Below are 105,540 nucleotides of genomic sequence, written 5' to 3' on the forward strand. Positions count from 1 at the left end.
AAACTGCTCACCAGACAGCTCACCAAACTGCTCACCAGACAGCTAACCAGACAGCTAACCAAACATGCTAACCAGACAGCTAACCAAACTGCTCACCAGACAGCTAACCAAACTGCTCACCAGACAGCTAACCAAACATGCTAACCAGACAGCTAACCAAACATGCTCACCAGACAGCTAACCAAACATGCTCACCAGACAGCTAACCAAACATGCTAACCAGCCAGCTAACCAAACTGCTCACCAGACAGCTAACCAGACAGCTAGCCAAACTGCTCACCAGACAGCTAACCAAACTGCTCACCAGACAGCTAACCAGACAGCTCACCAAACTGCTCACCAGACAGCTAACCAAACTGCTCACCAGACAGCTAACCAGACAGCTAACCAAACATGCTAACCAGACAGCTAACCAAACTGCTCACCAGACAGCTAACCAAACTGCTCACCAGACAGCTAACCAAACATGCTCACCAGACAGCTAACCAAACTGCTCACCAGACAGCTAACCAAACATGCTCACCAGACAGCTAACCAAACTGCTCACCAAGCATGCTAACCAAACTGCTCACCAAACTGCTCACCAGACAGCTCACCAAACTGCTCACCAGACAGCTAACCAGACAGCTAACCAAACATGCTAACCAGACAGCTAACCAAACTGCTCACCAGACAGCTAACCAAACTGCTCACCAGACAGCTAACCAAACATGCTAACCAGACAGCTAACCAAACTGCTCACCACACAGCTAACCAAACTGCTCACCAAGCATGCTAACCAAACTGCTCACCAAACTGCTCACCAGACAGCTCACCAAACTGCTCACCAGACAGCTAACCAGACAGCTAACCAAACATGCTAACCAGACAGCTAACCAAACTGCTCACCAGACAGCTAACCAAACTGCTCACCAGACAGCTAACCAAACATGCTAACCAGACAGCTAACCAAACATGCTCACCAGACAGCTAACCAAACATGCTCACCAGACAGCTAACCAAACATGCTAACCAGCCAGCTAACCAAACTGCTCACCAGACAGCTAACCAGACAGCTAGCCAAACTGCTCACCAGACAGCTAACCAAACTGCTCACCAGACAGCTAACCAGACAGCTCACCAAACTGCTCACCAGACAGCTAACCAAACTGCTCACCAGACAGCTAACCAGACAGCTAGCCAAACTGCTCACCAGACAGCTCACCAAACTGCTCACCAGACAGCTAACCAAACTGCTCACCAAACATGCTAACCAAACTGCTCACCAAACTGCTCACCAGCCAGAATAAACACTCCACAGGATACCTGACGAGCGTGAGCTTCGCAGTTGTCATGGTTACGACGAAGCCCGCGTGCAGAAGTGTGTGTGGTGTCCCGGCTTTCTGTAACCGTTAGAACTCAAACGCCTTCTGACGTCATCGGCCTTTCGCCTTCATTAAAGGCCAGGCTGCAGTCTCATCTCATCTCATCTCATCTCATCATCTCTGTGAGGTGACAGCGCTAACCACTACACCACCATGCCGCCCGGGCTGCAGTCCGCTCAGCTCAGCAGCCATGATGGGGAAAGGTCAACGCAGATACGCAGAGCCTTTATTCTTAAATACATTTCTGAGTGGATAGTATCTCTATCCTTGACTCTTGTATGCTGCATAAATGGGAATAAAAAATATATACATTTTTGAGAGTTAAAATCGGCCGCAGTGTTGTGATTGGAGCTGATCCAGCCCTGAGCGTGTGACGTCACAGCAGGAAGCGGTTTTAAGGCCGAGGCCTTTTACAGCTATAAACCAGTCATATCAATAAAAAATTATGGAGAAAGTAAGAAATAGCGTTACCGACTCGCTCAACTAAGACTGATTTGACTTCACTGATTGTGGGTTGACTCTCATTAAAACAGGATGGGTGCTATAACTTATGCAACATACATGTACATGCATGTATTTTCACTGATAAAACATAAAAGGCTCATTAAATAATCAGATGAACTGAGACAATCACATTCTGAAGCAAATTAAATAATCTTATACCGCTAACTTAAACACACAATACAAGTTACATGGATTAATCTAAACGCAGGTAAACAACATGTGTTGTTGTTTTTGTTGTTTTGTATCCAAATGAGAGTTGGAGCTTACCTGTCTGTGTTCTCGCTTCTTGAAGGCCGAGCTTGTGGCCGATTGTTTTGAAACAATCTGACTTTCAGTTCTCCGTTCATTCACTTCTTCCACATAAGGACGAGATATTGCTGCTGAGGCGAGCATATCCAGCGGAGAAATCAGACGGCTGCTCCACTCATTCTCCATTTTCTCCATACTGAGTACTCCGCCATTACTGCTGGCTCAGGCAATTACTAAAACCCTGGACGGGATGTCACTGGTTTTAGCAACAACCGCAAAGAGGTCACTGCCCTGGCGATATGTCCCATCCCAAGTTTTACCAACAAGCTTCAGCTCACACTCCAGTAGAACTGGTGCAACTGAGCTTACTTTCCTTTTAAATAAAATAAATGATTTCCTTCTCTTTCAGTTTTACTTAATTGTTGGTATTGCACCCTCTTTCAATCCGGGCTTATAGCCAACGCTCCTCAACAGATCAGAGGTCTCGTACGAGTCTTCAGTAAAATGTGCAGAGCAGAGTTCACTCTGTGAACTTCTTCCAAAAGACATCCAAATCTTTGCTGTTTGAACATTCTTGGGCCATGAATGCAACGTAAATCCACCTTCTGTCGTGTTGCTGGCACATCTGCATGGCATGGCGATAAATTAGCTCTAAATGGAGGATCGGAGTTGCAGTCAGCTCTGTGTTTTAGTCTAGCGGAAATGGCGATGAGACCGATAGACTTCCTGCTGTGACGTTACGGACGTCAAGGTCATTCACTCAGACTGCGACCGATATAAATCCCGTTAATCGTAAAAATTACTATATTAGATTTGTTAACGCTTAAAACTATTCCTGTGCCATTCTTGAGGTCTCAAGGCATTTATAAACGAAAGTGAGGCCATGGCTCTGCGTATATGCTTTAAACACGACACATGAAATGAGTAGTGTGTTTTTTAAACACTCCCATATACGTCAAAAACACAAACGTGTGTCATAAAAAAGTGTATTTGTTTACAAAACAAACAGTGAGCGGTTTTACCTCAGCAGTTTGACTCGCAGATGGAATTCTAACAATGAAGCTTCGTGCAGCAGGGGCGTGTCCACGCGTTTAGATACGGGGTGGCAAAAGCACACTCAGGGTGATCAGCTAATTTTGTTCAGTAATGAACATCCATTATAATGACGTCACTACACTGGCTTCATAGCTGCTCTGAATGAATTTTCCACACAAGACGAGTTCCTGTTACCATGTGGAAGTTCTGTTCGTTCTGTTTTCCTGTCACACTATGAGGAAGTGTTTTATTTCTCTTATACCACAGCAGTTTGCCAGCAGTGACAATTTTAAATGTATTACTGAATGACATGCTGCTCTTTTTAACTGTTTATCGTTATTTTATTTAATGCTGTGGAACATCTGCAGAAGTTCGTTTCTGTTCTCACTTCCCTTCGAGCAGTTAGAAACATTCAAAACACCCCCTCCGCTGTCCTGAAGACTTTCCTGTAACAGAAAACCTGCTGACTGTTAGAAAGCGCCGACACTGTAGACTCCTTCCAAAAATTTTACATAAGTGTCTACGTGGAGAGAATTTCACCAGATCAGTGATTACCCAAGTTTTTAAATCTGTTTATTATCAGTGGAGCATCTGCTGTTGGCTACACGTCTCTGTGAATGAGCTATTACTATAGAAACGATAACGGTATCAGAACCAGTGCGTTAATATAAACCTACATTACTATTAGAGCTGCTGTTCTAGAGAATTAATCAACAACTTCTGACCAATCAGAGTCCAGAATTATAATGGTGCTATGTGCACACTGTTACACATTCACAGTATTTGTGAATTCACTCACTGTTCACTGAACTTTATATCTGTGTGTATATCGATATCAGGAAGTTCCACCAGTCTGCACTATTGATTTGGTCTTATAGTGAATAAAGTGTGCAGTTTAAATAAAAACAGAATGTGATGATTTGCAAATCATGGAAACTCTATATTTAATTGAAAATAGTACAAAGACAACATATGAAATGTTGAAACTGAGAATTTTTTTTTTTTTTAGAAATGTACCGGTCCGTATGCTCGTTTTTAATGTGATCTCAGCAACACGTTTCAGAAAAATTGGGACAGGGGAGTGTTTACCACTGTATTGCATCACCTTTACTTTTAACAACACCCTGTAAACATTTGGGAACTGAGGAGACTGAGTGCTATAGTTTTGAAAGAGAATGTTGTCCCATTCTTGCCTGATATACAATTTCAGTTGCTCAACGGTTCTTTCTTGTATTTTGTGCTTCATAATAGACCAAATGTTTTCAATTGGAGACAGGCTTGGACTACTGGCAGACCAGTTGAGCACCTGAACTCTTTTACTCCAGAGCCATGCAGTTATAATATGTGTAGCATTGCTCGAGTTACTGATAATTTGCCGTTACTGGTAAATTCAGCATTTGAAATGGTATCGTATCATCACTTCACAAATTTCAGGAGTTAACATCACTGCATTTAGCCACTTTTTTCCACGATACTTTGAAAATAATTTTCACTTTTGCACGCCCTTTAAGCTGGCAGCTCGAGCATGACGTAAGTCTAACACTCACAGTAGAAGAGCTCTCCGTCTGACTAGTGACCATGCAATACCATTTTGACTACGTTCAGACTGCACCCTGAAACGACCCATATCCGATTTTTTTGCCCATATGCGACCTGTATCCGATTTGTTATTGACAATCTGAACGACACAGATCCGATTTTTTTCACATGCGACCCAGGCCGCTTGGATATGTGGTCCTAATTCCGATGCATATCCGTTATTTTCACATGTGACTGCAGTCTGACCGGACAGGTCGCATTCATGCGATCTACACGTCATCAACAAGAGACAAACGTCACTATTCTGCGTTGGCTAATCCCGCCTCTTTGGTGGAAAACAACAACATTTGTACAGTTTTCAGAATTTAAATAGACTTTTATAGAATTGATCAAGCTAATGGTGGATTTGGTAGGGACCTGGATGTTTATCTGTTAGCCTGATTAAACAAAACAGTTTCTATAACTGATTTATAACTTAAACCATCCTGTATTACAAGATTATAACACTGCGTTCAGACTGCAACCTGAAACGACCCATATCCGATTTGTTGTGAAATCCGATTTTTTTGTTAGGCCGTTCACATTATCAATTATATGAGACTTGTATGCGATCTCCAATATGAACGGAAAATGACCCAAAAGTGTCCCGCATGCGCAAATTGACACGTAATAAGCACATCTACCTAATCTCATCTCATCTCATTATCTGTAGCCGCTTTATCCTTCTACAGGGTCGCAGGCGAGCTGGAGCCTATCCCAGCTGACTACGGGCGAAAGGCGGGGTTCACCCTGGACAAGTCGCCAGGTCATCACAGGGCTGACACATAGACACAGACAACCATTCACACTCACATTCACACCTACGCTCAATTTAGAGTCACCAGTTAACCTAACCTGCATGTCTTTGGACTGTGGGGGAAACCGGAGCACCCGGAGGAAACCCACGCGGACACGGGGAGAACATGCAAACTCCACACAGAAAGGCCCTCGCCGGCCCCGGGGCTCGAACCCAGACCTTCTTGCTGTGAGGCGACAGCGCTAACCACTACACCACCGTGCCGCCCCACATCTACCTAATACGTAAACAAAAAAAAAAAGCGCACTCTTCAAGTTTAATGATTTCTTGTTTGTTCGTTTGTTCGTTTAATTATCTGGTTAGTGTTAAAGTGTGAGGTCTCGTGTGTGTTTTTGTTTCTGAACTGAAATGAAAACGTGTAGCCTGGTAACGAGGGTTGACTCCTAAATGTCTCTCTAATTTCTATATAAGTGCACTACATGTTACTAGGAAGTAATGGATTTTTAAACTCTATATAGTGCACTCGAGCTTCAGTAGGCAGTCATTTGGGATACGGCCGCTGTATTACCAAACTCTTAATTCAGGCTTAATAATTTGCACATATTTATTTCGTCATATTAATAAACTTTTTCTACATTTTTATAAATATTTATTTAGATTGTTTATAGCCAGCTGAATTCTGCAGCTTCTCTCAGCGCTGGCTCAAGGTGCAGAAACACCAGTGCAGTTTGCGATGGAGATGAGGCGAGACCTGGCGATGTGGTTTTTGTGGCGGCGACGGAACTCACACAATAATCTGATTAATGTGGGCAGCAGACTAATGAGACCGAAGGTGTCAAATTACTGGAAATTTCCAGAACAATCTTATAATCTTGTAATACAGGATGGTTTAAGTTATAAATCAGTTATAGAAACTGTTTTATTTAATCAGGCTAACAGATCAACATCCAGGTCCCTACCAAATCCACCATTAGCTTGATCAATTCTATAAAAGTCTATTTAAATTCTGAAAACTGTACAAATGTTGTTGTTTTCCACCAAAGAGGCGGGATTAGCCAACGCAGAATAGTGACGTTTGTCTCTTGTTGATGACGTGCAGGTCGCATGAATGCGACCTGTCCGGTCAGACTGCAGTCACATGTGAAAATAACGGATATGCATCGGAATTAGGACCACATATCCAAGCGGCCTGGGTCGCATGTGAAAAAATCGGATCTGTGTCGTTCAGATTGTCAATAACAAATCGGATACAGGTCGCATATGGGCAAAAAAATCGGATATGGGTCGTTTCAGGGTTCAGTCTGAACGTAGTCTAAGATTGTTCTGGAAATTTCCAGTAATTTGACACCTTCGGTCTTATTACTCTGCTGCCCACATTAATCAGATTATTGTGTGAGTTCCGCTGCCGCCACAAAAACCACATCGCCAGGTCTCGCCTCATCTCCATGCTTTACTTGCAAACTTGAAGAGTGCCCTTTTTTTTGTTTACGTATTACGTAGATGTGCTTATTACGTGTCAATTTGCGCACGCGGGACACTTTTGGGTCGTTTTCCGTTCATATTGGAGATCGCATACAAGTCTCATATAATTCGTAATGTGAACGGCCTAACAAAAAAATCGGATTTCACAACAAATCGGATATGGGTCGTTTCAGGTTGCAGTCTGAACGTAGTGTTTGAGTTATCTTGCTAAGTTTAGGAAGACCCTATATCATGTAAGTTTAGCTGACCTAATGTTACACGGGGTGAGCTGGCAGCCAGCCACAGTGTGATGATAGTACAAAGGCTGCAATTTGTCTTCTTCGGCTACATCCACACTACTATGTTTTAGTTTTAAAAGCATCACTTTTTCTACGTTTTTGCCTGGTGTCTACACTAATCTGGAGTTTCTGAGCCGCAAAATCAGAGACTTTTGGAAATGTTCCTGGTCTCATTTTAGTTTAAAAACTCCCAGGGGATAGCATTTTGGTGTAGATGCATGAAAACAGAGACGTTTGGCAGCAGTGACACAGGCCACCCATAGTCAGCTGGGATAGGCTCCAGCTCACCTGCAGCCCTGTACAGGATCAGCGGATACAGATAATGGATGGATGGAACTCTGTACATTTGAGAAGCTTGTGTTTATGTTCATGATTCAGCTGTACACAGCCACTAGAGGGCAGTAAATCTACAGAAGTGCTGTCAGAACACAACATTGTTGCCCCATTCACACTGAAAACCGTTTATTTATTGATTATGATGCTGTAATGGTGTCGTGTGGGAACGGGAGCAAAACGGTAAAGTTGAAACGTTAATCTATCCCACGACCTTGTGGCATTAATGATAATCATTTCCCATGGCTTCAGGGGGAATCCGAACCGTTGGATTAACGTGTTGTGATGGTGAGATGAATGATGATGTGGTGATCTTGTGATGAAACCACTGACACCGACCCAATCCGAATACTCACACTGCTTCACTGTAAAACGACCGAATTCAAAACCACAAGGCAGATATGGCTGGAAATTGGGATAATTTATACGTCATATCTTCTCTCACATTTTACAGTCAGGTGGGAAAACACCACACCCATCACGTTACTGTTCTGGAGGACTGAGTGGGAATGACAGTGTGTTCTCTTTCCCGTGTTGTTTTTACCTGGTACGTTAACGGGTTTCCTCTGTGAAAGGGGCTTTGATACAGCATGAAACCGACACACACCCTGCTGCTTTCAGTCCTGACTCTGTACCGTAGATGTCACTCTGAAGTGGATTATTTTGCTTGATGTGCACTTTTGTGTTGTATTTTTGTGTCACACACAGATGGAGATCAAATACCGTTCTTTATTGTATAGAGGTGCATATTAAAAATCGGTTATACAGGATACCGCAATATGCGACACACGATTATTGTGACTGAGTTGTATAATCACAGCTCAGTAATGAAATTTAACACAGTAAAGCTCTGAGACTGACGGTACACAGCCCTGTGGGTTTGTTGACCCGTCTGTTTCCATGGTAACAGGGCGGTTAGTGAGAAGTGTGTGTGTGGGGGGGGTCTTTGTGCTGATTGCATACAGACAGGCGTTAAATACACACACACACACACACCATCTCTGACACAATGGCAAAGACAGATGGGGGAAAAAGAACCACAGATAATGAGAGAGAAATAAAAAGGAAAGAGAGGAAGAAACAAATAAATAGAATGAGAGAGAGAGAGAGAGAGAGAGAGAGATGGGAAGGAAAGGAAAACTGGAGGGAGCTCAATTGTTGTTTCCAATGAAATATTCTCAAATATTAACAACTGCCAACAAACAAACAAGCAAAGGATTAAATGTTTGATCAACAAATATTAATATTATATTTAAAGGCAAATATTAGTTATTAAAATATTACTTATTCTAATTATTAAAATAATATTCTATTTTGGTCTCATCTGTCCACAGAATTTTTCCGGGAGCCTTCTGGCTTGTCCACGTGATTGTTAACAAACTGTAGTTATGCAGCAGTGTTTTCTTTGGAGAGCGGTGTCTTTCCCCTCGTAACTCTGCCACACACACCGTTGTTGTTCTCCTCATGATGGATTCGTGAACGTTAACATTAGTCAATGTGAGGGAGGCCTTTAGGTGCTCAGAAGTGACCCTGGGTTCCTTTGTGACCTTGCAGACTGTGACATGCCTTACTCTTGGAGTGATCTTTGTTGGTTGAACACCTCTGGTGAAGGTCACTCAGGGTCATCTTGAATTTCTTCCATCTGTCTGAGCGTGGATTGGTGGAGTCCCTTCTGAAACACCGTCACATCTGTTCCATGACCATCAGATATGTCTTCTGACATGATGGTTTCAGAAATGAGAAGCTACTCACTGCATCAGTTACATTCTCAAGAAACGAAGTACATTATTGTAGCTTTAGGGGTACAGCGGCTTGTCACTGGGTCACGACCCTCTCAGGGACTTATTTGTACAATGTATGTTCTGATTGGGAACATATATGGACTTGTTTGGCACTAAAAAGGTGCACAGAGTTACCCTGAGGTCCAACAGTGAGCTCGAATGAGTACATTAGTGGAGACTGTACGGTGGGGAACAGAAATGGATTCCTACCGTATCCGTTTCGAAGAGCGTAGGGTTCAAAGAATTGTTGCAGCTAAAACATGAATCATTGCAGGAATTATCCAATCAGAGGCTCTGACGTGTTTACTTATTCAAATGACGTGTGTGTATATGTATATAATGTATGTCTTATGATCTAAAGTGGTTTAATTACTGATATAAATTATTTATTACACAGGGGGCTGCAAAAGTAGGTCTACAGGAATGAAAAACAAAACGTTAGTATTAAATGAAACCTAGCACCACTATATAATCCTTACTGTAGACCTACTTTTGCAGCCCCCTGTATTTTACGCGCGTGTGTGTGTGTGTGTGTGTGTGTGTGTGTGTGTGTGTGTGAAAGAGAGATTAGGAGGAGGATTTACCCCCCACCTCTCTCTCTCTCTCTCTCTCTCTCTCTCTCTCACACACTCTCTCTGGGGCACCTGTGAGACAGAGTGGTGGTGCGCACTCCTCCAGCAATCCTTAAGAAAACAAGAACAGCAACATTTCTGCTTTATTTCGTGTCTTTTTTTTTAATTATTGGTTCTCAAAAACGGCTTCTGTTAATCAGCTCATCGCGATTTGTCGAACCGAGTCAGTGAGGCGATAAACCGGTCCACTGGTGAATCCTGCTGCGTGCACGCACGCGCCGTCATGAGCTCACCGGGAAGCCCACGCGCGGACTCCAGACTGGAGCAGGTGATCCAGGTAACATTCCCATCTGATTCCAGGAAAATCTGCTGGAAAGTCATGATTTAAATAATTTCAGATAAACATCTAGCACAGGGTTACAGTCACACTTTATTTACCAAATTAAAGAACTTTATCTTCACTCAGGGCTCCAGACATGACACAACACTAGACTACAGGATATTTAAACCCTTCTACCTTCTGTTCTTTTCTTCCTGTGGTGCTCAGGGGGTCCATGTTTGTGTAGTTTGAGGTTCTCAGTGATCTCTTTCACTGTAAAACACACACAGAGACAGTTTCACAAACACACTCATCAGAAACTGAGGAACACTATTCATTTATATACAACACTGATCGGGCGGCACGGTGGTGTAGTGGTTAGCGCTGTCGCCTCACAGCAAGAAGGTCCTGGGTTCGAGCCCCGGGGCCGGCGAGGGCCTTTCTGTGTGGAGTTTGCATGTTCTCCCCGTGTCCGCGTGGGTTTCCTCCGGGTGCTCCGGTTTCCCCCACAGTCCAAAGACATGCAGGTTAGGTTAACTGGTGACTCTAAATTGAGCGTAGGTGTGAATGTGAGTGTGAATGGTTGTCTGTGTCTATGTGTCAGCCCTGTGATGACCTGGCGACTTGTCCAGGGTGAACCCCGCCTTTCGCCCGTAGTCAGCTGGGATAGGCTCCAGCTCGCCTGCGACCCTGTAGAACAGGATAAAGCGGCTAGAGATAATGAGATGAGATGAGACAACACTGATCTGGCTACTTATTTATTTCTGAACTTTCCAACCATAAAACCCAGTGATGCTTCACCGATCCACAGAGGTCTCCAGAACCCAAGTTGAGAAGAATGTTTTGTGTACGTGAAGAGTATTTTATGTACACTTTTTTCTATTCTGTAAATCGTTCAAGTCGGAATTTGATTGGTTACTTTACTTTCGTAAAAGTCTCAGAATCCAAGCGGATTGTAATATCAGGAATTTTATCACACTGTGTTGCACATCCTTATTTTTTTTCTGCAGTAAACGTCACATCCTGTGATAAAACCCTTTTCACCACAGCACTGCTGAATTCTGGACTCTGATTGGTCAGAAGGTGTTGATGTATTTTCTCTAACAGCAGCTCTGACAGTGTGAGATGGTGAACTGAGAAGTGTGAAGGCTTCTGTAAGGAGATGTTTATGGAAAGAGTCTCCATTAATGATCTGTATCCGTGTTCTTGTGTGTATTATTCAGAAGATGATGTAAATCTCTCGTGCTCGGTGTGTGTAGTGTTGTCCTGTCCCTCCTCGCTGTCCCGCTCCATGTCCTGTTCTAAATATAAACCCCACCGCTGTGCTGCCACCTGCTCCTCACATGGCACACTCCAGCCTGATCCCAGATCAGCCTCAGGGCTTCTGATGATCAGCGTCAGAATTGGGATGAGATTATTTTCAAATGAAGAAGGCCAGAAGCTGATCCATGATCAGAGTAAAACACTTACATGATGATTGTGAAGTAATATTAACTGGAACGTTTTAAATAATACAGACAAGTATGCACCAAAAATGAAATCCAGAGCGTCCATATTTACTCCGAACGCAGTCGCTCAGCTGAGACGTGTTCACCGAGTCAAGTTTGTTTCTTTAGCTTTACTCTGAAGCTTCTTTTCAGCTTTATAGTTTACAAGTAATGGAAGCTTCTATCCTCCAGTTTAGCATCATGTACACTGCTGCCATGCTGTGTCTCAGCAACACAATTTCTACATCATCGGGTCAATAAAAACAGAATCCGTCTGTATTTGGAATTTCACTGTTAAACTTGAAGCCACACCCCTTCCTCAGTCTGATCCTGGTAACAGCAAACTATGTTGTGACGTGCTCATGAGTTCGTGTGTGTGTTTGTGTGTAATGACTTCTAGAAGTTGGAGGAGAGCGTGTTATCTGAAGAGAAGAGGTTGACTGTACAAGGCCCCTCCCCTGATGCCCCGCCCACCTGCATTCCGGCTCGTGTGCGAGAAATTGTCACCAAGAACTTGAATGAGAGCAGTACGTAACTTCAGCTCTGTCCCACTCGTGTGTGTATGTGTGAGAGTGATCATATGCCCAGTATGATCGATATGGTCTGTCTTTGTCCTCTCACTCTGTGTCTCAGCAGCCGGCAGCATGTCCTCAGTTCTGTCTCTGGAGGAGGACAACCGCGTCCTTCAGAGTGAATTGAGTCGTCTGGAGGACCTGCTGGCCCATAGCCGCGCTGATCGCGATGAGCTCGCCATCAAATACAGCGCCATCAGTGAGAGGGTCAGAGGACACACACACACACACACACCTTTTATTTTTCCACAGTTCCAAATAAATATACATAAGGCCACAAATTTAACGGACACATTAATTTCTCAGTCTTGATTCAAACATGTGACTCAGTCGCAGTAAAAAGCAGCAGCACAACAAACCTTGTGCCCTCTCAGAAACAGGGGTACAGTAGGAGTCTATTTCTGTCCCCCAAGGTACAATCTACACTAATGTACCCCCTAGGGTTAATAATGACTAACCCTAGTCATTATTGGACTTCGTAGTAACTATGTGTACCTTTTTAGGGTTAGGGTTAACTATTTAGGGTCAAAAAGGTACGTGTATGTTCCCAAGCAGGATATAAAGGGGACAAATAAGTACCTTAGAGGGTCCTGACCCACTGACAAGCTGTTGTACCCCTAAAGGTACAATAATGTGCTTTGATTTCTGAGAGTGTGGACAAACACAGCACCTTCTGCATCTTCTCCTGCAGTTATGGAAACAGCAGCCTATGCCCAGGATGAACACATTCTCATAGCTTTCATCAGTGAGAACATCATCAGGTCTGACAGCATTTATATGAGAAACGATCTTTGGGATGATCTGTGGGTTAACAAAGCAGTTTACAGAGGAAAGAGAAACGCCTGACTGACCTGAACACTGCAGCACACATTTTAATACTTTTATTTGGATCGTCGCACAGGGAAGGATTACAAATCCAAACATTATTGGAAATATTCTGCAGATTGGCAAGTGTGATCATATAAAAATAATAAGTCCAGTAGTCTCTATGGATAAATATGACATCTCCATCTCCAAATGGACAAGCTTCCTATTATGGCAGAAATTGAACAGTATCTGGCCAGTCTCTTCGCGCTTGTTTTGCATAATCCACACAGTTGCAAGCCTCGCATGACCAGTTTATGTATATGTCCAAGGATCCCAAATACAAGAACAATTAATTTGCAGTTATACCCAAGACCCATGATTGATTCAAGAAGTGGCTGGTACTTCAACATTTTCCTGTGCACACACACACACACACACACACACACACACACACACACACACGGTCAATGATTGACTATATTTAAACGTGGTGTTTTCTCTCACAGACAGTAGAGGTGTTGTAAGATGGACTCGCTTCATGTTTAATAGGTTTTCAGAGGAATTTCGGTTCCACATCATCATTTGTGTTTGGTTTCTCTGCTTCATTTACTGAGCCTGGGTTTTCTTTGTGTGTGTGTGAGAAAGTGGGGGGACCGGCTCATCTCCTTGGCAGTGTGGAATGGAATGAAGTGAAGTGACCCATTGCCATGGCATTTGTTGCCCCTGGAGACCGTAAACAGGGCAGTTGGGGGCTTTCAGTGGTCCTGCTGTGGGCTTATAGCGGCACCTTGCCAGCTTCATCATGCTTTCCAGCAAACACAATTTTATGAAATATATTATTATATTAAAAATATTAAATTGAATAAAGAACTAAAACCATCACCAAGCAGATCAGGACTGTAAGACGGTAAATAAAATTTCCCCCAGGGCAGTGAACAGGTGTAAAACACAGAGAATTACATCATGAGCAGTGCAAATGCAGGATTTAAATTACACATTACACTGTCCAGTGGATTAGCGGATTAGTGAAGCGAGTTATCTTTATCCTCACCACGCTTTCACCAGTGATCTGTTTATTTTTATTTGTAACAAGAGGTCATGTGTGACGGGATCTGATGAAACCTGAAGGAGAAGATTTTATTCCAGTTTTGCATCAAACAGTGAACAGGAACACACTGCAGGTCGGACCTTCAGGAGTGAGTGAGGAACTAAAGAAGAGACAGTCATTTGGATTTGTTGCTTTAATGCGTCGTACCTCATTTACACGGAGCTGAAAAAAAAATCTCAATTCAGATGTTGCTTGTTGCTGAATCCGTGGCTCTGTGTCTCACGGACACAGAAAATAAATGATCCCCTGTTACCTTGTGGCTCGTTAGGAGACTGGAGGTGTCTCTGAAAGCAGATGCACAAACTTCATACGGAATGAAAATCAAACCCAGAGAGTATCCATCAGTCTTTCACTCCCAGTGAATACATCTGGAATATTCTGTATTTATGTGTCATATAGAACACAGTTCTGCAGAGATCTGATCTTACAATCATATTTAGGAGTTTTGTATTGAGCCTAAGTTACTTTATTATTTTTTCCTGTTAGTATTGTCTTATTCAAATTAATCTTAGAATGTAACAAAGGAAAAAAAATTAATGTATTTCTGCGTGTGTGTGTGTACAGTGTGTTTATTTTTCCACATGTTGTGTCAGCTGTAAATTCCTACAGGCTTTTCAGTCGGGGTCCTCAGTGGGGTGAATGTTTATCATGGGGAAGGGTGTTTCCATGGCGATGCCGCTGTTCTCCCTGTTTAGCTGCTTTTCATCTTGGAGAATTGGAATTGGATGAAGTTAAAGGAGTGCATTTTTCTTTCAAGGGAATGAATGAAGTTTCTTTGGAAGAAATCTTGGCTTCTTTCAGAAAGTGTTGGAAATCAAAAAAATTTGTGAAAAAATTATTTATCTTGAGATGCTTCGCCACTGTAGTATACTGGATATACTCTGAGATATATTTTTCCAATGTTTTTATTTAATGTTTTGATAGATTTTGTTTCTGTGTGTGTGTGTGTGTTAGTTGGAGCAGGCCCTGCGTTTGGAAGCGGGGGTCAGTAACAGCGACTCTCCAGAGTGTGTGAGTTTGACTCAGCAGGTGGTGGAGTTGCGACGGCGTCTGGATGAAGAACAAAATGCTTACAAACGCAAACTCGCCGCCTACCAGGAGGGACAGCAGAGACAAGCTCAACTTGTCCAGAAACTCCAGGCCAAGGTCACTCACTCACTCACTCATTCTTTCTTTCTTGTGTCCACCACATAATTTAATTCATTCTTTCACTTGCCACCTGATAATTAAATTAATTTATGCACTTATTGATTATTTGTGTGTTGGTGTGTGTGTTCAGGTTCTACAGTATAAGAAGAAGTGCAGTGATCTGGAGCAGTCTCTACTGGAGAAATCATCAGAGCAAGTGAGCGTGAGACAATCATTTATTTATGCACACACCCCATATACTCACCCTACACACCCCGTATATATACTCACCCTACACACCCCGTATATACACACTCCATATACACACCCTACACACTCCGTATACACACCCTACACACTCCGTATACACACTCCGTATACACACCCTACACACTCCATATACACACCCCACACACTCCGTATACACACCCCACAAACTCCGTATACACACTCCGTATACACACCCCACAAACTCCGTATACACACTCCGTATACACACCCCACAAACTCCGTATACACACTCCGTATACACACCCCACAAACTCCGTATACACACTCCGTATACACACCCCACAAACTCCGTATACACACCCCGTATACACACCCCACACACTCCGTATACACACCCCGTATACACACCCCACACACTCCGTATACACACCCCGTATACACACCCCACACACTCCGTATACACACCCCGTATACACACCCCACACACCCCGTATACACACCCTACACACCCCGTATACACACACCCCATATACACACCCTACACACCCCATATACACACCCCGTATACACACACCCCGTATACACACCCTACACACTCCGTATACACACCCCGTATACACACCCTACACACTCCGTATACACACCCCGTATACACACCCTACACACTCCATATACACACCCCATATACACACCCTACACACTCCGTATACACACCCCGTATACACACCCTACACACCCCATATACACACCCCGTATACACACACCCCGTATACACACCCTACACACTCCGTATACACACCCCGTATACACACCCTACACACTCCGTATACACACTCCGTATACACACCCTACACACCCCGTATACACACCCCGTATACACACCCCGTATACACACCCTACACACTCCGTATACACACCCCGTATACACACCCTACACACTCCGTATACACACCCCATATACACACCCTACACACTCCGTATACACACCCCGTATACACACCATACACACCCCATATACACACCCCGTATACACACACCCCATATACACACCCCGTATACACACACCCCGTATACACACCCTACACACTCCGTATACACACCCCGTATACACACCCTACACACTCCATATACACACCCCGTATACACACCCTACACACTCCGTATACACACTCCGTATACACACCCTACACACCCCGTATACACACCCCGTATACACACCCCGTATACACACCCTACACACTCCGTATACACACCCCATATACACACCCTACACACTCCGTATACACACCCCGTATACACACCCTACACACCCCATATACACACCCCGTATACACACACCCCGTATACACACCCTACACACTCCGTATACACACCCCGTATACACACCCTACACACTCCATATACACACCCCGTATACACACCCTACACACTCCGTATACACACTCCGTATACACACCCTACACACTCCGTATACACACCCCGTATACACACCCCACACACTCCATATACACCCCCGTATACACACACCCCGTATACACACACCCCGTATACACACCCCGTATACACACACTCCGTATACACACCCCGTATACACACCGTACACACCCCATATACACACCCCGTATACACACCCTACACACCCCGTATACACACACCCCGTATACACACCCTACACACCCCATATACATACCCCGTATACACACACCCCGTATACACACCCTACACACTCCGTATACACACCCCGTATACACACCCTACACACTCCGTATACACACCCCGTATACACACTCCGTATACACACCCCGTATACACACCCTACACACTCCGTATACACACCCCGTATACACACCCTACACACTCCGTATACACACCCCGTATACACACCCTACACACTCCGTATACACACCCCGTATACACACTCCGTATACACACCCCGTATACACACTCCGTATACAGACCCCACGCACTCTGTATACACACCCCACACACTCCGTATACACACCCCGTATACACACCCCACACACTCCGTATACACACCCCGTATACACACCCCACACACTCCGTATACACACTCCGTATACACACCCCGTATACACACCCCACACACCCCATATACACACCCCGTATACACACCCTAAACACCCCATATACACACCCCGTATACACACACCCCGTATACACACCCTACACACTCCATATACACACCCCGTATACACACCCTACACACCCCATATACACACCCCGTATACACACCCTACACACCCCATATACACACACCCTGTATACACACCCTACACACCCCATATACACACACCCCGTATACACACCCTACACACTCCATATACACACCCCGTATACACACCCTACACACTCCATATACACACCCCGTATACACACCCTACACACTCCATATACACACCCCGTATACACACCCTACACACTCCCTGTATACACTCCGTATACACACCCCATATACACACCCTACACACTCCATATACACACCCTACACACTCCATATACACACCCTACACACTCCATATACACACCCCGTATACACACCCTACACACTCCCTGTATACACTCCGTATACACACCCCATATACACACCCTACACACTCCATATACACACCCTACACACTCCATATACACACCCCGTATACACACCCTACACACCCCATATACACACCCCGTATACACACATTCCGTATACACACCCCGTATACACACCCCACACACTCCGTATACACACCCCACACACTCCGTATACACACACCCCGTATACACACACTCCGTATACACACCCCGTATACACACCCTACACACCCATATACACACCCCGTATACACACACCCCGTATACACACACCCCGTATACACACCCTACACACTCCGTATACACACCCCGTATACACACCCTACACACTCCGTATACACACCCCGTATACACACCCTACACACCCCGTATACACACACCCCGTATACACACCCTACACACCCCGTATACACACCCCGTATACACACCCTACACACTCCGTATACACACCCCGTATACACACCCTACACACTCCGTATACACACTCCGTATACACACCCCGTATACACACCCCACATACACACCCCGTATACACACCCTACACACCCCATATACACACCCCGTATACACACACCCCGTATACACACCCTACATACTCCATATACACACCCCGTATACACACCCTACACACTCCATATACACACCCCGTATACACACCCTACACACTCCATATACACACCCCGTATACACACCCTACACACTCCATATACACACCCCATATACACACCCCGTATACACACCCTACACACTCCATATACACACCCCGTATACACACCCTACACACTCCATATATACACACCGTATACACACCCTACACACTCCATATATACACACCGTATACACACCCCGTATACACACCCTACACACTCCATATATACACACCGTATACACACCCCATATACACACCCTACACACTCCATATAGACACACCGTATACACACACCCCATATACACACCCTACACACTCCATATATACACACCATATACACACCCTACACACCGTATACACACCCCATATACACACCATACACACCCCATATACACACCCTACACACCATATAGACACCCTGTACACTCCATATATACACACCATATACACACCCTACACACCATATACACACCCCGTATACACACCCCATATACACACCATATACACACCCTATACACCCCGTATACACACCCCATATACACAGTATACACACCCTACACACCCCGTATACACAGTACACACACCCTGTATACACACCCCATATACACACCCCGTATACACAGTATACACACCCTGTATACACACCCTACACACCCTGTATACATACCCCATATACACACCATATACACACCCTGTATACACACCCTACACACCCTGTATACATACCCCATATACACACCACACACACCATACACACCCCGTATACACACCATTCACACCCTGTATACACACACCCCATACACACACCGTATACACCCCATACACACACCATACACACACTGTATACACCCCATATACACACACCATACACACACTGTATACACCCCGTACACCCACCGTATACACCCCATACACACACCATACACACACCGTATACATCCCATACACACACCATACACACACTGTATACACCCCATACACACACCATACACACACTGTATACACCCCATACACACACCATACACACACTGTATACACCCCATACACACACCATATACACACTGTATACACCCCATACACACACCATACACACACTGTATACACCCCATACACACCCCATACACACACTGTATACACCCCATACATACACCATACACACACCGTATACACCCCATATACACACCATACACACACTGTATACACCCCATACACACACTGTATACACCCCATACACACACTATACACACACTGTATACACCCCATACACACACTGTATACATCCCATACACACACCATACACACACTGTATACACCCCATACACACCATACACACACTGTATACACCCCATACACACCCCATACACACACCGTATACACCCCATATACACACACCATACACACACTGTATACATCCCATACACACACACCATACACACACTGTATACACCCCATACACACACCATACACACACTGTATACACCCCATACACACACACCATACACACACCGTATACACCCCATACACACACCCTATACACACACCGTATACACACCATACACACACTGTATACACCCCATATACACACACCATACACACACTGTATACACCCCATACACCCACCGTATACATCCCATACACACCCCATACACACACTGTATACACCCCATACACACACCATACACACACTGTATACACCCCATACACACACCATACACACACCGTATACATCCCATACACACACCATACACACACTGTATACACCCCATACACACACACCATACACACACTGTATACATCCCATACACACACACCATACACACACTGTATACACCCCTCGTGATGTATGACCCACACGTCAGTGTGACATGGGTCCGCACGCTTGGGTGGAGGTTATGTAAGAAGAGAGATATGAAACCTCTATCTTCTTCCAAACCTGGTGCGCTACTACCTTGGAAATAGGCAGTACGTAGCCGTCTGTAATATTCACGAGGCGCCTCAGACCGTTTTTGTTTGACTTGTAATGCACACAATATCGCGGAGGTTTCGTCCGTGTATGGCGCATATTCTTCCCTCATGTAATTGCGAAGTTTCGAATAACTATCGCGAATGTTTGGGGGTAGTGTCTCTAAAAAGGCACGAACGCTACTACTGGAGGTCTTCCAGATTAGTCTAAGTTTTTCACGTGTTGTGGCGTTCGGCAGGTCCATCAGGCATCGGTCAATTCCTCGTAAATAATCATTTACGTTAGTTCTTTGATTGTCGGGATCGAATTGTTCGACATCTTGGGCAAGTAGGTCAATTTGCCGTAAGCGAAGGGTTTGGTGCACGTCCTTGTGCGACCTTCTTGGCTCTTCTGAGCACTCACTATCTAAGCTACTCTGGTGTTGTTCCCGTTTCGCACTAGATTCGTGGTCTGATTCATCTGAAGATGGATCAGGGAGACTGAAGCGCACTGACCTAGGTGTGCTACGGGCCTGGGCTCGGGATGAGCGCAGGGCGGCTCCATCCTGGCTAGATAACGACGGAGTCGTGTAGCGAGTTGATGGAGTTTGGCGGGATGTCTGGTTCTCGACCAGATCATTTACGGTGTCCGGTTCGGACGCCTCTTCCCGCTCTGAGCTTTGGCGCATTGTTGGGGGTCTTTCACGCCCCTCGCGCTGCTCATGGGGGGTCTGCTCCTGGGCAGCCCTCTTAGCAACCATTTCAGCTTTCTCTAGCCGTTTGGTGCAATCATCAAGGGAGGTCTTCAAGAGCTCAAGCTCCCTATGTAAATCATTATTATCGGCTGCCAGCTTGGCGTTGCTGGTGGTCAGCCTTTCAACCTCTCCACGGAGGCATCTGATTTCTGAATCAGCATTTTGGAAGTATGATAGGAATAGCTTACCTAGTGCCGCTTGGACACTAATAGTTGTTCTTTTTGGATCTCTCATATGTTTGTTTGAATTGTCTATGTTGTTTTGGCATTCACTCTCACTCGTGCTCTTAATGTTTGCCTTTCCGGAGGCAGAGCAGTGAAGGAGGTCTGCGATGACCTCAAGGAGAGACACGTCTTGAGCGTTGTCTTCCATTTTTGAGACGCGAGGGGATGCCAATTTACTTAGGCTGGATACTAGATAATTAATAAATGAGTTAATTATTAATTTAATCATTATTAATTAACTATGTAATTAATTAATAAGGTTTATTTGGAAATGCTCTCTTATCCTAAGTTGAATAAGTTATGAGTATTTGTGATATGGTTATCAGGCTACTGTTAACCGTTTTAACACACCTGGGGATATACCTTAGCAGTTGCTGAATTAAACTGAGTTTATTTGTTGTTGAACAATATTCCAGAAGTCAACAAACCAATCGCCTCACACGGGGCACCAATTTAACTGTGGGTGCAATCAGTTAATTATTGAAATTAAGTGATCAATCTCGTTAAATCAGTCTCATTAAATTTTGAAGGTCAATAATTAAAATGAATCAATCCCATTGAATCGTTTAATTTGACTCGTTTGAATTGAATCATACCATAGAATCAGTCTCATTCAGTGAATCGTTCAATGAATCGTTTAGTGAATCATTTGGTGAATCGTTCAATGAATCATTTAGTGAATCATACCATTAATCCTGGTGCTTAATAATAAATTACCAAACAGCTAAATTATGGTACATTTCCAAATTATTAAGATCACTTACCATATTATATAACATTTGCATGCACCCTTTTGAATTCTAGGGAGATTGGGGGCTTCATGTATATATTGTTGTTCACACAAATAAACACAGTTTGTTTAATAAATGAATTTATTATACAAAGATAAAAAGAAAAATAATAAATCAATATATACAAGCAGTGAGGTGTGTGTGTGTGTGTGTGTGTGTGTGTGTGTGTGTGTGTGTGAAGGACTTGACCATGTGTTTAGCCTCGTGTAGCTAACTACACGTGGTGGAGGCCTAGCTTGTTGGTAGCTAAACAAAAAGAATGTTATCTAAACAGAACAAAGGATTAGCTCTGTGTTTAGCCTTGTGTTGCTAGTGTGAGTTTGCTAAAGGCCCTTTGGCCTAGCTAAAGTGTGTTTGTTAGGCCTGGTGAGGCCTACTGAGCACGTGTTGGTAAAGACAAGGGTATTAGCCGTAGTTAACTAAAAGCTAGCTTGTGGATTTCTAGCTGAGGTGTGGTTTATCAGGCCTGATGGCCTGCTGAGCACATGGTAGGCCTTGATTAGCTTTGTGTTGCTAAGCAGACAAAAGGGAAGCTGTAGCTAACCCACTAGCTCATAACCATACTGAATCCACTGAAATCTTGAGATCAAGATGTATAATAAGAGAACTATATGTTAGTAGTAAAGAATAAAAGAGAGAAGCATGCGCAGCCTATCTATTAAACAATTGAGAGAACATAGAACCAAAATAAATCAACACGCTGCGTGTCTAACAGTGTAACAGATAAACCTGGGTTTAAATTCACACTATTTCAAATAAAAGCAAATTCCTAAGACTATCCTAATTATGCCCAAATGCCAAAATCTTACTTAATCCTGCCTTTAGCAAGATATGAAGAACTATTCGCCGGTGTAGTCTCGGGCCTCGCCGTGGGAGCACGTGAGCTGCTCAGGATGGAGGTGTAGAAAACTTTCGGGTCCAGCGGAGCACTTGGGTGGTTCCCGTGGAAAGCAGAGGATTCTTGGTCCGAACCTCAGCGTTCGTGAGGAAAAGTCTCTGATCAGAATAAGATGCACAGCGCTTTTGAGTTAAAAAGGATTCAATCGCTTCTTAACTTTTGACTGCCTGGGCTGCAGTCGTGACGTCACTTCTAATGCAAGTAAACCGGTTCTAACTCAGGTTGAGTTTAAAGATCGCGCGACTCTAGAGTTTACCTTTGCCAAGGGTAAGAAGATCGCGCTGAGTGATGGATCTTGCAAGAAAGAAGACGTCTTTTTGGGTGGAGAGCGCGCCTCTTTATACATCCAGATTCATCGGAAGCCAGACGTGAGAGACCAAGATGGAAGCGTTGTCCCATTGTTTTATGTTTCCTTGTATGATGACGTAGATGATCCCGCCCACGCGTGACGTAGGTCACACGGAAGTGGACTGGGAATTGTAGTTCTGACACAAGATGGCGGCATGATACCTACACACCTCATATACACACCATACACACACTGTATACACCCCATACACACACCATACACACACCGTATACATCCCATACACACACCATACACACACCGTATACACCCCATATACACACACCATACACACACTGTATACACCCCATATACACACACCGTATACACCCCATACACACACCATACACACACTGTATACACCCCATATACACACACCGTATACACCCCATATACACACCATACACACACTGTATACACCCCATACACACACCATACACACACCGTATACACCCCATATACACACACCATACACACACTGTATACACCCCATACACACACCATACACACACTGTATACACCCCATACACACACCATACACACACTGTATACACCCCATACACACACCATACACACACCGTATACACCCCATACACACACCATACACACACTGTATACACCCCATACACACACCATACACACACTGTATACACCCCATACACACACCATACACACACCGTATACACCCCATATACACACACCACACACACACTGTATACACCCCATACACACACCATACACACACTGTATACACCCCATACACACACCATACACACACTGTATACACCCCGTACACACACCATACACACACTGTATACACCCCATATACACACACCATACACACACCGTATACACCCCATACACACACTGTATACACCCCATACACACACCATACACACACCGTATACACCCCATATACACACACCATACACACACCGTATACACCCCATATACACACCATACACACACTGTATACACCCCATATACACACACCATACACACACTGTATACACCCCATACACACACCATACACACACTGTATACACCCCGTACACCCACCATACACACACTGTATACACCCCATACACACACCATACACACACTGTATACACCCCATATACACACACCATACACACACCGTATACACCCCATACACACACTGTATACACCCCATACACACACCATACACACACCGTATACACCCCATATACACACACCATACACACACCATATACACCCCATATACACACCATACACACACTGTATACACCCCATATACACACACCATACACACACTGTATACACCCCATACACACACCATACACACACTGTATACACCCCATACACACACCATACACACACTGTATACACCCCATATACACACACCATACACACACCATATACACCCCATATACACACACCATACACACACCGTATACACCCCATATACACACACCATACACACACCATATACACCCCATATACACACACCATACACACACCGTATGCACCCCATATACACACACCATACACACACCATATACACCCCATATACACACACCATACACACACCGTATGCACCCCATATACACACACCATACACACACCGTATACACCCCATACACACACCATACACACACCATATACACCCCATATACACACACCATACACACACCGTATGCACCCCATATACACACACCATACACACACCGTATACACCCCATACACACACCATACACACACCATATACACCCCATATACACACACCATACACACACCGTATACACCCCATACACACACCATACACACCGTATACACCCCATACACACACCATACACACACTGTATACACCCCATATACACACACCATACACACACCATATACACCCCATATACACACACCATACACACACCGTATGCACCCCATATACACACACCATACACACACCATATACACCCCATATACACACGCCATACACACACCGTATGCACCCCATATACACACACCATACACACACTGTATACACCCCATACACACACCATACACACACTGTATGCACCCCATACACACACACCATACACACACTGTATACACCCCATACACACACTATACACACACTGTATACATCCCATACACACACCATACACACACTGTATACACCCCATACACACACCATACACACACTGTATACACCCCATACACACACCATACACACACTGTATACACCCCATACACACACTATACACACACTGTATACACCCCATACACACACCATACACACACTGTATACACCCCATACACACACCATACACACACTGTATACACCCCATACACACACCGTATACACCCCATACACACACCATACACACACTGTATACACCCCATACACACCCCATACACACACTGTATACACCCCATACACACACACCATACATATGATATACAGCATCTACACCACATGTACACCATGTACACACCATACACAACATACATACCATATACACACATCATGTACACACCATACACGCATTGTATACACATCATATACGCACCATACACACGATATACAGTGGTGCTTGAAAGTTTGTGAACCCTTTATAATTTTCTATATTTCTGCATGAATATGGCCTAAAACATCATCAGATTTTCACACAAGTCCTAAAAGTAGATAAAGAGAACCCAGTTAAACAAATGAGACAAAAATATTATACTTGGTCATTTATTTATTGAGAAAAATTATCCAATATTACATATCTGTGAGTGGCAAAAGTATGTGAACCTCTAGGATCAGCAGTTAATTTGAAGGTGAAATTAGAGTCAGGTGTTTTCAATCAATGGGATGACAATCAGGTGTGAGTGGGCACCCTGTTTTATTTAAAGAACAGGGATCTATCAAAGTCTGACCTTCACAACACATGTTTGTGGAAGTGTATCATGGCACGAACAAAGGAGATTTCTGAGGACCTCAGAAAAAGCGTTGTTGATGCTCATCAGGCTGGAAAAGGTTATAAAATCATCTCTAAAGTGTTTGGACTCCACCAATCCATAGTCAGACAGATTGTGTACAAATGAAGGAAATTCAAGACCATTGTTACCCTCCCCAGGAGTGGTCGACCAACAAAGATCACTCCAAGAGCAAGGTATGTAATAGTCGGCGAGGTCACAAAGGACCCTGGGGTAACTTCTAAGCAACTGAAGGCCTCTCTCACATTGGCTAATGTTAATGTTCATGAGTCCACCATCAGGAGAACACTGAATAGCAATGGCGTGCGTGGCAGGGTTGCAAGGAGAAAGCCACTGCTCTCCAAAAAGAACATTGCTGCTCGTCTGCAGTTTGCTAAAGATCATGTGGAGAAGCCAGAAGGCTATTGGAAAAATGTTTTGAGGACGGATGAGACCAAAATAGAACTTTTTGGTTTAAATGAGAAGCGTTACGTTTGGAGAAAGGAAAACACTGCATTCCCGCATAAGAACCTTATCCCACCTGTGAAACATGGTGGTGGTAGTATCATGGTTTGGGCCTGTTTTGCTGCATCTGGGCTAGGACAGCTTGCCATCATTGATGGAACAATGAATTCTGAATTATACCAGCGAATTCTAAAGGAAAATGTCAGGACATCTGTCCATGAACTGAATCTCAAGTGAAGGTGGGTCATGCAGCAAGACAACAACCCTAAGCACACAAGTCATTCTACCAAAGAATGGTTAAAGAATAAAGTTAATGTTTTGAATGGCCAAGTCAAAGTCCTGACCTTAATCCAATGGAAATGTTGTGGAAGGACCTGAAGTGAGCAGTTCATGTGAGGAAACCCACCAACATCCCAGAGTTGAAGCTGTTCTGTACGGAGGAACGGGCTAAAATTCCTCCAAGCCGGTGTGCAGGACTGATCAACAGTTACCGCAAATGTTTAGTTGCAGTTATTGCTGCACAAGGGGGTCACACCAGATACTGAAAGCAAAGGTTCACTTACTTTTGCCACTCACAGATATGTAATATTGGACCATTTTCCTCAATAAATAAATGACCAACTATAATATTTTTGTCTCATTTGTTTAACTGGGTTCTCTTTATCTACTTTTAGTACTTGTGTGGGCACGGTGGTGTAGTGGTTAGCGCTGTCGCCTCACAGCAAGAAGGTCCGGGTTCGAGCCCCGGGGCCGTCAAGGGCCTTTCTGTGCGGAGTTTGCATGTTCTCCCCGTGTCCGCGTGGGTTTCCTCCGGGTGCTCCGGTTTCCCCCACAGTCCAAAGACATGCAGGTTAGGTTAACTGGTGACTCTAAATTGAGCGTAGGTGTGAATGTGAGTGTGAATGGTTGTCTGTGTCTATGTGTCAGCCCTGTGATGACCTGGCGACTTGTCCAGGGTGAACCCCGCCTTTCGCCCGTAGTCAGCTGGGATAGGCTCCAGCTTGCCTGCGACCCTGTAGAAGGATAAAGCGGCTACAGATAATGAGATGAGATGAGTACTTGTGTGAAAATCTGATGATGTTTTAGATCATATTTATGTAGAAATATAGAAAATTCTAAAGGGTTCACAAACTTTCAAGCACCACTGTACACCCCATCCATCCCATACCCATCATTTACGCACCATATAAGCTACAAGGAGTTAAAAATGAAACGTGAGTTTTCAGTAAGAACTCGGCAATGAAAAGTGTGTAACTCTGTACAGAATATCACAGTCAGAAATCCACAGAATTGTGTGTTTATATCACAGAGTGGGTGTGAAAAGTCCACTAATGGTCAGGACGAGTGCAGCAGTGAACTGGAGACGGCCCTGATCCGCCTGGAGGAAGAGCAGCAGAGGTCTGAACACACACACACACACATATATATATATATATACAGGGTTCCTACACATTTTCAAATTTAAAATTCCAGACTTTTTCCATACTCAAATTCTCAGGTTTGGAGACTTCAGCGAGCAAACAACTACTCATATATTTAAAAGAATTACTTGAAAATCAAACAGGTACTCACATTATGACATACCACCAAAATGCATACCATATTTAGCTTGGCCTAAAATTTGTATCCGTGCCCTGTTTTTGTCATAAATATATATGCACACACATTACACAAAATACAGGATGCCACTCTGACGCACACGTATCTGATGCACACTTCAAGACATTAAAACACAGGTGTGTGAAGATGTCAAGCACATACAGGATGTCCCGAAAAAAATGTATACACACTTTTAATCACTGTAAAGTACTGTGTGTGTTTATTAAAATCCATGTAATTTTCAAAGAGTAATAGAATTTACAGACATTTTATTATTTAGTCACAGCCTGTTCTCAAACTGACATCCATTCTGGTCCAGTCACTGCTGACAATGCAAATCACATTCAATTCTCTTGGTATTTTTGGACATTCACTTTCAGTGACTGTTGCAGGTCTCATAGCGTAGACATCAGTTAGAGGCAGTGATAAAACAATAAAGTGATGTCTGTAAATTATATTACACCTTGAAAATGAAATGAATTTAAATAAACACCTACTTCACAATGATTCAAAGTGTGTATACATTTTTTCGGGACACCCTGTATGTTGTGCACACACACGTTTACTGAAGCTTCTAATTTGAAAACAGTCATTATGGCATTTTTTGTATTTACTATTGTGTTTTATGAAGGCCCTGTGTTAGTTCCACTGTAGATCACATTTTGTCCACATACCAAGAGATGGCAGACGTGGCCGAGACGCGGCCACCCTAACCAGTATGTAATGGCTGCAGTGCCCTTGAGCAAGGCACTGAACCCCACATTGCTCCAGGTTGTAACCCTGTTGTACCCTGTAATAACTAAGTGGCTTTGGATAAAAGCGACAACTAAATGGAATGTAATTATAATAATAATGTAATAACAGCATTGTTCAGTTTATATGTACGTTTGCGTACACAGCCTTCATATTTTTGTTGGCAGTTTTTTTTGTCTTGGGTCGCTTGTTTTCAGGGTCCATGTGCCTTATTTTTCTAGCAAATTCTGGCAACACTGCCAAATAAGCCATAAGCATTTTTACACTGACCGGCGCTATGATGTGTGTTCACGCGTGTTCAAGAGGCGTTTTGTAGCAGGGGGTTTTCCTGCGTCTTGTCCAAAGTCTTGCAAGAAGCAAGCAGGTTCAGGGGGTGTGGCGGAGCGCATGCCAGTACAACAGAACACCCGTTTCCCTCCCTCCGCATTTCAACACATTTCTTTGGCAAAATTCAACTGAATGTCGGAATGTTGAGCTTCATTTTACTATGTAGTGGCAAAGGTCTGGAAACACAAATATTTCTCCATACCCTAATTTCCATTTTCCATACTTTTCCAGACCTGGAAAATACTAAAATCAAATTCCATACTTTTCCATACTGCGTAGGAACCCTGTATATATATATATATATATATATATATATATACACTGAGCTACTTCTGCTCTGTCTTTTGTTTTGTCACGGCGAGCAGGAGCAGCAGTCTGTCGGCGGTGAACGCAATGCTGCGTGAACAGCTGGAACAGGCCGGACTGGCCAATGAGGCGCTGAGTCAGGACATCCGCAGACTCACTGCTGATTGGACCAAAGCGAGGGAAGAGCTGGAGCAGAAGGAGTCTGATTGGAGGAGAGAGGAGGAGGTTCATTCATTTGTCTTTTATTATAAACTTTTTTTAACTGGAAAATTTGTTATAAACATGAATTTTGCTAATAATAATATACACAAAACAATTGTTACAGCTGAAATAATGACAGTGTGACCTTGAGCATTCAGTGTTTGTAAAATTATATGAACAATCATTCTAAAATAATAACAACCTTTTTTCAACTTTTCTTTTTTCTTTTTGCAGTCCTTCCATAACTACTTCAGCAGTGAGCACAGTCGGCTGCTCACTCTGTGGAGGCAGGTGGTCAGTTTCCGCAGGAGTGTGTGCGAGATGAAGAGTGCCACTGAGAGGTGAGATCTCTCTCTCTCTCTCTCTCTCTCACACACACACACACACACACACACACACACACACACACACACTAACACACTCTTTACGTTACGCTGTGTCATAATTGTTTTGTCTCAGGGATCTGTCAGTGATGCGCAGTGATCTGGCTCAGACGGCTCAGAGCGTGCAGCTGCAGTGTGTGTGCGTGTGCGTGGCGGTGCAGAGTCGTGAGGACGGCTCAGCGCTGGTCCTGGAGCGCGAGGCGTCTCAGCGCGTCACACTGGAGCAGCTGCTCAGAGAGAAGGAGAGCGAGATCACCGAGAGCCAATCAGAGAGAGAGAAACTCAACAGCAGGTCTGTAAAATAAAACCGATCACAATGCGGTGTGTGAAAGAGATAAAGTTTAAATCAGGACCTAAACTGTGTTTCATAAATGCATCATGAAGTATGGCTGTATACAACCACACTTTTTTCAGAACTTTATCGAAATGGTGCTTTATCAGTGTGTTCTGACTGATATTCCATTGTATGACTTACACACACCAGTTTTAACTTTGATTCACATGTTACGTGCTCGGCATTGTACTAGCTTCGTTCTCAAATTAGAAGAACAAGCGAACTGTACTCACTACATACAGTCGACTCACCAGAGGCACTAATGATCTCAACTCCTTCCATTTTTCTGCATCAGACTGTAGGAACTGATTGCAAGTAGGAATGAAAGTTGTGAGCAGCGAACTGAAGAAATATCGGACCACCAGATATGCCATAGGATCGGTCTGAGGAATCATTCGAGCCAGTCGTTTGGATTTGTCGTCTTACCATAAAATACCTAATTTGTGTAGAATTTGAGAAATCTCAGTTCAGATGTCATTTTGTTGCTGTGGTTATGAAGGATGAGCGATTGCATGTTGTTTTGTTGTTCATAATGTGAGCGCAGTGTAATCCTCAGTGTACGATGTGCAGTGACACGTTCATGACGTTTCTACATCGGTGTGTTTTGAATACATCGGTGCTGTGTGATCAGTGTGTTGGTGTCGCACTGCGATGTGGTCTGTGTCTTGGTAGGCTGGTAGACGCAGAGAGAGAGATGGAGAGACTCAGAGCTCGAGTAGATGAGAGAGAGAACGAGATCACGTCACTCACCCGGAGACTGCAGGTGTGTAGAATTCACCTCCGCTCTCATTCACTTTCATTCAGACTGACCGCACATTATAGGAACAATTCAAATTCACTCTTTTACCCTGAATACGTGTGTGTGTGTGTGTGTGTGTGTGTGTAGGATCAGAGTGGAGATGAAGAGTCAGAGCTCCACACACTCAGAGCTTACACTAACAATCTGCTGGACACACTGAGAGACATCACACAGGTAATACACACAACACTCAGAAGCACTCATGCCCCTTTTCCACCAAAGCAGTTCCAGGGCTGGTTCGGGGCCAGTGCTTAGTTTGGAACCGGGTTTCCTGTTTCCACTGACAAAGAACTGGCTTTGGGTCCAGAAAAACCGGTTCCAGGCTAGCACCAACTCTCTGCTGGGCCAGAAGAAAGAACCGCTTACGTCAGCGGGGGGCGGAGTTGTTAAGACCAACAATAATAACAAGACCGCGAAAGATCGCCATTTTTAAGCGATGAGAAGCAGCAGCTGTACAAACGCGAAGTCATCCATTATTATTATTATTATTGTTGCTGCTGCTTCTTCCGCATTGTTTTTGCTTCGATATTCACGCCAAAGTTTATGCAAACGTAGCGACGTAATGACGTATACAGCGATGTAATGACGTGGCTCCGCTTAGCACCGCGAGCGATGGAAAAGCAAGCTGGTTCTCAGCTGGCTCGCAAGTTGAACGAGTTGTGAACCAGCACCAGCACCGGCCCCGAACCAGCCCTGGAACTGATTTGGTGGAAAAGGGGTAACAGAGTCACAAAACCAGACCACAGCCATGCCCACTCTCTGACTCCGCCCCCTCTTTTACCCCACCCCCTCTGTTGTAGTTGATGTTGTCGGATTCGGACTCGAGTGTGTTCGGCTCGTTGGTGGAGACTGATTCAGAGAACAATGTTTTAGCTCTGCGGCTGCTGATGCGCTCCTCCTCCCCCCATCGATCCTCATCACCGCACCAATCCTCCCCCCTCCCCGAATCCGCTCTCTCAGCTCTGCGCGCCATGGCAACCAGTAGACATCTACAGCTCCAGGTACACACTCACCTGACACATGCACCTGACACATACACTTGTAAGACGCATGATATAAATGTCTACACTGTTATACAAAATTATCATAATTTTCATATATAATTTTGCTGTGTGTCCAGGATTTTTTTTTTTTTTAAATGCAGTGTCAGCGCTAACTTGTGTGTTTCTGTCTGCAGGAGATTAAAGGTCGTCTGCAGTCGGCGCAGTCGTCTGTCCAACAGCTGCGCAAACAGCAGGGGGAGGTGGAGTCAGGCAGGAGGGAGGCGGATCTACGTCTACAGGCTGTGCAGAGCGAGAGGGATGACACTCAGAGAGACAGAGAGACAGCAGTGAGAGAGAGAGACCGACTCCGACAGGAGAGGGACAAACTTTGCAGGTAATTTATTGATTCCGGTCTCCTGCTGCAGAGATCACAAACCAATAAACTGGATTCTGCGTTCATGTGATAACCAGATTTTTACTGATTATTTACTGAATTATTGTTGGTGCATATTGAATGGTTTCTCTCTCTCTCGTTTGTTCCCTGCAGTGAGAAGGAGTGTGTACAGCAGTCTGTGCAGGCTTTGCAGACAAAGCTGCAGCTGCTGCAGATGGACTTTGAGAGACTGCAGCAGGCTGCGGCGTCTGCGCAGAGAGAGAGAGATCACGAACGAGTGGAGAGAGAGACAGCTGTGCAGGAAAGAGATCGTGCCAGAGCAGAGACGGAGAGAGTGTGCGTTTTCTCTCTCTCTCTCTCTCTCTCTCTCTCTCTCTCTCTCTCTCACACACACACACACACACACACGCACTCATCAGTTATCTAACCCTAATACAGATTTCTGTTCAATTATTTTCTCCTTCTCTGTCACTCTTCATTAATGAGTTGAGTATCGTGTGTTCTGATTGGCTGAGAGCAGGAGGGACAATAAAACATAACACACACACATACGTGGACGCATTGGCATTGAGTCAGGGTTCAGTTTTATTAAAAGAGGACTACAGCTAAAACGCTGCAGTCAGAGTCATGCAGAAAATACGGAAAGGATTCATGCAGCATGAAGAATATTGAAACATCTCGCTCTCATTCTCTGTCTTTGTGACTCTGTCTCTCGCTGACTGTCTTCCTCTCTGTCTGTCCATCTTCCTCTCTGTCTGTGTGCAGTCAGTCTCAGTGGGGACAGAGTGAGAGTCGCTGCAGCTCTCTGCGCTCTGAACTGGCTGCACTGAAGGAGTTGCTCCAGCAGGGGGAGATAGAGAGACAACTGCTCAAGACCGAGAAGAGCCAACTGACTGATACTCTCAAAAAGGTGACACACACACACACACACACACACACATACAGAAAGCAGTGTCTGTGTGCAGTGACTTTTTCCACCTCTAAACAGCCTCTTATTTTTGACTGTCACTCTGATGGAATGGTGTGAGCAAGAATAATAATTTGTACATTTTAGCCGTGTGTGTGTCTTCCATCCAGGTGGAGTCCAGTAATGCTGAGCTGATGGTGTTGATGGCGAAGCTGCGCTCTGAGGAGGCGTCGCTGAGAGACTCTCTGGCTAAAATGAGCAGCTTAAATGAGGGACTCGCTCAGGACAAAGCAGAACTGAACACCATCATCATCCAGGTAACTAACTCTCTCTCTCTCTCTCTCACACACACACACACACACACACACACACACACACGCACACACACGTCTCTGTGTGTACCCAGCTGGAGGAGGAGAGGAGTGTGCTGCAGGGTCAGAAGAGAGAAGCGGAGCAGGAGAAGCTGACCATCAGAGACGAGCTTGTCCGATTAGAGCAGAACCGACTGGAGCTGGACTCCGCCCGCCTCACTCTCTACCAATCACTTCAGGAGTCTGAGCAGGTCAGGGTGGGTCTAGAGGCGGAGCTTCAGATCCTCCGGATGGACAAACACAAACTGCAGGAGAAAATTACACAGGTGAGGGTGAATGCGTCTGTCTGTCTCTCCAACTCTCTGACTGTCTGTCTGAGTCTTATGCTTTATACATCTGTCTGTCTGTGGTAGCTATGTGGTGAGGTGAGCTCTTTGGGGGCGGAGCTTGGTGTCATCCGTGGCGAGGGGGAGAGAAGGGGTGTGGCTCTGGAGGAAGCTGACCGGACGAGGGCGGAGATTGCTCGTGAGAGGGCGGGGCTTGTGGTTCAACTCGCAGCATCTGAGAGAGATAACGCTGCACTGACGGAGGAGCTCGCTGCGGTCAGGTACACAGAGGGAGAATAGTTCTGGATTTATGTTTCATCATTACATTTATTATTTTTCTTGATTTGTATTATTTTATCATATTTGCTTTATTTTATTTTTAGTGATTGTTTTATTTATTTAGTTATTGTTGTATTTATTATTTAATTGCTCTATTGTTGTCATGGCAGTAAAGCACCATGTGCACTTAATGAATGAACTTTGAACTTTGAGAGAATGATCTATACTGTGTGTGTGTGTGTGTGTGTGTGTGTGTGTGTGTGTGTGTGTAAGGGCGGAGAAGGAGGCGTTGGAGGCGAGTCTGTTTGAGGTGCAGCAGCAGCTTATGCAGTCAGACTTGCGCAGAGAGCAACTTGAGAGCGAAAACCTGAACCTGAGAGCACGATATGACAACACTACAGGTACACAGAGAGAGAGAGAGAGAGAGACAACCACACCATAGCTGTCTGTCATTCTGCTTTCTCATCCCTCTCTCTGTCTTTGCAGTGGAGCTGAAGCGTGTGCGGGCGGATGGGGAAATGGCTGCCACTCAGAGTGAGAGAGAGAGACAGGCTCTTAAACAGGAGCTGATTAACGCTCGTCTCGAGGCTCAGCTCTCACTCCACAATACGCTCTCGGACCACCAGGCGGAGCTGGAGAGACTCTCCAATGAGAAGGTCACTTTCTGTGTGACATGACATTGTGACTCTATGACAGGGTGAACTCGTGACCGAAATAAAGCCAAAGTGCCAACACTACATGACATTTATGTTTTCTTACCACTTTATACAGTCATGAGGATGGATCATGAATGGTCTTCAGACTCTCAATCGCGTGTGTGTGTGTAGGAGGCTCTGCGCTGCAGTCTGCAGACCGAGCAGGAGGAGGCGCTGCGGCGTGTGAGGGAGGAGGTGGAGGACTGTGTGCAGAAGATGGAGCGAGAGCGGGAGGAGCTGCAGGAGGAGATTCGGGCTCTACAGCACTCACGGGATCAGAGTCTCCTCCAGGCCGAGAGCGACAAACAGCAGGTGACGTTCACAACGGCTGCTAGTATTCTGTACACGGAGTTCTCTGCTCGATCAGTGAAGCGTTTCACACTTGCGTTCTGCCTGCACAGGTTTGGGAACAGCTTTTACACAGATTCCCATTCAACGTGTCTTTACCTTGCGCTGTAATGTTTGTCCTTGGATGTGCAGGCTCTGTCCCTGAAGGAGACAGAGAAGGCCATGCTGTCAGAGAGAGTGTGTTCACTACAGGCCGAGTTGAGCTCTGCAAACCTGGAGCTGGAAAGACTGATGAGAGAAACACAACACCTGAAGGAACAGGAGAGGGTCCGAGAACTTACACATACAAAACACACACATTTACACAAAGAATTACAGATCTGGACATGGATAAATATGGATCTGCTGGTGTGTGTGTGTGTGTGTGTGTGTGTGTGTGTGTGTGTGTGTGTGATGGTAGGCTGCAGTCGGAGCTGTGAGCACTGAGCTGCAGGAGCTGCGCATGCAGCTGGAGGACACAGTGAGCACTAACAGACGGGAGCTGCGCAGACTGCAGGAGAACTGCACAGAGGAGCAGATACGCGCAGACACTGCACTCAGAGAGGTCTCACACACACACACACACACACACACACCACTCGGAGAGATCATCTCACTCTGCTGTATGTGGATACAATTTTTACAAATTGTGTGGATTTTGTGAACAGTGATGGTAACACACACACTCACTCTCTCTCTCTCTCTCTCTCTCTCTCTCTCTCTCTCTTCCTCAGCTGGAAGAGTGTCGTGCTCTTCTCTCAGCCAGCGAGGAGAGCCGGGACACCGCAAGGCGAGACCTTCTGGAGATGGACAGACGTCTGAGCCAGTCACGTGACATGGGGGAGGTGCATCGGCGAGACACAGTGGAGCTACGGCGCTCCCTTGGTGACGTCACTAAAGAGAAGGAAGCTCTCAACCAATCAAATGGCCAGCTGCGGGAGGTGTTGAGGGCAGCGGAGAGCGAACGGATCAGGTGCGTGATGGAAGTTTTACTGACACGCAATTAATACTATGATAATCAGTCAGTAGATTAGATGTGTGTACTGATTGGACACTGTGACTGGATCAGTGTGAAGCGACAGTGTGAGGAGAAAGAGCAGCGTGTGGCTGTGCTGGAGGAGACCCTGGCATCTGCGCAGAAGGAAGTGGGGGATCTGCGCAGCTGTCTGAGGGAGGTAGAGCGATCACGACTGGAGGCCAGGAGAGAACTGCAAGAACTGCGCAGACAGGTCTCTCTCACACTCACACACACACACACACACACACACACACTGTTCCCTGACACTTCTCATCCACCCACTGTGTGTGTGTGCAGGTGAAGGTGGTGGATGTAGAGCGGGAGCAGAAGGTCAGAGAAGTGGCAGAGCTCCAGACTCGTCTCTCACTGGAGCTGCAGAAGGAGGAGGAACGAGGGAAGGAACTCTTCTCCATCAAACAGAAACTCACCGAGGCAGAGGCAGCCAGGAACTCCCTCAGAAAAGAGGTACAGAGAGAAAACACACACGCACACATTTTTACCAAGTTCTCAATCTGTTCATGGAGCCCACAGCTGTGTATCAGTAATAAGTGTGTGTTCCTGAGAGGAATTTTGTCACCTCAACAAACAAGAACAGAGAAGGTGTTTGACGTCCCACATGCTCACCTTCAGCGCTGACAGCTTGCGGTTCCCTCGGTGGGTCACTGCTCTACCGCAGAACACATTTTGACACCAACCAGTGGTGGATTTAGATATGGGCGACATGGGGCACTCATGCAAAAAGAAAATCTCGTTCGTTATCTCTAGCCGCTTTATCCTGTCCTACAGGGTCGCAGGCGAGCTGGATCCTATCCCAGCTGACTACGGGTGAAAGGCAGGGTTCACCCTGGACAAGTCGCCAGGTCATCACAGGGCTGACACATAGACACAGACAACCATTCACACTCACATTCACACCTACGGTCAATTTAGAGTCACCAGTTAACCTAACCTGCATGTCTTTGGACTGTGGGGGAAACCGGAGCACCCAGAGGAAACCCACGCGGACACGGGGAGAACATGCAAACTCCACACAGAAAGGCCCTCGCCGGCCACGGGGCTCGAACCCAGGACCTTCTTGCTGTGAGGCGACAGCGCTAACCACTACACCACCGTGCCGCCCCACAAAAAGAAAATGTCTGGGAAATCTAAAACAAGTTCAAGGAAGTGTAACTGCAAGAATTGAGAAGCGCATCGCACATTCCACGACGTGCTTCAGCAGCCAAATAAAAATGAGTGATATGGATTTCCAGTGTGTGAAACTGTTTTAATTAAAAGTTACAAGAACAAAATGAGATGATGAAACGTGTTCCAGTGTGTAACTGTCGCAGCCAGTGTATAAGGGAAGGTTGTTGATCCGTATCTTCGTGTCTTCTCAGCTGTCGTGTGTGCAGAAGCGACTGAGCGACAGTGAGAGCGGCCGGCGTGGACTCGAGCGCGATTTCAGCTCTCAGCTGCAGGAGGTACGCGGTTCTGAGAAGAAGCTGCAGGACGATTTGAGGAACCTGAGCCTGCGTGCACAGGCCGGGGTCGAAGCGTCTGCGCAGACGCAGCTGCAGCTCAGCGAGGCACAGGGGCGCCTCAGTGCCACAGAGGCGGAGCTAACACGTTCTGAAGCTGCGCGCCGTGACCTCGAGTTCCGATTGGCCAGTTTGCAGTCGGCACTGACCCGAACACTGGGTATTGGCACTGGGGGGCGGGGCCTACGCGGACGCAGCCCTGCAGGCTCCACCCACTCCTCACTCATTTCTGTGGTGATGCCCCGTCGACGGAGCGTGTCTCCTCTACGCAGCTTGTTATCGCCCCCTAAAGGTGAGGAAACTCTCTCAAAAAATGTTCTCGATACTTCCTGTGACTGATCCCCGAACACACCATCACACTCACAGTGCAGAATGTTTATTTCGAGCTCTTATCACTGCTTTACATGATTTCCACTGAACTGGAATCTCTCTTTCTGTCTCAGATGTTGTGGATAAATCCAGTAAGTCCAGTCCTGATGACACGACCGTGTCTCGTCCCCTGTCTCCTGAGAGAGGAGACACACCCGTCCCTCTCATCCAGCCCGACCTTGACCCAGAAACACTCCGTAGTGGCCTTCGAGACTTCCTGCAAGAGCTCAGAGAAACCCAGAGAGAAAGGGTATTCACACACACACACACACACACACACACACACATGGATTATTCCACGTGTTTGTGTGGTTGTTCAAATATGTTTTTTTTTTGTGTAACTGATGATAATGTGTAATATCTTCTTCAGTGCTTATTAATTCTTGTGTGTGTGTGTGTGTGTGTGTGTGTGTGTGTGTGTGTGTGTGTGTGAAGGATGAGGCACGCAGTCTGTTGGGGGCGCTGCAGCAAGATCTAGAAGAAGTGAAAGGAGAGAGGGACTCTGCTCAAAACCGCATCACTCAACTTCACACCACACTGCAGGAGTGTCGGGAAGGTAAACACACACACACACAGTATTATTCTGCAGTTTTTCAGTAGTGTTTCTTTTGTTACTATAGTGTGTGTGCTTCTGTTCACAAAGAACTCAGTTCTTTTTTTGTGTGTATGCATAATTTTGGTGTGTGTGTGTGTTTGCGCAGGTAAGCAGGGTGCGGACGGTCGGCTGAGCTCCACTCAGGCATTACTGCAGCAGCAGGAGGAGGCAGTGAGGAGATTAGCGAGAGAGAAAAGGACACTCACCGAACAAGTTAAAGAGCTCGAGAGAACACTGCAGAACGCTGAAATGGAACACAGACACTTACAGGTGCGTGCGCACACACACACACACACACACACACACACACAGAGTACTGGACAGACACAGCTGAAGAGTGATGGGGAAATCTTGTTTATGTGTATTATGTTTATGATTAAATATGTTCTACACACACACAGGAGCAGTGCAGTAAACTCCGGGCAGGTGAAGTTCGGTTGGAGGCGGAGCGTCGGAGGCTGAGGGAGGCCTTAGAAGGGGCAGAGTCCCGAGCTACAAGGGTGGAACTTGGAAGGCGGAGCCTAGAGGGAGAGATCCAGCGGTTACGAGTGTGTCTCGCTGAGAAAGAGACAGAAGCCCAGAGTGCTCAGGACCGACACGACAGCATGCTCAAACAGGTGAATGGGGCACAAGTAACACTCACACAGGTTACTGTTATAACATCTCGACTCAACAGGTAAGACATGACAGTGTGTTCGTTAGTACATACTGTGTGTGTGTGTGTGTGTGTGTAGGTGGTGGAAGCTGAGGCCCGTGTGTCCTCGTTACAGAGGGAGGTGGACAGAGTGTCGTCTCTGCTCAGTAAAGCTCAGGATTTGGAGAGTGTTCAGAGAGACAGAGCTCAGACTCTCAGCCAGAGCTTACAGGACAGCAACGCAGCTCACAGCGCCACCCAGGGGCGACTCGCCACACTGCAGAAAAACCTCACCCTCACAGAGCAGGAACGCAAGCAACTGCAGGTCAGACACACACACACAGAGGCAGATACGAATATGAAGGAAATATATACACCCTCATCACCAAATGCATTATAAAGATACATAGATATTTAAATGTTATTGACTGGCATTTTTTTGTGGTATATCGGAGATATTCCATTCAGCTAGCATGATACTGAACAAGTCAACGAAGAGTTTAATACCATGCTAGCTGAATGGAATATATCTGATATACCACGAAAAAATGCCAACCAATGTTATCTCATCTCATCTCATTATCTGTAGCCGCTTTATCCTGTTCTACAGGGTCGCAGGCGAGCTGGAGCCTATCCCAGCTGACTACGGGCGAAAGGCGGGGTTCACCCTGGACAAGTCGCCAGGTCATCACAGGGCTCCAACCAATATTACTATTATTATACATACACATGAACTGTGGGTGGTAAAAGAGAGCAACTGGACTTGCTTGAAGATTCTTGAAGACGTTTCACCTCTCATCCGAAAGGCTTCTTCAGTTCTGCCTGACTAATAGGGAGTATCAGGTATTTATCCTCTCATGGATGAAAAGCAATCCTAAGGTGTGGTTGGGTCATCCTGTTGGTGTGGGTCACTGGGGGCTGGGTGTGAACGGCCTGGAGAGTCATTGGGGTGATCAATGGGTTGTTGGTTCTCTCTGTCCTCCTGTGAGTCACTGAAAACAGCTGGGTTTTGGTGTGTATTCAGTTGTCTGGGAAGTGTGCCAAGGACTGCATCACAGGAGGACAGAGAGAACCAACAACCCACTGATCACGCCAACGACTCTCCAGGCCGTTCACACCCAGCGACCCACACCAACAGGATGACTCAACCACACCTTAGGATTGCTTTTCATCCATGAGAGGATAAATACCTGATACTCCCTATTAGTCAGGCAGAACATGCAAACTCTGCACAGAAAGGCCCGGGTTCGAGCCGGCCATGGGGCTCGAACCCGGAACCTTCTTGCTGTGAGGCGACCGTGCTAACCACTACACCACCGTGCCACCTAGAACTTATTTTCCCTGACCGGGAATTGAACCCAGGCCACGGCGGTGAGAGCACCGAATCCTAACCACTAGACCGCCAGGGAGTTCAGCGCATCTTCCCCTTTCAAAATTCTCTCAAAATCTTCCGTACTTAACGAAGCAAACCTGGTGGCCATGTTTCTTTACAAATTGTCACAGTCACTCGCTAGCGGGGAAGTTTTACATTTCCGACGTGTGACGTCATGTTGTCTTGATAACCATGCGATATCATAAACCATATTCAACGCTCATTCTCCATTGGGTAGAGTGATGTAATACACGTAGGATAAGTGATATGCTAACAATATTACATGCTATCAAACCAAATGAATGAAACCTGCAAGAAGGGAATAGAACACGTTTTTATTCCATTGATAAAATGTCCTGTATGTATAATAATCTGTCTTTGCTCGTATTCTAAAAATATTTCATATCATAAATGCTCTAAAATATATTAAAAAAATGTATTGCTTTTCCATATAGTGTGTATGTGTGTCTGAACATTTCTTGTAGTTTTTAAATAGTGTGTGTGTGTGTGTGTGTAGGAGCGTGTGGACAGCATGCGAGCGTCTCTGTCTGAGGGGAAACATGCTGTAGAGACTCTGACTGAGCGCATGCAGAACCTGCAGGCTGAACTCACACAGAGCCAACTGAGACGCCAAGAGCTGGAGACAGAGCTCACTGACACACAGGAGGTAGGTGTGTGTGTGTGTGTGTGTGTGTGTGTTGGGGGTGGGGTGCGGGATAGTAATGTAATGGAAGGGTACATTTATAAACTCTGTCTCTCTGCAGGCTTTGCGTCTGCGTTCGGCTGCTCTGTGTGAGGCACAGCGCTCCCTACAGACGGCGCAGACAGAGCGTGTGTGTGTGGAGGAGCGGGTGTGTGTCCTGCAGCGAGCCGTGGCTCTGTTAGAGACAGAGAAGAAAGACGCAGAGAGACAGGCAGTGCGTCTGGAGAAGGACAAGAACGCTCTGAGGAACACGCTGGAGAAGGTTTTAAACCATAAAAATCACAAAACCACACATCCTGCACAGGCCACGCCCTATAGTCACACAGCAGTGCATTGTGGGATTTCAGTGGATATTGCCTGTGCTATCTGAGATAACAGTGCTCAGTAATGCGCTGTGTCGTGAATAGTGTAGTCATGGGGTTTTCCCTGCTTGTGTGTGTGTGTGTGTGTGTGTGTGTGTGTGTGTGTGTGTGTGTGTGTGCAGGTAGAGCGGCAGAAGCTGAAGACAGAGGAGAGCAGCATGCGTCTGTGTGCAGAGAAAGAACGACTGGATCAGTCACTCAGCACAACGGAGCAGGAACTAGAACACGCACAGAACCAGATCACTCTGCTGCAGGTACACACACACACACACACACATGCACACACACATGCTCCTGTACACAAACAAACAGTGTGTGTTCCAGACCCAGCTTGTGGAGTTGGAGGCATCACAGAGTGTGAGCGAGCGTGATGATGCCCTGAAGGAGGCGGAGCTTCTGAGAGCCAATCAGCGTGAGGTAGAGCGACTGAGAGCCAGTCAGAGAGAGGCTGAGCGAACGTTAGCCAATCGAGAGCGAGCTCACCGTCAGAGAGTGAAGGGACTGGAAGAGCAGGTAATAATCCACAACACTGAACTGAGAAGGAGAAACTGTTGAGCTTGTAGTTTTCTGACCTGGTGTCATTTGGTGTGTGTGTGTGTGTGTGTGTGTGTGTGTGTGTGTGTGTGTGTGTGTGTGTGTGTGTGTGATTTAAAGGTGTCCACCCTGAAGGAGCAGCTCCAGCACGAGTTACGGCGTCGGCATCCGTCTCTGCCCCTGAGCAACTGATCTCAGGTCAGCCCGTACCAATACACACTGATCCCATAAACACACAGCTGTTCTCACTTCTCACATCAGGAGTCACCATGGAGACCAGCACGCATCACATGACAAACTTGCATGCCATGTGACCCGCTCCAGATCAGTGTGTGTTCCAGTCAGAAATCCTGCCTGATCTGAGAACAGCTTTAACCACAAACCCCTGCAGAGACTCATACAATACTGACCTGAGATCAGCAGGGACACAGGCAGCTTCCCACTCAGGTGTGTGTGTGTGTGTGTGTGTGTGTGTGTGTGTGTGTGTGTGTGTTACACTCTTGAAGACTGTCTGAGGTTCTTCATCCGTTTTACTGAACGGTGTGTGATGTCACACCTCTGATGTTGTTAATTTTGCCATGGTCACATGACCCGAATTCCCACAGCTGTGAATGTGCGGTGGAGAGGGCGGGACTGTCTTTTCCTTCAGGTGGAGTTTAACAACTGGTGACCAGCCACCTTCAGTCCCTGTTAGCGATGTTAGCATTAGTGTCCTGTCGAGTGAACACGATCACACTCAGGGGAAATGAAGCTGGGACCTTCACTGTTCACGAGACGCTACACGTGTGTTGATGTTCCGTTTTTCACATCGCACAGTATTTTATCACTGACCAATTGATGAAATTATTATGATAATACCTTTTTTTTTTTTTTACATAATTTCTAAAAGTTTCATGTTGATGTTCATGTGATAAACAGAATTGTGGAATTGACGGCACACGAGGCTGATTCAATTCTGGACCAAACTCTGGACTTGGACCTTCATCAAGTGTAGAATCTGCTGAATTCTCACAACTATTTTTATAACATTAGTTTGTCTGACAGATATTTTAACATTTTTTTTATTTGTCGAGAAGGAGATATGAGTGAGAGTTTTATTTTTCTGCACACTCCCTGTACAGTGTATTATTCATACCGAACTGCGCGTGTTGACTTTTTCTAATGATGCAACTCAATTAATAAATAAATTTTAATTATTTCACTCAAACAATAAACATGAAATCATTTCAAACAGCAACAGATCTCACTTCAGTGCTGCCTGAGAACAAAACCCATAAACCCGACCCACTCAAAGTACACGCTGCTTCAGATCAGGAGCTGGTGGTCGACTGGGTGGGTGGAGTCAGAGTATGTGAGGCCACAGTGACAAACAAAAGACAAACCCCCAAAAAACAAGTTTTGTCAGAAGGACTTAGGGGCCGGGCGGCACGGTGGTGTAGCAGTTAGCGCTGTCGCCTCACAGCAAGAAGGTCCTGGGTTCGAGCCCCGGGGCCGGCGAGGGCCTTTCTGTGTGGAGTTTGCATGTTCTCCCCGTGTCCGCGTGGGTTTGCTCCGGTTTCCCCCACAGTCCAAAGACATGCAGGTTAGGTTAACTGGTGACTCTAAATTGAGCGTAGGTGTGAGTGTGAATGGTTGTCTGTGTCTATGTGTCAGCCCTGTGATGACCTGGCGACTTGTCCAGGGTGAACCCCGCCTTTTGCCCGTAGTCAGCTGGGATAGGCTCCAGCTCGCCTGCGACCCTGTAGAACAGGATAAAGCGGCTACAGATAATGAGATGAGATGAGACTTAGGGGCCCTGTGGTAGAAGCCTCAGCTCTGGGGGGTGTGTGAGAGAGAGAGAGAGAGACTGTCTGAGCTCACTGAGGGGTGGTTGGGGTACGGAGGAGGACTGTGAGGGCTTGGAGAAGGAGGAAGGGGTAGGAGTGTGAAAATAATTTTGATATAATGACGTTTATTGTTTTTGTTATGTTTTTTTTTTTTAATTCCCATCTTTTACAGTCACACCTTCCTCCTTAAAGTGAATCGTCCTCAGTAGGGAGATGGGTCTCAGTGCAGCCCAGAGCTCACTCCAAACTGCTGCTCCTCCAGCTCCAATCATGTGGAGAACACAGCATGTTTATCATAAATAAATAAAGTTAAAAAACATAACCACACACACCTCTGAGGAGCTTATGTTTTCTCAGCTTCTTCATTTACCACACAGGCACTAATTTAACCAACTGAGCCACACCCACTCTCACCTCCGTCACACCTTCATCCTGTGACAGCGTCACTGTTTATACTTAAAACTGCCAAAAGGGAGCTTTGACCCTGCAGGTCCACACATCATAACACTTACACTAACCAACACACCACCCGGGATCGAGGTTGTGTGTCTGTGCTGGGCTTTTGTCTTCATGAAACCTCTCGTGATGAGACAAACCAAGAGACTGAGCTGATTCTGTCCCTGAACTCCTTCAGGACGAGTTTGAGTTTCCACGTGTAGATGATTCTGTGGACTGTCTTCCCTGATCCTAACTCAAACCCATCCCATATGTTGTCCATTTGGAGCTAATCCCGCCCATTTGGAGCTGGCTCCAGGCCACAATGCTTTTCTGAGGAATGATGTGAGGAATCTTCAACGTGTGTCCCTGACATTCATCCTTCAGTAGGTCCAACACATGTCCCTCTGCTCCATCCCGCTGTGGTGTCGCGAGTAGCGACAGTGTCAGTGTTGTGGTTTATGAAGGTTCAGGTTTGAATTGGTCTTTTAGCAGCTGAAGCTGTGATGGAGATGCTGGTGGCTGAGATTCTGCAGCTCACTCAGTCAAACCAGAGCCATTTCCACAGTTCCAGGCAGAGATCTGACAAGTTCAATGAACAAGTATGAAAATAGAATAACTTTCCAAAAAAAAAAGTCTAGTGTTTGTTGCTCAGTGTGTGTGTGTACGTTATCTTGACTCTGTACCTACAAAAAAAATGCTCCACATGAGAAAGGTTCAGTTTCTGAAGCTGCATCACTCTGTTTATCATCCGAGGAACTGTTTTCTCATCGCTGATCAACACCAGTGCATGCTCTGCCGATCCCACTGTCAGATCAAGACATGTTCTCCTGATGAATCTTGGCTCCTCTTCCAGTTCCTTTTTCATCTCCACTGTGGTCTTCAGCTGAATTTGTTCTGCTGTAGACTCCGGCTCAAACCTCACAGCTCTGTCTGCCGTGAGGACACAGATCACATCTTCACCATGTTCTTATCTGATGGGTTCTAAAAAAGGGAGTGGAACTGAAACATTACATTACATTCCCATAATGTTCGAAAAACGTTTCTTGTAACACGACAACAACCAAATAGTTGAGGTGGGAAGTTTTATAAACATAACATGAAGATATCCTCACAACCTCCAGGACATTCTTTAGAGACAGTAAAAAGCTGCTTAGAACCAAATGACACGTCAGTCCTGATTCACGGTATAAAAAGCATTTATTGAGGTGTTTATTAGTGGAGATGTACACTTGATCAGAAGGAGCAGACTCTGAGTGGTGTTCCTGAATCCCAATCCGAACCAAGTCCAGGATTTTGGCTCATGATGATGATCAGGCCTTGATAACGCCTCAGCAGCTCGTGTAGTGTGTTTCTCACCAGGATAAGAACAAAAACACTTGTTTTGTGCAATATTAAACAAGTGAGCTGTGAAAACTGGGTATAGATCTGATCTGGGATCAGCGTATAGATAGATATGTAAAAAAGCAGTTATATGCCAAGCTTGACAACAAACATCACACAGTAATAATAATAATAATAATCACACAACAGTACAGAGTGATACAGTTTTACAGTAACAATCTTTAAAACATAAAGTTCCTCCAGCTGTTCCTGTGCTCTCCATCAGCTTCCACAGCACCGGGTTCTACAGCACCAGTGACTTCATACAGTCATAAAGATTTATAAAAGGAGTACAGACGTAAATACAGGTTTATATAAATCCATCCATAAACACCAAGACGAACGAGCCACACTTCAGTATATTTACACAGCACCGGCGTTTCACTACAACACACAGTCGGCCACAGGTGTGGACTGAACCTTTCACACGTGCACACACACGAAGGAGTTATGAGGAGGATGAAGACATGATCGTGAAGAGTAAACCCAAGGAGATGAGGGATGTGTATAGCTTATTGCTAACAGTAGCACTCAGGTGAGTGTGTGTTTATGTGCGTGTGTGTGTATGTATATATGTGTCTTTAACAGCCTCCGCAGCTTTTTCCACAGTTGCTCCCAAGTGTGCCACACTGACCGGTCAGAGCTGCAACAGCACAGCGCGGGAACTGATCACGACACAGATCCGCTGCAGACAGACAGACAGGGAGACAGACAGACAGAATCATGTGGTGATCTGAATAATGACAGATTTAATGTCTGTCAGAGCTTTATTGCAGAGCTGGCAATAAATTAACGTTTTAAACACACATTTCAGTCAGTTGGTGTGTTGGGAAAAAAAAAATCACACAGTCTTCAACACACAAACTGCAACAGTAAATCAACATCACATCTGCAGAGTCTTTACCTCTGATCAGCTCCTCATGGGCACAAACAGTCCTCTCACAGATCTCCTTATTAATAACATAGACCCTGCGCAGACTAAAACACACACACACACACACACACACATTAACTATGTGAGAGAGAGAGAGCGAGTGTGTGTGTGTGTGTGTGTGTACAAACCTGTAGAAACACATGTTGTTGAGACACTGTTTACACGGCTGGTGGACGGAGTAGAGTCTGGTGCAGGGATACTTTTCCTCACGGCAGTCTGAACACACACACACACACACACACTATTACTTTGACTCATGATATCAATTCCCAAAGCCCTGAAGTGAACAATGTCTTAATAATAATAATAATAATAATAATAATATTCAGTAATTTCTGGACTGTAGCTCTCTCCAGTGTGTAGAAACACACCTCAGCCGAATGCTCTCTAATCACAGAAAGAATAAAAAATAAATGATAATCAGTGTTGGATTTATCTCAGAGGATTTTCTCCCCTCTGTATTTGCACTCAGTCTAAAACAGCACTTTGTCTCCCCCTGCTGGTGAAATGCAGTCAGCGCGGGTTCATGCCTGAGGAACACCTTCACTGAGAGTTTCAGGAACCTTCTCAGATTCGACACTAAATTTAGTGAAAGCGTTGATGATCTCAACTGAAGTTAAAGACATGTTTCTTGTCTTCAGAGCCGTATCTACTGAAAAACTGTCCTTGCCTGCGATTTTAATCCATTTTGCTTCTCAAGCACTAACATTTATTAAATTGCATTCCATTAAATTAATATTAAATTCGTAATCGACCAGCCAACACCAGAACTCTGACTTCTTCCAAATCATGATCAATAAGAGTCGAGTCTTCTGAATCCCAAACAGCTCGATGCCGTTTTCCCCTTAAAGCGGATAAAATTTGTGAAATTTTAACGTGTAGTTTATTCTTCTTACGACTGAGATTCATTTAAGAAATGTTACACTACTGTTTAAAATCAACAACATCACATTATTTTGGATTTCATTTTCTAAAATACTCAGCAGAGCCAAACACACGGCTCACTGTTCAGACAAACAATTCAGATGATGAAATGAAGTTTGGATTAAAGTTCAAAGACGAACGAAGGCGCCTGTACACGCAAAGAATAAACAACAACAAAAGGAAAAAAGAGAAAATATTCATCCATGCGAGTCGACTCTCTACAATTCAATGAATCGACTCGCAGATGAAGGTTGGTGAAGATGATGAAAGTGATGTTTTCAGTGTGTTTTCATGTTCCTGTCTCACCCAGTGGTCCGGGTTCTGTGGGTTCCGTCTGAAGGTTCACTTCTGAAACACAAAACAACAAAGTAAATCGATTCTCATTGCAATCACAGACCAGGTGATGGAGAGCTGAAAGTGAAATGAGAGCCTGAGGGAACATCAGGCGCTGCTGCAATCACAGGCCTCACAATTCACACTTTTATTCCAACTTGGAAGTGTTTAAAGTGTTTAAGAGATTAACATTTCAGTTTGAGAGAACATCAGCTAGTATTAGCATGTAGCTGTGTTCATGGCAAACATTAGCACAACTGAACAAATTCTGATTAGAAATCTGATAGATGTGACATCAATGAAACTCAGATTCATAAGTTAAAAACTTTATATTGTTTGGACTCACAAATGATTATGTAACCAATTACATCACTTCTAGGTGGAGAATTATGAAAATGTCAGAAAACTTACAGTCAGAAGGTGGAAATTACAGTTATTCCTGAACACACTCTCTCTCTCTCTCTCTCTCTCATGTATATATATATATATATATATATATATATATATATATATATATATATATATATATATATATGTGTGTGTGTGTGTGTGTGTGTACCGGTCTGTTCTACTTGCAGCTGTGGTGCAAACTGTGGAACTGAAACTGCACAGAACACAGACACCATGAACACACCATCTCGACACATTAAAATGTCATTTTCATGAAAAATGAATGTGTGTTTGTGGTTAGTATTGTGGAACTGAAGAAAAAACGCTGATCTTACCATGGCCGTAATCTGGACCTAACACACACACACACACACATCATCATCATCATGAACATTTACTGAAGTGAAAAACTGAAACATAGAGGAGTTTATTTGAACATCCACTAATTTCCTTCTGAAATGTTCAAGAGAGCAGCAACAGGAGGAGCAACGATAAAGAGGAGGAGAAAGAAAGAAAGAAAGAAAGAAAGAAAGATGATGTAGATGATAAAGAAGAAACAGAAGAAAGAAAGATGGTTTTTGAAGATGATTATATTAATGAAGATGAACATGAGAGAAGAAAACAGACCAGTGAGATGACGGAGAAGAAGAAAATTAAAAATGGAAAAGTGAAGCTGTTAATGAAGAAGAAGAAAAAGATGATGATGAAATAGTGCATTGTGGGATTTTATGTGTTCCTTTGGACATCAGTACAAATTGGCAAACACTCCAAAGTAGTCCAATACAGAGTGAACAGGATGTGATTTAGGACAAGAGGTGAGTAAACAGAGAAATAAAAGTGAGAGACAATTCATGGTCACAATACTAATACTACTACTGATAATAATAATAATAAATGTTTCTCACCGAATGTCTCTCCGTAGTCCAATTCAGACGTGTGCTGTGCCATCAGGACTGCAGAGAGAGAGAGCGAGAGAGAGAGAGAGAGAATGAGTCACTCTGTGTGTGTGTGTGTGTGTGTGTGTGTGTGTGTGTGTGTGTGTGTGTGTGTAGTCACCAGGCAGCCCCAGCAGTAGGAGGACACAGGCTCTCATGGTCAGATGTCTCTCGCTCTTCCTCACGCTGTAAAAGTAAGAGAGTTTCGCATGAACACGTTGCTGCTTTGGTCCGTTTTCATTCTCCACACTCGCTCCCTTCCCCTCGGGCACTTTATCGTGTTTTTCCACCAGATACTGTGTGGTTCAGGAACAAACCCAAGATTCACATTTCCTGGGACTGAGTCACACTGTAATAACACTGTACTAACAGAACCAAACAGGGACAAGTGGGCGGAGCTAAAATCACAAGCATAACAAAATTGTAAATAAATAAATAAAAAAAAACCCACCACCACCATGGCTCTGTCCTCAATCATACACTACTGCACGACACAGTGTGCCAAAATAGTGCATCAGTGCCATGTGGGACATGTGGACCATCATGCCACACCCTGCACAAGAACTCCGCCCACTTTTCTGGAAACTGTCAGATAGTTCTTGACATAGTAACAACGTTCATCAAATTTGTGCTTTTACTTTTGTTTTCTCTCATCTTTTCTCTCTCTCTGGGCCCCAGCAACAAAGATAAAGGGAGAGAAAATCCTGACAGAAAGAATGTGCGCTGATTGTCTTCTTTCTGTTTTTCTCTTTTCTTCCTTCACTGCATCTTTCTTCAAAAACTGAAAACGCTCTGCAGAGGACAGACTGAAGGCAGGAGCCGCATTCCAGTGCTGAAGCTGACACTCGTCCCCTCCCTCTGTCCCCCCGTCCCCTGTCCCCCCTCCCTCCCTGTCCTCCTTTCTCTTCTTTCTCCCTCCTTTTGCTCTTTGTCTTTTTCCCTCCTCGCGTCTCCACTGTAATGAGATGAGAGCTGCCAGGTTGAATGAGTGCAATGAAGAACAGTGAGCCAAAACCACATCTGTGTGTGTGTGTGTGTGTGTGTGTAGTATTTCCAGCATCATTGTTTCCGAGATAAACACAGTGAAATTAAACACGGCTGCAGATTTGTGTCTTTATCAATTTTGTGTCCCAGAGCAGCTCCAATGCATCAAAATCACTGAAATTACAACATTACAAGATTTGAGCCAGTTAAAAAAAAAGATATAAAAGTTTTAAAAAATTATTTCATAGGGTGAGCAAATGAGATGAATTATTCTTTAGTATGAGGAGTGTAAATAATGTTCTTTATCCCCATCGGTGAAAACAGGTCATAATGAGAGACTCTGAAATACTGATGTCTCTGTGGATGAAGTCCTTCAACTTTGGTTTATGTTGGAGATTTAATCTTTTAAAGAATTAACTGATGTTTAATTTTAAATAACTCAATTTATTTTGGAGGTCAAATGAGAAAGTTTAGCTTTTCATTTAAAAAACATGGGGGATGCAAACTTTTCCACTCAAATGTACATAATTGAAATAAGGACAACCGCAATTCTTTGAAGTTTAATTAACATCAATCAGACCTCTGTATGTGTGTGTGTGTGTGTGTGTCCACACATTCCTGCAGTGCATCATAGTGGCTATTGGAAACCACATGCTCACACACAGCCACATCTGGGAGTCATTATAACCCCCCCATCTGTCCCCCTCTTTCACAATGCCCCCTCCCCCAACACACACACACACACCTTCTCTACACTGTGAACATTAACCCACAATGATCTCAAACTTTCATTCATCCAAAATCTCCGTCAGTCCTTCAGAGGATGTCTCATGTCCACTAGACCAAACTACACACACACACACACACACACACACACACACACACACACACATTATTGGTCTTGGCTGCCTGCTCTCTATTGTACTGTCATTTGGCTTTGAGCTTTTATTTGGTCCCCTGAAGAGAAGCATCACCCACCCACTCGTTACTGTACCATATGCACTAACGAATTATCTATTTCATTCTCTCTGAAATACACTAAAACCATTTCCAAGTTTCAACTGTTCATATCGAACAATAATATCGCGATCGAACCGACCGATAAACCGAAGTGTCTACAGGCGAATAAACTACAGACTTCACCAGTCATCACTCACCAGGACCTACAGACGGTCACGTGACACATTTCACTCCCAAAAATTCATTTCAGCTCATTATCTCCCTTCAGTGTGTGCTGTTAGAAGTCAAACCGAACAACACAAGCTCCTGATGAACCTGGAAAAACTCAACCTTAGGAGGAGAAAAGCTTTCTTTAATTATTTGGACTAAAGTTATTTGGATGAAAGTTGAACAGTTTATTATTTAAACCTCTTACCTTCTCCAGTAAAGTTCTGCCGAGCTCTCAGCCCTCTCTGCGCCTCTGTTCGCCTGTGATTGACAGTCAGGAGCCCCGCCCACTAGCTTCGGAGTCTAGCCCCGCCCCTTCCCCAACCAGAAAGTTTTAACCTTTTCTTTCTTATTGAAATGCAGAACGATTTGCAAGCAGCTTTGCTTTATTCTCAGAATAAACAATATTTTCTAATGTATTTTAAATGAAGTAATTATTACATTTTAACTGAGTTTTCAGTCCGCAGGGTCATCACACCACAACATCCACCTCACCACACCACAACATCCACACCTCCACCCACCCACCACACCACAACATCCACACCCCCACCCACCCACCACAACATCCACCCACCTCACCACACCACACCACAACATCCACACCTCCACCCACCTCACCTCACCACACTCCTGCCTTTCTCCTTGCACATGACTGAATTCGATCAAAACATGTGTAATGGCAGGCTCGGATTGGCCATCGCAGGAGGCGGAGCTTATGATTGATTAACTCATTTTTTTTTTTAAAAAGGAAAACGTTTATTTTTACACTGAAATATGTTCACTCGTTTTCTTTCTGTTGACTGTTACACAATCCAGAAAACCCTGAACCACAAACTGTTTCTGGAATTAGGAGACAAACATCAAACAGTTGGTCGTCTCCAGGTCAGAGGTCATCAGGGTGACGTCATTGAAGTGTTCCCCCCCCCGAATTCTGAGTTAGAGAAGTGTTTTCTGTGAAGAGTGCTGGACAAAGGGGTTCTTCTTCTGTTTTGTAGTGATGAGATCAGAGCACTAAAATGAGAATTTAGAAGTAACTAAATACATTTTGTGTGTGACGCACTGTCTCATTTCACACACTTGTGCACTTCCACTTTGTATTTTGAGGGTAGAAGTGATTCACACTCAGAGCCCTGGATGGTGTCATCAAAATGGTCACAATGTTGAGTGTGAAGCTCTGCACACCCTCAGCCTCCATCATCATCTTTACTGCAGAGCAGAAGGGGCGGGGCCACCAAGAGATTTCAGCCAGTTGGAGGAGAGCGTGTCGTCATTTCCACGTCATGTGAAATATCTTCCCACACAAACTATGAAAACTAAAAAAACATTCCTTGTTCAGAGGTAAGAAAAAAACAGCAGATAAATATATTTTTGAGGTTGATGCAAAAACCGCGGTCAGATGCTGCGATTGTTGTTTCTAGGAAGCGACCACTTGCCATGTTGGATTTGAGACAACACAACCCTGTCAACATTCACTCAGTGGACACAGCCCACTACCCGGAAGTGCACTAACAGAAGCACACGGATTGAGACACAGCGTCAATGATGAAGGTTTGGCCCAAAATGGCCGACATGTCTGCATTATAAAGTGTCCAAAAAATAAAAACTGCAGGTTTGGATCTTCTTCAGCTTAAAATGAACAACTCAATTTGAGGCGAACAGGAAACTCTTCAGCCTTGACGTGCTTGTTGTTCAAAGAAACATTTTCTCCAGAACTGATTTTCTCAAAAGAGCCACACGTACCCCTTTTCCACCAAATCAGTTCCAGGGCTGGTTCGGGGCTGGTGCACAACTCGTTCAACTTGCGAGCCAGCTGAGAACCAGCTTGCTTTTCCATAGTTCGCGGTGCTAAGAGAAGACACGTCATTACGTCGCTGTATACGTCAGTTACGTCGCTACGTCTGCATAAACCTTGGCGCGAATATCGAAGCAAACACAACGTGGAAGAAGCAGCAGCAACAACAATAATAATAATGGAGGACTTCGCGTTTGTACAGCTGCTGCTTCTCGTCGCTTAAAAATGGCGATCTTTCGCGGTCTTGTTTTTGTTGTCGGTCTTAACAACTCCCCCCCCGACGTAAGCGGTTCTTTCCTCTGGCCCAGCAGAGAGTTGGTGCTAGCCTGGAACCGGTTTTTCTGGCCCCAGAGCCAGTTCTTTGTCAGTGGAAACAGAAAACCTGGTTCCAAACTAAGCACTGGCCCTGAACCAGCCCTGGAACTGCTTTGGTGGAAAAGGGGCAACAAAGCCCGTCTGTTCCACTCTCTCTGTTGCCCTCTTGTGGTCAAGGTCACGCACTGCAATTGCTGGGTTTCACGTGACGTCACATCCACCTTATTAGTTATTCAAAACTTTAGCTGGTGGTCTACCAAAGCTCAGTTGACAAAGTGTTTGTATGGAGAAGGTGCATTGCTCACATGAAAGATGCCTTACGCTTGCGTTGTTTTAGATTGTTCGAATTGATCAGACCGTGAAACTGATAAAAGTTTCTTCAGGGGTCCCTGTGAACTAATAAAAAAGGGCGAACGAACACAGAATTTCACAAAAAGACGTGGAGAAAGGTGGCTTTTGAACCTCTCAGTGAAATCGAAGGGAGTCGAGTCAAAGCATGCTGGAGTTTGCAGTGATCACTTGGTGAAAGGTTTGTATTTCCCTCTCAGCTCTGGCCTTAGTGTTTTCCAAGTACTTTTCTTGCTGCATTGTTATTTTACGCTACTTTTTTTAATGGCAAAGTGCTAAAGTCCCCAGCTGTTTCTTTGTTTACTCCTCACAAAGGCTATATGCATATGAATCAAACAATGACGCAGTCTCAGCTGACAAAGTTTTTTTTGGGGGGGGGCTTCTTCAAGCACCGAAGATGATTTAAGGGCCGAAACAGTCATGGGGTTCTTAAAAAAAAGGGGGGGGGCAGTAAGCCCTCGCCAGAGTGAAAGTGCTGTCAGCCAGTAAGCGACTGAAGGGAGCTCCGTTTCAGGGACATGGCATGTCGAGTCCCCACAGCCGACGCACGATGTAAAACACTGTCATTCTGTGTTCAGTTTATAAACCGACGGGAAATTCAGATTCCTTCCCTGTTGGTTGGTCCAAGACTCTTCTCGACTCTATTCAACTGTAAATCAAGTTTTATTTTGAAGTAAAAGGCTAAAGGGAGCCCCAATACCTATTTTCAATAATTCCCTGCTAAAATAACCTTTAGTTTGAGCTTCCTGAAGAGGTTTATTTTAGCTTGATGGTGCACAGGGAGTCCAAAATCAAATCTTTATATGGAACGGAGAGGCTGAGCTGCATCTGTACAAATATTTGAATTGTACCAATTTGGTTGATATGAACCTGTATTAAATTCACTTTGGTAAGTCGGTAAATAAAAAAATAAAATAGACACAGAAAAAGAGGAACATTTATTCGACTATTTTTCAAGGGGAAAAAAATGGAGAATATTTTCAGAACTCGAGGGAAACGCTGTTTATTACACATGTATTTGATAAATCCCATGGATACAAGGGTTTTAATATTCATGTTTGACTAGGTCACACTCAACCTCACCTCACCATACACGCGCACGCACACACCTGTAAACACATCATGTAAATACACAGTCTGTTTCTTCATAATTCTTGTAACAGATGAAAGAATGCACCTTGGATGATATTGTGAGTGTGTGTGAAGCTGAAGGAGGAAGTCAAGGCCAGGAAGTGACCAATCAGATTCCTCTGAGGACATTCAGTTCCCCAGACCACCGCCATCACGCAGTGGCTGCTTTCTTCTCCTGATATGTCGCCATCATTTTCTTAATCTCAGCAATGGCCTTTCCAGGATTCAGACCCTGTACAACACACACAATCTGTATTTCACAACTTCATACAAAAAGCCTCCTGTTTCCTATAACAGCACGTCCCCAAGTGTTTTATTCCTCTCATATTAAAGCAATCTGCCAACAATTACAATTATTTAATTTATTAAATAACACCATGTCATATTTTTTATTCATTTATACTTAATGTTCTGGAACATCCATGAAACAAATTAGTTCCTGTTCTCACCAACTAGAAATTATACAGTTGTTTTTTTTTTGGGGGGGGGGGACAAAAAACCCCGCAGCTTGTTACACGTTAGTGAGAAACTGCAAAAAAGTGTAAACTCCTGTCCTGAAGATGTTGGAAAACTTGACAAAAAAAAAGTTGCAGCTTTATTTCTGAGTGTTCCAATGCGCTGACACTGGAGACTCCTTCCATAAAATGTTAACTACATAATCATCTCCTTATTGAAGAGGTTTTTACTGAATCTGTTTATCATCAGTGCAGCATCTGCTGTACGAGTCCCTGTGAATGAGCTGTTACTATACAAACGAAAACGTCTGAGAACAGGGGCATTAACATAAACCTGTGACGTGCAGCTGCACCACTGTCAGAGCTGCTGTTCTGGAGAATTAATCAACACTTTCTGACCAATCAGAATGCAGAAGTGAAGAGTGCAGTCAGTGTGTACCTTGGGGCAGGTCTTGGTGCAGTTCATGATGGTGTGACAGCGGTACAGAGAAAATGGGTCCTGCAGTTTATCCAGACGCTCCTGTGTGTACTCATCACGGGAGTCCACCATCCATCGGTACGCCTGCACACGCGCACACACACAGAGTATTAAATAAATTAATAACTCCATGGTGCAAAGTAAAGCCCAGTGTGTTCTGTACAATTGTCACTTCTGAATACATGAATAACAGGAAACTAGCAAATCTTTTCATTTGGCTGGTGTCAGAGTTTCTTATGAACTGTAAATGCATGTTCGGTTTCCTGAAGAGGAGGAGTTAGTGTTCTGGTGTTCTCACCTGCATGAGGACGGCGGGTCCCAGGTATTTATCTCCATTCCACCAGTAACTAGGACAGCTGGTACTGCAGCACGCACACAGGATACACTCATACAGACCGTCCTAACACACACACAAACATACACTTTATAACCTGTCGTGAAGGCAACTCTACAGTAGCTTCAAATGACTCCAAATGCAGTCGCAAGGAAGTGGTCGTTTTTTCCCTTCTGTTTTAAGACTTATTACTAAAACAAAAATCACCCCGACTTCCTGTGGTTCTGTACCACTCTGAAATACGTAACAACCAATCCTCGTGCACATGAATAAGCTCAGACTGAAACAAAAGAAGAAAAACGGTGTATAAAGGTATAAAAGAAACAAATGCTCTCAGCTTTTACTGCACCAGCGCCGAGTCCAAAACCTCCAGAAGAGATTTCAATTAAAGATAAACAGCAGCGTGTGACTAAAGCAACTGTGACACATCTCGAGAAAAATATGAAGCGTGTGTATGTATGAGGTGCTGTACCAGTTTCTGTCGGTCGTCCACACTCTGCAGGTACTGCTCCTTCCCCTGCCGACTCTCATCCTTCCTCTTCAGATACGGCTCAATGGACTTATACTGAGCGTAAAAATTATTCATGTCCTAATATATGAGAGAGAGAGAGAGAGAGAGAGACCCTGTTCAGATCATCCAAATTTTCAAGGATTTTTTTAAAATTCCCATGTCAGTTACTTTCATATCTGAAAAACGACAGGAATTTTGTTTAACCTGTATTTTCTAAAATACTTATCAGCCCTCAGTAATTTATCTTTCAGTAAGTTGTGTGTAAATGTTGGTGTAAACCGAACAGCTAAAAGTTCTCAGGATTTTATTTCCTCAGATTTTTCTGATCATGCAAAGTCAAAACACGTTCCTGACCCAGCTCATTTGCATGCAGTGACGCCCACAAAACTCCATATAAGGTCTTAGTGCACATACAGCTGCAGCAAACTGAGTGATGAGGAAAGAGGCACGAGGTCTGAAGTCAATCAAGTTGAGGTTTACATCAGTTAGTCCGTTTTGTGTAAATGCGCACACATGCACGCACGCGAGCGCACAATATACAAAAGTTTGCAAAGTCACCACATTTCTTGTGTAAAAACTTGTATAAAAGAGTTTAAGAATAAATCTGTTCGGATGCAACTTGATATCATCCAGGCCCGGTGTTTATTCCATAAAACTTCTTGCTCTGAAACTTTTTAATCCCGTTTGGATTTATTTTGTGCTGTGATGCAGTAGCTCGGTGCTGGTTCTGGGTACGTACCGGTACCAGGTCTTTAACCACGTACATGTGGGGCAGAGGGTAAATCTTAGTCACTTTACTGGTGTTAGTGTCGATCCTGTTCAGGCACGCCAGTGTGTTTCCACCATTAATGTTCATCGCACACGAACCGCAGATACCTGAGGAGCAACACACACTTTACAACATTATCCACACTCTCAGTCAGCAGTACGACGTTTAATCACATATCCAATCCCTCTTTAATGATCACACTGACTCCTGTGTGTCAAGTGTGTTAATAACCATGAGTATGGAGAGACAGGAGATTTTCTGTGAGTCCAGGTTTTCTTGATCGCGACACCTTTATTTATTAAAACTCGAGCTGTATAAAACAGGACGGCTGTCAGGTCAGGGACATGCACGTGTAGCACTCGTGACTCAACACTGAGCGAGTATTCCTCACTCTGAAGTCCAACACGGCTGTGTCGTGGCCCGACATGGAGCAGAGCTGAGGAGTCCGGTTTAAACCGGACACAGGATTTTTAGTGGGTGTTGAGAAGCAGCAGTAACATGAGCAGTGTTACTGTCCACACACTCACTGTGGATCTTCTGGACATGGGGGAGTTTTAAAGGCGATGCGTGTGTAAACATGAGGAAATGTGAAGCAGCTACAGCAGAACAGCTACTGAAATCTCTTTAGATAAAGTGATAAAGCAGAGAGAGAGAGAGAGAGAGGTTTCTACATTCAATAACACACTGAAGGCTCAGTCACTCACCTGAACAATACTGTTACACTAAACACATGCACATGACATCATAACATACCCATGTGTGTGTGTGTTCATGTTCTCTGACCTTCTCTGCAGGAGCGTCTGAAGGTGAGAGTCGGATCAATCTCATTCTTTATCTTAATCAGAGCATCCAACACCATCGGCCCACAGCTTCAGAGAGAGAGAACAGGAGACACATTAATGCTGCTGATGAGAGACAGAGTTGTGCGCTATGTTGTTGGTGTTTCAGACAGCACTTTCCAGTGTGTGTTTTATCTCTCTCTATCAGTTTCTTTTCACAATGGTGCCAAAGCTAATTAACATAAATTAGAGAGAAACAAAAACAGATACAGTAACAGAGAAAGCAATAATGAATAAAATGAACACCTGTATTACATAGGAATATGCCATATTTAATCAATTTATATAAATTACACAAATGTATCAAATATTATAATCAATAGTGTTTGGATTAAATTGGATTGGATTAGAGGTGTCTGGTGTTTCCTGTCTGATGGAGAGTGGATATGACGTGTCGTAGCTGTCAGTCTCAACACTTCTGTCCTGTTCCCTGAAACTCAGCTCATGTTCACAGAGACCTTTAGGCTGTGAGTTTACTGTAATCTTCAGTCTGATACAGTGATATGGTACAGATCAGAGCAAAGTCTCTCTGTCTCCGTTTCTACTTCCTGTAGGTCACAGAGTGTACAGCGTCTTTGTTCTTATAGGTTTTCGTGCGTCATCATTTTGTTATTTCTAAACTGTAATCGCGACTCTGTTAGTCAGTGTGTGTCTTAGTTTAGTGTTGAGTACACAGTGTGAGTGTGTGCCCGTGTGCATGTTGGTGAACTGTGGAGGAGACGATATTTCATCATTTCACAGCTGATATTATCTGGTTCACATGATTTTTTTTTTTAATTTTAGGGTCTTTGTGTTTCTTTAACTCAGAAAGTGAAATGTTATAATCTCAAGGATTCTGGTGAGTTTTAACGGCAGTTTCTGTTTCACTGAATGTTTTCTTAATGTCTGATTGTTCAGGGCTGGCAGATTTGAATTGATCTGTGAAGTAGTTTTTCCAGATTGATCCATTTTGTATCATTAACTGATCACAATTTACCCAGTTGTTTGTACATTTTCCAAAAGGAGTTGATCAATTGGTTCTATTTTGTTTAATTTAGTGTTCATATGTTGTTCTCTCTTGTTTTGACCCTCACTCACACATTGAGGTCGATCTCGTAGGTCTGCATGTGCGGTTTGTCTCCGGTTTTATCTGGATCCCAGCGGTAAATCTGGAACTTCTTAAAGCGTGGCTGAGCGGCTGCTGCTGTCTGCACAAACCGGGTGCTCTGTAAACCACAACACACACACAGTGTCATTACAGAGTTACAGTCACACACATTTACTACAAAACTGTAAACAGAACTGAGACCTGGTCACTGACCAACTACAGAGAGCTCGGATTAATAAAAAAGGCCCACACACACCTCTACCTCCCTCAGAACCTCCCAGATCTGTTTACACACTGACTGTGTGTGTGTGGGTGTGTGTGTGAGACAGTGTTGCCAGATTGGGCGGTTTTGAATTCTACTTTGCAGGCAAAAAATGGCTTGGGCTGGTTGACAAAAAATGGGCGGTTTTGACGTTAGTTCGGTGGGTTTTTATCAGATGTTTATAAGTATTTCGCACCAACGTTCTGTGTGAGAATGCAGCCAGAGACACTTATATAGCCTCAGAAGGACTTTGATGCAGTGCATTCTATGTACTACCCATGTCCACTAGTCTACATCCAATCCAATCCATATTAAACACTTCTGTGACCCAATCAGAGATCGTGGGCATCACACGACACAGAGTGCGATTAGTGAATGACGGCTAGTCAGGATGCCAAAGTGGGCAAAATACAAAAAAAAAAGTACAGAAAGGAGTGGGAAAACGACCCAGATTTAAAGTTATGGATAGTTTCATTGAATGAAGGAGAGAAGGCACACTGCAAAGTTTGCAACACCGACATAAGAGCTCACCTCAAGGACTTGAAAGACCACGCTGCAACTAAAAAGCACAAGATGAGGTGCCAGCCAATGGTCAGAACTTTTATGGTGAGGAGAGCGTGTTTTTTAATTGAAGTATATAAAACAGGTACAATCTAACAAATCCACAAAAATCAGGATAACAGATGAAGGAAATACATGGATGTAGACAAAAATAAATTAAGCAGAATAACTAGGCCTATAAAATTAATAAAACAAACAGGATAAATAAAAAGATAAATAAATAAAAGACAAATAAAAAAAAAAACAACCTCAGCAATGCAGATGTTAGATATGCATCGTAGCCTAAGGCAGCAGGGCCATAGAAGGTTCACGCTGCATGCTGCACGTTCACGTGAAGAACCGGACCCTGGGCCATTGAACTTCATGCTTGGATGTTCACGTGTTGCGTCTGTTCTACTTTGACCGAGTAACCAACAATATGGACTCTTCGGATGACGACGATTGCCTCATTCTGCTTTTACTGAGACAGAGGAAGAGAAAAAGGAACAGAATTTGGAGCCGAGAACACTTCCTTCTGAGAGAAACCCGTGGTGAATTTCACCGAACATTCTATAATCTGCTTGACAATCCCGATGAAGAACTATTTTTCAATTATACCATTCAATTATATTTTTTCTGAAGTTTTCCCCTGAAAGCATAGAGTTATCTCCCTAGACCCGTTCTGATTGGCTGGCGCGGCGGTGACCGCATGCATTGACTGGAATTTCCATCTTCACGCCTAGAAAAGTGTGCATGTTCATTTCACGCTTCACGCGTGAAGTGTGCAGCGTGAACGCCGTTCTATGGCCCAGAGCAAGTCATGCTACGTTTGTCCACTTTTCTTTACACGCGTGTAGCGTGCAGCATGCAGCGTGAACCTTCTATGGCCCAGCTGCCTAACATAGCCTACAGAATATTCTGCGTGTGCGCCACCTACTGGTGCATGTAGGATTCAGAACCCAGCAGATGATTGCAGAGTTCTAATCTGATTGAAGCACACGGAGCCGAGGACCAGACAGCAGATTCTTCACCTCCACCACTGACGGCCTCATGCTGACATTCAGAAGTTGTTTGCATTGTTGTTCGATTTACAAATAGTATACTGGACTTTAGCTGCATATTTTTACTTTACAAGATTGGCATCAAGTACATTTTGGGCGGTTTTTGAACATGTTTTGGGCTGGAAAACGTCAGCAGGATCTGGCAACCCTGCTGTGAGAGAGAGCGATGATTCAAACCTGTCGAAGTTTCATAACAAACCGAACCCCGCCATCAGAGCAGCTCCAAGAGTTATGAACATTAATCCGACACGAGATGACTGCAATATATTTTTAAAAATGGTGACTCCAGTTGAAAAGTTAGAGATTTCGTTAATTCTTATGATTAGTGTAAAGTTACTGCGTCACTGTTACATCACTGTAAACTATCACTTTTATAACAAATGAACATGACTGTCTCTAATCTCTGCTTTAATATTATCAACAGCAACCAGACTCTGACTCTTTATCGGAAAGCTGTAAAAGTACTCAGATAAGATAAAACCAGATTTCTTGCTCGCTCGCTCGCTGAGGAGAACTTTAACATCAGTGAGCGGAGCTAAAATAAGCTAAGCTACGCTAGCTTACACAACAAACCCAAAACATTCCCTTTTATGTTTGACGTTACTTTTGTTTTTGTGAAACAAATTATTTATCCTCCAGATAAACACGTTGAATAAAGCCTCACCGAGCAGCGCAGCGCCGTTCCACCGGAGCGCCTCAAGGAGAAACACACAGCCGACATCTTACACAGCTACTGCTCACTGACCCGGTCACCCACACTGCGCGTGCGCATGAGGGACGGGTTTCGCGCATGCGCAGACAACATACGACTGTGACGGTAGACTTGACACGTGTTTGTGTTTTCCGCTGATCTCAGGTCGGATTTTGTTTGTTCAGTAACGGAATAACTTTTTGTTTTTCCAGTTGCGAGCTTATTTGCAATACGAGCAACATTAAAAGGAGAAAAACAACAACAAATACAAACTCACAAGCGATGCACAGTATTCATTTAATCCTGAAGATTTATATAAACACTCATTGTCATTGCAGAAAGACCTTGTTTATTCATCCATCCATTATCTGTAGCCGCTTTATCCTGTTCTGCAGGCGAGCTGGATCCTATCCCAGCTGACTACGGGCGAAAGGCGGGGTTCACCCTGGACAAGTCGCCAGGTCATCACAGGGCTGACACATAGACACAGACAACCATTCACACTCACATTCACACCTACGCTCAATTTAGAGTCACCAGTTAACCTAACCTGCATGTCTTTGGACTGTGGGGGAAACCGGAGCACCCGGAGGAAACCCACGCGGACACGGGGAGAACATGCAAACTCCGCACAGAAAGGCCCTCGCCGGCCACGGGGCTCGAACCCGGACCTTCTTGCTGTGAGGCGACAGCGCTAACCACTACACCACCGTGTTTGTTTATAATAATAATAATAATTATTATTATTATTGTCACATTTCTGTTGATGTTAATCTCATTAACATCAACAGAAATGTGACAATAATTATTATTATATTTCTGTTGATGTTAATCTCATTTCACTGGACAACGTCATGGTGGGACTTTTATTGTTCGCGCATGCGCACTGCTGAGCGGATCTTCTCAAAGTCACGTTGACAGAAATTGGCAGTGTGTGTGTGTTAGTGCAGAAAGTCAGCGGTGTTTAAATCATGGTGTTTCTGACTTTATCGTGTTGGATCCGGAACCGAGGTCCAGACCGGTACTGGAAGGTTCAGGAGCTTTTAAAGCACGCGCGGGTGAGCAGAGAGCTGATGAGCCCAGCTGGGTTCACACACACTTTAACACACCCGTACACTTCACTGAAAACATCCCAGCATGAGGGCCTTCTTATTTCTCTGTTTGGATTCGTTACGTTTGAGTTTGATTTCTTTATTAATTAATTGCTGTGATGTGTTGTGGTTGTCATTGATCGCATCCCTGTTCCTCTCCATGAGCTCAGGGCTGTGCTACTGCAGAAAGTTCGAGGTCTGTATCTGATCAGATCTACTGTGCGAAACAGATGCGTTTTACAGCATTTCAACATCAGCCTCGTCTTCATTCTGTATCTTCAGCTGTTAATAATGATGTATTAATGTTTGATCCACCTCTGGTTTATGGATATTGATCGCATCCCTGTTCCTCTCCATGAGCTCAGGGCTGTGCTACTGGAGAAGAAACGGCGACTTATTGTCTTCAAAATTATCTATTTTCCTGATTGTTAAAATGTTTCTTAAGCATTCTCACTTTCAGAAATAATATTAATCATTGGTTCTTGGATGAATGTTGAACACGCTCTGGCTGCTCTTCATGATCTCATTATTGTAGAAGAATAAAAGACTAGAGGGTTTTTTTGCATTATTTGTCCTATGTGAAATATCTGAAACAGTAATGAGGACAGCAAGCTCAGTTATTTATTTATTTTTTTTTTTCCTGGACTGCAGATATTGAAGTGTTTAGTTGTGAAATGTTCATGATATTGATGTGAAAGTTTTCAGGACTGAGACCTTCAGATCTAAACCTTTATTTATTTCTTTATATTTTGCAGCACTTTCGAGGAAGGAAGAATCGCTGCTACAGTTTGGCAGTGCGTGCCGTACGCAGGGCGTTTGTTTATGCCTCCAAAGCGAGGAAAGCCAAACGGCGCAGCATGAGGACGGTAAGATCTGTGATGTCATAAACACTTCCTTTATGAATTAGGTTTTAAATCACTGGTCCTGTATGTTCAGAGTCCAGCACTGTCCATCATCACTTTCAGTTATAGCCAGAATAATAAATCTACAGACTCTGTGTTTTCCTGTCAGGTGAAGTGAATATGACGTGTGATTGTGTTTCTGTTTTCTGTCCTGTAGTTGTGGATCTCTCGTGTGGCTGCAGCCTGTCGGGAACACGGCATGAAATATCCTGTCTTAATGTATAACCTCGTGCAAGTGAGTGTTTCTTAAACTGACATGAACCACTTGTATTCTTTACCGTCATGCATTTATCTGCTGTTTTTCACTCAGTCAGTTTCCACATCTCTGCAGAATTCACTGCATTTGGTCACACCGGCTTTACCAGTTACAACCCAAAAATCACATCACAAAAGAATTCTTTGGCTGTGATCTTGTGGTCTTCAAACACATTAATTGAAATGATTTTGTGCTGATAAGAGTTAACGATGCTGTCGGTGTGAGAAATTCCCAGTTTAACTCATGATGCTCATTGAAACCCACAGTAGTAGGACAGCAAACTGAAAGGACAGAAGCATGCGAGCGTACAGAAAAGACGACTGGATTTCCGTATGGTTGATGACGTGAGCGGAACGTAGTCATGTTCTTTAATCACAGGTCTCTCGTTAGAGGATCTTCATCCTAGAATCCGACACGGAGACACACACCATCACGCAGTCTGTGACAGAATTCAGAAACATTAGGATCTTGTACAGCCTGATGAGGAATAATCTTAAAAGCAGTGCTGAAATCACATGGAGTAAATAAAACTGGATTGAGATGAAGTGTCATTGATGAATACCTGATGTCTTCTGTGTAAACTCCGCCCACAGTGCAGTGTGCAGTTGAACCGGCGTGTGCTGAGCGACCTGGCCGTCACGGAGCCGCGCACATTCCAGGCGCTGGTGGAGTTGGCGCGAGCTCGGCAGCAGGAGGGTCTGCGGGCGGCGCTGGGTGATGGGAAAGAGCCTCCCGGTGTGTTCTCGCGCATCACACAGCTGCAGTGACGCACAGCTCTCGCAGCCAATCACAGCACAGCTTCTCCACTGAGTCGCCTCTGAATCAGCTGTTCTTTTTGACACAACGTGTGAAGGAGGTGTGTGTGGGTGAACATGGAGAACCTGGTCACTTGATCCGACATCACTGTGTCTGCTTTAAGATCAGCAGAGACTCTGATCAGGGTGTTGAAGGAAAAGTGATTAAAGTGTGTTGTGTGTAAATATACAAGCAGAACAAACACAATGACCATCATGTGATGTCCCTGTTATTAAATTGTTTTCCTACATCGTCTCTGGTTGTGTGTGTGTGTGTGTGTGTGTGTGTGTACACACATCACTGTATACAAGATCAAAAACATCCTTAAATTCTGAAACTCATTCTCACGGTGTCATTACAATCATTTCCAAATTTAAATGTTAAGGATCATTTTCAGATTAATGAACTAAACAGCTAACAGCGTGGCTGAAATGATGAAAATAGATTTTAAAGAGGTTTTTTTTAATTAACCATATGGGGAAAGTTGCTTTCCTGAGCAAAACAAAGTAAAAAAAAAAAGCGGAGATAAAATAATTTCAGTTCAAAACAAAGTGAAAAAAGCTGAACAGTAAAAAGAAAACAAATTCATGTCAGTTCATGGCCTTTTAAAATACATCTAAAGGTTTGAACGTTTTGAAAATATTAATATTTACTCTTTATTATACACTTTATTTATTATTTTGATTCCAGTGATGGTGGCATGGTGGTGTAGTGGTTAGCGCTGTCGCCTCACAGCAAGAAGGTCCGGGTTCGAGCCCCGTGGCCGGCGAGGGCCTTTCTGTGTGGAGTTTGCATGTTCCCCCCGTGTCCGCGTGGGTTTCCTCCGGGTGCTCCGGTTTCCCCCACAGTCCAAAGACATGCAGGTTAGGTTAACTGGTGACTCTAAATTGAGCGTAGGTGTGAATGTGAGTGTGAATGGTTGTCTGTGTCTATGTGTCAGCCCTGTGATGACCTGGCGACTTGTCCAGGGTGAACCCCGCCTTTCACCCGTAGTCAGCTGGGATGGGCTCCAGCTCGCCTGCGACCCTGTAGAACAGGATAAAGCGGCTACAGATAATGAGATGAGATTCCAGTGATAGTTCTTCGGCTTCGTTTTTGTGTTTGTTCCACTCCGACCACCGTATCGCGTTGTTAAAACTGTCCAATCAGAGTCCTCTGTGTGAGTACCGAGGCGGGGTTTGAGGGAATACAGGTGGGATTAAAAAAAAATTGCATATGACGTCACATACAAGCCACTCCCATTGTATGTGACGCCAAAGTTACATCATTTGAAGAACTAAACAACTTTTTTTGAAGAAAATACTGAAGAAACATCAACATTTAAAAATCTCAACTGTTTCTGGGTTTTAGAAATTAACTGGATGAGAATGAAATGTTAAAAGTCGTCGTTTTTTACTTTAAATATTATTTATATTAAATTATACAGTTTTATCTTCCATTTTTGTGTTGTTTAATCATAAAAATATTATTGGATGTTATTGAACTTTATCGTATTCAATAATAATGTTTCAAAATTATTTGGTTTGATATTTAAGAATAAAACAAACTCTGTGCTGAGAAACAGAACAAACAGAAAACTGACTAAAACAAGCTGCACAAATAAATCCAGAAAATTTATATTCTTATTATTATTATTATTATAAAATTAATTTTACTTTTTGTAATTTGGGGTTTTGTCGGAATACAGGTGGGAGATAAAGCGACTCACAGTTTGTAAGGCTATCACCGGCGCAACCAATCACAGCCAGGTCTTGGCGCGCGTGGGCGGAGCCTCTGTAGCGGCGCATGCACAGACCGCTCCAGCGTGACACGCGCGTGTTGGTGAAGGAGGAAGTGTGCGGAGCAGCGGGGGAGTCGGAGCGGAGCGGAGCGGAGCGGAGCGCAGTGCGGTGCGGGTTTATCACAGCCTGGAACATGTCGTGGCTTTTCGGCCTGAATAAAGGACAAGGCGGGGGCGCGAGCCCGGAAGTTCCGTTACCTCCCCCTCCTCCTCCTCCTCCGGCCGGGGGCTCAGGGGGAGGCGGCGGAGACAAACCCAAGGACAAATGGAGCAATTTCGACCCCACCGGGCTGGAGAGAGCGGCGCAGGCCGCCAAGGAGCTCGACCGGTCCCGTGAGTGTACAACACACACACACACACACACCCAGCCGGAGCTCGCGCATGACACATGAAGAGTGAGGGGCTTCACAGGACTGAATGAAACTGTAGTGCACTACTCAGCCTGTAGTCTTCACTTCATCCCCTACAGAGTGCACACACAGGGAGGACAAGGAGATTTGGGATTCATTCATTCATTCATTCAGCAGCAGATGATGTTGATGTAAGTTATGAATGAGCGCATGAAAGGTGACAGTAATGAACAGAGCTGAGGATTGGCTGCTGATCAGGCACGTGTCCACTCACTCACTCACTCACTCACTCTCACTATCAAGGGCGAAGGGTCAAAGGTCACTGTTCACTGTGTTTTGTGAATTAATTTTAATATCACTCTCTAGTAACTTCAGGATTATTTTTACACCCACATAAAAAAATAAAGTTTTTAGTCATTTAATAAAATACTGTGTGATTTAGGATTAGTCCCCATTACACAAGATCATAATGAAATCCAGACTGCGTGTCAGTGTTAGATCACCCAATGAAGATCCTCTAACGATAGACCTGTGATTAAAGAACACCACTGTGTTCTGCTGATGTCATCAATCATTCATGCAGAAAATAAACACATGTTCTTCACAGGCGATTATCATCATCATGTTTCGGTTACGTTTCTCCGTCGCCGTGACTGTATCTGTCCTCTGAGTTTAGTGTTCACAAACTTACGGACAACATCGAGTTGAAAATTGTACTGCGCAAAACTAGCTTTTAGATACAAATGACAAACGAACATGTATCATGTCTTTACCTGAGTTTAAACGAAGTAAAGACTGTTTTTGGTACAGGACAGCTGTCCACAAGTGGGAATGTTGAGAAGGAAAGCAAGATATAGACTGTGTGAATTAACACTGGTTGTGTTTTGAACCGCAGGCCATGCGAAAGAGGCACTGGAGTTGGCGCGCATGCAGGAGCAGACAGTGCAGATGGAACATCAGAGCAAGATGAAGGTAAAGTTTGTATCCTGCTGGAGGTCCTGGAGATGCCATGACACCTTTTTCTTAATTATAGGAGAACATTTTTTTTCATCATTATTATGATTTAATGTGTTTGAAGAGTAATGAAAATTATTCATGTGGTGTCAAGGCATAATTATGGTGAAAAAACTGTGAGGAAGAAACAGTGATGGTGTGTGTGTGTGGGGTCAGGAGTACGAAGCAGCAGTGGAGCAGCTGAAGGGGGATCAGATCCGTATTCAGGCGGAGGAAAGGAGGAAAACTCTGAGTGAAGAAACCAAACAGAATCAAGCGGTGAGAAACAGTGAGGACCCGAGGTAGTGCACTTCATGTGGACAAGGGAGCACTACTGAGGGTGTCGGAGGCATTATGACAATCCTGATGTCGTGTACAGATGTGTTGTGTGTGTGTTAATGGGTGTGTGTCTCTCACAGAGAGCTCAGTACCAGGACAAACTGGCTCGTCAGCGCTATGAGGATCAACTCCGACAACAGGTTCGTTCGCGCACACACACACAGAGCATGGCTTTCTCAACACCATGACACTCACACGATGGGTCTTTTTACATGAAAAAATACTGACTTTTGTCTCTCAGCAAGCTATAAATGAGGAGAATCTGCGCAGACAGGAGGAGTCTGTTCAGAAACAGGAGGCCATGAGGAAAGGTATAACACACTCGCTCACTCCATCTTTATTTCCTCCTCAGACAGGGGTGAGCGGTGAAAAGTGGAGTGTGTTTTATAATATTTATATTTGTTTGTGTGTGTAGCCACCATCGAGCACGAGATGGAGTTGAGGCATAAGAACGAGATGCTGCGGATTGAAGCTGAGGCTAAAGCTCGTGGCCGGGTGGAGAGAGAGAACGCTGACATCATCAGAGAACAGATCCGCCTTAAAGCAGCTGAACACAGACAGACTGTACTGGAGAGTATACGGTACACACACACACACACCCCATGAAGACATAAAGTACACACACTGCTGTTCTAAAGATATAATTTAATCATGTTTGACTTGTTTACTTGATTTACAGTGGTGCTTGAAAGTTTGTGAACCCTTTAGAATGTTCTCTATTTTTGCATAAATATGACCTAAAACATCATCAGATTTTCACACAAGTCCGAAAAGTAGATAAAGAGAACCCAGTTAAACAAATGAGACAAAAATATTATACTCGGCCATTTATTTATTGAGGAAAATGGTCCAATATTACATATCTGTGAGTGGCAAAAGTATGTGAACCTTTGCTTTCAGTATCTGGTGTGACCCCCTTGTGCAGCAATAACTGCAACTAAACGTTTGCGGTAACTGTTGATCAGTCCTGCACACCGGCTTGGAGGAATTTTAGCCCGTTCCTCCGTACAGAACAGCTTCAACTCTGGGATGTTGGTGGGTTTCCTCACATGAACTGCTCACTTCAGGTCCTTCCACAACATTTCCATTGGATTAAGGTCAGGACTTTGACTTGGCCATTCCAAAACATTCACTTTATTCTTCTTTAACCATTCTTTGGTAGAACGACTTGTGTGCTTAGGGTCGTTGTCTTGCTGCATGACCCACCTTCTCTTGAGATTCAGTTCATGGACAGATGTCCTGACATTTTCCTTTAGAATTCGCTGGTATAATTCAGAATTCATTGTTCCATCAATGACGGCAAGCCGTCCTGGCCCAGATGCAGCAAAACAGGCCCAAACCATGATACTACCGCCACCATGTTTCACAGATGGGATAAGGTTCTTATGCTGGAATGCAGTGCTTTCCTTTCTCCAAACATAACGCTTCTCATTTAAACCAAAAAGTTCTATTTTGGTCTCATCCGTCCACAAAACATTTTTCCAATAACCTTCTGGCTTGTCCACGTGATCTTTAGCAAACTGCAGACGAGCAGCAATGTTCTTCTTGGAGAGCAGTGGCTTTCTCCTTGCAACCCTGCCATGCACACCACTGTTGCTCAGTGTTCTCCTGATGGTGGACTCATGAACATTAACATTAGCCAATGTGAGAGAGGCCTTCAGTTGCTTAGAAGTTACCCATGGGTGCTTTGTGACCTCGCCGACTATTACACGCCTTGCTCTTGGAGTGATCTTTGTTGGTCGACCACTCCTGGGGAGGGTAATGATGGTCTTGAATTTCGTCCATTTGTACACAATCTGTCTGACTGTGGATTGGTGGAGTCCAAACTCTTTAGAGATGGTTTTGTAACCTTTTCCAGCCTGATGAGCATCAACAACACTTTTTCTGAGGTCCTCAGAAATCTCCTTTGTTCGTTCCATGATACACTTCCACAAACATGTGTTGTGAAGATCAGACTTTGATAGATCCCTGTTCTTTAAATAAAACAGGGTGCCCACTCCCACCTGATTGTCGTCCCATTGATTGAAAACACCTGACTCTAATTTCACCTTCAAATTAACTGCTAATCCTAGAGGTTCACATACTTTTGCCACTCACAGATATGTAATATTGGATCATTTTCCTCAATAAATAAATGACCAAGTATAATATTTTTGTCTCATTTGTTTAACTGGGTTCTCTTTATCTACTTTTAGGACTTGTGTGAAAATCTGATGATGTTTTAGATCATATTTATGCAGAAATATAGAAAATTATAAAGGATTCACAAACTTTCAAGCACCACTGTACTCAGTGTTTTATATGGTACATCACCGACTGGAAAATAGGGATCCACAACATTCCATTCTGTCACACAGGAATCACTTTTCTTTTTTTCCTCTCCTTCTTCTAACATGCGATTTGGACATCTCGTTGTTTCCTCCTATTCACGATACGGTATCTTCTCACTCCATGGGGTTTAACGTGTTAAACTCAACACTATATGAGCAATAAACACGATTTGAGAGAAATTGTTGAAAATAATCTGACTTTTAGAATACAGTTCTTCTGTTGTCTCTCACACACACTGAGAAGAGCTGACTGTTGGACTTGTGTTTCAGAACTGCCGGTGCTGTGTTTGGGGAGGGTTTCAGGGCTTTTATCTCTGACTGGGACAAAGTGACAGCGACGGTAAACACACAGCCCACACCATGTCATGTTGTGTAAATTTTATTCTGTTATTGGATGTGTTTAAACGGTGCTATCTCCACCACACCACTAGGTGGCAGGACTCACTCTGCTGGCCGTAGGTGTTTACTCGGCGAGAAACGCAACAGGCGTGGCAGGGAGATACATCGAGGCTCGGCTCGGGAAGCCCTCTCTGGTGAGGGAGACATCACGCATCACGGTGACGGAGGCCATCAAACACCCAGTCAAGGTAACGCCCCAATACTTACGATCTGATAACGTTTAGTCTGCATGTCACTGTTAAAGGAAAGTAATGCCTCTCTCTCTCTCTCTCTCTCTCTCTCTCTCTCTCTCAGATGACCAGGAGGTTGATGAGTAAGCCTCAGGATGCTCTGGAAGGAGTTGTTCTCAGTGTGAGTATTAGATCTGTAGGGTAAACGAGTCCTGGAATCACCTTCCTGCTTGTGTTTCTTGTTCTGACGCAGAATCTGTCCACTAATTAACACCTTCATGAGGTTTATGGGGGGAAAAACATTACATTTTGTATGACGTGACGACCTTTATGGACATGATGGAATGTCTCGAACAACCTGAGAAAGTGAAAGGTCTGTGTTGTTACTCCACAGCCGTTGCTGGAAGAACGTGTCCGCGACATCGCCATAGCAACTCGGAACACCCGCCAGAACCGAGGTCTCTACAGGAACATCCTGATGTACGGACCGCCTGGGACGGGGAAAACACTGTTTGCCAAGGTACGTATATATACACACACACACACACACAAAAAAAAAAAAGTGTTTGTACAGAATTCCTAAATCTGCTCAGAGCTGACTTGGATATAAAATCAGTCACGGTGAAAAATAAAACACAGTTCAGTGAGTCTAAAGTAAATAAGTGAAATGGATCCCAGATATAAACGTGTGACAGACCTGAATGGAATCAGCTGTATTACTGCCAGATGCACTTTTCCAGGGCTCTTAATGTTCTTTAATTCTAACTGGAGCCCTGTGACAGGATGTTAAACAGAACATTTATTTAGTTCTCCACAGAAATTAGTTAATTTATTTATTGAAGAGTTGATTTTACTTTGTTTTGTTCCTGATGCTGCTGCTGTGCTTGGAGCAGAAATTGGCAATGCATTCTGGGATGGACTATGCCATTATGACAGGAGGAGATGTGGCCCCCATGGGGCGGGAAGGTGTAACTGCCATGCACAAAGTGTTTGACTGGGCCAGCACCAGCCGCAGAGGGTAAGAACCTTCTTATAGTGGCATCATACTCTACTCCACACGTCCTGTACAGCAGTAAAGGTTTTAGAAACAGAAAATAATCCACTATATTCCTTTCGGACACAAGGAAAAATGTTATGGAAGTTCATGTGTACAATTGTACACGTTATGTCCGAGGGGGACAACTACAGCCAGACGCTGTATACACACGCCAATACAGAGGTGTGAACCCTGCGTGTAAGAATGTTGCATAAGTTGTTTAATAATAATAATAATAATAATAACTACCATTATGAGGTCAGAAACCAGTGTAAAGTGATTTCAGCAGAGTTCAGTTCACCCCCTTTGTCATAATCATTGTTTCTCTGTGCAGTTTGCTGCTATTTGTGGATGAAGCTGACGCATTCCTGCGCAAGAGAGCCACTGTGAGTGTTGGAGTGTATGGTGTGTGTTCAGGTCTTTGTGTTGTACCTGTATGTAGGAGTGGTCAGTGACCGAACACATGTGATCTGGCTTTTAGGAGAAGATCAGTGAGGACCTGCGAGCCACGCTGAACGCCTTCCTGTACCGAACTGGAGAGCAGAGCAACAAGTGTGTTCACTTCTCTCATTCACTCACACACACACACACTCACTCTCTCTCTCTCTCTCACACACACACACACACACACACACACACACACACACACACACACACACACACACACACACACACAAAGAGCATCAAGTGGTTACACATTGGGTAGTTAAAAACCACACAGTTAATGGAGAGGACTGGAGAGTGTAGTTGGTCAGCTGAGCACGAAGAAGTTGGTGAGGTGTGTGTGTGTGTGAGAGAGACAGACCTTGGCATGTCCTTAATAACATAGCAAACTTCACACATGAAACACGTCTCAGGTCATCAGCTACATTTGGGGTAAAATGGACATTGTGGTCGTTTCATCACGTTTTAAATGCGGTCCCCAGAATACTTTAATATAATTTATTATAATTGAATCTATTATATAAGCTATAAATGAAGTATGTATTGAATCTGTGTGTTTTGCAGGTTTATGTTGGTTTTGGCCAGTAACCAGCCCGAGCAGTTTGACTGGGCCATTAATGACCGTATTGATGAGATTGTAAACTTCGCTCTTCCCGGCCCTGAAGAGAGAGAGAGACTCGTCCGACTTTACTTTGACAGATACGTCCTGGAGCCTGCCACCGGGGGGAGACAGTGAGTGCATCCCTGTTTGGCTATTTATATCCCTTGCTTTAAAAAAACAGGACCTTCTTATCGAACCAAGGTCCAACACACCCCCACACCCTGGACAGCACTGGGTACTGAGCACTGGATATTGAGTAACTGAGCACTGGATATTGAGTAACTGAGCACTGGATATTGAGTAACTGAGCACTGGATATTGAGTAACTGAGCACTGGATATTGAGTAACTGAGCACTGGATATTGAGTAACTGAGCACTGGATATTGTTCTTCGTCTGTATTTGAAGAATGTGTTGTAATTAAAATCTTACCTGTGTGCATTTTGAGTTGCAAGAAAAACAAGTGAGAAAACTGACCTGATCATGTTTTCATGTTCACCTGTACGGTGCGTTGATTGAATACAGTGCAAAATGTTCAGTGACTCAGGCCGACAGTAGATCGTCCTTTTTAGCTTTTTATTTTTTAAGTTTCTTTTATTTATCTTTACTTTTCCCCTAATTTATTCATGGCCAATTTCCACGCAGTAGACAGGTCTCCCCTATCACGCAACAGCTCCTAACCAGGGAGGGCAAAGGTCATCATGCGCTTCCTCTGAGGCATGTGACCCCAGCCGACTGTATCTTTTCAAACTGCTGCTTATGTAATGTCGGTGGGCGGCGTAACACTCGGAGGAAAGCGCTATAACGCCCACTTCTGTCTGCATGAGCTTACAGACGCCCATGATTGGCTCACATTGAGAGAGAGAGAGGGAGAGAGAAGTGGAGAGAGTAACAACCCCCCCCCTTTTTTTTTTTCCCTCCCTGAACGTACAGGCCAATTGTGCTCTCTTGAGCACCCAGCCTCAGATGGTCCCCCCCCTTAGATAATAAGTCACTGTGGACTGCAGGAGTCGGGTGTTAACTCAGTGAAAGTGTGTCAGAGAGCTCACACACTCATTAATATCAGTGAGGAGAAAAGGAAGAGTAAGTTTATCAGGTCAAGGACACTCATGATAAAACCTGAAGGACTAAACTCTATAAACTTCCTTTAGTAAGTTTTTGTGAGGTCTGAGTGCAGACTGCAAACCACAGAAAGTTTGTTTGAGGCCAAAATAAATATACTTTAAATGAAAGCACTTCTGATTGGGTGCGTCTTTGTTTGGGAAAAGGGAAGTCCTTGGCATTCATCTGTACACATGTTCACATCATGTTTGTAATGTTCACTGCGAATACGTTCCAGTTAAGTGACCTGAGCTAAACCCTTTCAAGTGCAGTCATCACACTAATTAGTTGAAATGTCCGTCTTTCTGTTGCAGGAGGTTGAAACTGGCGCAGTTTGACTATGGAAAGAAGTGTTCGGAGATTGCGAAGCGCACAGAGGGCATGTCGGGTCGAGAGATTTCCAAACTGGGCGTGGCCTGGCAGGTGAGGAAGTGTGCCACACCTGACGGATTCTTCATTGTGATAGCAATCGTTTATTAATCTGACTCTTCAGGAGTTGTGTTCCTGTTGCTAATGATGTTTCTCTCAAAATAAATGAGAAGTAGGACAGCAGGGGCTGTGTGGGATTGAAAATTATCACCAGCAGGGGGCAGCAACACACCTCTTCAGGGTCACTCGTTCTCTCCTCCTCTCTCCCAGGCTGCTGCGTACTCCTCTGAGGACGGCGTTCTGACCGAGGCCATGATCGACGCGCGTGTGGACGACGCTGTCCGACAGCACATGCAGAAGATGGACTGGTTGCACGGGGACGGCGTCCCGGATAACGAGGGCCGCGTCGCTCCTGCAGGTCACCAGGGGGGCAAGGGTGCCAAGATGGGCTTCATCCTGCCTCAGGGTTCGCCCTCACAGGCGCAAGAGGTTCTGTGTCCTTTCAAGGAGGGTCTGGACTCAAGCATTACATCACCAGAGGCAGGGGGCAGCAGTGCAGCAGAAAAAGGGACCATTCCAGTGGCAGGGGAGGGGGGAGTTAAACACACAGGACAGAAAGACGTCCCACCTAAAGATGGCACACCGGTTTAAGTTTCATCAAGACCTGATCCTGGGTCAGATTTACTGAGCATTGACATGAAAGCTGATACACAGGGGAAACTGTCTGAGCTCCAACTCCCGTGCAGTATTTCCATTTAGTGATGAGACAAAGCTCAGTGCATCTGTCCAGATCGGTGTGTGTGTGTGTCCGTGTCCACAATGGCTCCTTGTGTGAAATTTTGGTTGTAACTGATCCACTAGACCATGCATTCTTCTTTCCAAATGAAGTCTCGGAGAGTAAATAAACACGTGGCAGTCGAAAATCTACAGAGAAGCTATTTACAGTCCAAGTATCATCTCTGTTGCAAAAATAGGGAGCCATTTTGGTGTGTGTGTTTTAATGAACGCCAGATAGCGGAATTAAGATATGAAAGAAAAGGGGGAAAAAAATCACACACTGTCCTTATTAATGTCTGATGTGTTCCATGTATAACGAGAGTCTGTAAAATGTCTGAATGTGATTTCCGTTTGCTAAAATCTAAAGCCTGGGAAGGAAAACGTGTCTAACAAATTGGATAATGTTTTACTTTACAAGATAAAGTAATCCAGATTTCATTAAAAAAAAAAAGCTGCAGTAGTGAATTTTTTTTTCCACTTGTGAATGCTGTGTTGAGTCAGAACTGAAAGGAGACGAGTGAGTTCACAGTTTGACTTCGCCATTTAATAGAACACACACACACACACACACACACACGTACATCTGCACAAGAACGTTTGAAGAGGAGGAGATGTGTCCTCGCTCCCTGCAGCTTAAACTAGTGTCATCCTTGAACAGCGTGGAAGATGCAGACATTATTATTATTAGTAGTAGTATAATTATCCCACAACACCACACATGAGTTTTACTAAAAAATACAAACAGGACTCGTTAGACGTCTCCGTGTCCATATACAACAAATCCATTTACATCAACTGATCTACCCCACCCATGCTGATGCACAAAAAGTTCTACCCCCACCCCACACACACACACCACGTTACGAATAAAACTGCACCACAGTACTAAAGTTACGTGGGCATGCTGTTATTTTTTTTTCTAAAATAGACACAAAAAAATTATCCCTGATACAGAAAAAAATCACCCCCTATAAAATGCAAACGCATATGTAATATCTTTATGTTCACCCCGAGCACTGTACAAAACTAGCACGTTTGCACAAAAACTCGTAAAAACAGACATCGGCAAGCAAAATAAATGTCTAATCATCAAAAAATGGAATACCTCAGGCAGGAAAGAAAGTGCAAGTCGGGTCCGATCCCTGCGCAGAGTTGCTGGACATTCATGGACATGTTTATAAAAACACACAGCGTTCGGTGACCGCAGTCCTGCTGTGCGTTTAATACAGTCACATCCTTGGAGAAACAGGTCAGTGTGAGTTCAGGGGAAGCATCAATTAGGTGTGTGTGTGTGTGTGTGAGAGAGAGCGCTGCTGCGAGACCATTATCAAAGAGTCTTTCCAGGCCCAGTTGCCTGCTGCTGTGTGTGTGTAAATTAGAGTCTGCGTGGGCTCAGGTGTCCGTTGTGGTAGTGTTTGTGTTTGATGTGTACCACATTGTTGTCTCCACCGATGTTGTTCCTGCGCTGCTGCAGCCGCCTGCGAAGCTCCTGTACGTTACACATTTTTGTCACCCACTTCCATGACCTCCACACATCTGCACAGAGAGGACAGGGTGTTAACGTGTGTGTGTGTGTTGCAGATGGGTAGAAAACTAAGAGCAGGGGATGAGCTGCAACGCTGAACTCCATTAATCTACAAAGTTCAACCCTAATCAGCAGAATAACCCAAGCATTCTGTACTATACACATTTCACTAAAGGTCTTGTTTCTTGGTTTAGTCACATCAGGTGTGTTCAGATGGGGGAAATAACAGAACGTTCAAGTCGGGGGTTCCCAACGCTGCTCCTGAGGAACCTGGGCAGTGAAGTACACCTGTAGCTCAGGCCTTGTGTTTTTGCAGACACATAATGCCCAGTATGATCATGAGGTTGTATCCTAAAGCCCTATTCAGCTGGTATTAGTTTGCATACAGGATGTGGGGTAATGTAATCATCATCGGTTTATCTCTGGGATTTCAGTCCCAGCTGAATCTGTCGTGTCAGTCATTTTTATGGAATGTGCATTCCTGCATTCGGAATAGTGATGACTATAAAAGGTTGTGTTAAAATAACCCACAGTATTATATGTCATCTCATCGAAATAACAAAAGATCAGAAAAGATTGCATTATATATTGCGGGGAAAGAGGTTTTGTGCTTTTTCTTCAGTACAGAGGCACTCCAGGAAGCGCTTGCTCTTTTCTATCATCTTCCACCGAAACCAAACTGAATCTGAGTGAAGATATACACAAAGTTTAAAAGGATGTTATCAGAGCTATTCACAGTCAACAAACTGTATATCTCATAATTACTCAGCGTCCTCCACTAACAGACTAGTCCAGAAATCTCATCCCATCCTAATAGTACTTAAGAATGACAACATTTTGTAAGCCTGCGAATCAGCAAAACATTAATTAATTTTAATAATAATCTCATCTCATTATCTGTAGCCGCTTTATCCTGTTCTACAGGGTCGCAGGCGAGCTGGATCCTATCCCAGCTGACTACGGGCGAAAGGCGGGGTTCACCCTGGACAAGTCGCCAGGTCATCACAGGGCTGACACATAGACACAGACAACCATTCACACTCACATTCACACCTACGCTCAATTTAGAGTCACCAGTTAACCTAACCTGCATGTCTTTGGACTGTGGGGGAAACCGGAGCACCCGGAGGAAACCCACGCGGACACGGGGAGAACATGCAAACTCCGCACAGAAAGGCCCTCGCCGGCCCCGGGGCTCGAACCCGGACCTTCTTGCTGTGAGGCTACAGCGCTAACCACTACACCACCGTGCCGCCTTAATAATAATAAAAAGATTTCAACCTGGGCGGCACGGTGGTGTAGTGGTTAGCGCTGTCGCCTCACAGCAAGAAGGTCCGGGTTCGAGCCCCGGGGCCGGCGAGGGCCTTTCTGTGCGGAGTTTGCATGTTCTCCCCGTGTCCGCGTGGGTTTCCTCCGGGTGCTCCGGTTTCCCCCACAGTCCAAAGACATGCAGGTTAGGTTAACTGGTGACTCTAAATTGAGCGTAGGTGTGAATGTGAGTGTGAATGGTTGTCTGTGTCTATGTGTCAGCCCTGTGATGACCTGGCGACTTGTCCAGGGTGAACCCCGCCTTTCGCCCGTAGTCAGCTGGGATAGGATCCAGCTCGCCTGCGACCCTGTAGAACAGGATAAAGGATAAAGCGGCTCCAGATAATGAGATGAGATGAGATTTCAACCCAAATAAGCTCCTTTGCTCGTTAAGGATGTTAAAAACTCATTCATAGGAGTTATCATAACTAAAGAAATGTTTTTTTTAACCAGAAAGCATCCTCGTGCAATTTTATTCTTTAACTTGTTGCATAAACATGTTGATCATTCATGAGCTGAATGTGTGTCACAGAACCACGTGGCACTGAGGATGACTTGCTCTCCTGCGGTGAGTTCACACACAGAGGGATGAAAGGGAAAATGACAGAAAAGACGACAGAGGGATGAGACGCTGACAGGATGAGACAGCGCTGCAGCCCTGATGCTTCTCATCTATAATGTTAGTGGACAAGCTGAGGGATTTTAGAAACCACAGCCGACGGGTGAGACCAGAGACGGTGAGGAAAAGAGGACAGCGGAGGAGATGAGAGACATGACACAAATTTTACTCCACTACTATCACTAACCAGCTAGCTGCTGAGAAATAATGCATGCAACAGAAAGACGTTGTCCGAGTCTTTGCACCTTTCCCCGGTGATCCTTTCACATCCGTCATGTTTTTTTTTTTTAAAGATATTTTTTGGGCTTTTTTCACCTTTATTGGATAGGACAGTGTAGAGACAGGAAATGAGCTGGAGAGAGAGATGGGGAGGGATCAGGAAATGATCTCGGGTCGGAATCGAACCCGGGTCCCCGGATTTATGGTATGGCGCCTTAGTCGACTGAGCCACGGCGCCCCCATAGCCGTCATGTTTGACCTGGGGCGTTTCTGCAGGTCATTTGCCTTATAGTGTGATCAGATCTCAGTCAGGTGAACCTTATAGCCTACCTTTTGTCTCTGACCTCACCTTTCTGTGGGTGGGTTCTCCAAGCACGCAGAAACCGGTGCAGGGTTCTGTCCAGCCAGAGCAGAACCCAGCTTATACAGAAGCCCAGCAGCAGCCCCAGAACCAGGTCTACTTCCTGCTTAGTCACACTGCTGCCCCCTGCTGGAAGGTCTCGGTCTGGCGAGCTCGAACCCTCGTATGGGATCACATACTGCACCCGGTGTCTGCAGGAGAGGCAGAGAGGACAAGTACGGGTTTGCGGGGGAAAATAAGTTATATAAAAGACATCTTCAGAGAAAAAAAAATCAGAGACACAAAGACAAGTAACCAAGAGATGAAGAGAAACAATGACTGATTATGCATGAGGAAGTCATAAAATTAAAAAAGAAAGAAAAAGGAAATGAGTGATATTTATGATCTCTACAGAAAGAGGAACTTTTTACAGTTCTCAGTTTTCATGGTCACTTTTTAAAAATATAAATCCAAAATCCTGCCCATTTATTGCATCTCTTTCTGTTTGTACCTGTGCACAGTATGTTCTCAAAAAATTTACTTGCTTCTATTTCCACAAATATAAGAAAAATAATTTAAACCAATTTATACACCAGTGCTGATAGCTTTTGGTACATCTGCTGAATTACTGAAAGTTACGAGAAATTTGTTCTGCTAGTTTCATATCCGAGTGAAAACGTCCCGCTCCAGTCCCGACACACACCTCACGTACAAAGCCACATTTCAGCATGTTTTTAAAACGTGTGAAAAGCATCAAGTACGCTTCACTGGGATCGAGAACCGCTGGCCTGATACTAAACTGAACAGTGAGATGGTAATTAAGCCTAAAGTAAAATCAAGAAGCTGAGTAATGCACTGCAGTAAACAAATATTACAGGCTTTAGCAGCAGTAAATATGAAAGAACGAGCAGGAGTGGACCAAGTTTTATTTATGATGTCTATGTCGTGCCCTCTTGTTCAAACAACATTCAGATCTTTGAGGCATTATAGTTAGTAACAGCTTCACACTCCCACACATGCCTGTGTTTTCCCCTGAACTGCACATCAGGCAGGGATTAGGCCGCCAGCAGAGAGGTGTGTGTGGGAGTAAAACAGTTCTCTCGCTGCTGAAAATGCCACAACACACCGCAGGCTGTGTACCCTGGATCTCACTCCTGCTGCGGTTAAAGCCTCTGTTAGAAACAGCAGGAACGAGCGACAAGGCACTGCTGCTGATTTGTCAACCACATGCTAAACACCGGTTCACAATCTGCTCCTCGGGCACTCTGCAGGTTTACTCTGCACAGCTCTGAACACACGTGAGTGAGTAATCCGGAGCTCTGCAGGCCACAGATACCTGATTCAGGTGCATCATGAGCTGAACTGGGGGGGAAAAAGAAATTTGGTTCACTAGTCAAATCACGATGGAGTGGGTTTCCTTCCTTCCAAAAGTGCATGAAAGCTACTTAAATTAGAGCGCCCTCTTGTGGAGACTTGACTTGATGTTTCAGTTTGCCAAGTCCACGTGGTGCTAATGTAAGGAACAGAAGTCCTTATTTCACACTCTGAGTTGCCCTATGAAGGACAAGGCACGTCTTCTGGCACATACGAGGCAAATCAATTTCTTTTTTTACCTGCCACAGGTGCAGTGACACACCCGCTCTGGCCCCCGCACATGAGGAAGGATGTAGTTGTGGAAGCGATCGAGCAGTGCGTTCATGTCCACACAGCGCGCTATCACCTGCAAAGCAACCACATAACATAAGCAAGGAACAACAACAACAAGACAAGACATGAGGACAACATATATAACACAGATCATGTGTTTTATCGCTCAGGTGTCACACTTCACTTTCCCCCACTTGTCTGTACAGTACGGTGCTCCCACAACCCTCAGTGGATAAGCAGCATAGAAAATGGATGGATGGATAGCTAAACTTCCTAAAATGTTACATGACTGGAATTACAGTTAAACATTTGTTAAAAAAACAACAACCTGCTGTTTCACAGATGCACGGAAAATCTGTAAATATTACTGAATGATACTACTGCATTGTGTCGCAAAACATAAATAAAGCTTTATAAATCATATCATATACAACACAATCTCACTGATTTATGACTTTCTAGCCAAGCTTTATCAACCAGACCCTTTAATCAGGGGCTTAAAACAAAAGCAAAGTTTGCAAATAATTAAATGTTTATAACATGGTTACAGTGGCAAGTCTGTCATATATTTAATTTTAACATAACTTTATAACACTACCAAAGTAAAACCAGACTAAATTACTCACCATGAGACACCAAAGTAAAACTGTTTCTGTATAAAATGTAAAACATAAAATTATCAAAAGGCATTACAGTAAAAATCTGGGTGATCTGGTTTAACACATTTAAACCACATCAGGTACTGAAGTAAAATCCGAACAATATCTTAGGGTCTGATCACTTAAGCCAGGATCTCACTGGCTGTGACAGCTTGCGACAAATTGCGAATGTCGTGCGCGAGAGAGTTTCAAAAGTGTCTTGAAACATTTGCAGGGCTTCTCAATTTCCTCGCATGAGTCGCAAAGCGTCGCTTCTTCGTCGCTGAAATTTTGGGCTTTTTTTTCAGCTTTATTATTGGATAGGACAGTGTAGAGACAGGAAATGAGCGGGAGAGAGAGACAGGGAGGGATCGGGAAATGACCTTGGGTCGGAATCGAACCCGGGTCCCCGGATTTATGGTTTGGCGCCTTATCCACCTGAGCCACGATGCCCCCCGTCGCTGAAATTTTGAACATGTTCAAAAACTTAGTGCGACAAAATTTCTCTCAAAATAGCCGCAAATGCGTCACTGGTATTGCAAAGCTGTCTTGAACCCTTCTTAAGTCAGTTTCCATGAGGCTTCCTCTACATCCCTGCCTGCCGAGGGAAAGCTGGGCTGACTAGTTGGAGACACAATGATTACGGTAAAATATGTGAATATCAATTCAGTGTGATTCCAAGTGAAAATTGTCGCTAATTTGTATATTTTATCGCAATTGTCAGACCCCCCAGGATTTTGCGATGTTGCAATTTGCAACTTCAACGCAAATTCAACCAATCCCCGCAAATTCAGGGTGGTGTTGCAATTATATCCAATCACTGCAACTTTCCCGCAAATTTGACCAATCGTTGGTGTTGTCTTGAGGTGACGTTGACAAGCTACTTTCTGCCTTACTTCCGTGTATACGTTCAAGCAGCATGTGCGAGTCAGTGTTTCTGTAGGCTTAAATTCTGTTACAGAAAGTGTGTTATGTTTACAGTGAAGGACTGTGTGCACTTTACATTATTTTTTTACTTAATACAAGAAATTAATGGATGCCAACGTTTTTGCCAAAATGGTATTTTATTTTCCATTGTTTAGGCAGCTTCAGCATCATACTGTGAGATTCTGTTCAAGTTGTTTTTTTTCTTCTATGAAGCCTGAGCCATTTATTTTATTAGTTTATAATTATTGTTTAATTTAGTCTTCAGGAGAGACTGCCTGCACACAGTACTAGTATTAATAGTGTTTTTTTCTTACATGAAAGCTGAGGCATTTATATTATATTTTAAGGTAACTTCATGTTGTGCTGTGAGGTTCTCTGCACTTTAACTTTTGAACCAACAGGTGCATTTGGATAAGTAAAGCCTATTTTTCTGCATTTTTGTAGTCCTGGTAATCTTTTATATTGGTAAAGTTGTTTATAGGACCATTTCTCAGTGTCTTTGTTTTTTTAATCAATAGTTTTTCAGTAATAACTTAATATTTAACATATCACTCAATTTTAATCACAAAAAGAGAAAATCGCAACAATTTCTCGCAACTTTCACTTCCTCCCGCAATGTAATCGCAACAAAAACCTAAAAATCACCGCAACTTTCATCGCAATTTTTTGGAAACCCCCGCAACATCAGACATTTTAGCCCGCAACAATCACAGAAAAGGCCCGCGGAATCCTGGGGGACTGGGTAACTGTGTCTCCAACTCGTCGCGGGCTGTCGCAGCCCAGTCAGATACTACCCTTAGCAACAAATTGCACTTGGACTCACACTGAATTGGTATTCGCATATTATCGTTGCGAGAGAAATTTTGTCGCACTAATTTTTTTAATATGTTCAAAATTTCAGCGATGAAGGAGCGACACTTTGCGACTCGTGTGAGGAAACTGAGACGCCCCGCGAATGTTTCAAGACACTTTCGAAACTCTCAGCCAAGTGAGATACAATAAAGTGTAAAACTTTAGTACAAGATAGTGAATTTCTGTAAAGGATAAAATATATGCTTTATAAATCCACACTAAACCCGGGTAAACAATAACGCAAAACGCTCAGGACAGGCTAACTGCGCTAAATCACCTCAGAGTCCACAACTTTACATTTCAACGGTCGAGGCGGTTTGTGAACTAAAAACTGGCCTAAAAGCTCACACTAAGTGTTTAAATAAAGCTTTAAGGAGCTCTGTGAATGAAGCGGAGCGGGACTCCGGCGGCTTGCGGCGGTGATGACGGAGCGGCGCTGTTTAACGGCGATCTCACCGAGACCGCCTTTACCCTTACCGTAATTACAGCAGTAGTGTACCGCGCGATTTTGGCGCACGAGTTCGCACGCGGTTTCAGAACCAGTCAGACTTCTTGTATTCTAAAACAGGTTTCTGTTCAAATGTACAACAATAGAGGACAAATTTGGACCAAATACTAAAACCTAGTGAGAAAAATCTCTCCTCACATGAGCTCTAACGCAGTTTCTCAGAGGAGTGAAGCGCTGGATCAGGGCAGTGTGTGAGGGTTTGGGGAGAAAGTTTGATGTTTCTGGCAGTTTTATTGCTTTAATTCGTGTTAGAGGTGAAACACGAGTTCCAATAAGATCATTCCCTCCCGAAGCGGTGCGAATAACCGTGAATGTTTTTGTTGTACTACTTTGGGTTCAGAATTGGTTGAAGGTGAATGTAGGAAACTAGTGAAAGAAGTGAAGCTCTGAGGCGAGCACTTGAACATATTGGCTTGTCATTAAACAATTATTTTACATTTGACCTTAACGGTGAGCGAACACCTCGCCTGCTGTCATTTTGTCCCAAACTATGTTCCAGGCAGTGAGGGAATGCGGTGAGGAAGAGCTTGGGGATGAGAGAGCTCAACACTGTGATGAGACGCCACATGATGCTTCAGTCCCGCAGGGGATTACAGCTGCAACTGCGTCCAAACCAACATCTCACTTGTGTGTGCGTGTGTGTGTGTGTGTGTGTGGTCGTTTTATTTTTGCTTCACACAAAACCATCAAAACATCACCCAGAAATATTGCATTCATTAAGATGTGTGAAGAGCGCGAGGCGGATCTCCTTACCATCACCAAAGCGGCGCCGACGGCCATAAAGATCATCGTCTCCCATCACAGTCCATCAGGCACAACTTCCCCACTGCAACTCTCTCTCTCTCTCTCTCTCTCTCTCTCTCTCTCTCACCGCAAGCGTGAGGCTTCACCGGAGCCTCCAGGCCACCGAATTTCCGTTTCCCGATCAGGTGTCACGCGTGCGCGAGTCCCGGAGATGTCAGAGCTCGGCAACAGATTATTCCGAGATCGGATTCAGGAAGAGCAGCTCGCGCATCGGAACACGACCGACACGGTGCGGCGCTTAATTAACTCACAATGAAGCATCACATCACATCCGGGTGAAGCGCGTGCGGCTCCATTTCCAGCCCTAATTCATTACAGACGGGTTCGGTGGCGGCTGCTGCTGCTGCGGGCTGAATCCTCCTCCCCGCCTGCGATTGGACCAACCGGATGCACACGCAGTCATTCACATTAAAGTCCAGGCAGCTCCTTCCTCCTCATCCTCCTCCTCCTCATCACCCGAGGAAATCCAAAGCCCTCAGTGACGGATGAAGCAGGTTGGATTTGGAGATTGAGGGTCTGCTCTGCGAACGCTTTATTGAACCTGCGCTTGGGTAGAAATGTACTGAAGAAACACAACCTCTCTCTCTCTCTCTCTCTCTCTGCACCAGTGTGTGTGTGTGTGTGGAGAAGAGTGACAGCAAACCCCTATTAACTTAATTGGGGACAGGGAGCACAGGACACATGACACGGATGCAGAGGAGAGCAATACACTTTAACCACACACTCAGGGCCAAGCTTTATGCTCAGATTACTCCTCAGACACTGATACACAATTTATTCCTACAGAGCCGTTTTTCATTTCCGAATCTGGTTTGATTATTGTCAAAAGTCTGTGGACACCTGACCATCACACTCACATGTGGTTCTTCCTCAAACTGCACAAAATGAGTTCCATGAAGACGTGGTGTGTGAAGGTTGAAGCATAGAACTCGAGTGTCCTGCACAGAGCCCTGACTGAACTCAACCCCACTGAACACTTTTGGGATAAACTGGAGCCTCATCATCATCCCAACATCACTAATGCTCTTGGAGCTGAATGAACACAAATCCCAACAGCCATGCTCTAAAATCTCATGGGAAGTCTTCCCAGAAGAGTGGAGCTTATTGTAACAGCAAAGAGGAATAAATCTAGAACGTTCAACAAGAACACATGGATGTGATGGTCAGGAGTGCACAGAAGCGTAGGTTCCATTGGAAACCTCAGAGTAGGAGCAGGTCAAGGGTTCAGGGTGGAGGTGGACTGTTTTATGGCTAGAGAACATGTTTTAAAACAAATACTGTTTGAGTGATGCAGGACGGAGAACCATTGAAAGGCTCAAGAATTCTCAGGGAACAAGCGTCAGAACCCATTTAGACTCGTACTGAAACTTATTGCTCCTCTGAAATGAAATCTTGGAAAAAAATTCTAATTAATCAAATAATGTAATCTTAGAATATTTAGACCTTTTAAGTGTCCTTCACTTGTCCCTCTGGGAGAACCCTGAAACTTAAAATGCAGTCATTTTCCTGAGAAAGGGTTCCTTTCTGATGCAAAGAACCCATAATTCGCCAATGAACCCTTCAAGAACCGTTTTTGAGGAGTGGATGCTGACAGACTCACACTTCTTGTAACTTTGTCAAAATCCTTTTATTTACCGTTTGTGAATTTTACTTCTCCGATTTGAGAAAAGTAATGATCCAGATCAAAGACTAAAAACAGCAATAATTTGAAAAATAAATGCTTTTTGGCAAACATTGAAGAAGAGACTGTTGTAATCAGAATAGAAGTCTAATCTGTTATGAAGCAGTTATAAACAGACACTGGTGTATTCATTGCATTTCACTGGAAGGTTTATTTTATGTTTTTTTTTTTGTTTAAGTGTACTATTTACACAAATGTTCAGGCACTCTGGACTGACAATCACACTCGCTTACAGTTTACAAAAAAACAAAACTAACATCCTGAAGAGTTTCCATAACATTTAAATAAAATAACTATAAACACAAACAGAAATTACATCTGAAACTCATTATCTGGATCATCATCTGTATTCAAGTAAAAATGTCAATGCTCTCTCTCTCTCTCACACACACACACACACGGCTAATCCTCTCCAAACTACACAACCTGAATATTATTATTCAGCATATTTAGAGCAATAATCATAATACAAAATATCCTCAGAGAAAAACGGCTTTGTCCTGTGTTCAGAAATTAATAACTGTAGATGAAAGTGTGTTATGAGGCTCTCTCTGTGTGTGTGTGGGTTGGGGGGAGTGAGAGAGAGAGATATTAATACAGGCGGTGCATGCTGCATCTGAGATCAGAATGTCGTCAGTGTGACCAGTCCAGCTGGGCCTTGGGAAGGTGTGTGTGTGTGTGTGTGTGTGTGTGTGTAACAGAAATCAGTAGAAGCAGACTGTGTGGAGGAACGGACGACTACTTTTCTCCTCAAACTCCTGCAGCAGCTCATCGATATCATTCTCCATATCGTCAGTGTGCTGAATCTGAGAGAGAGAGAGAGAGAATCAGAATTCACAGAACACACACCCCTAACATCCTCCTCCTTATCCACAGACAGGCAAATAGACAAGTGATTCTCTCTCTCTCATATGCAGAGTTATCAGTATTCATTTATCTTTAATATTAAATCACACTTGTGCAACAAATTTAAAGTGTCTTTTCAAACCGAGGGAGACACGTTCTGTACACAATCCAGCACACACACACTTCCTGCTTGACTCAAACTGTGTGCATTTTTCACTGTACAGAAACACTGAACAAACACTGTATGATTTACTTATGTTGCATTACTGTGATGGCAGTAAATCTGTCTCTCTTTTTTCTGCTTTATGGTGGAACTGATTTATAATACTGTTTCAATAAACCTGATTTATATCACACTCAGCACAGCTTTGGTCAGACTGTACAACAGCAGCAATGCCAACAACACTTTCTAAATGAAACAGAACTGAAATATGAGAGCGAGAGCGCAACATTCACACAGTTCTCTGGACACTAAACCAATTCCCCCTGTGTGAGAGAGATCCAGCAGTATTACACTCACACACTGACACAGCTCACAGATGAGGAAAGCTCCGAGCGTGGCCTCCTCGTGGTTGTCCTGGATGTCCACATTGATGACATGCACCGGCTGGAACGTTTCCTGTTCACGAGAGTTCAGGTCTGCAGGAAACACACACTTGTTTTACCTTTGGATATCTCTCAAATCCAGGCCAGGTTTGTCTGTCGACCCTCCCACCCCCAACCCACGGGTTCTCTGGTTTCCTCCCATGTCCGAGAATAATGTCAGTTGGTCAGTAAACTGGTGAAGCTAAATTACTCTGAGGTGTGAATGAATGCATGCAGGGTGAACATTTTATAGCCTTTCAATGAGCTCTGCCTCCTCTGAAGCCAAGGTGTTTGGCCCCACCCATTTAGAGGACTTCAAGAAAATGAAAATCTATCCTTCAGCTGTAAAAGCTGTGTGTGTGGCTCACCCTCCAGCACCTGGTCGTACACTCTCTCTTCACAGGTGATGACCAGGTCAAACTGGTCCTTACAGTTCTGGAAACGTTCAGGTCTTGTTTTGATGCGCTTGTTGCGCTCCAGCATGTGCAGGATGCCGTTCTGTGTATATCTGAGGACAAGCTGGGTCAAGGAGACAACGAGTGTGTGATAACCTCTCTCTCTCTCTCACACACACCCCTAATAATTTAGCAAACAACAGTCTTCTCAGTGCAGACGGGTCACCCACCCTGTGTATGTTGGTCATCAGCAATGCCAGATTAGATTAGAATAAACAAAGAATATTTATGAAAGTAAATTAAGTGTTAGTCTTTTATTGGTCTGTTTTTTTAAATCAAAGCTCTAATTATTAATAATTCAGTTAAATCTTCTTGCAGAATGAGCAACAAAATGAGCAGAACTGTGAGGTGAGAGGGGCTCAATCAGAAAACACACATCCATCAGTCCACGGTACGAATTTACATGATATAAAACACACATCAATATTAAAGCTGCTTTGATAACTTTGGAGGAATCATAGCTTTAAGTATATTCCTGTTCAACGTCCAAAAACAGAATTATTTAACAAGGAAGAATAAAGTGTTAACATGCAAACAGCTCCTCTGACTCAGTGAGGGTTCTAACAGCACTCAGGGTACCTGTGGTACTATCAGAAGCCACATCATTAACCACAGTATCGAGACACAGTTACAGCATCCTGCTGTCTGCAGCTTCAACACACACTGCGTGGATGTGAGGTGTGTGGAAAAGGTTCACCCTGAGGTGCAGAGCTCATCCCCAAGCGTTCACACGCAGTGGAGCTGTCCTGGTGGCACCCGTGCGCCCCCTACAGGCTAAACACGAGAGCTTTACATCATCAACTCTGCCATTGTAGCCATGGCACAGGAGAGCAATAATCATGCAAAGTAGTGATTACGTGAGTCATTTGCTCCTGAAAAATCGAAAACATTCATCCGTGTGCACCATCATGCACTGAAAACAACTGAACTGCATTTAGAAATAAAACATCCAGATAAACCTGTGTCATGGTTTATATCACTTGGCGTCAGAATGCACATCAGCAGGTCTGAGAGAGACACTGAGCTGCTCCACAAAAAGCTGAATGATTCACACAGGCACACTGAGTGTGCACCATGCTACATTAGTCCTTCAGCTAGAATTTAAATCGAAAAAAATAAATTAAAAAAATGTAAATTTGAAAACACTGGCTAATTGTGTGCATTTGGCCAAAAATTAATTTCACTCAATTCTACCAAACATTGCTTCACTGCAAATCTAACATGTGCTTTTCCCTCCTATGCATACATATTTAAACAATTTAATCCCCAAGCCTGATTTAACTAAAGCTCTAATTCTCTCATGACTAACCCCCTGAAACCTAGCCCTGCTTTAAGACTACTCAGACAAGCTGGACTGAATTTTTTGATGCAACTCATTCTATAAACTGCACAAGGTCACTTGTTCATCTTAACTGTTATTGTTCTTCATCTCAGAACTCTACATTACACCAAGGACTCCACTAACTGGTGGTGTTGAGGGAATTCAGTAGCATTTTGGAAACACTGGCACTGAGGTAATAAAATAAATAAAAAGCTTCAATAATCTGCTTAACGCAGAAATTAAGCCAGTCTTTGACTGCGCTGTATTATGGCGTGTTTTTATAAAAATCACAGTCAACTCCATGTTTCCTGTACACACCAAGAAGATAAATGATAGTTAGGTTATAGACCGACACTGACTTTTAGTGGACATCCACTGACAGTCACGTCTTTAAGGAGAGGCTTAAAACTTTGGCCTGCAGAGCATCTCGTGGACATTAAACCTTTTTGTGGTTTTATTTTGTCTGTCTGAGCTCAGGGATTATATCATGATGTGGAAAAATAACCTGCCTAACAAATATTTTTGGGAGTTGCTGATGATAATCTAAAATCAAGTGAGATCTCAGAGAAGCAATTTGATCAGATTAGCGCCTCCTAGTGGGAAGGTTAAGTATTTGCAGTCTTCTGAGCAGCTCTTATTCTCCCCAGTGCTGCCCCAACCCAGTGAAGAGCAGGTTTAATCATCTAAATTTAAAACCAAGTTAAAAAAGTCACCCTTCCACCAAGTTTATTTTGGGATGAGCACACTGTGTGCCTGCTCCTCTGATCCTAACCTTTATCACACACAGGGCCCCACCCAGGAGACACACCACATGCTTAGGTTATCCCCCCCCCCAAGAGTGATATTCATGTATTAACACTCTGCTGGAGACACTTCTGTCAAATCAAGCTTTTAAAAACAAGGCAATGCTTTAATCCAGCGGTGCATGACAAAGCTCCAGTCCAGTCAGTCATCGCCACTAGATTATAGCAACACCCCAACTTGACATGCTCCGACCCTGCTCAAGCCCCTGGTTGAGAAGGATGTTGGACTGAAATTTATAACATAATATAAACTGGTATTTTTTCCCCCCCTAACACCTACTTGTTTCAGTCGTGTTGTTTTGCACGGACATAAGCAGCAGGAGATGAATCTTGTTCACGTTCTACATGTATAACAGATGTGTGGTGACTTAACAAATCCGACATGTTTGTACCACCAAATTTATTGCGTCACAAAAAGCATGTATTTGAAATGCTTGAAATCTTCCACAGCACATTCAGACTCCAGAAGTGAAAATGAAAGCAGAGTTTCTAACACTGTTCTCAAACTACACTAAAGCTATAAAGAAATAATTTTTGCAGTTTTAACTCACACCATCACTGCAGTGTTATACAGCAACTCGCGCTCGACCGCAACTCTGGGGTAAAAGCCGATCGCACTGCAAATCTGCCCTACGGCTTCACCCTTCGTGTGAAACTCATGTCCTCCATGTGGATTAAATACAACTCCATCAGTGTGAATGTGAAGGAGAAGTGAGAGTGTATCAGCTGCATGTGTGTCACGCTTCTCACCACTGTCAGTCCTCATTAAAAAAAAACAAAAAACCCACCCACTTCATGCATACGCACCCCTGCCATCTCCAGGTAAAAGAGTAAATAATAATGTGTTAAATATTCAGAAATACTATTATTTGTGTATTTACAAAAGGGGAATGAAGGGGGCTGTAAAGTTGTGTGTGTGGGTGTGTGTGGGTGTGTGTGTGGGGGATACAGTTCCTTGTCCTTTCGGACCAGATCGCTGTACATCTGTTCGTAAGTGGTTTTGAAGTCATACACATTAGGCTTGTCTGGAGCAGGTCCTGGGAGTTTCACGTGGCTTCCAGTGCCAAAAGATCGAACATCGAAACCGCGCTTGCTGCAGAAACATGGAGAAAGTGTGAACAGCTGGAAAACACAACATTAAAGCAACTTGATAAAGTCATAGACAGATGTGATCCAGCCAACATCTACTGAATTACAACTTACCTGACCCACCTTTTAGTTTTACAAGATACCCAACAGTTTGAGCATCATTTAACTTGCTATTAAAATATTAATCAGTTTGTGTGGATCAGTTAATTTACAACCTTTCCAGAGTTGTGAGGCCACAATTTAAGATCACCAAACTGGTTTTTATATTTATTTTTACTATTTAAAACTCCAGGTTTTTTTTTTTACGTAAAATATTTTTATCTTCAGTAAACAGAGTTTAATCCTTAAAAACGTACATGTAGGGAGGGTTATCTGTCCAGGAAACTGTCACTACAATATATCCAGCTAAGTTTCTGATCTGTCACAAAGAGTCCCGGAAATGCGAGCGAAAACTCGGGCTGTTCGGTTCCTGGGGTTGGGAACCGAACAGAATCGATTCCACACAATCCTCCTCTGCTGCTGAGCTGCTCGTGTGTGTTGTGCAGAAGGATTTATCAGACAACAAAATCCTCCTGGTCACCATCTTTTTTTTTTTCACATAATTAGTCTTTGATCTCATTGAATCGAATATTTTTTTTCTTCCTCTCGAACGTTTCAGAGCCGATTCTGAGTTTTTTTTTTTTGATTGGAACAGAAGAATCGAATCCTTCTGAACTCGACTCCCAGCCCGAGCGAAAACTCCATCTGCTTCCGGATTCTATGACACAGCAGACAGAGCTGTGGGGTTTCCCCCCTTAAGAAACTCTCAGGCCTATAAAATATATATTCTATAAATATTTAAAGTTTATTAACTTGGTAGAGGTTCTTCGGACTGGTTAGTTTTTTAGTCGTCAGGCTGTGTGTCCTGTCAGTTCCGAGGCTCGGGAAGTGCCGTCTGTCAAAATCAGTCAGAAGGAGAGAGAGAGAGAGAGAGAGAGAGAGAAAGCGCTGCGCTGAAAAAGCAAAGGAAAGGAAAGGCGTCCGGCCGGCGGCGCTCAGTGCCGTTCTTCTCATCCTGGTGACCGTGTAGTTTTATCTAAGTTTATCTTTTCCTCTTTTCGTCGTTACCTGAGGATGTTGTGTGCTTCCATGCTGCGGTTCTGGTTACTCGAGCACACCACCGCTACGCGAAGCGGATGGCTGGGCATATTGCACTTCTCGTCAAAATTTTACTAATCCACAACTCAAAATTTCAACAAAAGCGATTCCAGATTTATTCTACGCGAATAAACCCCCCATCGAAACCAGCACTAGGCGAGAATCTAAGTTTCTATCGAGGACATTCAGCAGCGCAGAGCTCCAACAAATTACACCGGGTTTTGTCTGAAGCACAAACTGGAACAAAATGGCGGACCGGCTGAGGCGAATGTTGACGCAATACGCTGGGCGGGACTCTTGCAGCGCATTATGGGCGTGGCTTGGGACTGAGCTGGTGGCCCCGTTGCTGGGATACGTCAGAGTGTCCGCCATATTGGATGTGGCAAATCTTCCCCGTAAACCAATGCAAGTAAATGGACTGAACTTCATAAAGCCCCTTTCTACAATAATATTTAACTCCATGCCTTTTATTCACCCATTAAGACACACACGTATATATTTGGGAAACAAACAGGCATCAAAACAACACATATAACTTTTAATGTGATGGTTATAAATAGTGTGCGAAATACCCTGTACACTGCAAACTAGCCACAGATACGCGATAGATAGCTCAGGTAAGCTAATCAGTCAGCATACCGTAGCAAGCTACCCAAACCTGAGGCCACAATGACCAACCGACAAGACTGAATATGATAAATGATGGAAATAGTGAATGAAAATAAAAATGTACTGTTTTATTTATTGAGTCACCACACAGACCTACTCTCGTTGAATAAAGTGAGCTGAATAAGCGCCAAACTGAGTTCGGCCAGGTTCTAATGTCATACCAAAACAAAATACATCACTGATTCCTTCACATTCAGAAAGGTTAAAAACATTCATCATACATTCAAAAACGTTCATCATAGTGTGGCACTGTATTATCTAATTCTCACTGCTTATAACTCTACACCCCCCCGGTGGAGATGAGCTGGGAAACTGAAGACTGAAGGAACAGCTCCCTCTCTGATCCTGACTGTCTCACCTGTTCTGTCTAAATCCTCCGTTCTGAAGTGTTCACTGCAGAGCATGGATGACGGAGTAGCAGAAAACCCTTCCCGTCGCACAGCTGTCTCCCACTGCTTTTTCATCTCTTTATTTTTGGGAAACCTACATAGTATGTGAAAAGTTAGCTAAGCAACTAACAACAATCAGCGTAGTTACGAAGGAAATACTTCGTTGTTTGGAGACAGGTTTCACCGAGTGGCTATTATGCGCGAGACTTCATATTAGCCACAAAGTCAGAAAAATCTGTTCGTAAAATTATGTTATAATGACCAAATACAATGAAAAGTATTTTTCCAGTCTCACCTGTGAAAGGTAATCCCATGTGATCTCGTTTGGACGGTAAACCTGTTGGTACAGTTAAACGCAGCACATGAATGAGGCATCTTTATTCTCGGCTACTGTCTAGACGCTATACCAGAGACAGCTGAAGAATCTCCACTTTGCCACATCCAATATGGCGGCGAGGATGACGTATGATTCTACGCAGAAGGCGGCGTCTATGTTTATATGTCTATGCTTGTGAAGATCTCTTGGGTTGTTTGTTTTTGATTTTACGTTGTATGGTTTGCTGTCATAAAATATATAAAAAAATTGCTATAGAAGGTGAAAAGTTCACCCACAGCAACACGGAGAATAATACATTTCAATTTGCGCTCATCAACAACCTAAAATAACATCCAAAAAAGATCTCTACACTATTACATCATTACAAATTGGTCCCCTATGCAGAGCATTTTTTAACATATTTAGTGGCCAGATTTGGTCTCCTAGTCAATGCCAAACCAGCTACACTGGGAGACCAAATTTTAAACCAAGTTATGTCTTATCATTTGGTTCAATCAGTTGCAATTAATTAACCAAGTACCATGTAAGTATACATTTAACAAGGAAAACTTGGCACTGCATTAACTATGTTGATATTATGCTGGCTGAAACGAGGATTCGTAATGCGGCAATTTGCATCACAGAATATGCCGCAGTGGTGCAGCCGCATGGACTCTGGGGCCTGTGATTGTATTGCCCAGACCAGTTGGTCTCCTAGTGGAAAATCCTTAAAAAATGCTCTGCATGGGTCCATGTGGCTCCTGCTTATAAATAAAATTGTTTTCTGATCCCATGTCCACACAGTAAATATCACATATATACATGTCAGTTACAGGGGCGCCGCCAGAAATTTTGGGCCCCATGAAAGATTAGAATTTTGGGCTCCCCAACTTTGCCCACCCTCATCACAATTGCACTATTGTCATTATTTGACTTTTGATAGCCCATGGACCTTGAGTTTGTGACTTTGTTATTACATTTTATGTATTAACCTACCAGGGACTAGATGAAAACTGGTCAGTGACTAATTCTGGTGCATTTACAATCACAAATGAAAATTCTAGATTTTGCCACATGCCTTCTTGTGCTAGGACAATTGGTAGTGAAATGTGTGATGTGACTGCTGTCCGTTATTAGCAACACTTTAATCTAGCAAACTGTATATGGCGCTCGCTCATTAAAAACTTCAATCCTAAAGCATTTATGGGTTGTATTGCTGCTTACCTCCTTCTCCAAAGGGGGGTTCAGTGGTTTGGTAGGGCGGAGGTCCCCCTGAGGCTGAATCTGTGCATATTTAGGGCACCCCATTAGTTATGAAACTGGTTATTAGCACTAGTTATTAGCACCAGCATAACATAATATTTCATCTTGTTTATCACACAAGTCAGTTCAGTTATTAAAATGGAAAAAATGTCACTGTACAAACTGTAAAAGTGTTCTCTTGATAGGCTAATCCAACCACATTCATACTGTTCATTTACCATTCGCTAATATTTTGAACACACATGTGAGCGATAGCTACCTTTCTTTGGGAAAAACTGAGTGACCAGTTGCCTGCCTCTCCGGTCCCTCTCAGCTTTCAGCTGCCTTTCTTTACGTTTTTGACAGCCACTCTTCATATTTAGCGATCATAGACTGTACGCACTCCACTGCTGGCTGGCTGGCTGCTGTACCGCGACACAGCAGCAAGTAGCGTTGCACTGATCAGCACACAGATTTAACGCATCGCGCTTCTACCAGAACTGGACCGTACCATTTTGCAAAAGGGGGAGGGTTAAATGACAATATGTTGAAGAACTCAAGAAATAGACAACCTTGTTCAATTAGCTCATTTTACCAGATGGAATATTGCATTGTTGTTATTTCAAAAGTCTTATTAAAATCATTAAAAGCATATTATCAGCCCCTTAAAGGGCCCCATGGCAGTGCTGGGCCCCTAGAATTGTTCTAACCTTTCCCCCCCTGGTGGCGCCCATGGTCAGTTATACTCACATCATCTCTTGCAAGCGTCACCAAGCTGTAAGCAGCATCAGGACTTGCAGTATTTTGGCTACCGATTTTGTTTACTGTGTTTTGTTCAAAATACAGTGCTGTGAACTAGATCTGTTTTCAAAATAGTAAGAAACCACTTGTTCATGGATTGCCTTAGAAGCATTATTTAGTACTAATGAGCACATTTTGTTCCACAAGTGTAGTGTAGAGACTCTAAAATAAATAATCCCTTGAAAGGGCTCACTTATACCCCAAAGGAGCTGATTTATTCCCACGTGGGACTTTTGCAATTGCCAACCAAGCGACTCGCTCAAAAGATTCCAACGTTGTCTTTGCTGCCTTCTCGAGTTTTTGTTGAATGACTGGAATTCTTGGCGTAAATATCTGCCAAAAAGCTAAAAAAAAGTACAAAACCTTTCATTTGACCTTTCAGAAGGACCAAACAAAAGCTGTGATAATCAAAAGGTAAATTTTCTTAAAATAAACACCACTTACTTGATATCGAATCAGTAGCCTTGGCGAACCACAAGGTGAATTTCATTTATCTTTTTATCCGCTGATTATCTTCTGATACTATGAAGTTATAACAAGGTTTCTCTTATTTCGTTTCTGGTTCTGATTGGTTCCAAAGCTTATCAAGAAGTAGAACAGGTCATCAAACTTGATCAGTATAAGTGCTGATTGGTTACGAAGGTTCGCTATTGTTATACTCATTCTTACATTCTTATACTTGTTCTTGTGTACCTTTGATAACGCGAAAACAACTGTTCATATCACGAGATCACAATTCGCCGTTCTGGTGATTGTAATGCTTATGCGCAGCGCACTGTTGTTATACTCATTATTACATGCTTACAACACGATGACATAGTGGCTTTGCTTCTATGAGGCAGTAGCCACAAAAATGCCATGAATATCCATCCGTCCATTAATTATCTTTCCCACTTATCTGTCAGGATCACAGGTGAAGCTGGAGCCAATCCCAGCTGACTCCAGGTGAAGGGCGGGGTTCACCCCAGGCAGGTCACCAATCTGTCACAGAGCAACACAGAGACCAACAACCATCACACTTGCACCTCTGGGGGATTTAGAGTAACCAGTTGACTTCATACACGTCTTTGGACTGTGGGAGGAAACTGGAGCACCTGGAGGAAACCCACCTAGACACGAAGAGAACATGCAAACTCCACACAGGAAGAGCCCTATCAGCTGTGAGGTTCGAAACATCAGAAACGTCTGGCTGTGAGGCAACAGAGATCATCACTGCACCACCATGCTTCTCATGAATATACATAATTATGCAAATCAGAAACAGCTTACTGCTATTGTATCAAAAAGTTTTCAGATGATCAGATTAGTGCCTGATCATTCCCTGTCATTCCTTCTGGATGTAACCGACTTAAAGTCTGTTTTTAAAGATTCTGGTTTGATTCCAGAATTACTGAGAAAGTTTCTGCTCTGTCTAAAAACAATGTGAACAATAAACTCTGTCACTATAATCAGCATTCATGAGGACACCATAATATTCAATATCATGATTTCAAGTTTGACACAAAAACACGCATTTTAAATGAGGCAAAATTTTCTTTTATTGACACAACAGGTTTTGTATCACAGAGAGAGAGAGAGAGAGAGAGAGAGAGAGAGAGAGAAATAGCACAGTATTCAGATTGCTTCACCAATCTGTGTGTCCTCAGTATAACGGAATATTATTAACTTTGTAAGGCATAAAATTTTTATTGTAGCCACCACAATGATGGCGTGTGTTAGCCGACTTTATGACTATAAAGTCCTACAGAAATAAAACAGCATTGCTCCCACAGAGGAGAAAAACTTAAATAATAATAATAAAACTTCAGGTACTTCTTTCGTTCTCAAAGCAGTAAGAACACATCACCTAAAATGCTAATGTTGCTAATGCTAAATGAATGCTAATGGGATGCGGTCAGCATTCAGTCATTTTCCCATCAGCTTTCACCATGCAGCCTAAAAACCGAAAACGATTGTATCTCCATGGGAATAACAACATGTGGAACTCTGCATTTTAATCTTCCTTACTAAGTTTAGAGCGAAAATAAAACATCAGGGGTACCAGAAAGATGCTCGACGCATTAGCCACGATAGCATTTTCAGACAAACCCATGTCACTAATAACATCTTCGCTCCATTATCTATATTTCACCAATAATCTGACATTTGGACCTTTTCTTCGCATCACATGCTCCTCCAGCTACCTGGTTCATCTCGTTTTGCGATTGTGCACAGTTCAGTGGAAAACATCAGTTCACCAGGTCACAAGTAGGGGGCGCAACAGCTTATTGGCAGATGTTTGTGTGAAGATGTATAAGTTAAGTCTTGGTTTTATTTGCTTTTCTACCTGATCTGTGTGTTTATACACACTCACTGTGATATGTGAACATGGATCCAATCAGAACCCAGGTTCTGGTGAGATTTTTAAATTTTTTTTTTGCTTCAGGATGAAAAGAAACACAGAATGCAGCAGTGCTCATGTCTAAACTCAACTAAGTTTTATGATGTGTGTATTTTCCCCACAGTCTTTTTGGTGTGGGTGGCACCAGAAGCTCACAGAGATAGCAGAGAGAGAGAGAGAGAGAGAGAGAGAGAGAGAGAGAGCGTGTGTATGTGTGTGGGCTGTAAGAGGCTGTTCCAGAGTTTGTCCAGGTCCTCATGTGTTACAGTTGTGTTCGAGTGCCATGACGGAAATGTGTAGATGTTCATCTGAGAGTTCTGTAGGAGGGTGTTTGTGGATTTTTTAGATTTATGTGTAGGTACAGAAAGATGAATGTTATGAGGAATATTTCTATTTAACCACTTACTGCGGTCTGATGTCATCAGTGTGCGCCTCAGCTTCTGTTAAAACAAAGCCTGAAGTTTGGAGCTCTGCTGATCAGCTCATAAATGAAGCCAAAGTGTTTATTTTCTAAAAACGATGAAGCATATTTTAATTTAATATGAAACTGCAGTCTGAGTGAAAGTAAATAAAACTGAACAAAAAGCCATGAAGTTCGAAAATAAAACGGTACGGAGCTCCAGAAGGGACATGGAGGAAAAAAAGATAAACTTTTACAAGATATTGCAAAACTTTTTTGTTGAGGTCAGTGTACTTCCTGGTCAGTTCAGCTACACATTTCAAAATTCTGTGAACATCCCCCACTGGTGTGTGAGCTCCGTTATTGTGGGTTCCATGGAGCTGAATGGACCCAGAAGTACTTTGACCTCAATTAAAAAGTTTTCAAGATCTTACAAACGTACATCTTGTTTTTTTCCTCCATCTTTTTTAATCCATATCCGTTCTGGGTCGCAGTAAAAGAGTGTGTGATATGATGAAATAGTTTTTATTTATTGTTGAGTACAGTGAGGTGAACTTTAACCCAGGAAGTGTTACAGAAAAAAAACAGTTGGTTTCATCTTTCTGAGGAAAAAAAAAGCTAATGATCTCAGAGGGCAGTGATTGGTTAAAAAGACTGCTGATTCAGGAACACGTCCTACCTGAAGAAATCATGGCCTCAGCTGTTGATATGCGCGCACGTGTGTGTGTATCCCTGTGTGTTCAGAGGTATGTGTTGTGTGAGTGGCGAGAGTGCTGCTGTGTGGCGAGTGTGTGCTGCACATTGGGACTCATGATGTTCTCTGTGATGTAGGCCACCAGCAGGCAGATGATGACGAGCATCACGCAGATGGCTCCGCCCACTGTCATCATGGCGATCACGATGTCCTGCATCCCCGTGGGTGACACGCTGAACTCCACACACTCGCCGGGCTCGTCCCAAACTGCTGGCTGCAGGCAGATTCGGTAGGGAACGTTTTCGTGGAGCTCGCTCAGTAAATAGTCCCTGCAGCTGCTGGCCAGGTGCACACTCGCACACTCAAACTGAGTGTAGCTGCCGTTCCACCAGCACCTCATCCTGAAGCCCCCCTGAGGCTCCCTCATTGGTGGGGCAGGCGGAGACCCTGTAGGAGGCTCTGTTGAGATCTCTGAGTTCACTAGGATGTGTCCTGATTTATCCTGCACCATGGGGTAAGTCCACTGGAGCAGCACAGTGCTGTTGGAGAGCAGGTTGGCGACCAGGTGACCTCCAGGTGATCTCACCTGCCTGCAGGTGCTGCCGAGACACGTGAAGTTGACCTGAGTGCGTCGGAAGCAAAGCCGGCCATCTTTGCCTCTGTCCAGGACGTGGTATGCACATACACGACCTTCTTGGAGCAAGTTGCTGCTGCTCGAGTTGGTTCCGTTTTCCTGCTGCTTCGGCTCGAACTCGCCGTCTCTGCTTCTGACCTGCGGTTGCGCGACTTTTACTAGGCTGTTAGTATTATTATTAGTGACATCATGGGTCGGCCAGGCGCTCGCTCCAGTCCAACAGCAGAGCAGCACAGAGAGACAAGAGAGGACCAGCGAGCTCCGGTGGCTCCTCATTTCTCTGTCCTGAGCAGATGATTATATTTTTGTACCTTATTGTGTCTCTGTGCGCATCTCAGCGAAGGCAGGCGACACAGTCACAGAGGGAGGAACCCGAGAGAGGAGCGTCGCAGACCTTCACATCGCATCACATCGCTCTCACAGCCTGGAGAAAGGAAGTGATCAGATCCACCTTTCCCTGATTTATTCAGATTAACGTCTACAGAGAGAAACAGAGACAGACAGAGAGATGCAGCAGTCACACGTGAAGACACCAGTCACAGTCTTTCCCTCAGAGGAGCTGCATTTCTGTCCATGCAGGACTTTCATTAGCTCCAGCTCTGCTTACGTGGTGAGGCAGGAACCATGTCGTTGTCCTCCTCTCTCTCTTCCTCTGGCCCCTGACGGCTGGCGGACAGGGGGGAGGTGAGCGACGCGATGACGTCAGTGAGGGTTTGTAATCTGCGGTCACGTCCATGACGTCGCGCTTTGCCTCCTCACATCTCCTCCAGTGCCTGGTTCATCCATCATTCAGACTCAAGAAGAAGAAGAAGGAGGAGGAGGAGGAGGAGGAGAGGAAAAATGAAGTTGCCTCCAAATCGATTCCTCCATGTTGAGCTCGCGTGCGTGCGATCACAGCTTGGGGGTGGGAGGGAAGTGAGCGCGCTGCTGCGCGTGCTGGCAGTGTGTGGCGCCATCTTGTGTTCGATCTGAGAACTGCACAGCCAAGCGAGGCGCGAGTGTGCTGCAGCTTCCCTCAGGAACTCCCTCACTCCCTCTCATCTCAGTCCACAGTTACACTCATTCCACACGCAGCCTGGGCTCCAGAAATATCCCAGTGAAAATGCTTTCATTTGCATTACTTTCTAATTTAATCCAACAGTTTTCATCCCAGATGATATTATTGACAACATGAGTGAAAAGCATTCTGTTTGAAATCTCTCCATCAGTTTCTTCATATTTATTTTGTCCCCTTCTTACTTTAATGACAGTGTGAGCTTGAGCTGCATGGACTCCACAAGTTTGTGCAAAACCTTCTGATCCATTTTAGATCAGATCCATCAGAGTATCGTCTGACCACACACTTCAACAGAAGAGATCAGACCTGAGGAAGATCTGACCTGCACAACACAGTCAGCAGCATGATCAACATCACACATTAAACAGGGACCGAGAAATCGGGCAGAATCTTGAATATTAAGATACTGAACATTTACTTTCTTTGTTTTTAAAATTTTGCAATTATTAAACTGTCTCATCTCATCTCATTATCTGTAGCCGCTTTATCCTTCTACAGGGTCGCAGGCAAGCTGGATCCTATCCCAGCTGACTACGGGCGAAAGGCGGGGTACACCCTGGACAAGTCGCCAGGTCATCACAGGGCTGCACATAGACACAGACAACCATTCACACTCACATTCACACCTACGCTCAATTTAGAGTCACCAGTTAACCTAACCTGCATGTCTTTGGACTGTGGGGGAAACCAGAGCACCCGGAGGAAACCCACGCGGAGACGGGGAGAACATGCAAACTCCACACAGAAAGGCCCTCGCCGGCCCCGGGGCTCAAACCCAGGACCTTCTTGCTGTGAGGCGACAGCACTAACCACTACACCACCGTGCCGCCCCTTATTAAACTGTTTATTTGTTTATTCTGTTTATTTCCAATTTTAAATGAAAAAAAATCCCAGGTCTTCAGTGTGTCCTCAGACTTTTGGACCCCAGGGTAAAATTCAGAGACTAAGAGACCACCTTTAATGTTGATCAATTAATGAAGGTCGTTTCTATCAGAGCTTTATCTTCCAGAACTTTCCATTCAGAGAAACCAAAACCACTGACATGGAGTTAAACTATAAACATGAGGCCGACCTGTCAGATTAACTTCATCATCACTGTAACAGGATGGAGACAGACTGGTGTCCCCGCCAGAGCGTGTTCTCACCTCATACCCCGTGTTCCCAGGATACACTCCACATCCACCACCCCCCTGACCTAGTCTGGCTAACGCGACTTCAAAGCTCTGTGAGCAACAGGCCCTCATGTTGCATCACGCTTAGGATGGGCAGGCCCAGGCTAACCCTGACCAGGACTTACGAATGAATGAATGAACTAAAAAATTTTCAACACACATTTCTTTGCACTTGTATTCATTCAGTCACTATTTGTTGCAAAAACTGGCCTCCTCCGACAGCAGGAGCCCTGTCATTGTCCATGTTTAATCATTATCCCTGCCACAACACAGGAACTTTATTTCAAGAAAGTGTTAAAATAAAAATGTCCACAACACCTCCTCGAAACCAAACACATCCTGTGACTGATTGAGGACATTTTGGGGTAAAATAGGACTGTGTGGACATTTCACTCTTCACCAAACGGTGTTTTTTAGTAGCCTGTTATCATTCAGTCAGATATTAAACTGTGCACTTCTCTGAAACGAACAAACAAATCAACAGCAATCGACCCAAACAGCGAAACAGATTGTTTCGTCTCTGCAGCACTGAGTGCGTCAGCATTGTTCTGAATCAGTCAGTATAATAAGGCCTGTGGGTAAACACACACACACACACACACACACACACACACACACACACACACACACACACACACACACACACACACAGCTTGGCTTGGGTCAGTGATGGAGAGAATCACAACACAGCACACATCTGAGTCACTGTTACTCCTCAGAGTGTATTATTTTATCTCACAGCACAGTGTGGAGTGTTATTGCACTTTATAACACAGCAGTCTGTTCAGAGTTACAGTAAATGTTCGAGTCCAAGAGACAAGTTAGTAAGTTCCTGTTCTCACTTACGTTATAGCAGTGATAAACAGTCATTCTTCACCAGTGCCCCTCTCTCTCTCTCGTCTGAGTGTATTAATATAAACCTGTCAATCGTGTTACAACTGCAACTACTTTCTGAGTTGTGCTGTTATACACTAAATACTGCATATCTGACCAGTCAGATTTGAGCATGGCTCATGTGTTCAGCTGAATGAGCTCAGGAGATCCTCTGAGATTGTGTGGAATCGTGATGTGGTGGTTTGTTGCATACCAGACCAACAGGGGAACGTTTCACGTCTGTCAAAACGGACCAAACTGTAGAAAGGTTGAAAGCATGGAAGAGTGATCATCATTGTTTGACCTCTGGAGCTTCAGTCTGAAGGAGTCATTTGGCCAAAAATCTTCCTCTCAGTGCAAGTCTCACTGCTCAGCAAAAACGTATTTGAGGTCCAGAGTTTGTTAGACTGAACCTACAAGGCGACCCTCGCTCTGGAACCACAGCCTCCAGTTTAGCTGTCTTCATGTCACATTGTTTTCTTGATGCAAAATTAAAAAATCAAACTTCAAAATGTCAGACAAGTCTTGGTTAATCCACCAACCAACCAACCAACCAACCAACCAACCAACCAACCAACTGTATCAGTCAAAGGATATTTTATCTCTGGCTCCTTTAAAGACGTGATGATGAGCAATAATGTTCACGCAGAGCATCTTCAGTGACGTTAAAATTGTGCGTATCGTACAGTTGTCTTGTTCAGCTCTGGGCTCCGTGACCCTTTTGGGAAAGCAG

General features: G+C 44.1%; 8 protein-coding genes and 1 non-coding gene across 10 annotated transcripts; 3 read left to right on the top strand and 6 right to left on the bottom strand.

Moving 5' to 3' along the window:
• The first annotated feature begins 10,216 nt into the window (after positions 1-10,216).
• Positions 10,217-44,446, top strand: LOC132874230 (rootletin-like). The gene is made up of 37 exons (XM_060910219.1): positions 10,217-10,270; positions 12,140-12,266; positions 12,376-12,518; positions 15,181-15,372; positions 15,506-15,571; positions 28,499-28,587; positions 30,234-30,399; positions 30,610-30,716; positions 30,835-31,050; positions 31,765-31,855; positions 31,979-32,065; positions 32,692-32,892; positions 33,069-33,268; positions 33,422-33,604; positions 34,034-34,178; positions 34,346-34,492; positions 34,582-34,812; positions 34,900-35,093; positions 35,365-35,492; positions 35,578-35,747; positions 35,919-36,098; positions 36,267-36,401; positions 36,535-36,678; positions 36,848-37,086; positions 37,183-37,342; positions 37,429-37,596; positions 38,508-38,940; positions 39,092-39,267; positions 39,453-39,573; positions 39,719-39,882; positions 40,014-40,229; positions 40,347-40,571; positions 42,136-42,285; positions 42,383-42,583; positions 42,806-42,937; positions 43,008-43,196; positions 43,338-44,446. The coding sequence occupies exons 1-37, from the start codon at positions 10,217-10,219 to the stop codon at positions 43,407-43,409; spliced, it is 6,042 nt and encodes a 2,013-aa protein (XP_060766202.1). The 3' UTR covers positions 43,410-44,446.
• Positions 41,584-41,655, bottom strand: trnae-cuc (transfer RNA glutamic acid (anticodon CUC)). Its single transcript has one exon. It is a non-coding gene; the product is annotated as a tRNA-Glu (tRNA).
• A 2,213-nt stretch (positions 44,447-46,659) lies between the features above and the next one.
• On the bottom strand, positions 46,660-52,807 carry mfap2 (microfibril associated protein 2). Its single transcript, XM_060910865.1, has 9 exons — positions 52,737-52,807; positions 50,499-50,563; positions 50,348-50,395; positions 49,778-49,795; positions 49,612-49,656; positions 49,026-49,067; positions 47,924-48,011; positions 47,766-47,839; positions 46,660-47,546 (listed from the first exon to the last, which is right to left on the bottom strand). The coding sequence occupies exons 2-9, from the start codon at positions 50,533-50,535 to the stop codon at positions 47,443-47,445; spliced, it is 456 nt and encodes a 151-aa protein (XP_060766848.1). The 5' UTR covers positions 50,536-50,563; positions 52,737-52,807; the 3' UTR covers positions 46,660-47,442.
• A 3,166-nt stretch (positions 52,808-55,973) lies between these two features.
• Positions 55,974-63,227, bottom strand: sdhb (succinate dehydrogenase complex, subunit B, iron sulfur (Ip)). Of its 2 annotated transcripts, XM_060911055.1 has the most exons (9): positions 63,118-63,191; positions 61,662-61,873; positions 60,581-60,708; positions 59,448-59,533; positions 58,635-58,771; positions 57,857-57,973; positions 57,349-57,450; positions 57,012-57,134; positions 55,974-56,349 (listed from the first exon to the last, which is right to left on the bottom strand). In XM_060911055.1, the coding sequence occupies exons 2-9, from the start codon at positions 61,776-61,778 to the stop codon at positions 56,269-56,271; spliced, it is 891 nt and encodes a 296-aa protein (XP_060767038.1). In that variant the 5' UTR covers positions 61,779-61,873; positions 63,118-63,191; the 3' UTR covers positions 55,974-56,268. The 2 variants fall into 2 exon arrangements, with proteins under 2 accessions (XP_060767038.1, XP_060767039.1); XM_060911056.1 differs by lacking the exon at positions 61,662-61,873 and having other exon boundaries at positions 63,118-63,227.
• Positions 63,228-64,031: 804 nt separating this feature from the next.
• mrpl20 (mitochondrial ribosomal protein L20) lies at positions 64,032-66,443 on the top strand. Its single transcript, XM_060910909.1, has 4 exons — positions 64,032-64,202; positions 64,991-65,101; positions 65,295-65,372; positions 65,987-66,443. The coding sequence occupies exons 1-4, from the start codon at positions 64,116-64,118 to the stop codon at positions 66,158-66,160; spliced, it is 450 nt and encodes a 149-aa protein (XP_060766892.1). The 5' UTR covers positions 64,032-64,115; the 3' UTR covers positions 66,161-66,443.
• Positions 66,444-67,988: 1,545 nt separating this feature from the next.
• Positions 67,989-77,341, top strand: atad3 (ATPase family AAA domain containing 3). Its single transcript, XM_060909896.1, has 16 exons — positions 67,989-68,301; positions 69,214-69,290; positions 69,489-69,590; positions 69,731-69,790; positions 69,892-69,961; positions 70,066-70,231; positions 72,251-72,320; positions 72,412-72,567; positions 72,674-72,730; positions 72,944-73,069; positions 73,443-73,567; positions 73,920-73,971; positions 74,067-74,137; positions 74,594-74,761; positions 76,045-76,153; positions 76,370-77,341. Exons 1-16 carry the CDS (start codon positions 68,103-68,105, stop codon positions 76,748-76,750), a joined length of 1,989 nt encoding a protein of 662 aa, XP_060765879.1. The 5' UTR covers positions 67,989-68,102; the 3' UTR covers positions 76,751-77,341.
• Positions 77,342-77,809: 468 nt separating this feature from the next.
• On the bottom strand, positions 77,810-86,534 carry tmem240b (transmembrane protein 240b). The gene is made up of 4 exons (XM_060909815.1): positions 86,213-86,534; positions 82,501-82,607; positions 80,897-81,099; positions 77,810-78,412 (listed from the first exon to the last, which is right to left on the bottom strand). Exons 1-4 carry the CDS (start codon positions 86,246-86,248, stop codon positions 78,252-78,254), a joined length of 507 nt encoding a protein of 168 aa, XP_060765798.1. The 5' UTR covers positions 86,249-86,534; the 3' UTR covers positions 77,810-78,251.
• A 1,535-nt stretch (positions 86,535-88,069) lies between these two features.
• Positions 88,070-94,433, bottom strand: ssu72 (SSU72 homolog, RNA polymerase II CTD phosphatase). The gene is made up of 5 exons (XM_060909739.1): positions 94,151-94,433; positions 92,904-93,047; positions 89,744-89,883; positions 89,311-89,429; positions 88,070-88,750 (listed from the first exon to the last, which is right to left on the bottom strand). The coding sequence occupies exons 1-5, from the start codon at positions 94,228-94,230 to the stop codon at positions 88,649-88,651; spliced, it is 585 nt and encodes a 194-aa protein (XP_060765722.1). The 5' UTR covers positions 94,231-94,433; the 3' UTR covers positions 88,070-88,648.
• Positions 94,434-99,178: 4,745 nt separating this feature from the next.
• On the bottom strand, positions 99,179-102,570 carry fndc10 (fibronectin type III domain containing 10). The gene is made up of 2 exons (XM_060910907.1): positions 101,057-102,570; positions 99,179-100,294 (listed from the first exon to the last, which is right to left on the bottom strand). The coding sequence occupies exon 1, from the start codon at positions 101,979-101,981 to the stop codon at positions 101,118-101,120; it is 864 nt and encodes a 287-aa protein (XP_060766890.1). The 5' UTR covers positions 101,982-102,570; the 3' UTR covers positions 99,179-100,294; positions 101,057-101,117.
• Positions 102,571-105,540: the final 2,970 nt, after the last annotated feature.

This window comes from Neoarius graeffei, chromosome 26 (assembly GCF_027579695.1).
Source record: "Neoarius graeffei isolate fNeoGra1 chromosome 26, fNeoGra1.pri, whole genome shotgun sequence".
NCBI lineage: Eukaryota > Metazoa > Chordata > Actinopteri > Siluriformes > Ariidae > Neoarius > Neoarius graeffei.

Excerpts from the sequence above, each read along its gene's own strand:
- LOC132874230 (XM_060910219.1), top strand. The coding sequence starts at position 10,217 with ATGAGCTCACCGGGAAGCCCACGCGCGGACTCCAGACTGGAGCAGGTG. Across the intron at positions 35,748-35,918 it reads AGAGACTCTCCAATGAGAAG|GAGGCTCTGCGCTGCAGTCT; the intron begins GTCACTTTCTGT and ends GTGTGTGTGTAG. Across the intron at positions 42,286-42,382 it reads AGCTCACTGACACACAGGAG|GCTTTGCGTCTGCGTTCGGC; the intron begins GTAGGTGTGTGT and ends GTCTCTCTGCAG.
- mfap2 (XM_060910865.1), bottom strand. The coding sequence starts at position 50,535 with ATGAGAGCCTGTGTCCTCCTACTGCTGGGGCTGCCTG. Across the intron at positions 49,068-49,611 it reads GCTGCAAGTAGAACAGACCG|AAGTGAACCTTCAGACGGAA; the intron begins GTACACACACAC and ends TTTGTGTTTCAG. Across the intron at positions 48,012-49,025 it reads CACAGAACCCGGACCACTGG|ACTGCCGTGAGGAAAAGTAT; the intron begins GTGAGACAGGAA and ends GTGTGTGTTCAG.
- sdhb (XM_060911055.1), bottom strand. The coding sequence starts at position 61,778 with ATGAAGTTCAATGGCCCAGGGTCCGGTTCTTCACGTGAACGTGCAGCA. Across the intron at positions 59,534-60,580 it reads TACGAGATCGACCTCAATGT|CTGTGGGCCGATGGTGTTGG; the intron begins GTGAGTGAGGGT and ends CTCTCTCTGAAG. Across the intron at positions 57,974-58,634 it reads TGGTTAAAGACCTGGTACCG|GACATGAATAATTTTTACGC; the intron begins GTACGTACCCAG and ends CTCATATATTAG.
- mrpl20 (XM_060910909.1), top strand. The coding sequence starts at position 64,116 with ATGGTGTTTCTGACTTTATCGTGTTGGATCCGGAACCGAGGTCCAGAC. Across the intron at positions 65,102-65,294 it reads AACGGCGCAGCATGAGGACG|TTGTGGATCTCTCGTGTGGC; the intron begins GTAAGATCTGTG and ends TCTGTCCTGTAG. Across the intron at positions 65,373-65,986 it reads TAATGTATAACCTCGTGCAA|TGCAGTGTGCAGTTGAACCG; the intron begins GTGAGTGTTTCT and ends CTCCGCCCACAG.
- atad3 (XM_060909896.1), top strand. The coding sequence starts at position 68,103 with ATGTCGTGGCTTTTCGGCCTGAATAAAGGACAAGGCGGGGGCGCGAGC. Across the intron at positions 68,302-69,213 it reads CAAGGAGCTCGACCGGTCCC|GCCATGCGAAAGAGGCACTG; the intron begins GTGAGTGTACAA and ends TTTGAACCGCAG. Across the intron at positions 70,232-72,250 it reads ACTGTACTGGAGAGTATACG|AACTGCCGGTGCTGTGTTTG; the intron begins GTACACACACAC and ends CTTGTGTTTCAG.
- tmem240b (XM_060909815.1), bottom strand. The coding sequence starts at position 86,248 with ATGATCTTTATGGCCGTCGGCGCCGCTTTGGTGATG. Across the intron at positions 82,608-86,212 it reads TCGGCGCCGCTTTGGTGATG|GTGATAGCGCGCTGTGTGGA; the intron begins GTAAGGAGATCC and ends GTTGCTTTGCAG. Across the intron at positions 81,100-82,500 it reads TGTCACTGCACCTGTGGCAG|ACACCGGGTGCAGTATGTGA; the intron begins GTAAAAAAAGAA and ends CCTCTCCTGCAG.
- ssu72 (XM_060909739.1), bottom strand. The coding sequence starts at position 94,230 with ATGCCCAGCCATCCGCTTCGCGTAGCGGTGGTGTGCTCGAGTAACCAG. Across the intron at positions 93,048-94,150 it reads GAAGCACACAACATCCTCAG|CAAGCGCGGTTTCGATGTTC; the intron begins GTAACGACGAAA and ends ATGTTTCTGCAG. Across the intron at positions 89,884-92,903 it reads GTCCGAAAGGACAAGGAACT|ATATACACAGAACGGCATCC; the intron begins GTATCCCCCACA and ends GCTTGTCCTCAG.
- fndc10 (XM_060910907.1), bottom strand. The coding sequence starts at position 101,981 with ATGAGGAGCCACCGGAGCTCGCTGGTCCTCTCTTGTCTCTCTGTGCTG.